Genomic DNA, 116,475 nt, shown 5'->3' with positions numbered 1-116,475 from the left:
GGGTCAGCCTCTTGTCTTGGGTGAAAAGTGACTGGTCAAGAGGAAACAGCCTCAAGTTATACCAGGGGGGTTTAGGTTGGATATTAGGAAATGTTCCTTCACAAAAAGGGTTGGAGTGTGGGAACAGGGTCCCTGGGGAAGTGAAGGAGTCACCATCCCTGGAGGAATCTAAAAAACACATAGACATAGACAAAAGGCACATAGATGTGGCACTCAGGGACATGGTTTGGTGCTGGGCTTGGCAGTGCTGAGTTAATGGTTGGACTTGATGATTTTAGGAGGTTTTTCACCCTGAATTACTCTATGATTTTTGCAATGGCTGGTATATTTGCACTGTTGCTTTGCAAGCCTGTGTTGGTCAGTCTCCATGCCAGTGTTGTCTCTGCTTTAGGCACAAATGCTGCAGCCCATGGGCAGAGGTTTCAGTGGGCAGACACAGAGCAGAATTCAGCGCAGTGGGCTGGTTGAGATGTCTGGGTTGGCCCCATCCAAGCAACCAGGCTGTTCTGGCTCTGAGTCTGCAGCTTTCATGGTGCCTGGTATGTCATGGGAGGGCAGGGATTGTTCTGCAAGTGTTCTGGAAGATGTGGGGAGCACCTGCAGCCCCTGGTTGTGCTGCCCTGGTCAGCCCCAGGGCTGCTCGTTGAGCTCACACTTGCTGTTTCTCAGACACTGAATTGCACCCATGGGTTTGGCAAGAGCTGTGTGGGTTTTACCCTGGTAACACAAATGAAATTAGCATGGTTGATAGGCTCACTATCCAGTCCTAGTCCTTTTAATACATTTTGCTCTCTAAATGGGAGGTAGGACTCTGCCATGTTGCACAGACAAGTTTATCCAAAAGCAGTGACCAATAACTCATCCCTAATTGCAGTGAGCACAGGAGAGTACCACACACATTTCCAACCACTCTGAATCCTCAGTGCAGAGCTGCTCCAGTCCCCACATAGCAGATTAGCTGGGAGCTCTGGAGGTCTGTCCCACCAGTCCCACTGATGGATGCAATTGCCTTTTACAGGGAGGGCTCACAAAGTGGCTGCTCATCAGTGTTCCCTTCAATGTCAGTTGTAACCTGTCAGGCACTGAAATAAAACAAGCTGTTGGCACTGCAATGTGTATTTATGTCACCTTCTGTGCACATCATCGGTCCTATAGACCACAGGAATCCACATAATCAATTTACTCACTGCAAAAAGCTGCAATTTGCGGGACTGACATGGCCAAAATATTAAAACTCCCCAGAGGGGCACTGCCCACCATCTAGACAGCCAGACACCTGCAGATTTCACCCTTTAGCTGTTAAAATGGGTTTCCTTTGATATTGCAGGTACAGCCCAGGGCTGTGCCATTCAAATAGCTCAAACATCTCTTTTAGTAGTATGAAATCCAGTGTGTTAAATTATTTTTCTCAGGACTTTAACCATGGAGGGGGAAATGGTATAAACATCTTTAGCCAGAAATGCTATAGGGGAACTTGAACCCCCTATTTGACCTACAGGAGTCTGTTTGCCATCATTTTAAACACAAAAATCCCCAGTGGAGGCAGAGGTGCTGCAGGGCTCCAGCTGCCAGCAGCGCTTTGTGGTGGGACAGATGTCCCAGTTTGGACTGGTCAGGAGGGGCTGAAGTCACAGCTCCGGCGTTTTGCTGGTGGAGGAAGATGTGAAGGAATTGCCGATAGAGGAGCTGCTCTGTGATGGCAATACCTCAAGGTGCCTCCCACAAGGTGTTTTGACTACCACCTATCTGGTAAAGGTGTGAGAGTCCCTGCTCATTGCTGGAACTTCTGAAATTTAGTTGTGTGTGTGTTTGTTTACTCAGCCTGTTAAATGGGCTCAATAACTTTGCTGTTGCACAATCCTAAAATGAAACTGTATTCCCTCAACCTTTGAAATCCTCGTCTTAACTTCTCCTGGGACTCTGGGGAGTTCTCCTTTCTGGCCACAGCAAGAGGGGCTCCCCAGACTCTGCTTCCTCTGGTGCAGATGAGCTGCACTGAGCAGCTCTCAGACAGATGTTGCATCTAAAACATTGAGGTGACAAAACGTGACCAGTTTGTGCATATTTGGGGAAGCTCTTCCCTTCCCCTGCTCTGTAGTTTGTTTTTTAAGGGATTGGCACAGTTCAGAATCTCCCAAAAGAAAAAAATCCTGATTTGCAGTTCCTCCTAATTCACAATCTTTCCACACAGCTATCATTTGCTCAGGAAAACCAGATAGTAAAAATGTGACTGCTTGCCTCAGAGTGAGTGATTAGGAGAATGTAACTGAGCTGTAGCAGAAAAGCTGCACAAGGATCCCTGAGTCTGATGGCAAAGGAGTTGCTGGTTGTTCATAGGAACTTCTTTATCTGAGATTAATGACAGGAGGTTAGTGGCATCTTGCTCAAGACCCTTTTTTGGCTCTGGGACACTTGCCAAAGTTTAGACTCCCATTCTGAGTGTTGACAGGCGGAGAGAGCACTTCAAAATGTGTTATGGACATAATTAGTTACTGTTATCACAGTTTTCTTAATTAGAATATCATAAAAAGGGGAAGTGTGATGATTTGCACGAGGAAGATTGGAAGAGCAGCAATTCTAAAGGCTGGAGAATGAATGCCAGAGAGGAATATAAAGGTTATCTGCCTCTGGGATGAGGGATGCTGCTCACCTGGGACTTTCAGAGGTGCTCTCAGTATTGACTGAACGTTTTCTTTTTTCCATGAACTCTTCACTAACTCAGCCAAACTGCAGGAGCCTTTGTTCGGCAATTAGCCATCCATCTCCTGCAGGATGGCTCACCTGCTGCTACCAGGATCCTGGCAATGCTGATAACTTGCAAATGTTAAAAGGAAGCCTTACTTTTGAAAATACTTCTTCCTTAAGCTACATTTTTCTTGCTGTTTCTAGACAACAGAATCCAAGACACTGAATTTATTCATTCTCATAATTGTGGAGAGAAATTATAGCTCTTTTTTTTAAAAGAATGCCAGCCTCTAAAGAAACCCAGTTATCACTCACTTGCCTGGCAGTTCCTTATCAGTGCCTCACTTCCCAGCCTTCACAAAGGCAAGGGCCCAGCTCTCCCAGAGCACAGGTTGGGAAGAACTGGCTGCTCCCAGCCTCCACAGCTGGCTGAAGGCGGCTTCTCCAAGCTGTTTTCTCTGTCCCCTTGCTGGTGATGGATTCAGAGTGAGCCCTTTGCAGGCCTGGCTTTCTCTGCCATGCTGAGGTTGGCTTTGCTGTTGCAGGGAGGAGCATTTGACTGCCTCTCAGGCCGACACTCAGCAGCATTGCATGCCCTCAGTTATTTCTTTGGGGTTATGGATCTAAGGCTTGCAGTGGAATTTCCCCAAACTGCCACAAACCCAAGAGCTGTTTCTGAGCAAGCTGGACATGGAGAAGGTGCTTTGGAGGAGAAGGGGCTCCAATGCTCTTGCCTGAGCTGAGCCTCCCCTGCACCTCCCTGCCTTGCCACAGAGAAACACAGGCAGGCTGTAACTCACAGCCAATAAACCTGTTTCTTCTGTTGCATTAATCCTTTGTCTCCAGGGAACAGCCCACACACTGATCCCAGCTGGGTGTGTCAGTGGCCTGTGCTGCACCTCAGTCAGCTCTGCAGGTGCCCTGAGCCCTGGAACTGTCCCTCTGCCCCTTGTTCCTCAGGACGAGCCCCTAGCAATGATAGGGAGCACTGTGCAGTGACAAACACACCTTGCTCAGAGCCATGGTACCAGGATTCATTGGGATAAATTATTCCTCTCCCTCTTCCTCTTCCCTTGACGAGTCGTTTCTGGTGCGGCTGAACTTAAAATACCTAAATGAAATTCAGTGTGACTTTCCCCCCCCCCCCCCCCCCATAAGGTAATGACTGAATCATGGTTTTCCTGGAGGCAAACCCCATTCTTTTCCCTGATGGCTTTCCTTGTGCACAGGGCAGCACAAACTCTCTCCTCTCTGCCTGCATCCGCCCCCTCAGGCGCTGTGCACGCTCACGCTCACACAGGCACTTGTTGCATGAGGAATGATGGCTCTGGGAGCCAGGAGGTGTCTGCATCCATCAGGGGTAGCTGAAACTACTGCTGCAAGTGCTCTCTGTGTTTAAATTCTGAGAAGGAGAGGGGGAAGTGCTGGTTTGGGGGAAGCGCAGGTTGCCAGACACAAAACCCCTAAAGCATCGCATTTGCAGGGACTTTCTCAAGGGAGGCTGAAGTTCAGGCTGGGTCACAAAATAATTACAACAAGGTATAATGATGGAAAGTGTCCTCTTGGGACTCCTCTGGCTCTTCAGGATTGGCTCCAGGGAAACAGTGCCCCACCCTGAATGAGTGATGGCCTTGGTGGCAGAGGATGCTGCACCACGTGCTCAGGACCCTAGAATTATTTAATTGTTTCTGCCCTAATCTCACCCCTCCAGTGGGAGATGAGCATGGGAGCAGGCTGGTTCCCTACGACATCTTTCACTCCAACAGAACACACAGCTGATGGGATAGGGAATGAGCAAATTTCTTCTTTACCCACTCCTTGTTTGTGCCTTTCCAGCAGAAGGGTGAGCCCAGAGATGCTGTGGTGCTTTTTGAGACAGCTTGGCATAAATCTATCAAGGATTAGTATTGTTCAAGTCTTCTCCCAGGGAGATGTCCCCTTTTGCCTTCTGTGCTGGGTGTTCTTCAGGTGTGCACAGCTGGCACCCAAATTCCTGCAGCTGTGGCCCAGGGCTGATTTGGGATCAGGTGCTCTTGGTGTTGGTGCTCCAGGCAGCCCCGTGCCTGTTGTGCCTTGGCTCCCCCAGGAAAGAATGGAAAATCAGGGTGGGTTAAAAATTCAACAAACTTCGTACATTCATAGGGAAGGGACTGTAATTTTTGCATTTAACACTCTGTTAGATCTAATGGAAAGCTGGTATTTTTCTGTAGGTGTGAAATTAACCTTTCAATAAAACTAAAAGCTATCTTGAGTCTTTTCAGGATGAAGTTTAAAATAGAGCAATTATGAAACTTGCTGAAAGACTGCCAAGTTTTCTTGTTGAAAACTGCTGCAAATGAATTATGTCTCCCTTGTGATTTACAGCACAGTGTGAAGGATCTATAGTTTGTATTTAAATCTGTTTCCATTAAAGACTATTTGCAGTTTACAGAATTTTTTTTTTTTGGACAAAATTGTCAAACTCTATCAGATAAAATTCCTTTCAATGCTCAGTGCTACAAATTGCTAAACATGGCATTGTTTATGAGTGCCATGTGTAGTAATTGTATGCCTTGAAAGAATATTTTCTTTCTGAGCGAGGACAGCTGACACTAAACAAATTAGCTCAATTTCTTGTTGAGATTGCTGGAGGCAAGAGGGGATGAAGGGGGATTTTCTGGCCTTGAATCCCAGCAAAACTGGGATTCTCCATGCTATGCTTCCTTATCCTCATTTAGGTTAAAAAAGAGAAGCTAAAGCCGTGTAGGTTTAACACTTCCACATGTCCAGGCACTCGTGGTGCCAGTGTAGGGAATGATGTTTGCCAATGGGATTGTTACAGGACACTGCAAAAACTCATTGAGCCAGCAACCATTCTGGAAATGCAGACAGCTTTGCATCCCACTCCTAGAAACAAGGGATTGAACACCAATTCAAAACTCACTGCTGCCTTTTCCTCAGTAGCATTCACTGCAGACAGCAAAGAAGAAATTCCTGGGGCTGTGGATCTTGGGGACGATGACTGGTCACAGGAGCACAGCTGTAGTGTCTGTGGTGGAAGCTGCTCCTTTGGCCAGCTTTCTTGGAAATTGAATTTTTGGTGAAATGCAGCTGATGGGTGTGAAGGATAGGAAAATCAGATGGATCTGCAAAATGGGATTTTTCAAAAAAGGAGTTAACATAAAAAATATTCCTGTGTGGAAAGACCTCATGTCACATTACAGTTACCATCATTTCATATACATTGACACCTGCAGCTTCAGTTGCATCCTCATAAATTCACTCCTCAGTGACCTTGAAAGCTTGATAAAGCAAACCAGACCTCCAGTTCTAGGTGCTTGTTATATTCCATATAATGACAAGGTAATTCTATGAGGTATTCATATCTGAGGTTAAAAACAAAAGACCATTTATGTTTGGGGTTTTTTCAACTCTGAAAACAGAATGTTAGAGGCAATAATCAATCTCCTGCTCAAAGCCACCCCCCTTCCCCAGGTATCTCTCCTCCTTTCCCTCCTTCAGCCGAGTACCCAAACCCTGTGGCACCAACTGCTTTGTGCATTATCCACTTTGCTTCCAGCCATGTGTGGGCTTGGGCCAGGCTGGACTCCACCATAAACTAGGGAGTTTTTTGCAAACAAGGCACTTGGGCTAAGTTTTACTTCCCAGATGGTGTTCCCAGCCTTTATTTTGGTTAAGATCCTTGATGGACTGCTCTCTGGCACAGAATGAGCTACATCTGGGGACCTGTCCTGGGAAAGACACAAGCAAATTATTTGCACTCACCCCTGAGTCTGTGCATGTAATCAAAAAGAAACCATTAACCTGTCAGAGTAACTGATACACTTGCATCTCCATAATTATCCTCCATAAATGTCTGTCAGCTGTACAAGGCTCATATTTTGCCATCCATCCCCATAGGAGACTGCTTGCCTGGCTTGTGGGGGTGGGCTTGGTGCTGGCCATGGCTCCAGCAAGGTGATGCTGGTTTGCATCCCTGGAAACCTGCTCTGCTACATGTAATAGCTAGCAGGTAATTGATTTCTTGGTAAAATATGCCTGAGTGTCATGATTCTTGAAAAACACAGCAAATCAGCTTCTAAAAGTGATGAATCACACTTGTGACTGCATTTATGTCAGTCTTGCATCAACCTAGTGGTGAAATTTGCTGGCTGCAGGTTCAGCTGTTCTGGCACTGAAGTCAGCACTGATTTAGATGGTTTAAATTATTAAAATTATTTAAATGATGCTGTGTCTCACTCTGCTGTCCCAGAGCTGTCTGTGCAGCCCCACGAGGGGCCAGCTGCAGAAAACACAGAGGACCTGATTAATTGTTGATAGAGTCTGAATGGAGTGGATCAGGCACAGGTACTGAGGGTGGGCAGGACTCCCAAAAGAGCAGGAAAGGGAATTTTGTCATGGCTGTGCTGTGTGTTGAGTCAGATGACAGAAGGTGAGTCACTAACAGTGCAGAATTAAAGGCTGGAGTGCAGTGCTCACCATCAGGGCTCCAGCTCACAGCTGTGGGCTCCTGGGGACTCAGCTTGACAGTCACCATTGTGCTGTGTAGGAGCACTGGGAATTTTGGTGTATTTTTAGCATGCAGAAAATCACTAAAGGCTGTAGAGGAGAGAAAACTGAATTTTATTTTTTTTTTCTTAAGGGAAAAAATTGGGGTTTTTTCCCTCATGCAAATACTCTGCAGGAACTTGAGCAGTGGGAATGCTCCCTTCTCCATGGATGTTTAGGTGGGGAGGGCTCTGCCCTGGTGGATAACTCTGGGAAGTTTCTTGCTCTGCTGTCTGAAACTGCTCCACTGCACTTTCAACCATGTTTATAAGTTGTCAAAAGGCTGCAACAGATACTGATATCTTGCCAAAGCTATTCTTGGAAAATGAGCTATACCTGGGCTTGTGCTATAAACAGCAGCAAGAGTTCATCAGGAGCTCCTCAGTATAATAAATATTGAAAGCTCTGCCACACCAACAATCATGGGTTTGAACTGCTCCTGGTTTATGGTGCACAGGGGGAGGTTTGGCTGCCACCTGATAATTGAGAGCTCCCCTGTAACACTTCTGCCTTCAGTTCTTTTCCTGCAGTCTTGTCAGAATGGCCAAATTAACTCAAAATAGGGCAAAGGTTTTGTGTGTCCACTTTGCCTAAATATTTTGCTATGTGGGCATCCTGGGTAACCTGTTCTAGTGAGTCACTACCCTCATAGTAAAAAACCTTTTTTCCTTTATATCTAATCTAAGGTGCAAGAGGGAAATATTTTTGATGGATTTCTAAAATTGCCAGATTCTTGTAAAGCTACTAATCTTGGAAGCTGATAAAAGAGCTGAAAAATCCCATTTCCTGTTTCATGATCTAACACTAACAGCACAAGAGGCATAATTTTCACAGAGGCTTCCAAAGCTTTAAGCTTTTTGTTGTTAAGAGAGCAATATTTCCTTCAGCACACCTCCTCTTTCCAAGGTCCTTCAAAACTTCTACACAAAAAGCTTTGCTCAACAGAACACAGCTGAGAGGTTTCAACCAGCTCTCATTTTGGACAAATAAGTGAAAACAACTCACTTTTCCCTGTTGAAGAGACTTTGATATCAACTTACTGCTACTGCTGGCAAGCCTCTCTGCTTTTGAGTTACCTGAGAGTATCTTGAGTTACTTGTGGCTGCCTCATCCCTGGCATTGTTCATGTCCAGGTTGGATGGGACTTGGAGCAGCCTGGTTTAGTGAAAGGTGTGCCTGCCTAGGGCAGGGAGATGGAAACTGGATGGGTTTTAGGATCCCTTCCCACCCAAACCATCCTGTGATTGTATGGTGAGTGGTGCCTGCCTGGGTTGTGCTGTGTGAAATGGAGCTCCAGAGAGGTTTAGGGGTTGTGCAAAGCCCTTCACACCCTCCACTTGCACTGTTTGTCATTATTTCCTGCTCTCACCACTGGATTCTGTTTAGATGCACACATGTAATAGAGATAAAAGTTCTGCTGATTAAATTATGTCTCTGTAAAGTGGAGAAGAGAGTGTACAGTGCAAAAATGTCTAAATGTCTGAATTTCCCATCAAAATCACAGTACCTACAGATGTAGCTGGCCTGCCCCAGCTCCCCAGCAGCAATAAGAGGCCTTTTAGGGAATTTCACAAGATTTTTGGAGGTGGGATGACTATCATTATCAATTATTTCATGGCTAACCTTAGGGGAAAAATGCCTGTTAAAAACAGATTGAAGAGAATAGGCTTCTATATTTAACAAGGCCAGAAAATATTAATATGCAAGTGGAGAGACATGGCTAATGAATAGGATTTGTTATTACTAAGGCAATCTATAACTTCTTTGAGTGCCACAAGTGGCAGGGAAGTCATTGCTGAAGTGACTGGAATTAATGAGCTGTCTCAGGAATTTTATCAAGTTCTCTATAAAAGTCTTTCCCTTGCTTCTGAGGAGATGGATATATTCAGAGAGAGGCAGAGAAAAATTTTCTTTGTATCTGCTTAAAGGCTGAATGTTCATGAGGACCCAGAGCTTAGGAAGATCTTCAAGCTGAATTTTTATGGGGGCTTTGAACAGCATCAGGCCCATTTACAAAGAAATACATCTAACCTCTTCAATCTGCTGCTCTGCCTCCTGCAGCTCCAATCCACCATGACTTTCTGGTCTATGAGCATGGTTAGAACAAGAGCAATCATGTGAATAGACTGGACTGGACACAGGTTTTGATGTAGTTTTTTAATAAGGACTCTGCTCTGCAGCTCGTACAAGTTATTGTTTTGTGTTTTCCCGGGGCCAGATTGATTGAACCATTCTACACCAAACTGATTTTTAATGTAGCAATTATAGGGGTTTTAGAAGAACATGAAAGCCCAAGGTTTTCAGTGTAATTTCTCAGGTGGAGCTGCCTCATACCTTTGTTAGCTGCACTGGAAGTGAGGAAGATCTGAAACCAACTCTCCTCTCCTGTAGGGGACAGCTGATGCACACAGCTGTCACAGAAATAGTTATCCCTCCACATGTCCTACCTTGCAGTAATTGGAAGGTAAATGCATATTTATTAGAGCAGCTGTGCTATGGCTGACTTGGAGACAACTTATTCACATACCCATGTCACAAAATGTTCTCTTTACATGGTTTTTTTACATATTCTCTTATATCAGAACTCTTGAGGAAGACTCAGGTTCACCCCCTTTTCTGCTGCTGAACTCTTGGTTGGGGTGAGATCCAACAGAGGGGCATCACGCTTCTTTAAATAGCATTTCCTTGAAGAGACTGAAAGGTCTCAAAGGCTCAGGGTGCATATTTGAGTGAATGTATATATGCATGTATTCATCATTTCCCGTGGCAACTGTCATCCTCTTTTTATTAAAAATTTCTCACACATATCTACAGATATATATAAATTGCATGTAGGAGTTGCTCTCTCCTATACCCTAAGAAGAGAGCTGAATAAGTAAGGGAAGATACAGGGCAGAAATGTGCTTTCCTGACATTAACACTGTGTTTGAAAGTGCCACCCATAATCAGCATGAGCAAAGAGCAGCAATCTTTCTCCTGTTTCTGCTGCTCTTTTACGCTCAGGGCTGTGAGGCATCACTCAGCAAGGGCAGAACCCGCCAGGCTGCAGCAGGTGGGTGCCTGGAGCTGAGGATCTCTGCTGCTCCTGGGCAGCAGGGCTGGAAGAGCTCTGCTCCCAGCGCTGCCGAGATGTGAGTGCAGAGAAGGTGGCCAAGGGCAGGGCAGGCTGCAAGGCAGCCCTGTGCAGAGAGGAAAACAAGTCCTCTCACAGGGCTCATTCTTGGTGATTTTTATTTTTAAAATATGAGATAAGGGGCCTGAGCAAAGAGATGGAAGTAAATTGGTAAGAACCTCGTGATGCCTAAAGAGGTGCATGTGCAGAACAAATGAAGGGCTTCAGGGTTTGCCATCAGTCTTTTTAAGATGTAACTTTAGAGTCCAAGAGGTTTTATCAATTTAGAAGAAAAAGAACCTGTTTTCAAAGTATTTCAAAGTATTTTTCTAAACTTCTGGTTTTAAAGCCTGATTTTCTATGCTGGAGAGCCCCAACACCAAATTGGCTCTGTTAGAGCACCCAGTACCTCCCAAATCCTCCAGTTCATTCCAAACACAAAGGATCTGTGCTGTCAGCATTGAGCCCTGCACAGGGACAGCGGGTCCAGGTGAGGTTACCTGCTGTCCAGACAGAGATAACCCCAGGGCTGGGCTCTTCTGGGGGGGACAGGGTCTGCCCACCTTCCACAGAAAATCCAGACACCAAATGCACTCCAAATGTGAGCTTCTAGCAGGCACTAGTGACATTTAAGCTATAAAAAAGTACTTTTGTTTCCTGCTGAAACCTTATGAACCATGATTTGACACCTTTTCCACAAGCTTTGGAGCTGTGGTGAAGGAGGGAGGATTAGCCTTGAGGCAGGTCATGAGCAAGGACACAAACTGGGGCTTGTTCATCACTCAGCTGATCACTTCTTTTTCCAGGGCTAGTTATGAGATATGTTAATTTGAACTGGCAGCAGATTTTGCATAACTACATCTCAGAACACCAGTCAGCCCTAACATTTGCCATGGATTTTTGGTTTTGTATTATTAAAACCTTATAATGAAGATTTTTCAGTGTAGATCTTTCTTCAAGCTTTACTGCAGAGACGTCCAATGCTAGTAGAGAGCAGACTCACAGCAAAGGGTGAAGGCTGGGATTTTATTGCTATTTAGTGTCTTGTGCTTGGGCTTAATGTCTTCAGAGTGTAGTACACTAAAAAATGTGGGGATTATGTCCATAGAACTTGCAGCATCCTTCTTTTCATGTGTGTGACAGAGCTACCTGAGGTTTTATGCAGGCACAAAGCATTTGCTGTTGATACAGGAACAATTTCTGTGGCATCTTCTTTTTATCTAGAATGTATGTATTTTATCCTCTCTTTGTAAAGGTAGTTCCACCAACATGGTTACCACCCTTTAAGGAATCTTGGTTGCATTTCCCTTTGGAAACCAGAGACACCTGTGGAAAACACCTTCCCATGTGCCTGTGGAGGCTGAGGCACTGGGGCAACAGCAGAGCTTTGCACAGCTTTGTTCCTCTGCTCTGTGAGGGAGCTGCCAGAGGGGAAGGGGTGCAGTGCCCAGGGAGGGCAGGCACAGCCAGGCAGGAAGGCAGCAGCTCTGGGGGAGCAGAGTTGCAGGGTCAGGAGGGGTGGGAAGGAGCTGGACGAATGAACTTTCTGCCCAGCAGCTCCTGTAGCTGAGGCTGATGCCCCTGGCTGCTAACCACAGCTCTTCCCTTGCAGATGTGGGGGTCACTGGGGGGTGATGCCCCACGGGAGAGGCTGTGGGTGACAGCAGGAGCCTCGTCCATCTGAGGGACTCCTGCACTGCTCTGGGTGCATTGTGATAAACTCCCTGCCGGACAGGCCTCACTTCTTTATTTTCCCATCCTCGTGTTGGAGATGCTGGGAATACCGATTCTGTGTAATTAAGCCACAGCAGGTCTCGTTCAGCAGGTTTTTATTCCCATGAGATGTCTCTGCTGAGCTCTGTGGGGACCCCTCCCTTGAGCCAGCCCTGCAGGGTGCAAATGTGCTCTCAGCAGTGCCAGAGGGGGATTTTCCATGCACTGAACATCCCTGTGGGAAGTGAGAGCATCCCTGTGTGCCCCCAGGCGAGGGGTGAGGGAAAAGCTGTGAGCTGATCCTCACTGGAGAGCTGTGCTGGAACAGGCAGGGAGGTGAGGAGGGGGCATGTCCTGGCTGGGCAGGGCTGGCTGTGCAAGGCACACAGCACAGCCCACAGTGCTGGGGGTCAGGAGGTGGAGGGTGCACACTCCTGCCCTGCAGGCAGGTAAATCAGCTGCCATGAGCAGTTCCTGCTGTGTCCTGGGAGCAGCCAGCAGCACCTGGTGCCTACTACCTGCACTCTCAGGGCCATCTCTGGTGGCCTCAGGGCCCGGTGACTCCTTGGAGAGTGGGAATCCTTGTAGGGCCAGCTGAGAGGGACTCCATTTCTACAACATCTTAACACTTTCTCTAAATTCCTGAATGAAGAAAAACATACAGTTTGAACTACAGTTTCATTCTGCAGTGGGTCAGAAGCAGAAGCTGGGGAAGTGATAAAGCTTCATCCTGTTGTTAGTATTTTTAATATTACAAACTGCTGAGTTCTTAGTTCTTGTTCTGCTTGATGATGTTTCAGTGCTTAAAATGTAGTTCTAAATTTTATGTAATTACTAAATAAACCCCCACTGGTGCTTGAGGTGCCCTCTAAAAAGGGTTCAGCCAAGCTGCTTGGTCATACCAGGCAATAGCTGGACCAATGATTTGAAGGTGGAAAATGTTAAAGCAGCACTGAGCTGGCTTTAGTGTGATGGGGAAAAGCCTGGTGGGACACTTGCTGGCCTCAGGATGTCCCCACCCAATGTTGTGACAGAGGAATCATTGAAAGTGAAAGGAAAGCTCACTACTCATTCACATAAGGAATTTACTCAAATTTCCCCAAAGCCCTTAACAAGCAAGAAATGCATCTTAATAAGCAAGAAGTACAGAAAACCTCCCTAAAACTTTAATTGCTGGTCTGTAACTCTGGAACTGGCAATCTCACTTTTATTGGGTCTGCTGAACAGCTGGATTGTCAGCCACTGAAGATATTAGTTTGTAATTAAAATGCTGCCAGCTCCTTAATTACAGGCACTGCTACAATATCATTCACCACTCTAATTTTTTGCCTTTCTGGTGGGGAACATGAGTAATTATTTTTCTTCAAGATTTTCACATAAAATATTATTGGAAAGGATGCATTCCTTGTGTCTCTGCTAGGGGGGGTGTGTGCCTTGCTGGTGCAATGCACTGTGTGAGTGCTCAGCAGGTGACTCTGCAGGAAAAACTCCTCCCAGAGAGAAAAACATCAGGGTGAGGTTTTCAGCCATGCAGTCTGATCTGAGAGTAGAATCTGACATGATAAATCCTGTGATTGATCTCTCCCTTGACTGCTGAAAAGCTGGAGTGGCTGCACTGATGGTAGGGAGATGATAACACTGCCTGAGAGGTCAGATCATGTCTTATGTGCAGCTCTAACTCTTCATCTCCTATTGTGCCACAAGGAAAACCAGAGCACAATCAATAGGGACATTTTATAACCTGTTCAGTGCTTTGTCTAAATGAGCAGTAGCAGACATGTACTCTAACTTAGGGGTTAAAAAATTTCACAATGGTTGGATATTGGAACCAGGACCCATAGAGGCAGTGGGACCTTGATCTCTGGGGACACTCAAATACCCAGGTTCAGGCTTAGAGCAACCTCACCTGAATATGAACCTGGCTCTACTCTGGGCAGGAGGTGGGACTAGGGACCTCCAAAAAGTCTTTTCAGCTGAAATAATCGCATGATCCTATGTGGTCAGTTTAGGTACCTTGCTTTTCCTTGTGAGCCAAGGGAATGCAAAGAGGAGCAGGAGCAGGAGGGGATGTGGGGATGTGGAGCATCCACACAGCGAGGGTGGGAGCTGGAGAGCACACCAGGAGCTGCTGTGGAGCCCCGGGAACAGACAGCTCACTGTGACTCAGTGTCTTGCTGGCTTGAGCACACCATCCACGGAGCTTTACAGCTTTTTAGCAAACAAACAAAACCTGCTGCCATTTCACGCCCCGGGGGCGGCTGCTGGAATTAATGAGCAGGAGAAGGACGGGGTGCTGAACCCAGCCTGCTGAGTCTGACGTGGTTAATCACAGGCACCGAGACTGGCAGGGAGCAATTTGGAAACAACACAACTGGGAATGTTTCTTGTCTCATTTGCGCTGATGCATCCATGCAATCAGTACATTTTGCTCGGGTGCTATTATTTCTCAGGGAAATTGCAGCTCTCTGCTCCATGTGCCCAGTCTCCTTCCCGCTGCTCCCCCAAGGGATGAGCAATTGCAAAGCAAACAGGAGGAGGAAGTTTGACGATGGGTGGTAACAGGGCAATGTGAAATAGCAAGGTAGCTGAACTTTGCAGTGCTTCCCCAAGTGTCAAGACAAATAATACCAAGTATTTACTGTGCTTCTATTGTTGGTGGGAGCGTGGGAGTGGAGGCAGCAGAGGGGACTCTGGGCTGGCTGGATTGAGAAGCTGTGGTAGTGATGGGTGTGAGGCTGCGAGCTACTGTCAGAGAAAATGGGAGTCACTGAGATGTGTGTTCATTTAATCACTTTAAGCTTTCAAATGTACTTTTCACAGTGTACCCAGCAATCTGCAAGGTTTCCAGATGCAGAGGATGTGTGTGTTTGGAAATATTCACATATTGCCTGCATGTATGCACATAGAGAGGCTGCAGGCCCTGTCCTGGAGAGGGAACAAGGAATGGACAATCAGCTCACAGTTAATTGGCTTTGCTTTTCCTTTCTTTTTGCTTCCTTTCTGCTCTTCCAAGACAATAAGCCTGCTGCTGCCATCCCTCCCATGGTCACTGCCTGCAGGCAGCACGGTGGTTCGATGTTGCAGCCTATCTTTGTGCCCTGAGCATTTGTTGTGTTCTCGCTGCTGCTTGTCCCTATGGCGCTGTATCCCGTGGTTTCTGTTTGCCCCCAGCCAGGCTTGGTCTGCAGCTGACTGCATGCAGGTTACAAGGGTTCTGAAATCCTCTGCTTGCCACTTGTATTAGCAGGAGAAAGTAAATATTCCCACTGCTTTTTAGCAATTCCCCTCCTCAGGCGCTGTTAGCGGCATAAACCATCTATCAGCTGGCACCAGGCTGCAGCAGCAACTGGCACACTTGAAAAGTCTGTGACAATGGATTTAGAAGGATCCACAGGCCAAGTAAACCCTGGCAAGGCCTGGGCCTGTGGGAGCAGGGAACCCTGGGCAGAGCCTGCAGTCCCTGGCTGTGTCACCAAGGCTGGGCTTGCACAGAGCAGCCTTGCTCCCAAACTGCAGGGAAATGCTGTGCTGCCAAACAACCCTGCTGCTTCCCTCAGGATTTTGGTCTCTAACTATGCTGTGATGTTTTTGTTCTTTCTTACTATTTTTTTTTTTTTAATCTGAATAGTTTTGCAATTTCCCTGCACCATTTTCTGCGCAGCCCCTTACCCAGACTGCAGGAACTGTGCTATTTCCTCCCTAAAACTTGCTTGTTGGGCGCTGGCTGTAGCCCTTATATCATATCTAGCAAATTAGCATCATGTGAGAGGCCTGAGATGGAGGTGAACAGTTTTGTGTCATTGATTTGCTGTAGGATGGCACAGTGTTAGCTGATGTTCTTGTAGGGTTAGGGTCTGGGTTTAGCCCTATCAAGTTTAGGGTATGTCTCTACCTGCATCTTGAGAGATGATGCAGTGGAGCCCAAACCCCCTTTTTACCTCTCTACATTTGGTAAATATGCTGGCTATTTATTGTATTGGAACAAGATTACACAAGGGTTTTCCCCATGTGCCTTGAGATCCTTTGCCATCCCTTGGTGTGCTTAGTGCAGGTTTGGTGGGTTAGGCAGTAAAGAAGAGAAAAGGAGAGAAACCATCACGAGCTAAATACAAGCTGTCTATTCAAAGAGGGGTTTGCTGATTCTTACACCATCATCCTGAATGTGTAGTAGTGGCAAGTCAAACCCAAACACATCCCAAATGTGCCTGTCTGCTCCCCCAGCTCCTCAGCACTGCTGTTCTGCTCAGACAGGTCCTGCAGAGCTGTGCCCATCTGGCATGGGGAGTTCCTGTCCCCCCTCACTGCCACCCTGTACCCCATGTACTCAAGCAAAGGCACCCATGGGCATTGCCCACACAGGGGAAAGCTTTCCTTCCCTTTGCTGAGTGTTGTGGGCTGGGAAAGGCTGGTTGAAGTGCTGGGAAGAACCTGTTTTTCTATATAAGAAATTGAATGAATTTGTGCCCCTGACAAGCTGAGTCCCAAGGTGCAGGATTGCTCTCATTCCTCCAGTGAACCCTGCTGCTGTTACACACCAGCAAATAACTTTGCTGCTCACATTTTATCTGACTGAGGCACAGGTCTCCCAGGGAAGGTTTCTGTCATCAAAACCACCAGTTTGCCTTCAATCATTCCTCAATTCACCTCAATAACGTGACATGCCACTATGTCAGAAGGGCAGAAATCTCACAAGCTCTGAAAAACAACCAGCACGTGTCAGCCAGCAAGGGACAAGCCCAGCATAACCAGTCTCTGACCCCAGGGCATTCATGGGTGTGTGGGCAGGTTCTGGGTGCTCCCACTGCAGGAGGTGTCCCCACTGTAGTTTTGCACCTTGCTGGGCACAGGGGACACTGATAACAGAGTGTGGTGGCCCCAGAGCTCCATGATCCTTCCCACCTCTTGCAGCCACAATAACAGAGCAAAAGAGAATAGATCTGAAAGCTCTCTGTGAGTTCATGCAGAGTGAGTCAGAAGATACTGATATCAATAGGCACTAAGAAAAAAAGCAATTTTTTTCCCCCCATATTTTCTCTCATATAATTTAAAACATCCCCACCTCTGAAATTCCACTAGATATTCAAAATTTGCTCAGTGTAACTGGGAGAAGCTGCACTGGGCAGTGCTGGTTGTTTCCATGTGTTGTGTCTAAATTTGTGTCTTATGCTAGGTAATCTACCAGAGGCTTCTGTTTTCAGCTTTGAAGCTTAGTGTTGTTTGGGAGATTTTAGCAACAATAAAGCACTTTTGGGAAAATAGACAGTTTGAAATAGGAGCTCATGGACTGGATTTTGGTGCACCAAATGTAAATGTGAATTTCATTTAGGCTCATATAAGATTTAAGTGTAGTAATATTTTATGTAACTCTTTAGGAAGGTGTCTACAGTCAGTTTGCCCTGGCATATCATAAATTATATATTTTGTTTTTATTCCAAATGGGGTCCTAGTGGGGCCTATTTGTTGCATGCAGCACACACTGTTATTTCCAGCATAGACTTCTGATGAAACTTTTGTGTTGAGAAGAACCAAATTCTTTCCTCCTTGGAGATAAACCATCATTTTAAATTCTCTTGATAGTGACTTTTCATTGTCAGCAAACTGACAAAACATGAAAAAAAGGTTTTTTAGGCAGTTTACTCTTTCTTTTCCCTTTATTGTGAAAGCAATTTAAAAACACAAGTTTTTGCTGCTAAATATTTTAGTAACTCTCATGCTCTATAATGCTTTTAGCAAACTTTTGCCAAGTTTCTCGCTATGATGATGCAAATTCAGAGCAAACCAGTATGTAACGATCCTGAAACAACTCTTGTCCTGGTTTCAGGATGATGGGGCTGGATATGTTGGGGGCAGTAGAATCTTGCCTGCCAGAGGGCGCTTTGCTCCTGCTGCACTGTCAGATTGCTCTTCCAGCCCTTGCATGGGGGAGACAGCGTGGAGGCTTTGGGATCTGTCATAATCACCAGGAAAATGAATTATTGGATACACTTGTGTTGTGTCATGTGGCATCCCAAAGAGTGGAGGTTTTGGGATTGCACCTTCTGCTCCTTGGCAGTGTTTTATGTGTTCTGGGCATTTTAGAGAGAGGCTTTGAGAATCAGGGTAGTTCAGACAACACAGTGAAAATGAAGTGTGGGGGAGAGCAGGGAAAAAACCCTCTTGGGGCTGTGCTGTGCAGGCCCAGGACTTGTGCTCTGTGAACATTGTAGGGCCCTCCAACTCAGGATAATCCATGATTCTCCAGGGTTTTAACCCCTCCAGACAGTGGCAGGACTGGCTGTGTGTGGGAAACGGTAGCAAAACGAAAAAGGAAACGTCTGAAAAGGGCTCACAGGGTGGGAAGCAGTGGGAACAGGGCCAGTGGGATGGGATGCACGGATGGATGTATGGATCTCAGGAACGGGCTGGTGGGATGGGATGCACGGATCCCAGGGAAGAACCAGGGGGATGGGATGCACGGATCCCAGGAACAGGCTGGTGGGATGGGGTGCACAGATGGGTGCACAGATCCCAGGAAAGGGCTGGTGGGATGCACGGATGGATGCGCGGATCCCAGGAATGGGCGGATGGGATGGGATGCACGGATGGATGGATGGATGCGCGGATCCCGGGAACGGGCTGGCAGGGTGGGATGGGATGGGATGCATGGACAGATGCGTGGATCCCAGGAACGGGCTGGTGGGATGGGATGGGATGCACGGATGGATGCGTGGATCCCAGGAACGGGCCAGTGTGATAGATGGATGGATGTGCGGATGGATGCATGGATCCCGGGAACGGGCCGGTGGGATGGGATCAGATGGGGTGCACGGACGGGGTGCACGGATGGATGCGCGGATCCCGGGAACGGGCTGGTGGGATGGGATGCACGGACGGGGTGCACGGATGGATGCGCGGATCCCGGGAACGGGCCGGTGGGATGGGATGGGATGCACGGATGGATGCGCGGATCGCGGAGGCGCCGCGCCCGGCCAGCCCGGCCTCTGCTGCCCCCTGCCGGCCCAGCTGCCGGCCGCTCCCCCGAGCCGCGCGGCTCGTGCCCCTCACAAAAGCTGCACAGACATACATGGAACCAGTGTGGGGACACGCGTCTGTCCCCAGGTTCCTACCTCGTGGGTTCCCCGATTAAGTCCAGCTCCTGCCACTCAGCCAGCAATGGCTGCCCAACACAACCAGGGCAGCCAGGACGGGTCCAGAGCTCTCTTTCCACTGAACAAGCCCTCCATCGTTTCACCTGGCACAGAGGTGTAAGCCCCTCATCCTTCCCTTCAGGCACATCACTGAACAGCTCACACTGCCATGCTGTGCCATGCCAGCTCCTGCTGGATACTCTCCTGCTGCCAGCTACAGGTGAATCACACGAGGCCAGGGTGGACACAAGCCAAAGCCAAACCTGGCTTTGCCTCGTGGCTGCTGTGGCAGTGCCCAGCACACAGGAACAGCCTTTCAGCAACCTTTGCGCGGGGCCCAGCCACACACAGCTGTGTTGTGTAGCCCTGGGCTATGAGCGGAGGGAATTCTGCAACAGTGCTAACAACCTTTATTAAAACAGACTTGGGAAATGAAGGCTGAGGTAACCCAAACACACGTTTGACAATGGGGGTGAAGCACAACAGGTGGAGCACTTCTATGTTTTCTATGTTGCTAACCTGCTTACCCCAGGGTCTGTTGCATATAGGTCTGTAAAGTGATTCATACACTGGATGTGTCCCTGCTAGAAAGAAAAAGCCACACAGGTTCCCAGAGCAGAACTAACCGTACTTGCCTGCATTTCTGAATTTTTTTCTTAGCTCATAATTTCTAGCTCATAAATCTTTGGGATTTTTTTTTTTTTTTTGCAATTTTCTTTGCTGGCAGCAACTTTCTTCAAATTCACATGGTTTCAGAGCTATCCCATCATTTGACAGTGTGTCATGGTGACATCCTTTCTCCTCCTTCTTCCATCCCTGCATGAAGCATGCTAAATCTGTCTTAACAAATCCTGCCCAAGCTGCCAATTCTGTCCAATGTTCCACTCTCCCTCTGCTGCTCTCCTTTGGACAGGACAGAAAAACAAGTCCTGGCACTGAAAATTTCAGTTTATCACTTCAGCAATTCTCTCTCTGCTTCTGTTTTTGCATCCACATGACAAGGGCACTGAGATGGACCACTTAGGCATATAAATTTTTCAGCTTAGATAGAGTCAAGGAAAATCATAAATCCAGGAAACAGCTTTTTAAAATAGTGTGGTTGTTGAGATTCTGAATTGATGTACCTAGGTTTTTATACATGTACATTTAGAGTCAATGCAGGTAGGCAGCATGACAGAGCAGAGCTTTCTAGGCAGGGAAGGAACAGTGGCCATCATGTGTGCCCTGCAAAAATGGCACACAAAAAACTTCTGGAGTCTTGCTTATAAGGCAGGTTAAATACTGCCTGGTATATGAATTCCATTTGGTTTTCTGCTTTGGTACAAATCTAATGTTCAAGAGGTTAGAGGTATAAATACTGAAAAAATAGGAGCAAGTATTTTGGGTGTTCAACTGAGGCTGTGTTTGCAATGAATTGATTTTACTTTTTTCTTTGATTGGCCTGGTCACATCACTTTCTTGTTGCCACCTTGCACTAGGGCAACTTGATTTTCCAGGGCAGTAATTTATTTTCAAGATTGCATCACTGTAATTTGAACTAGAATATATTCCTTTGCCATGCATTTCTATTGCTTCTCTTGTGTGCAACTCTTATTTCTCTGTAAATATTCCTTACCAGAGGGACAGACTTAGGTGTTGGCATGTTTCTGGTCAGGTTCTATACAGAGCAGTGCAAGTTCTGAGATAAGATACTTGATGATCCAAGTAATTTCCAAAGGATTATGTAAAACAATGAATGGAAAAATTTTAGATTTTCACTGTTACAGAGACTGTTTTTAACTGGTGAATACTGCATCAAAATACAGTCCAGATAGCTCATGGAGGCCATTTCAACCACAAAGAAAAATTAATATGCTTTAAAATTGTCCTTGAGTCCTTGTCACTTATCTTCATAATTCATATATTCATGACTCCTCCCTGATTTGGCAATAATTTAGTGTTGCTGCTTTACAAAATATTTTACCATTCCCTGCTGTTGTGAGGGGAACAACCCTGTACAGTTAATACTTTTAGATGGTGTACTTCTACTGAATGCCTGTTGTCTGCTTAGCCACCCCTCAACCTGCCAAATTCGTAGTGCATGAGAAGCAGTGCATGTCTGCACAGGCTCCATCAGGCAAAGCTGAGCTTCCCTGTGCTCTGAGTGACCAGCTGTGAACTAGAAGACTTCTGACAGCTTATTAGTTCAGGGCTGCACTGTGCTACTGAAGCTGTGTGACTTCTTATTCAGCTGGCTTGCCTTTAGCAAACTTGGAATGTGAGCAAAGCAAGCTCAGATATGTCTGCTCAGCCCAATCCACCCAGATCCACTGAGAGTGGGAATTACACAGCATCTAGCTTAGAAATGTCTGAAGTCTCAGTTGTGGAAATCCCCCTCAGCTGTCACCCAGTGAGACAGCAGCTCTGTTCCATGTAGCATTGTTGTTTCACCTGAACCAGGTTTGCCTGTGGCACAGTCTGAGTGAGAGCCAAAGTGTTTTCCTTTACCCAAACCACTGCAAGGCTCCATTTAGTGACTGTTTTTAGACCTACTGCTGCCCCTTGTTCCTTTCTCCCTGCCTTACAAAATATAGAGCATATTCCATTCTCTTCTTTTGAGGAAGGTTGAAACTTTTCGTACTTCCCAACAGATTGCTCAGGCAGCAGGATGAGCCAGGTGGATGGATAGATTCCACTTTGCCTGCTAATAACAAAAGTATTTCTGATTCTTTAACATCATGATTATTGCTCTACTGCTTCAGTTTTTCATCATGAGAAAAGAAGGGTTCCACCATCTGTTTCAGAAATTATGATGTATTTTGATAATAATCAATTCACAGATAAAATCCAGAAGCAGATTATAAATGATACTGGGATTGGATTCCTGGTTCTTCAAGAACAAAGCTTTTAAATTGAAGTTGTAAATGTGCCATTTCAAAATGTGACTACTGATGTGGTACAACAAATACAGCAGAGCAAGGCTTGGATTGTTGCAGCTCTTTGCATCACTTTGATGCATGCACTTTTGAGGAAAAAATTAAAGCTAGTACAGTATCATTTTTAGGTTTTTATAACACCTAACAAGCATTAATTCTATAGAGGTAATTTATTTTATATGAAACTATCAAATTCTAGTCTAGTCATAGTAAGTTCTAAATGGCAGTTACTTTAAACAACTAAGAGCCTACTCAGTTCAGATTTGGGTCCCATCCAGATTTGGGTCCCAGGGTATGGAAACTGGGACTCATGAAAAGATGCACTGCCCTCAGTCTGATACCATGTAAGAAAAGAAGCCCTTATTATGAGGCTCAATCCCTACTAAAAATAGGAAAATCTGTGAAAACACCTTTTATTTAAAGTTTTACAAACACCTTAGTTCACAAGTATGGTGTAAAAGCTTCATCCTTTGTGAAACAAAGTATATTTGTCACAAATTACCAAGTTTGTGGATTAACATCGAGTGCCTGCCTGCAAACATCTGCAACTCTTTTCCCATGAAACAGATGCAAAACATGTATTTTTGTATAAAAATTCACAGAAGCAGGAGAAAACTATTTCCAGCTCCATCTCTTACTGTTGATTTCAACAGAAAGTGAAGATATTTGGACTTTAAGTAGTAATTGTCAGTCTTCAGATGACATCTACTGCTTGGCCTCTGCTTCCATCTGAGTTTCTTGTGATTCCTCAGCTTCTGAAAGTTTTTCATCATCTAAAATTCAATATTACTGTTAGTCAAACTGTTGGTCATATATAAACTATATTGCAGAACTTTGTCCCACTTAAATATTTTATTATGATTGCTTTAAATGTGCAGCTGAGTATCTCATTCTAAAAAATGCTATGCTCAAACAAACAAAATAATCCTTCAGTTTTTAAGGATGTTATCTCTAACAGCTGTTACTGGAAATATGGGGTAAATTCTATAGTGTCAATTGAAGCAAATGGTACCAGATTGCTTCTAACCCCTTCTTTCTCTTTGTCTGCTAATGGTTTATTTATTTTATACTGAAGCTGCGATTTTCACTAAACTGCTACTTCCTTCACAAAACCCTGAAAAGTGATCTATATATTCACATGAAAATGCATTTTCAAGAGTAATACTTAAGCAAGTGTTATTAACACATAATAACAATAACCTTCTGCTAAAGTGCACCTAGGATCAACAGTTCATTCTGCTTAAGAAGATCTAGATGGCCTTAGAGAATGAAAGTCTGCTCTTAGAGCCATCTCTGCATTTAGTCAGGTCATGCTCAGAGGCTGTACCAATTGTTCTGTCTTCGAAAGACAGGGAAAATATACAGCAAATATTTAAAACAATATTACCCATATTAGAGCACAACAAGATAGTGCTGATTTGAAAATATTAAGTATTTGTATGAGAAAAGATGAGTACAAGTAATTCCTGAATTTAGCTCTCATGTCTGACAGTTTTAGTCCCTGCTCTGTCACAGATTCAGTCTGAGTAGGTTGGCATTTGCCTTCCTTTTATTTCAATTTCTTTTCAGTAAAGCCTCAAATGATACCATGGTAGTAGTGACATGTTCAAAACTACTGAAATAGGAATTATAAAATGAAATTTGGAAATCAGCACAAGAATAACTCTCTGTAAGAAATACTTTCTGTTAAAAAAACAAACAAAAAAACCCAACAAAAAAACCCAAAACTCAATGGCTATTCTCCATCCTCAGGTTTTAAAGAGTTCTGTTGCCTACAAATTAACCTGAAGCTAGTCAGGAAATGGCACAGTGGGTAGCTTGTAGAGGACAAAAAACTCAGAGCAGTCTCAGGCTCTGGACTACTACTGGGAAAAAATTCTGCCAATGCAAGAGGTCACCAGCCTCAATTGCACAGAGCCATCCCCCTGCTGGAAGTTGTGATTCCTTTTGATCTGCTAAAACACAACCCAGTTATATCTATTAGCAAAGAACAGCACTTACTCTCCAGGGTTTGCTGAAGTTCATGGATGGTGCTCAGGAGAACATGGAACTGCTTCCTTCTCAGCTCCAACTGGAATGATAAAATACATGTTGTAGGAAACAGAGAGCACATACAGCCAAACAACCCATAGCAGACTCTACATTAATTGTATTTCTAATAAATTATTATATAACCATCTCTATGAAAAACTTACCTTATCTTCAACATTTTCTTTAATGTGAGAAAGGTTTTGCAGTTCTTTTCCCAAAGCTTCCAGCTGCCTGAAAAAAGATATTCAGAGTATTCTTAAAAAATTCTGTAAAATTCTTGCAAAACAGATTTGCTCTAAGTAGAGGAGAAAGAACTCTAAAATATACTGTTTATGTAAACAAAACAAGTGGAATGATTTAGAGGTAAGGTCACTTCATGTAATTTTAAACTATTATGTTCTCAACTTGTAATTTCACGATATTTACAAAAAATTAGACCTCCAAGCTGGAATACAGCTGTAGCCTGGGCATTTGTAACAATTCAGTCCTGACACAACATGTTATTTATTTGACTCTACAATACAAGTCAAAGAAGCAGATTAATAGAATCTTAGAACATCCTGAGCCAGAACAGACTCACAAGGAACATCAACTCCAATTCCTGGTCCTGCACAGGATACCCCAAGAGTCATGCCCTGTGCCTGAGAGCATTGTCCAAGTGCTCCCTGAACTCTGTCAGGATTGCTGCTGTGACCACTTCCCTGGGAGCCTGTTCAGTGCCCAAACACAGTTTGGGAGAAGAACTTTCTGCTCTCACCTGAGCTCACCATGGACCAACCCTTTTTGAGGCCAAGAACAGCAGGTACCATAATATACCTTTCAAATGAGAATGGAGCACCAACTCTTACAGCCAAACCCCCAGTTTGGTACTTCTAATGCCTATCATAATTTATGCACCATGCAATTACAGCAAAATGCTCATTTAAAGGTGAAGTGGATTGAGGCTGATCATCCCTGATTAATTAGCAGGCAAAGTCATAGAGGGGTCAGCAAGGAAATCAACCTTTTTTTCCTGATGCCATTGACAGCTGCTCTACTAGTCTGAGAAGGGAATCACAAAAAGCCCTCCAGTCCTAAGTACCCCATTGTGGATGGGAAAAGGTTATTTTAGTGCTACCTGAGGGTGTTGTCTTTTTTTGAGCCAGCATGCTTGGTACCTCAATGGGAATACCTGAGAGAGTTGTGTGTGACATTACCCCTCTCTTCAGCTTACAGGCTCATACACTGATTCTGGAAGCATTTGGTTTCTAGTTTCTGAAAAACTTCTATTTGCCCAAATCTTGATGTTTACACTGTGCTGTCAGGTGAAAGCAGACTGTGAGAGGACAGACTTCTTTTTTTTTCCTACTAACATCCAAGCTACATCTGGAATTTTACTCCTTCTGCTTTACATTCCAGAGAATCTTTGCTTAGCCTTCTTACCTTCATATCTCTTTTTGTAAGACTGTGTCATTTCTTGGTTCTCTGAACAGCTCTTCTGATACAGCATCTAATTACACTGTGGGCAGTGTTGTTCAGTACTTCTGCTCCTATCACTTCCTGAATTGGCTCCTGTGCACTACTTGTGACTAAGCTGTTAACAGCTTCTTTTGTGCTGTATGACTCCTTGTTCCAAGAAATAGACTCTTAAAAGCACAAAGAAAGTATTTTTCTAAACTTTGTCCTATTGTGCCAGATAACCTGCAAAAGCTGTAAATGTAACTCTTGCAAGAAACCCTTCTGTTTCTTCTCACAAGAAGTTTTCTCAAGTGTTTTTAGTGATTCAGAGTTCCATGAAAAGTGTGACATTGTTAGTGAGGCTTCCTCTGTTCTGAATTAAGGGTGGCCTTTGGTTCATTGTATCATGTTCTGTGTACTTTCCTACAGACTGCATCCTTACCAGCTATAACTCACCACTCTTTCTAGCTTTCCTTAAGAAACTTATGCTTGGATGTGTTAAGCAAACTTAGAATAATCCCTCCAAACCTAAACAATCCAGCATCCTCTAAGATAAAAAAGTATCATTTATCACAGAATTATAGAATAGTTTGGGTTGGAAAGGACCATAAAGATCATCTAGTTCACACCCCCTGCCATGGGGAGGGACATCTTTCACTGCTCAGAACTCCATCTAAACTGGCCTTGAACATTTCCAGGGATGGAGCAGTCACAGCTTCTCTCATTTAGTTATTTCTATTCTTAATTAACTTATCTGAGAAACTGCATTTTTGGTGGTTCTTTATTAAAGCCTCACTTGATAAATGTCATATGCTGACTAATGAAGTAAGAAGTAGCCAAGCCTCATGAGAATTGCCTGTAATAATCAAAGTTGGGGTAATGAAATCAAGGCACAGAAAAACAACATACAAGAAAGAAATGTGTGAAATATTGTCAGTGGCTTATAGCTATAAAAATGCTACTGTTAGGGCAATAGTATAACCAAATCACTTCCATTCGCTATGAAAGGCTATGGAATATGAAAAGACAGCCTCCCCTGGCAAAGTGGGAAGAGGAAAAGTGCACAGCTGCACTTACATGGGAACAGTAATTCCACACCACCTCTTTAATCAGTTTTAGAACAACAAACTCATAGATGCAATAAATCCTGGAATGTTTGTGTGGCTCAGTAATCTCCCCACAACTGCCCCAAAAGCACAGACAGTGATGCAAACCCAGAATGTGACAAGCAGCACTGTGAGTTACACACAGGACGAGTTGGACAACAGGTAGGTCTGCCCTGCATGCCAGGGCAGGTTATGTGTGGCAAACCCAGAGCCATTTATAACTGGGCATGCAGGAATAACAACCAGAAGGAAAACATAAAAAAGAACACCAGGAGCTTTCTCCTGCTCTCTCTCATTCCACCTTACTTGCTTGTGTGTTATGCATTTTGAGTGACTGCTGAATCTGGCTGGTGTAAGTTAAAGGACTTCCCACCATCTCCCTTTTCTGAGATGTGCATTTACATCTCAGTTCACTTATTCACCTTAATTTTTCAGTGGAAAAATTTCAACTACAGAACAATTAGCAGTGCTTCTGACCAATATAGATGGGACATTAAGGAAAGCTCATAAAGACACAGAAACACAAGTTTTTATTGTGTCAAAGAAATTATATAAACATGAGAAAAAGTCAAACTGAATCAAGGAAATGTCAAGTCTGGTGACATCTAGTTTACTGCTATATTATAATTTAATGTAGTTTTATACTTACTTCAGTGTTTCATGTCTGTCTGGGTGATGCTGTATGACTTTGGCCAATGCATCATATTCTGAAAGACATTTAAACAGTTGATGTAAATACTTCTGAAAATATGGATTCAAGAACCCAAACTCAGGTATCACAGAATGGCAGATTCTTTTTCCTTGAAAAACTGTTTTAATGTTTTTCAAAACACCTTAAGATAGCTCTGCATTGCTGCACACTTAGTCTTCTGTGTCTGATTCATAAACATTGGGTTTAGATACAATCAAATGTATATGTACAGAAAATGGTGCTGATGTTACACACTAACATTAAAGATTTTTAGAAAAATATTTAGTATAAAATTTACTATAAAATGCGGCATGGATTTTTTTTTAAAAATTATTACACATGAAGAATAATATTATGGTTATACAGGCAACTAATACAGCCATTTCTTGATAGGAAGACCATACAGATGACAACTACTTCATTCACCTGAAAAAATTTGTGCTGCAGACAGGACAGAACATATTAAAAAGCAAACACTTCAGACCTATGTTCGTGAAGTTGTAAGAACTCCATATTCCTACTGGTTAAGGTTATTTTAATTTCCAGTTGAGTTCAAAATTAACCATAGCATTGATCAAACAGCTGTATTTAAAAGCTTTCATGTTGTATTTCTGAAATTTTTGGCATTTCACTTATCATGAAAAAACAATTTTTTGCTTCTAATCAACTGCTCATCTTTTAGAGTGTTGTAGGTTTCAATGATTTATGGGTATACAATTTTAAAAGTAGGGAAAAAATACACCTCTTCAAACAGGTGTTCAGAAAGGACACTCTTTTAGGTTTTCCTGATGCTGCATGTCATTGAGATCAGGTTCAATCTTGCCTGTGTCATCCACCCAAAACATTCAGTAGTCAGTGGAACCCACCAGGCTGAATATAGTAATCATGATGCCTTGCATGTTCAAAAATTTAGAATCTATTTTCCAATACAATGTATTCTAAAAGATAACAAACCAATGAAGTTCACCACTGTAAATACAGATATGGCACCTTACCCTGGCGATTTTTTCGAATCCTTTTTGCTTGCAGGATTTGTTTTTTGCATTCAGAGATCTTCTCATGGGCTGCAGCTATACTATTTTCTTTAGGGAAAAAAAAAAAAAGAAAGATAAAGAGTTATATTGAATTCAAACAATACATGTAAATAAGCTATTCTGATAAACTATAAAAGAGCTGTTTGTGACATAGTGGCCTGTAGCTCCATCAGCTTAAAAACTATATGCACATCAATAGGTTTAAAAAGCTTTTGTTTGTATGTATTCTATGTAATTACAAGATGCTTATAGCACATATGAGTGCTATCTAGTAAGAAAAAAAAACAAACTCAAAAAACCTCCAAACCACTCATTAGATGTATATATTATGTTCACCAGGCTTAAGCTTGTTCAGAAGAGAAACTGTCAAACAGAAACCATTAATGTTTTCTCGTATTTACCTATATCCTTGTAGATTTTTTCGTAATTTTCCATCTCTCTCAGGTTCATGTCATACACCAGAAGAGTCTTTCCCATTGAAAATTCACACTGTGATAAAGTACTCAGCATTCGTTGGTACTGGCTGTATCTGAAAACAGACAAGACATTTACTCTCAAGCAGCATAAAAATAGTTCCTAACTTCACAGAGCAAGAAAACAAAACTTCTGTAGCATAAAGGATGGCTGAATAACAATCATTCAATAAAGAAAACACTTCAAAGATTCAGTGTATAATTTTTGGAAGTGCAGTTAGAAACACTGTACACATTAATTCCAGCATCATGTCCTTATCAGTATAAAGTTAAAGCAGTGAGCAGTTTGACCCAGAGCTTATAAATCTTCCAGCTCGGGTTGGTTCTGTGGCCACCAAATTAGTCTTTTAATACTGCAGTGCTTCTCTGTCTACACACTGGTAATATTGTGATCTCTGGGAATTTCTAGAATTTCTATCCATTACTAACAGAGACCCCACAGAAGGCTGTCACTCGTACCTTACTAATTTAGACATAAAAAAAAAAAAAAAAAAAAAAAAGAGAGAGAGAGAAAACGACAGCAGCAGAAATACCAGCAGTATTTCCCTTCCCTAACAGAACAAACGCAGAACTGCCAACTAAAATATCCGAGTCATGATCCTGTTATAAGAGCGGGACTCCCGGCTGGCTCACGCAGCAGGCACAGCAATCCTGCGGGCACTGGAGCGGTGCTGGCAGATTTCAGGACACAGCCCGCAGCCCTTAGCGATTCCTGACCCGTCTGCAGCCCTCCTATCCCAGCACAGACCTCGGCGTTTGTCCTGCAAACACCACAGAGCCAAAGAAAAGCAGCTGTGCGCATTTTAACGCGGATCTCTTCCAAATGGATCGAGCCCTGCTTTCCACTGAGACGCAAGCTAAGCAGTTCCAAGACTTAAAAAACCAAAGCAAAACAACAGATACCCTTCCTCCTGAGATCCGGAATTACACCACTTAATGAAACTCTTCACCAACAAATTGATCCGCCTGTCGTCGCCAGCTCCATCGCCATCGATCAGCAGCCGCTTGCGGATAACTTCATCTGGGGAAAAACTCCCGTTAAGCCCTCACGCCATGGCCGCCGCCTCCCGGCGCCGCGCCCGGGGCTCTCCGGGCCCTTCAGGGAGCGATTCCCGGAGCCAGAGCGGGCGGATCCGCTGAGCCGCGGGGCCGGGGGAGCATGGAGGGCCGCGGGGCCGGGGCCGCGATGGAGGCCCGTCTGCGGGGTGAGCGGCCCCGGGCGCCGCGGCAGCCGCTCCCCGGAGGGCGGGCGGGGGGCGCGGCGCTGCGGGGAGCCCCGGCGGGGGTCGCGGCGTGGGGCGGGAGGAAGGAGAGGAGGATGGAGAAAGGGAGGGAGGGAGGTCTCACCGTCGGTCACGGCCCCCATGGCGGCGAGTGCCGGAGCCGGCGGGGCGGCGGCAGCAGCGAGTGAGGTCAGCTTCCCACAATGCAGCCGGCGAGAGCGGCGGCCATGGAGGGGGAGGCGGCGGCTGCTGGGGCCTGAGCCGGCGGGCGGCGGACGCGCGGCCCGGGGAGGGCGGGCGGGCGAGCCCCGCGCCCCGCGTGGAACCGGCCCCCTGGCGAGGGGCGGCCCCGCCAGGTGAGCGCCCGACGGGGGAGGGAAGCGGCGGTCCCGCAGCCAGGCTCCACCTCCCCGCCCCCGCCACCCGCACCGGCCCCGCCGCCCCCCGCCCGGCCGCCCCGCCATGCCCCCGGCACATGGTCCCGCGCCATCGAGGCCGCCGGGGTCGGGGGCGCCTCGCCTGCCCTCCCGCCACGGCCCCGGCTCGGGGTGTCCTCCCCGGGGTGCCGTCACCATCGCTCTCGGTGGTGCCGAGCTCCCCTCGCAGGGTCCCGCATGGCAGCGGCGGTGCCGTCGCACCGGCGGCGATGGTGGCGATGGCACAGGGGAGCGGGCGGACGGTCCCGCCGCGCTGGCCATGACCCAGCGGGCAGGCGGATGGTCCCGTCTCGGTGCCCGGTGTCATTGACATGGCACTGTGAGGGCGGTGGGGTCCCCTGTGGTGGCTGTCCAGCCCCTGTGGGTGATGGAGAGGGAGCACTGCTTCCACAATGCCTTTTCCCGATGAGGGTGTGGAGGACGTGCCCATGGTGCAGGTGTCAGGGAGCTGGGCTCGCCTCCCCTGGCTGCCCTTGGGCTCATCCCCACTCGATGCTCGGAGGACAAGCAGCAGGGCCTGGGGTGTGCCAAAAATTATTCTGATGTTTCCTGGTGAGTTTGACATGATCAGCAGATAGGAACGATAGTTGTTTCTTCCTGTCCTGGCAAACTAAGCTGGTGCTGGAAAACGTGGCTAGAGGCGTCTGGAGAAAAGAGATATTAAGGTGTTACCATGTGTTCAATTTGAGGCCTTTGGTCCATAGGCTTGGATGCTTGGGCAGTGCTGGTAATGTTACTGCAGTGTATATCACAGTAGATGAGGCGTTGCCAGAGCCTGACACCTTTCTGTTCCCTCTTCATTTTGGCTTGGACAGTTAAGTGGCTCACTGCCTTGTTCTGCTTAGCACTATTCATTGACATTTTTAGGGTGGTGGGGAAAATCAGGGTGAGAAAAGAACGAAGTTAATATATGCTGTAATCTGTTAGTTCCTGGGTTTAGAACTGTGAGAGATTAAAAGGCGCTTTCTTGTTCTGGATGGAGGCATTTAACAGCTCTTTACGGATTTGTAGATTGCTTCAAGTCGGTTCTTTGTCTTCAATAGGCAACTGATCAGGCCCTTTGGAAGGTGCTGGTGGGGAAGCATTACTGGGAGTGGTCATTAAAACTCCGCCAGAACTTTTAGGAATAAAGAGGAATAAAGTGTTTCCAACATGGGAAACTTGGATAAGTGGCTTCTGTTCTTGAAGTTTTATGTACTCTTGGTGGGTGATAGCATTTTATATGAAAAACTAACGACCTATCCAGTTACCCAGGTTTGGGCCAAAGAATGGGCCATGCATTCATGAACTGTGTACGCTGTACTGAAGGTGCTCACTTTTGTGAACTCTGATATGTTCCATTTAGTTGGTTTGACTAAAATCTTTGTTTTTCTTAAGGCTTTGGTCACTATGGTACAGCCTAGTATTTTGGTAAAGGGTGAGGAGAAGACCTAGCTGAACTTCTCTATGCAAATTTTGTACAGTTACTGCCTTTCCTCTTTATCCACTTACTTCCTTTTGGAAGTCTTAAGCATTTTGAAACATCCATTTAATCAAGACTTAATATTTTTCTTACACCTCTCTGAGCTCTTTCCATTTTCTGAGCCCTGTCACACAGAGAAGTTGGTCAGAACTGAAGACTATTGTCAGTGAAAATCCACAATTATTTATTTAATTATCTCAGAACTTCTGTAATGTTCTGTCATTTAATCCAATACAATCTTTTCTCACTTTTTGTTCATCATTCCACTCTTGGTCAGATAGTCTTATTAAGGTCTCCGGAATGACAAATAGATAGTCCTTGAGTAATTAATTTAGAATACAGCAGCACATATGACTATTTTATTATATTTAATGACTTTTGTTCCATTCTTCATGTGTTGCTAATTACGAGCTTCTATGAAATTTTTTGTTCTGGGTCTTAAGCTCATAAGAACAACTTTGAGAACAGAGCCATTATTTTTCTTTTTAAGACAGAGCTTTCAGGCATCACCAATGTTCATTAACTTTTCTCCTTTGGAATGCAAGTAGAACTTGGTAAAAACATCGTCAAGAATCTCACTAAGGGTAGGCATTGATGCAACTGCCTGTTCTCTCTCCTGCTCCATTTTAATATATTAAATATCCATGGGATGTTTTTGCTTGGGAAGCCAGTTCCAGTTTGCTGGGTTCCTATATTCATTTGAGAATTCATTGTGTCTTAGGAGTTTTTGTTTTGCTTTGCTCCATTTTCAAGTAGAATTCCTCATCTTTAAGTGTGAAACAACCCTCATTTCTCGTGTGTGGAGGGTGTTGCACTGGGCTGTATACCCAAAGCCGTGTCTTTCCCATTAATTCAGTGTGATGGATGGTGTAGATGTCTGGAACGGGATTGACTTACTCTTATTTATTTGTCCTTCACCCTTTGGGTACCCTGTGCAGATTCTATCAGCTGCAGTCTTTCATATAATCCTTCAACTGACCAGCAGGAGCACTGAGTAGCTCTGGACCTTCCCTAAAGCATCAGAAGTGGAGATTCACACAATAGGAAAAAGTTCTTGCACAGGGGATAGCACCTGACTGTGCCAGCTCTTTTGGAACAAGTACCTGTGTGTGCTTTCACACAGTTTTCCCTCTTTCCTTGAATTCTTTTATGTGTGCCATATGGTAAGACCCTGGAGCAGCTTATACATAAGAATTTGTTGCACATCTGTCCTTGTCAAAAGTGTTAAATAATCCTCTGTAATGTTTCCAGGTGACTCTGGATGCAAGAGGGATAACCTAGGTAAGTTTAGTACTGCAAGATGTTACACGTGTGTGCAACTGGCTTTGATTTTTCATATGTATACTTTTTTTTTCCTGAAAATATGGCTTTTAAGTGCACTGATGGTTTTTTATTGAGGGAATCTGTTAGTGCTGAAGTTTTCTTTCCTGAGAAACAATCTATGAGAGCAAAAGTTTAAAGTGACTGTATTCCTCCTCCCTTTTTCTTTAACTCTGTGTGTATATGATTTTTTTCCCAACCACACAAAAAGTTGAAGGGGAAGAAGCTTTTTATAGTATTGCAGGCTATAATGAGCTATGATTTTTAAGAGCTAAGAAAACAGCTTTTAACTATTGACAAGGTGGATTTAAAATATTTTTCTTTAGCCTCCCTAATAATTTATGAAGTGGTTTTAGATTCCAGGTTTTCTTCATGTTGACTAACTTCTAAATCAGACTTTTGTGTAGCACTAAATCTTACAGAGATCTAAGTATAGTAGGTCAGAAACTGCAGGGTATTTTTATCCAGTCCAACCTATATTCTTGTCAGAAAGCCATACCAAATTTATTTAGTGAGACCTATTTTCTGTGAGTCTATGTTTAGCATTACTTTTTACCACCATCCTTTATCTTTCTGTTGATTATATACCAGGATTCTGTGCGAGACTGATACCAAGCTAACCTATCAGACTGCTTTTCTCATTTTAAATTATGTTAGAGCTTTATTTTCTCTGCAGTCTTTTGTAGCCTCAGCATTTACTGAAAATTAGCATCAGTGTTCCAAGAGCTTGTCATCTTGTTCTGTAAAAATTCTAAGACACTGGCTGTGTAATTCTGCAGATATTAAAATAGTCACTCTTGGCAGATAAACCTGAAATCTTTCAACCCAGTGACTGAGGTATAAAAAGTAGTGAGTGGTTCTTAGCTTTGTAGAAAGCTTTGCTGACATGGACCCTTGTGTTTCTGCAGAGCCAGCCCAGAATGGGAGAAGGGAGGGTGAAAATACTTGTTGTGACTGTAGTGATAGTACCAATAATTTTAAAATGCAACATTTTATAATCTGAACAATAATCAATTTTGCTGTCTAGTGCCTGTGTTACCAAGATTGATTAAATGTACTGTTAATCCCATACTTTAAAAGCCAGGCTCCTATCAGATAATAGTGTAACCACAAGTTGTGGTCTACAGTATTGGTTTTCATTGTTATTTTTTATTTTGTAACTGGAAGAGGCCTGTAAAATTCCAGAAGTTTTGATGGAAACACGTTGCAAAATATTAGTCCTGGAAATATTTTGTTAATTAGAAAGACATTTTATGACTACTACTTTTCTCCTGAAGGGAGAAAAGCTTATTTTAGTAAAAAAAAAAAAAAAAATAGTACTGCATGGTCCTTTGAAATATTTATTCCTAAGTAAGGGCTCTGTGTCTTAGTTAATCTCAATTACACAGGTGGCATTCTGATATTGTCCTCTCTCAGCTATCTTCACAGGAATTATGCAACAGCTTTCCAAATTTCATATCCACATCCTACTGAATATTTATGAAGCTTGAGGATCAATTATTGTACATTTCAGGATGATCTGTGACTAATTTATTAAAGCTTGTCAAACTCAGCTTCAAATTTCTTGATACTGAAGTGTAGGTATTGAGTGTAGGAGCCAGAGCTCTCAGGTGCAGGGGTGCCAAGGAAAGTGTGCCCTGTGTGTGTGCCCAAAGGGGCTCTGGTGGAGGAGTGGGATTAGCAGGAGTGGTGCCCTGGGCCATGATACCCATTCCCAGGGACTGGGTAGATCCCCACTTAGCAACAAAGTCAAGTTGTTTTAACAAGTGTCTCGAGAAACTCTATGTCACTGCAGGACAGATAAGCTGGTTAGAATGTTCTTGTCATTTAAAAATCATTAACACTGTAGACTGCCTGTGCAGTGGCTCAGAGATCCCACATGATGTCTGCATTCTGGGATTTAAAGTGACTCAGGTAATTTTGGGGTGGCATTTCATGCTGTTCTGTGATTCTGTTTCACGTGTTTTGTAAGAAAGCAGACTTTATTATTTTGGAGGCTTTTTTCAGAAGATTAGTCAATTTTCTAGCATTCTCTTCTTGGTAGGATGTTTTTACTTTATTTTACTAAGGAAAGAGAGCATATTTTTGTTTTTTCCTTCCTCAGTCCTTCAGTTCATGGCTGTGCTAGTGATCAGTGCTGTGCCAGGGTTTTCAGAGGAAGAGGTGGATGTTTAATGAGGTTTTACCACTGACTTAAAAGAATTTGTCTTCGCTGGCATTGGGCCAAACGGTAAATATTTTTATTTAACTGTGGTTTGAAACATTGGATGAACAATAAGAGAGCTGAGAATATCATATTGACTTGTATCAGGTTTAAATAAATAACTGTTAGTGCTACTGAGGAAACTTTGCACAACGCTTGCAAGGGAAGCCAGGCATTTCCTCCTTTGGAAAGAGCTCCTGCCCGACTCCAGAGCCGTGTTCTCTGCATCACGTGGATGCTTTGGCTCAGCTAAGAAAGCTGAATCAGAGCTCTTGCACAGCTTCTGAGTCAGCTTTTTGAAGTTTAAAAAGCAAAAAATTGGTTGGTTAAGTTTGTTTTCTTTATTTTTTAAAAGCAGTTCCAAATTGTAAAAGAAGACAGAAATTTTACAAGGCTTTGAGCTTGGCTACATCATGGGGAGATGTTGAAAGAAAGGCTTCTGTCCCAGGAGATGGAGAAAGGGTATCAGGTCTATTGATAAACATCTGCTTCTTGTTTTAAATGAGGTTTATATTTTGCTTTAGATTATTTAATGGTTTATTTTCTTGTAATAGAGAAACTCTGCCGCTGGATAATGTTCAAACACAACTAAAATTTACTGTTCCCATTGAACATGATACACTGAGACACGTTCTCACCCCCAATTTCTGAGGTACAAGCCTGAGCAGAGAAATAGAAATAATTGGAGGCATGATTACATGCTTGGGTGATGCCTGCTCAGGTTTTTGTTTGTAAAATGTTGAATGAAATACAGGTGGCACTGGTTGGGAACTGGAACGGGCTCCTCAGGGAATGGTCATGGCCCCAAACCTGCCAGACCTCAAGGAGTGTTTGGACAATGTATTCAGACACAGGGGGGATTATTGGGGTGTCCTGAGCAGGGCCAGGAGTTGGGGTTCAATGATCCTTATGGGTTTCTTCCAGCTCGTAATATTCTGTGGTTATATGATTCCATGATCCTGTGAAAACACTGAACTTTGTTTCTGATCACTGTTAGGCTCCCAATAAGGACTGGAAAACCCTAAAATGAAGTTGTGGCCTTAGGAAGATGGCATATTCTCTTCACTTTCTCTTTCTGGTGTGCCAAATGTAGCTTCTAAACTTGCTTCAAATGCTGTCTAAACAGATGGTTTAAACAAATATTTCAAGAGAAATGTGATGAGAGGATAACTGGGCATTTCCAGCAGAGACTGTCAGACCCAGAAGGGGCAGATCCAGGCTGTGGCTCAGGCTGGTCAAAAAGGGAAGGCTGGTCTGCCTGAGGCCAGTTGGGTCATGTTTCCATGAAGGTGGGGAGCCAAATTCTTTAGTGTTGGTGTTTTTTTTAAATTATACCAGCCAGAAAGGCTTGAAGGAGATGATGAATCTGCACATTTTCTATGCAGTAGCTGAAGTAGGAATGTGCTTAAATCCTGCCTCTTGCCAGGGCTAAGCACCTTTCTCCAGGGAGCATTTTGGATTCACGCTCTCTTGAAATTAGGATCATAAGCCCTTTCTTTCAAAAAGGGAGCAAAGGTCAATCTTTGCTTTCAAAACCCAGGAGGTGGTGGTGGTTCTGGTTCTCTTTTCATCATTAGCAGAGCTGTTATCTGCTGGACTGCTCACCACATGTGTGGGAGACTTCAACCCAGCTATCCTCCTTCCTGAGGGGATTAATGCCCATAATTCTTTCCATCAGAGTGAATTTTGTAATCACCAGACTGTTGACTAGTACGAGGTGGTGTTGCTGTCAGAATGACAGACTGAACACAGCAGTGAAACCCAACACAAAAGATATCCAGTGACTGAGGACTAAGGTGTTTAAGGGAGTAATTCATAAGAGCAAACCAGTAATTTCAGAAGTTCAAGAAAAGAACAATCAAGATAATTTTTGCATTGCAGGTCAGATTCTTTTCAAAGATGTACAGGTGCCTCTCTGGTGGTTTCTGTACTTTATTTCTATCAGGGATAGAATTTGAACTTGAGAAGTATAAAGAACAGGAAAAAAAAACTCCAACAAATATTGGAATAAAATAATCAGCTTCATAAAATGTTTTGGTGAGTTACAAAAGGTAAATAGACAAGCTAATGTCAAGCATCAGGAAACAGAGGAATTAGACACAAAATATATTATCTATAAAGTATGTGTATATCCATATGTATGTACACATACATGTACATTTTCATTTGAGATTTGGAAGTGGCTATATGTGTACCCAAAACATTAAGCCCAAAGTGTTATTTCTTTTAGTAATAGTTTTGAAAGTAGGTAACAATGTATCTATTATTGCAATGTTTTATTTCAAGCAGGTTACAAGGTAACTTTTCCTTATAATGTTTTATAAACTATTATTCAAATTTGCTTGTTGCATTTTCTTTTTTGCAAAACATTAGTGCAGAATGCTTGAAAATCACGAGTTCTTTTTGATCCCCTGTCTTTTGCTTTTATTTTAATAAAAAATTAAATTTTGATTATACACAGAGAGAATTGAACTAATAAAACAGGCAAGGCAGATAAATTAGATCTTATAACTTAGATTAATAAAGATTGGCTTGTAGAAGATCAGAGTAAAACAAAGCCATGCTATTAATAAGTATGCACCTGTGATTTTGTGGCTCATGGTAAATATTTTCACTTCAGTTTCATTCCAGTGTCACTTTGGCAGTTATGAGTTGGTGGTTTGGTTTTTTTTCATTTTTGAGAACTGCGTGTGGTTTTTGCTCTGTGTGTGTATATATAAAAAGTTGGATGGTGTTGAACAATAACATATCCTGAAATAAAATTGTGCAGATGTATATTAAAATGAAACATATGAGATTTTTTTTTAATGTCATTAATTTGAAATTTACTTTTAGAAGTACCCAAATTGCACTTAAGTTGCAGTCACCTTGTCTGGATTGGAATAGGAGGATATTTATTGTCAGATTTTCTGGTGGAGGTTTTCTGTCCTGTTGTTATGTGAAAGGCTTGCACAAGGAGTGACTGACTGTAACTGTAGTTCATGTCATCAAACAAATGGAAGGAAATAGCTCAAGAGCTGCTGTTTTCAAATGTTTAAAAGTTAAAAACCCTTGAAGGGATTTTGAACCTTACTCATCTTCTCAAATGTTAGTGTAGACTTATGATGATAACACAGGTAACAAATTTCCCAATGACTGGATTGTTCCTATCAAATCTTAATTTGTAATTGCCTCCCAGTCTTTCTAGGACTAGCCTACTAAATTTGGCACAGGGTTTAAACTCTAAGACAGCCATTTTGTAACCTACATTTTCTTCTCTTTCTCCTAATAGCAGTCAGTGAAATTGTTGCTCTGCATCTTCTTTTTGAGATGGATGCTGTGAGAATGTGTTGCTTCTTTACAAAGGCTTGTAAAAGTTAAGTTGTCTTTGAATAAGCAGTTGTTCTCTGCTGGCTTCTGTGCAGGTGGTGTCTTTTAAGCAGCTGAAATAATTGTCATGGCTTGGGGAAAAATAAGTAGCAGGCAGCTCTAGCACAGGGCAACTTCTGGGAGGTGGATAGGATACAGCACTGTGTGTTGTGGTTAAGAAATGTACAGCAATTCACAACAAAATGTAATTTGTTTTTTACAAAGAAATAGGAAAATATCACTTTAACTATGTGTGAGTGCAGTTAAAGGAATGGTTTGTGCTAATCCAGTTGTCAGCAGGGCCCAGACTTGGCAATGCTCCATTATCCTTTGGTTGAGAAAGGAGGGAGGAGTAATTGGAAATTCCATGATCTCTGGAGTCAAAGATCTTCCCAGGCAAGTGTCTCATCCAGAGCAATGTTGATATGAGATACTGTTGTCTGTTGTCATTAGAGAATTTAAAGCTTAAGGGTGATATTTGATATTTGCCTTAGAAAAAGAAACACTTCAAAAAGAGAAAACATAACTATTGAGACTTTACACACATAAATATAGTACTGGAGGATATATAAAAGAAAAACCTCACTTTCATGTGGTCATATTTTGTGAAGATTTACTTTGTAGCTTTCTGATCAATTTATGACTTTTTCTTGCCATTTGATGAGTATTTTTCTGTGTTTCTGGTTTTTCACAGCTGTTCTTTGAGCACCATCTCTGATAACAATGGGGAACTGCATAGTTTTGTTGCAGGGTGATTGGGCCAACCTCTTTTTTATATTTGTGCTCACACCATAATAGTGCCATGAAAATGAAAATAAAATGAAAATAAATAAAATGAAAATATTAGGGTTTTATTAACTCATGAACAAGACTTGAATTTTTAAAGTCATAGGAATATAATCTATGCTTATATTTGTTTTGCTTATATGTGAAATCACTGCATAGAGTAGGGGTGCATGCTGTGCTGTAGCTGAGCTTCCTAAACTTCCTTAGACAAAAAAACCAAAGTAAATCTATATAATATTAAAGATTCTGAGTTTGTGGAAATAAGTCTGCTTGATCTGCTTTAGTTTTGAAATAAAGTATTCATTAACTACACTCATGGAGGACATCACGTCTGTATCAAATGAAATTAGGAGAGAGGAGGTGTGGAGATGCCAGTGCTTAAGATTAAAAAAACCACGATGCATAAACAATGTGTGCCTGCCACAAGAATGCAATTCCTTGCAAAATTCCTTACAAGAAAAAGTTAAAAAGAGGGGACTCAGAGGGTGAGAACACAGATCTGTTGGAGGGCATTGCAAAGCAGGGGGCTGTGGCAGGTGGAGAAATAAATGGGTCACATGCAAGCAATGAAGATTGATCACGGACAAGCACAGTTCTCTAGTGGAAGTATTGAAAGGCTGGAATAATCACCCATGGGACAATGGCTTATCCATTGCCCCAGGTCTGTAAGAGCAGGTTTGATTGCTTGGATTGTTCCCACAGGTAGCTGAGTTATCATGCCTTGGGGCTGAGGGATGGACTGGCTGACCTTTGGAGGTTCCTTCTGTCTCTCCTTTGGTTAACAGATCTCTAACTGGAGACATTTTAACAGGATCATGCTGAAAGCTATTCTCCAGCTCTGTGACCTGTTCATCAGTTCTATTTCAAGTGGAATTTGTTGTATCTGTAAGAAAAGCTGTGGTAGTTGTCAAGGAAATGTTGTGGTTTTCAACGGGTTTGGGTTTTTTGGCAGTTCTTTCATGTCATCCTCCAGGACAATTCTACAGTGAGTCCCTGTCATCCTGCTGTTTAAATATTCTTCTCTGCTGCAGTGTTGCATCTAGGCCAGTTGCAGAGTTGTTATTCTGCTTGGAAAAATGATGGGGATTCGTGGAGTGCCTTGTGGGGGAAAGTATGTCCTGAGTGTGGATCAGAATGAGCAATTTTTCCAGCTGGCTGCACTCAAACTGTTGATTTCAGTAACTACAGCTTGACATTTAGTTCATATTTAGGTAGCTGTGTTCAACAGTGAGGTTTGTAATTCCATTTAATTTCATTTTATCTGTGAACATGTATCCCCTTGGGAAAAATTAATTTCTTAGTGGGACTAGCAATAAAAGGAGGGGTAGTGTCTAACCTGGAGGTTGTGTATCTAATGGAATGATAAATGTGAGAAGAAATCCTCTGTTTTTCTAATGCTCTGTTACCAGTCTGCCTGTCCATGAGCAGTAGAGTGAGGAAGCTGGAGAACTGATTTCTTCACAAGGCATTATTAGTCATAGCTAATAAATTATTTTAATAGCTAAAGAATATGCTAACACTCACACAGCTTTGCCTTTGCAGCAGTGTATCATTCACAGAGAAGGGAACTGCTACTGGGAATATTTTAAAATGCAAATTATTATATTCTCCAGGTAAATGATAACAAAAAAATCCTTCCTTTTATTCTGTTAAAGAGTATCTAGTGGTTGTTTGACTAATGCTTGAGAATTAGGCACCTTATTAATAGTTACATAAGTAGTAGTTAGAAAAAGATATGATTTTATACACTATAATAAGCAGCTATGAATTAATACCGTTTATAAATATGTGTTAAGCTTATAGTGTGCCAGCAGTGCTGTTTGCTTGGGTGGGCTTTTGTAGACATTCAAGCCACTGGTATATTTGGGTGAGTATGAGTGTATTTCTTAAAATGAAAATATTAGGGTTTTTAAGTAACTTTCATGCCACTAAAAAGACATTTCTTGTCTTATTAATATCACTAATGTCATGAATGTTAAAGCCTTGTCAGCATTTAATACAAGTAAGTCTTTGAAATGTCACTGTTGCATCTTCAGCTAATGATGAGATTCTGTAGTCAGTTTCTTAGCGTGGCCCAGCACATTTCTTAGCAAACAAACTGAAACACAGGATTTACTTAAAAAGCAGTATAGTGCTATTTTATATATATTTTCCCACATATGTGACTCAAAATGTATAACTAAATATCAGTTTTCAGAGAAAAACAGGGAGACGTGAGCCAAATGCTCATTATTCAGAAGGCATTTCAAGAAGAGAAACCTAACTGATTTAATCTTTTCAGTTGGATGTAACTTTCTAGAGTGTGAGTTCTTGGTTTGTATTTTTCTTTTGGCTGGGGCTGACGTTTCTGTTGCTGCTGTAACATTGATTTCTGTCCTGCTTGGTGCACTCTGGCTCTAGGTGGCAGTCACTGGTAGGCAAAGGGAAGATTCGTTCTGGGATGGATGCTGGGCTTGGTGCCTGCACTGATTGGCTTCTCCAGCTGAAATTTTTGTGGTGTTGGACAGCAATAAAAGTGCCACTTCTGCTTCTTTCCCTTCTGAACTGCGACAGAGATACTATGAAGAAAGGAAAAAAAAAAGGAAAAAATGATAGAAAATACTGTAGTGAAATATTCACAAAGGAGAACTTTAGTAATGCTGACAATATGGAAGAGATTTCTTTTATCTCATCATGCCTATGTCCTAGATTAACATAAATAAATTTGTTTATAATGGAAGAAATACCAATTTTTCACTAAGTTCAATTTCAAAGAGTAAAAGAGTAAAATAGATGGACCAAAGTGCAGTCAGGGATAATAGAAGTGGAGAAATGTGTGATTGTAATTTCATTTAATTGAATGAGGACTTCCCCACAGTTTTTTAAGCCAAAGTTGAATGAGAAATAATTCTCTTTCTTCCTTAAGACCTTATGTCTTCCACCCTTCCCCCTGCATCCCATCCTCCCTTTGCAGTGTCCATCCTTTCTCAATTCCAGGCTTTTCCCCATCATTACACAGGTATTTCCCTTCCTTCATATTTGGTAGCTGTCTTGATTCTCCGTGTCTCTTCTCTATAAAATAGGATGGGCTTTAAGTTTTTTCTTTCTCACTCTTGGTGTAGGTGCTGTTTGCCTCCCTAACTCCTCACTGCTAAGCATTTTGACAGAAAGTTGCTGTTGGAAAAGGCAGAGGCACTCAAGCAAATGAGCAACAGTTTCTCACCCCTTGCTGTGTGGGGCTGATTGCACTTCATGAGGTGAATGCTGCTTGATAAGAAAGCTGCTGTTATCATAAAATCACAGTTCAAACCTAGGATTAGTCTATACATTTTATTGATCTCTGGTTTCAAATACCATGCCAAATTACAGTCTTGTTTATCTATGTGCAAATCCCAAGAATCTTTTTGGAAATATCTGAAGTAATTCTGGATGTACAGAGATATACTTAAGATCATGTTTTGGCTTTCAGTTTTAAACATAAAGAAATTAATTATTATTATTTTGCATATTGTATTAACTACCAGCTCTAAGTGCTTTGCAGATATTCTGCAGGATATTTTTGCCCTAAAGAAGAATAACCAAAAACTAAAATATCTTGATTTTTGCTTAAAACAAACTTAGCAACAAGCTTTTAATTTATTAAATACTAGTTTTAACTGTGGAAAACTACAGATTTTTGAAAAGAAATAATAAAAAAGCCAAACCACAAAAAAAAAACACCCGAAGATTTAATTAGTTCTATAGTTTCACATGTTTCTAATGAAAAAGACCATTAACATTTCCAGAGCTGAGTTTTACAGCTCAGTCAAGTGCATTTCCAGAGCCAGGCTGAGAAATATGGACCATCATTTGTGAGGGGAAGCTTTCTGAGAGTTAGGATTATTAATAATAATTTAGTACAGATTTCTCTGTGAAGTTCATGTGCGAGAAATACAAGATAGAGATAATTCTGGTATTATGTCAAGATTATATATTAGAGGAGTGACAGGTATCACAGTCCCTGATAGATTGCAGAGGACAGAGATAATGAAGAGTGATGCTTTGTGTTCCCAAGCCTGCCTTAGGCCTGGTATGTAACTGTAGGCAAATCACTCCTTCCTCAATTCCTTTCTCTGTAAAAATGATGATAATGATGAGGATTATTTTGTGTTTTGTTTCGAGATCTTAAGGGAATACATGGAAATGAAGTGGTAGGAACATGAGAGGAAATACAAGGTAGTAAAATATGCATCTGTATTGCAGACAGCTTTGTTCTGGCAATTGATTATAAAATTATTGATTCTGCTGTTCTTTCCTATTGAGGGTGTCACTATGTACTTGTTCACAGGATTGTAGGAAAAAATCTTGCTCTTTCTTACACTTGCCTATCTTTCAGCTTCTCATTCAGAATTTGTGATAAGGTTATTCTGCTTTTATTCTTGCCCATTACTACCCCCATGAGGGACAGTTAAAGCTGTAGTTGGTGGAGGATAAGGACAGCAAAGGTCTGTCTGTCTTTATTTTCTCTCTCTCCTCCCTTTCTATCTCTCTGTCTCTCTTTGGCCGTTGAAAATGTAGGTCATATTGCATCACCATAAAATGGAACAGTCAGAAAGGTGTCTGAAAAATGCTGACATCCTTAGCCTGGGGTGCATGCCAGTGTCCTTTGTTTACATTGGGAATAGTGTTGTACCTGTGTAGGAACCAGCATCTCTGTTCAGGTTAGTGCTATGGTACCTGAATTATGAGTCAGATTTTAGGATGACTTTCATCTGCCTGCAGTAATTTAAAATTAGACAGATAAAATGCAGCTACTCAAAATAATGATATACACAAGGAGCGAATTTGAAATCCTTAATCTGCAATAACTGTGACGGTGTCATTTGAATAATGTTACCTTTAACAGGGAAGCTCAGTAATAAATTTTGCAAATCCTATTATTCATGTACTCTCAATTGCCTTGATTAGCTGTGCCTTTCTGTCTTGAAAAGTATGTTTATATTGTATGTTTGTATATTTTTCTTAGTTTTTTTTACTTCATGCACCCTTTTAAATGATTCAATCAGGGTTTTTTTTTATTTTAAAAATGGAAAATCCTGATGTCCACTGTCTTACTGCTAGCTACCAGGCATTCATTGTTTGTGTTTCTGATGTAATACAAGTTGTAATTGGTATGAAATATTCCTGTGGCTTAAAATGCAGAACATATATTTTTCTTCTCTACAGACATATATAAATACCATTTTTAAAGAAATGTATAAATATAATTTCAACTGTCCATATTTATCTTAGTTTACTGGAATAAGATAATGTGTTTTAGGGATTGAACTTTGAAATAAATAATGGCATAAATAATACTGCAAGATATGGGTGCTTTGAAATATAGGACAAAATACTTACTTATAGAAAATCTTGCATTATTTCTGAAATGAGGGATGTTTTTTACCTTTCTGTTCAATGCTTTGTGTCACTTTACTTAAATTGTTGAAGTGGAATATGCAAAGGGTTCTTATGACTTTGTTAATCTTGCTGCTGAAGAAGACTTCTAAGTTAAAAGAGAAATTGTTGGAAGATAAAATCGGTGATGACATGATTTGTTGAGGAAGATAATGAATGCTGGTCTTTGCCTGTTGTCATTAGACAAAGGAAAATTACAGTAGTCAGAGTTAAGACCCATCAAGTGCACTTTGATGTGCATAATCATTTTGCAATTTTTGTCAGTTATCCAAAAGGTGTTATTGCTTCTCCATTGATTAAGGTATTAGTTATGTAGCAACTGAAAGATTAGTTACTAAAGTTTGATCCTTCTCATTATTAAGATACCTATGTTTGAAATAGTTTCAGAATAACTTGTATGATTATTACATTTTACGCCAAATATTCTGTGGCATTTGTGTTAGCACAAATAATAGTAAATATTTAGGTAATTCTGAGAAACACTTGCTATTGGTATACATAGGAAATACATGAAATCTTGAGAAGCTGTAATTTTGCACTTGGTGTTTATGGAAGTTTGGTATTTAATCTCTGAATGGAGCTGGTAGTTGTTTCTCAGCCTGTGAAGATGTGAAGCATTGTGTCTCCTGGAGAGACTAGCAGGGCCAATTCTGCGCCTGGTGGTTCTGACACCACCTTTGAGCCCCTGAGATTCTGCAGTTGGGGGGTTCAGAGTCAGTGTCCAGCACAGGCAGGATCAGCCTGGGAGCTGCTGAGGTTTGCCCTGCAGTTGCCAGCTGGCCACAAGAGCAGCCCCTGGGCTGCTGCTGCCCTGCTCCTGCCCCTGCACACCCCTCCTGCTCCTCCTCCCAAGGGCCAGAGTGAGACCTCCTGAGGTCATCCCCAGACTTACACCTGGGTGTGATTATACCCTGCATGTCCACATCTTTGGTTATATAAATGTAGCCTTTGTGTTTTATCTTCAATTTGAATATTTACTAGGTAGCGTAGGGGAAAGAGTGTTCTAAAATTTTGGCACATTCTTTGGTGAATATTTCTGCACCACATTTCTGCAAATTTCTGGCACCTGAAAAGAAACAGAGTTAAAGGACCTTGGATAGCTGTAGCATTAGTTTTGATGCTTTCAAAAGTTAGGGATGCTCCATCACATACATTTCCATTTTCCTTATTTTAATGTCTTGATTTGCAATTATAATTTTCGTGTAAATGTGTCGCTCCTTAAATCAATAATACGCATTTGTAATTGTAACTCTGCCAATATTATATGTAATGTGTGTGGATACAGTTTTGGCTGGGATATACAGCTTTTGCTCTGCCAGGCTGTGGTTCCCTGCCTTGCATATCAGTAACTCCTCAAAGTATCCAACAGCAATTTTGTCCAAGTTTCTTTGATAGTCAGGCAATGAGAGTAACTTAATGCTTCACTGGTTTGGAAATGCAGGCCTTTTTCCATTTTGCTGAATGGCTGTTTTGGCTTTTTTGTCATTTTTCCACCTTTCACCCAGCTCTCCCTTTTCCAGGGTACCAAGGAGAGAGCTCCACCTGGCCTGTTCTCAATCAGCCCATGACTTCTTTGTGTTACTCTCTGCTGACAGTTGTGGTTGTAATTGACCCGCTGTAAATTCTCAACAAGAATCGTTCCTGTTCTCTGCCACCCATTATCCAGAGAAAGAGTTCTCTTTAAAGGGTCATTAAGCTGTCAGTTTATTCTTTTGAGACTTACTCTTTTAACTTCTTTCAAACTCAACTGCAGGTGTAATCCCTACAGCAAAATTCACAGGTGGTGACATAGTATGCTCTGATCTTTCATACACAGGAATAAAATTTTTGCTGATCCTTCCTTCACCCTTGTTCATTTTTTTACTACCCTATTTCTAGATTTGTAAGTCTTTAGAGATGTCTTCTGCTTTATAGTTTTTGTTTTCATTTTTGCATGAAGCAACAGAACTTGCCTTTTATAAAAAAGTAACACATCGGGATAAAAGAAAGAATGTTTTGCATGCAAAGCTCTCATGTCCCCTAAAGAAATTGGGCTAGAGATGGAGGAGGATTTTCCTTTGTGGAAATTACTTGTGGAATTACTTCCATAGCAGGTAGATCATATGCTTGAAGGGCTTGGGACTTTGAGGCTTAACATTGAATGATGTGCTGGGAAGGGGATGATCCATATCAATTCAGTGTCTCCTGTCCTAAACTACTAAAGGACAGAAAGTATTCTTGGTAAACACTGCATTGCATTTTCTTAGTTAGCAGCAGCAGGAGTTGAACAGAAAGTTTTATATTGCAGTATTCAGTGAGATTTGTATGTGTAACAAGCATTTTCTGAGACTTCTTCTAGTGTAGAAATTTACCAAGGATCACTTCTATTAAGCATAAAGCAAAACAGTGCCTGCAGAGGGGAGAAAAAAAAATAATATTGGACTTGCTCTCAAGTCTTGTCCATTGAAAACAAGAGAAATTTGGATTTTATGCAGTAACTAGAATATAATTAAGTGAGGTTGTTCTTCTTAGGATCTGCTATGTCACTGAGCAGAGTCAATCTTAGAAATAGTAAATATATCTCTAGAGGATCTCAGTCAAGGTAATGTTAGCTGCTTTGCTGCAGTTTAAAGGAAAAGATGAAAAAAGGGTTTATCCTCCGTGCATAAAAAGACTTTAAAGATACAAACTTAGTTGGCAGACATCTTCCCACAGGATAGAGCCAGAAGGCAGGAAAAGCTTCATTTGGCACCTTCCACTGGAGCAGAGCCCTACAGGCTGGGGAACAGCTCCGGTGCCCTCTTGGACTGCATTCCTCTTGTCTGGACTTTAGTTCTTTAAGGGGAAAAAAATAGATGTCTCTGAGGTGTCATCCAGTCCTAGTGCTAGGCTGGCTAGTTTGTATGTATCTTCATGGCTTTTTAGTGATGAAAAAAAAATCACCAGTTTAATTTCAAATCACTTGTAAAAATCAATTAATAGATCTCAAATATGACCTGTGCACAAAAATAGTTGAACTTTTTTCTAAGTTTTAATGGGGCTTTGGTTTAGCTTTAGCTGGTTTGGTTTAGCTTTGGTTAGAACTTTGTTCTAAGTTTTAATGGGGCTTTGGTTTAGCCTTAGCATTGATTTATGCTAAACTAAAGCAAACTGGGATTAAGTTCAGTTTATATAAACAAGTTTATAAGCATTCATTTTATTGAATGAAAGGATCTTAAAAACCTGAGCTTGAGATGATAGAGGTGCTGTTTGTGGGAAGGCCTCCTTCTGTACATTTCTCTAAATTCTTCATCGGTGGTGCAGGGACAGTCCCTGATGTTGATTACGTGAGGGATCATTTTTACCTCTCCATGTTCTGTGGCATGGTGGTGAAGCTGAGCTGTCAGTGGCTGCATGCTGAGAGCCCCTGTTGCTGGGGCCATGCAGAAAAGCCCTGAGCAGAAAGCCCAGCCCTGCTGCATTTCCAGTGTGTAATTTCTGTGCTACAGACACGGCCGCGTGCTCGGAACCTGGGCAGCGGGAGCCGGCGCGAGTGCGGTAACCGGGCTGGAGATTGAGGTTTCATCCGATGCATGCCTTTGTGGTAATGTCAGGCTGCCATTTAGAGATCCCCTGGACAGAACACACCATAACAGCTCCCTGCTTACCTTTCAGTTTGAAATCCATTGCACAAACTCTGTTTGTAAAATTGATTAAATGGTTCGTATTCGTTTTTAAATAGACACGTTCATCATTAGGAAACGGAGTTGAGGTTTTCAAATGTTTTAGTGCTGTACTCTTTTTCTTTTCTTTTCTTTCAGAATTAATCAGGTACAAGTTAGGAAAAGCTTCCAAAATCTGAACAGATGAAGATCAATTGATAAATCAACCCAGCGATTCACCATACTTTCAAGGTACTGTGCTGTGCTTAACCAAATACTTTCCTTAAGCATAAGATTCTCAATCTCTAGATGTGAGAAACATAGAGAACAGAATATTAGCAGGGTTGCAGAGCAAGTCTGAACTGTTACCAGATGCAGTGGGGAGACTTTTTAAAATGCAGATGTTTAATGTGTGTTTCAGTGGGAAATAAAGTGACGTTGCAGTCAGCCTAGAAGGAGTTCAACTTGGCATGCAACCGCCAAACTTAAAAGACAAAACTAAGCTGGATTGTATCTTCCAATCAATTAGGTGATTTGGAAAAGTAAATTGTGGCAGATGGGGAATATAGCAGAATCAATATTTTAAATTTATTTATTTTTTATATTTTAGAAGAAGTAATCTTCTTTTTCTGAATAATTTTTTTTTCTATTTACATGTTTCCATGATATGTTAAAGCATTTGAAGGCTGTTAGGCTCTGGCATATGCCGTAGCCTACCACCTGCATCAGTCCTATTATTTTACAAGTTCAGAAAGTGGAATTGTAATCTGAGATAAGACTGTACAGTTGCCTAACACAGTGGGTTTATTCTGCATGACTAGTGTTCATTGCAGAATGCTAGGAAAAGAGAAAATTATGATAATAAATTGAAATTTTGTCTGAAGGGCTGCTAGTGCAGATTATTATATCAGGTACTGTTAATTCATTGAAAGATTATCTGTTTCTTTCTCTGTTTCCCTTACATTTATCTTTACTCTATATCATCACGTGCATTTCACCATTTTGTATATTTTTGCTTAACTCCATGAAAAAAAAGACTTCACTCTTATGCACAGATATGAAGAATCCAGACTATTACAGCCTGGCCAGTATTTGCTGGGCAAATCATCTTTTATTATACTTTGAAATAGATTGCAGCAGCAGAAAGGACCATTATGTTTAGCATGGATCTGGCCTGCAGAGCTTGTTTAAGTGGCAGAGTTAGCCTGGGCTCAAGGACCACATGTGAGGAATGTTTGTTACTGTCTGGATCTTGCAATATGTAACATTTGAAGCTGTAATACCTGAAGTTTTTATGGCAAAATGCTTCCCTGGATTTTTCATCATCCTGAGATGTGGCTGTCTTGGTGAGCCCAGAGTGTCTGGGTGCAAAAACTGGCTTTGTTCTTTCTACTTCCTCATCACTGACTAGGGTCACAACATCTATCAGGCTTTCATATTTCATATTTCTAGACTTTCTAGGAAAGTCTAGATTGGAACAATCCTCTGGACATCATCTTGACATAGCCTGGTCAAGCTAAGGATTAAATCTTTTTGTCAAGAGAAAGTTCACAATTTCTCTGGGCAGCCCATTCCAATATGTAATTGTCCTCACAGTAAATATTTTGTTGTTGCATCTAGACAGAACTTCAGAACCAACCTGTGCCTGTTACCTCTTGCCCTATCACTTTGTTCCTTGTGAAGAGAGTTACCTCCATCTTCTCTATAATTATCTTGTACTTCTTGGAAGACTGTGATTACATCTCACCTGAATCTTCTCTTCTTTAGGCTAATGAATCCAATTCCTTTAAATTTTTTCACAAAGTTTTCCAACCTTCTAATCACTTTGTTGGCTTTCTGCTGGACCCTGTCCAGTTTTATAGCGTCTCTTGAAATGGCTCAGTCTTCCAGCCTGTCACAATCTCTGTGCATTGGGACATTTTGGGTGGATCTGTTTGTTTTCCAAGTTTTTGTGTCACCTGCAAACTTGACGCTGTATTTATTCCAATCATCCAGATAATTCTAAAAGATATTGGATATGAATGAGCCCAATATTGATCCCCAAAGAGCTCTGTTTGTGGCTGATTGCCATTTGATTTTGAGCCATTCCCACCCTCTGAGCACAGCAGTTTAGCCAGTTTGCTGGCAATCTCATGGTCCCCATCTGACCTTTGAAACTAATTCTCTTAGCACCCTCATGTGCATCCTGTCAAGTCCCACAGACCTGCACATGTCCAATTTGTGTAATATTTTGTTGTTAACTTGCTGAGCATGTGGTCAGAGCAGGTAGCATCAGCAAAGCATCAGCAGGCAGCAGTCAAAACATGAGAAGAAAGTTTAAATTTAAATGTCCTTGTACCAGGGTTCTTAGGATCCTTGGCTTGATGTTTAAAGCACATCAGAAGTTATGGGGCCTCAGCAGCTTCCCTTCAAGAAACTCAAGTCCTGTGAGCTGTGCTTGGAGCCAGAGTCTTAAACTGGCAAGAAACCAGGCAGGGTTATGAAACCTTGCATGGAAGTTGTGTTCCAGCAGATCAGTGGTACCAAATTGTCCCCATCAAGTGCTTTGGTTTCAATAAATGGAAATCCAGCACTAATGTTTTGTTGCAATTGGCCTGAACAGCTGTGTACTTGAGTAATTCTAAGTTATAATATCATATTCTCTGTGTATAAATGAGAATCTGAAAGGTCATACCTGCTTGATTCCTCTGATTAAAATGATTCATCTGCACAGTTAGGTTGCTGAAATAGTTTTAACATTTCCAAATTCAAAAGGTAATTTCAATACCTTATGTAAAATTAGTAAACATTAGTTTGATTTCCAGATCATTAACTGAGTGTATTTTGTGTAGTTTTGCCTATTTACCTTTAAGACTTGGAAACTTTGTATCACTACAGTGTTATCTCTGTAAATTTCCCTTCAAGAATTGACAGTATGTAGTGTCATTAAGCAGGGCAAAGATCTGTGCTTCTCTATTCATTATTCTGCTTTAGATCACTGTGTCGTGAATTCTTGCAGACATATTTGAAAATCAACTAAAGGAAGTGGTTGAAGTCTTTTGCTAGGTTCTTAATGCATGGTAATAACATTGTTTGATAATTTGGATGTAAAAGTGTTATTGTGATATTTGTATAAACCTATAAGTGCATCTGTTGCTTTCTCACCCTAATGCAGTATTATTTGTAGATGTACTTATTAGCCTCCATTCCCCAATTCTTACTTCTCAGAAAAGGATACCTTAAGTTAGTCCTCTAATCTTAATAATATTGTTCTTTCCCCTGGTACAGGTGGTTTGTAGTAGATGTGCGCAATAATTTATATTCCAGCATTTAAAGTAGCTGTATTCCAATTCTTCTGAGCATCTCCAGTTTCACCTTTGAAGTGTTACTCATAAATAAAATCATACACATCAACCTCCAGGATCCATGCGAAAAAGGATAATAAACTAGCATGATTTCTTATATAATTTTTTTATTGTGCGCTGCTTATGATTAGTATTATTTTTGCAGGATCACAATCCTATGTGTACTTGTAAAGGGAGAAGTTGCTGATTTCCTGGGTGTCAGAGTGAACTACAGATAACCGTAATGTGTCTTTCTTAGTGTATTAATATTTTGCCATAATGGGGCTTAAATTAATTTGTCTGTTTTGTATGGCTAGGTAGTTCTGTCTTCATCTGGATGTTTTGATTTATGTAAACTTTTTATCTCTTTCTTCCATACTTGCCCAATTACAGTCTTATATTTCTCATACTGGAGATACATTTTAAAATGCATAGAATGTGCTCCCCATTCCAGTGTTTTCAGCAGGAGGTGATGGGAAGGTCAAGACTTCAGCATGTCAGCTTCTTGAGTTGTCACTTCATCCTAAATCCCACCTACCAACAAATAATGACATTTCTTCTTAGTTTTTATGCCCTTCTTGATTATTTCATATCTTTGGCTAGAATTAACTTACTTGATTTCATTTAGTGCCATAATGCCCCCCCGCCCAGAGCTTCTCCTTGAGAGATGTTTTATGAATTCACTATTTTCCTTTCTTCTGAGTACTGATAAAGTGACAGCCCCGTGGATTCTCCCTGTCTCTCCCTTTGCACTTCAGCTCTCACATCCTTTCACTCCCATTGTGGAAAATCATCGGTGAATGGCATCATTGTACTTCTGCTCTTGAAAGAGTTCGGCTGCAGATTCATCCTTCCTTTTTCATTCCAGTTAAGAGTTGTCATACCTCAGGTCCTATACAGAGGCTGTCATACAGATTCTAACTGAACAGCTGAAGTAGGTGTTCCCTGTTTGAACGGCTTTCCTGGACCACCTGGCAAAAGAATGAAACCTGCTGGTACAGGTGAAAAAATGCCTGCAGTGTCATGCCATGAAATCACCATCCGCTGCAGTTTTCAGCAGTTGCATGCTGTTTGTAGGCATACATTTAATCATAGTGTTGCCAGCCATGTTTAATCTATTGTTAAATCTACCTAGTGAGCTTTAAAACTGTGAGTTTTCCTTTTCTGTATGTTTTGTTTCCTATTTTTGTCTCCTTTCTTTGCTTTTGCAGGCTGTGTTATATGTTATATGTTTATGCTTTCTTCACATCATTATTTGACTGTTTTCTCTACATCATATCATCCACTGTTTTCTGCTGTTTTCCTGCCTCATATTTTTCCTTCTCTACTTTCTCTTTGAGCTTAACTCCTCTTTGTGCTTTCTCTCTGTTCTCCAAATACTTGTTCTCATTCACAGGTATGAGCAGTTCATGGTTTTTCACACATTGTTCAGTCCCAATGCTACTGCTTGGGCTATTTTGTTTCCTCAGATAAGTCCTTAGAACCAACCAAGGGCATTTCCAAGCTACTTTTTGTTGTGTTAAAGAGCAGTATTGGCTTCTAGGCAGTTTTACACACTTGAATATTCTCCCCACTTCTGGCCAGGTTCACCCCACTGAACTCTGGATGTCTAATGCAGGTGCCTAATTTATGTGTGTGGTCATCCACGGCTACTTCTGTGGTCAGTGGGAAGAGAAGGGCTTCTTCAAATAGTGGTTTGCACCAGGAGGGACCAAACTGATCCCAGAAGTATCCCTTCCTCTCTGCTGACCACCAAGGGAGCTTTGGATGACAGCTCTTCTAACCTGAGTCTCAGATTTGTAACAGCCACCTCTGTTAAAGTCTCCTGCTTGTACATGTGTTTTTAATTCTGGTCTCCTTCTAACATGATGGATTTTCAGGGGTTTTCCTATTTTTACTTAAAATAATCAATGCATCCATCTACAGCATTATGGAAGCAATGTAAGAAAATTGAACTAGTGTGCTTTAAAGAGCCCAAACAATGTATTCAGCCTAATGACTTTGTGGGGAAAGAAAGTTCTCACCACTTCCAGTCTCTGTAAAATTAGTTTTTCATCTGCCCCTATTCCTGCTGTCTGACTAATCGGTCTTGTGCACTTGAACTGATGAACTGCTTCTTGTGCTGCCACTTCCCTCCCTCTGCTGGAATACTGATGTACTCACGGCACAGAGAGAAAATATTGCAGCAGCGGAAGGTTTACTAAAGGACAGCCCGAGGCCCAGGCTGCAGAATTAGATCTTGAGTGGGAATATATAGGCAGAGAAGAAAAGCTGTGAAAGAGGGAGGCTAAAAATGCAACAGCCAGATTGAAAGAGCAGAGAAGAGCATAAAGGGGATAATCAGAGCTGTATGAAATAACAGTGGCGTGTGCTTTTACCTGTGTGGCTGGCACTTCTGAGTAACCTGATCAGTGTCAGCTTTAAAAACTAAGAAGTTGATAATCTATTGGCTTGTTAATGTAGTTAGTTAATTGATGTAATTTTTGCCAATTGGTAATGTGTAAAGAAAAGAATCACGTGAACATGAAATTGACCTGCCATGGTCAGCTCTGTCACTGTTAAAGGGTAGGTGATGGTGGTCTATGACTGTGTTTGGTCACTCATCACTATATTTGCTTTATGATTTATGTAAAGGAAATAATAGAAAAACCCTTTATGAATTTGAGGGCACTTTGGACATATCAAGGTTTCTTTTTCAAACTGCAGCTGAGGCAGCTTTCTGACAGCTTACTCCAGGACAAAGGAAAGCTGCTTGAATGAAGATTGTAGTATAAATGAGAATATTTGACACAGAGAATATAGATCTGTCTGGAACTTGCTTTATCCTATGCCTGGAGTCTGCATTCAGCTATGGACACTATCTTAGACTGCATTTGTGAAGCACTGTTGAAGAACTAAGCTTGAAAGCAATCAGGCATAGGCTTCTTTCCTGTCTGGCTTCTATACCACAAAAAAAAGCTGAGATTCTGTTCAGAAGCTGTTCAGCACCTGACAAACATTTTTCTTCCATGATGTTCTTAGCTTTAATTATAACTAGTTTTCTATATTAAAAAGTATTCTATTTGATAATTACTCAAACAATAATACACTCCATCTTTATTCCATGAACACCTTTATTTATTCTCAGACTAAGATGAAGAGTTTTGGGAAGCTACAGGCAGGGCAGTGTAACTGTCTGACACTTCAGGGCCCAGCTCAAGAGGCTGATGGCCTTTGATAATTAATCCTGCTGCAAATGTCTGCAGTAGAAGTCAGTGTTGCTCTCTTTACCTAAATTTTATGGTGTTGGCCTTTTATGAAGGAGCTAACTTAGACTTCAAGTTGATCAGGAGGAGAGAAAAATCACGTTAGCTGCTCTGTATTAGGTCTGCAATTTTACCAGATACATTCTGAGTGTGACATAAATTATCAGTTGGGTGGAACACTGAAACTATTCTTATAATTACAGCCTATGCTATTCCATCTGATGAGCTTGAATTTATAGATCTTTTATATGCATAAATTTTGAAAGAAACATCTTTAGCTTGTATAGTCGCACACTTGAAATAGAGAATGAAAATTAGTTAAGACTGTGTGTATGTGTACTTCCGCAGGTTAAACAAATTTATTTACAGTTCTGATTTCTGCTGTGTGGTTTTGCAAATACAGGTATGGAATCTGTCAGCAGTTCCACTGACAGTGCCATCGAGTACCTGTAGAGGAGGCAGCACTTCAAATTTCCATATTTTTAGCTGTTCTTCGAGGACGTTGTTACTGACAGTGGCATCAAGCGTGGCCAGAAATTGTTGCAGATCATGGCCTGACAGTTTGACATTGGTACTTGAACACTCTAGTGAAGAAAACTCTATGATAAATTAATTCTAAACCCAGGGGTTTTAATCAAAGAGCTTGCTTTTGCAAAGCTTAGACTTTATTGCTTGGAGTTAGCAGGTACGACAGCATCCTTTAATCCTCGCTTTTGACACGGCACGACGTCATCGCAAAGTTTAGGCAAGAGGCAGGAAAAAAAAAAAGGGGGCTGTTTAAAAAAGAAATGTGAAATAACAATGAGAAAGCCCTCCCCCTGGGAGACAGGTTACGGGATAGCGAGGGCAGCAGCGCGCAGGAAACACGCTCGGTGTCCCCGTGTGCCTGGGAGCGGAGGGAGGGGACGGACGGGAGGGAGCCGGGGGGGCCGGGGACGCGCCCGCCCGGAGCGCGCTTCCTGCTCGCCGCTGCCTTTAAGGAGGCGCCGGCTTTAAGGTGGACCGGCGCTGAGGCGGGGCCCGCCCGCCCGGCTCCGCCCGCCGCGTCGCCCTCCGGTCCGCCCCCCCGGCCGGGGCAGCGGGTGCCAGGCGGGGTTGTGATGCGGCCGTTGTTTTTGTAGGGTCGCGGGGCCGAGGTAGCGAGGCGGCCCATGGAGCCGGGGTACGCCTGGTAGGCGGCGTAGTCTCGCTCTTCCCCGCTCCCTTCGGCCGCTTTGTTAGCGCGAACACAAGCGCGCCTCACCTACACGGTGAAGAGGAAGGCAGCGCTCCCCGCACAATAATGGGCACCCGGGCGCTGCCCCCCGGGCCGCCGCAGAGGTGAGTCGGCGCCGCCGCAGGGCCGCAGGTTCCCCGCGGGGAGGAAGCCGAGCGAGCGGGCGGGCTGACAGCGCCGCGGCGCTGCCTTAAGAGCGGGGCGCCACCTTAAGCGGCCGCTGACTTTTCTCGTTACATTGTAGCAGCGGAAAGAATGTCGGCGCGGGCCGCGGGTGACGTCAGGAGGGAGCAGCGCGGCGCGGCCGCCAGGCAGCGGCAGCGGCGGCCCCGCCACGGCGAGGGAGGAGGCGGAGGAGGCGGGAGCGGCGCCGGCCCCGCCGCCACCGCAGCGGCAATGGCGGCCGTCGGGGAGCGCAGGTCCCTGCCCAGCCCCGAGGCGATGTTGGGGCAGCCCTGGAGCCACTGGGTCGATGCTGCTAAACTTCACGGGAACGACGGTGAGTGGCCGCCGAGCACCGCCGCCCCCACCCCCCTCCCCCCGGCCGTGCCCGGCGCAGCCCGCGGGTGCCCCGGGACGGCACGGTGGGGCGCCGGGCCCGGCGGGGAGCCCGGGTCCGTTCCCACCCCTGGCGTTCGCGGCCGAGTTCGTTGTGCGGTGCGCGCCCCCCGGGCGGGCTCGGGAGCGGCGCGGAGCGGGCAGCGCCTGCCCCAGTTCCTGTAATCCGGGACACGGTGCGAGCGGCTCGGAGCCGGTCCCCGGAGCCCGGCACCTCCTGCCCTCGATTGAGCCGCGCCGTGGGGCGGGGAGCTCCCGCCGCAGGTGAGGCATCCCCGGCGCTGACAGCGGCTCCGGGGCCCAGCTGCCCTCGGTCCCTCCGCTCCGTGTTTACGGTGCCCAGGGGAGCACGGGCTACAGGTCACGAACGGGGGTCAGTCCTACCCTCGGGCTTTACCGTGGATTGAAATCTTGTGGCTTTTTGGTTTTAGGAACAGCATTAGAAGAAAGTTTCAAGGAATACGGGAGAAACCGAGAAGCAATGCGACTTTGCCGAGAAGGTGAGTGCAATTCATTCTTGAGGAAAAGTGCAAGAAGTTTTCTTCCTCGTAACTACTTAGCAGAGGGGCAGGCACGGGAAAGAGAAAGGGTCAAAGTTTCCTGTCGGTTTGGATTTAGGACTGGTGGCCTGTCAGTGACTGGTGTTATTTGCGTTATTATTAAATTATTGCATATTTTGAAAACTATGAGTTAGGGCATAGTCTGTCCTTACTGTGTTTCTATATGTTGTTTGTTTTTTTTTCTTTGGACTATAAATAGTCCTAAGGAAACTCTGTGACCAACACTGATAAAATCTTCTCTTGAGTTACAATATTTTTATTCTTGGTATGATCCATGTCAGTATTTCTATACCAATCCCTCCCTCTGTCATGTCATTGTGTTATGTTTATTGCTTGGTACTCTGCTAAATGAGAGTGACCTTTCACCTGTGATTAGCAAAAGCCCATTACGGCCTAGTTTCTTGCAAGAGTAACAATGCTACTTGGAGTTGTAAGCAGATGATGAATGAAAGCTATAGATTATTATTTACTTTCTAACAGGCAGTGGAAAAAAGGAAGCGATGAGTGTGATTTATTATGTTAATTTTTGTTTGTTTGTTTTTCTAGTTTAATGATCGTTTTAGGACAGAGAAAGTTTTAGAACCTTTCTTAATATTGTTGGTTCTTGGTTCCCTCTGAGTGCTTGAGATGTGTGCCAGAGAACAGGCCCAGCTGTTTTAAATACTAGAGCAGTTAGACCCCAGTCATTTATTTGATGCTGTAGAAGTGGAAGACTGAGTTTGTAGACATGGTTTACAATCCTGGGAAGCAGAACTTGCCAGCGACCTTAGGAGATGATCTGATTCAGCACTTACTGACTGGTGAGCTGCAGGCAGCAAATGAAACCTAAAGCAAGGTGGCACAGGCTGGCAGGGTTGGGAGGCACTGATCCATGTTGAGCCTGAATAAAAATGGCTATTTTTTGTACAATTCCCAGTGTTGGTAAAATTTAGAAAGTGCAGTTTCTAGGGTCAGAGTCAGTGGTCAGGGGCATGGGAGATGCAGTAGGCAGCTGTGCTGCAGCGTGCAGATTCACTTGTGTTGTTATGCCATCTTCTTAAGTGTATCTGTGAGTTCTTAGGCACTTGAAAAATCACTTCATTACTTCATTGCCAAGTTCCAATCTAATCATTGTGCTGGATATGTAATTCATTTTTCTGAATAGACAAATCATTCAAATGCAAAAAAAGCATTTACAACAATAAACACACACATTATCCTAGTGCAGATTTTACCAATAAGGATTTTCAAACATTTGCTCTTATTTCTACCTCTTAAAATGCAAGCATCTAAGGTTTCCAGATTCTAAAGATTAGCTGGCAGGGTAAAGAATAATCTATCCTATTTTTTTCCCACTGGAGAGAGATCATGAAACTGTTTTTGTGCAGGCTGATCACTGAGACACAGCTTTTCTGCACTGACTCCAACCATGTGAATGATTTGTAGGGTTGTGAGTTGAAGGAATTTCATAAAATACTTTGAGAATTAAAAGTGAAACTTAGTAGCCCTGTCAGGCTTCCAGAAGTCTATTTATTTTGGTTGCTTTATGACATATGAATGAGACACTGACTTGGCATATACCTGTAGCTGGCCTGTAGGGAGCTTGGCCTGCTGCAAAATAGAGCTAAAATAGAATTAATTAAGTTTAGATTAACTTAACTTAAGGAACTAGAGGAGCAGCAAACATGCCAGCATATGTATGTGTTATCAAATAAAACTTTGGAAATGCTGAAATTATTCATTTTCCCAGGAAGAATTTTGCATTCAAAATTGAGAAAGAAACATTTATAAAGTAATTGGACTTTTTAAACCTTGGTTCTTAACAGAGAAAGGTAAACCAAAAGTATAAATTTTGTAAAATCCACTTTAACCTCAAGACTTTTGTCGTGGTACCCCACAGTGTTTTAAATACAAGTAACAACAGAACTCCTGTGTAAGAAAGTTATTTCTCTACAGATTGGGAGTTGACTCTGAGGCCCAACTTCACAAAAGGATTTCAAGGTTATTTAGGCTAATTTAACCTTGCATTGCAACTCTTCCAGTTTGCATAAAATTAAATATTCATGGCCTGGAGAGGGAGCAGAAGAAGGAACATGACTTTACAGCCTACATTTTAGAATTTGGTTCAAAACCAAGAACCATTTTCTTTATTTACCAATTGTCAGGCTCCCACTGGCCTGTGTCCCCACTGGGCTATGGATGGTGGTTGTTTCTTTTCCCATGTGCTGTTCTCTGCATCTCCTGGTGGGAATGGCCTCATCCTCAGCATACCTGGTAGTGAGAGGTGGATTTCAATCTCACAGGCAGCTGAGTTTGAGTCTCCTGAATGAAAAGTGAGTGTTCCTCTTGTTGTAACCCTGTACTGGAAAAGGGGCTTTAACATTGCCAGCCTCTCCTTTTGTTAAGCTTTAAAGGCAAAGAATGATGGATGCTATTTTAAAGGAATAAAGGAGGATGTAACTGTGTAATTCCAGGGCAATATTTGCAAGCAGTGGAGAGAGGCAGGATTTCAGACACACCTTTGTCAGTGGCACTTTCTATTTGCTGATCAGGCAGCTCCTCTCTGAGCATTTTAGTGGTTGTGAAGCCTGATGAGTCCTTAATACCTGTTAATGATGCTAGTTCTATGCAGGGATCAGGCAACATGTTTGTTTTTTTCTGTTTCTAACCCTCCTTGTCATAACCAAGCTTGCATTGAAATAAGAACTAGAATTTGAGTTTGGGCTTCCCAAGCTCCAAGTGTTTGTGTCTCCATGTACTTCCATGTTTCTTTTTCACTGCTCTTACATGCTTTCTGTTCTGCTAATACATAATATTAAATCTTTCCTGCTGGGATCCTCACTGACCTTCATCAAAGTGAGAAACTGACTGGACACTTTCCTATATGTTGCTTTTTGAGACAGTAACAGTCCACACTGAGCTCTGATGTAGAAATCAGCTGCAGGAATAAGGTATGGGCCCAGTGGACTTGACTTGCTCTTGGTATGGAAAATCCCAGGAGATGGAAGTGAGAGAGGGATACCCAATGGGATGGGAAGATTTTACTTTAAAATAAGCCTTAAACTTTACTTTGACTTTATACACTGAAACCTTCTTCTGCTGAGCAATCCTATCAAGGTAAGAACATGTTAGAATCAATTGTGCTCATTAGTTCTTTTCATATGTAATTGATGTGACAGAATCTCTTGGCTCATGCAGTCACTTAATTACTTACTGCTCTGTGAAGCAGCTGAAGGTGTGAATCCCCTGCCACTCACTTGTGCTGTGATGAAGCAAGGGTAGCATGTTGCATTGTAATATGTAGATGAATTCCAAAACAGCAAGGCAGAAAATCTCATCCTCTTCATGCATTTTTCCTGTATTTTTAAATGAAACTTTGCTGAAGTGCATCTTCTAGACTTGTGTGATGGTGGGAGCAAGTGCCATCAGATGCAGCCAAAATGTTTTCAGTCACTCAGTTCATCTTGGAGGTGCAGTAGATCTTAAAAGGAATTTGATGTGTCTGTAGTACCTGACACTGTTTGATTTGAAAAAAAATTATTCTTTCATGTCAAACCTCATAATCAGTGCTTAAAACAGTTTTTCTGGAGATCCTTGCTAACTTGTGCTGAATTTAGTTTGCTTTTAAGGATTTTTCTAGCCCATTGTTGCAAAGAGCATCTCTAAATAGAGCTGTGCCTCTGAGTGTAGAGTTCATGCGTGGTGACTTTGACAGGCTTCAGCAGAGGCAACTGTTGCTTCTTGCAAAATTTAACAACAGGTTGGCTCATTTTGCTCTGTCAGAGTAGGGAAGCTGTGGATAGAAACAATGAGGACCAAAGTTGTTTATTGGGGCTGAGGGCCTAACCCTCTCCCACCACCAAGGAACTCTTGACTCTCCCCTCAACCAATTGCTAAAGGTTGTCATGGATGTTCCTTTAAATAAAACAAAAACATGGGGGAAAAATCCAAAATAAGAAACTCAAACCATCCCCACCCCCAAATCTGTATTTGAGAGTCAGAGAGATACAACCCATGTACATCATCATTAAATACACCATTACTTATTAATTTGTGCAACCCTTTTGAAGTGGTTGGGATAAAAGTCTCTTGTATTCTTATACTGACTCATAAAATAACTTTGAAATACTTAAAATTATAAGAAAAGAAACTATGGCATCTCAGATGGGAAAATAAAAGCATGGGGAACAGAAAAAGAGATTTGGCTAGACAATTTAAAATTGGTTGGTTTTTTTAAGTGTATTCAGTGCATGCTGAAATTATGGTGTCTTTACTAGAGCCTAAGCACCTCATTCTTTCAGTTACACACACAGCCCCTTTTTTAGTTTGTTTGGGTATTTTTGTGTGTGTTAGATCCTTTGAGAGGTGAATCCTCTGTCTATTGCTGCTGTCTATTTCAAACACTTCAAACCATAACTTAGAGTTAAATGGCAACAAAGTAGAGGAGGAGGAAGATGACAGACCATCTGTAACTTGGGTCCCAGGTCAGAATTGGTGTTGGCTGTGGGGTGATGTAGTAGAGTACCAGTCTTACAGCTTTCAGAATATTCTGTCTTAATAAAGCAAGCAGTGAGTTTCCTGTGGGAATGCAGATTGTCACTTTTTGGTGGGCACCTTCAGAAGGCACTCTGGAAGGTTTAGTGACAGTAGGAATTAGTCAGGAGAGCAGGTGGGAGCAAACTCTGTTCAGCGTTGTGTCACCTGGTAACAGCTGAACTTCTGGTCTTTGACACCTAATATATCTTGGGGGTAAAATAAAAAAGGCTCTGTGAAGCTCTAAGGCATTCAGCAGAAGCTTTGAGGTTTGATTATATTAATTGCTATTAATGGAAGTTACCAGAGCTGTGACAGTACTAAGAGCCGTGTGATGAACCCTTGTTCTTCTTCAGCTCTTTCTGGGCAGTGAAATCCAGGCCTGGGAGGCTCACTAGAAGCATCTTTATCACATAGACCCAAGGTCTAGAATTTTCCCAGCAGCAGGTCCCATAAATAATTAAAGCACTGCTGAAACTTCTGTTCCAATATTAAGTTGTATTTACAAGTAAGAGACAGCATCTTATTTCAAATTTAAATTTGTTTTTATTCAGCCTTGGGAGGTGCTTAGTTGAGTTGATTTTTTGTTGTGTCAGATCATATCAGAGAGATGCTTAAAGGGCTCTGTAATCCTTGACTACCTGCAAATACGCTTGTGAGAATTTTTAATAATTTGAAATAAGTTTTTTAAGGTAGCAGTACAAGGTGCTATGCTTCTTTTTTGACATTCTGCATAGCTCTTCACAGTCTGTAATCAGATAAATCTCTTCTTCATTTCATTGCATTTTAATTGACTATTTACACAAATTGTTTTAAGGTTTTGTGGACTGGTTATTGTAAAACAATTACAGGGAGACTTTAAAATTGCATTGAACTGTTTAGGAAGATTGTGGAGGTTTTATGAGATTGCTTGAAAAAAATGCAATTTGAAAGGATGCTTCTGAAATTGCAGTGATTGGCCCTAATTTTTTACTTGGTTCTTTTTTTCCTTTAAATCTAAGTTCTGTTTACAATATTTAATTATTTCTGATGGGATGAGTCAGGTGTTAAAAATAGAATATTGTGATGTTAGACTGCAAGTTAGAACTGTGTCATCTCATATGTTTTAAAGATTCTTGGCAGGTTTTAGGTATTACCATAATATTAGTGTGGTGTTGCAAGGCCTTGGGGACTTTGACTGGAAGTGCAGCCTCAGGATTGTCTTGATCTGTCCATAATATGTGAAGAGGCAGGATATTTTCTTTTTTATGAGAACCTTTTGAAATAGTTGTCTGTACACATACATAACAGTCAGGAATTCACTGTTATCTAATCCTTCTTAAGTGGTATGTATGATTAGCTAGGTTATCCCTGTGCAGAAGAGGTGATGTCTTGGTAATACTTAGTTAAATATTGGTTTTTGTAGTGTTTCTGTGCTATATTTAACAACAAAAACGCAGTGAGAAGAACAATGAAATAAATATGTAGAAATGTGACTTTAATACAGGGTAGTAACTTTGTCATCTAAGTAGAGCAGGAAAGACAAAAAGGCTTAGTGAAGGATACTTTTAAATAAATTGGGTTAAGAGGATGCAGATTACTCTCTGTAAGGTAACTATTTTAAAAGGTATTTCTTCCATTGCAGCAGATCTATAAAAGTGAATGTCTCCAGTTCTTACAGCTCTCCTGGCTGTGCCCAGCCTGTGGCTGGAGCTGCTGAAGGTTGTCTGGGGATAGGTGTGATCTCTTGTCTCTTACAAGACAGAAAAGATTTCATCTTTCACAAACCATTGTAATATTTGACTTGTAATTAACTATCCTAAATAATCTCTAGGACGCGTGAAAATTGTTTCTTTTCCTGTGTAATGAATGAAATAATCCACTGCTGTGGAAGTTCCCCATATGTACAATATTCAATGTTATTTCCTAGGCATTCTTACAAGGTAGGTGACAGCACAGAGATGGAGAGAGCTTTGTACTTACATTTCAAGTTTTTTAGCAGCAAGTGTTGAATTCTGACAAAGGGAGTTCAAAGTCTAATGTAGCAGAGTAGCATGATTATAAAAGCAGTTGTCACAGAAGGCAATAAATTTATTGTAATCTGTGTTCCCACTGCTAGAAGGCTTTGCTCAGTGAAAATCCTTCCCTGCTTGCGCATGCTGTGAGCCAGGACTGGTGCAGGTGGCTCTCACACTGCTTCTTGTGGCAGGTCAGACACCCTGGAAAGCCCAGGTACGACAGGCTATGACAGGATGTGACTTCATCAAAGTAAACTGCACATGCAGCTGCTCCCACATGGCTTGGAGTCATGATTGCTGGGTTGGAAATGGCAAATACTCTGGGCTGTTGCCTCAGCTAGATTAGAAATACTCAAATGCTCAGTTAGTTGTGTGTGCACATGCCCATCAGCCCTGTGGAATAAGCTGGTTTGTGGTAACATGTTCCAAATGAGAAAGATGGTTTATTTATTTACAAGCTCACCCCCACCCTGCTCTCCACTTCTGATAGCTTTGGCATAGCCCATAGATAAACTTCATTGGTGATACAAGGGGAAAAGGATATTTGGTTATGCCTTGTTTTTCTGCTGGGGGGATTATAACAGGCAGAAAACATGCAGTGTTCTTGATCTGCTCTTCCTTCTGTTGCTAAGCAGGACTTGAATCTTCATCAACTGTTTGTAATGCAACAGAAAATGCAGCTTTCTCAACTGGCTCTGAAAAAATATGTACAAAAGAGCTGAAGGACTAAAATCCTGTAGGGAGCAATTGAGGTTAAGTCCATATTGCTTTGGTTCTGAAATCTGGAGCTCTCATTGTTTTCTTTGCAAGCAAGTTGGTTGGATGCTTTCTCACTGATACAGTTGCCTGGAAGTCCTACAGCAGCTTGCCTTAAAATGAAGTGTGGAGGTTTAAAGAGTTAAATTTGAAAATCAAGTCCTTTGATAAATACACAGTAAATTGGATGTTTGCTTTCCATGGACATCAAATTCTGCTGTATTTTACCCTTCATAAATTTAACTTTCAGTCTGTGTTTTGTTCATTGACTGCCTAAGTGGTGTAGTGGATGCTGTGAGTAGGAAGTGAGAGTTCTGATGGTTTATTAAGTGTTACCTGGGGATGTGGGGTCTTGCTGTGAGCCACTGAAGTCAGCAGAGATTTCCTTATGACTGGAAGGAGAATGTATGACCAGGTTGTGGGGCTCAGTGGGTGAGAGAGGAGATAGCCATGTTCAGTGCAACCTCACATCAGACAGACACCAAAGGTACTGCACTATGCAAACATTTAATTGTCAGTCCCTAGATATTACAGCCATGGCTTTGTCAAGGTGTATATACCCTAAATTACACCCTCTGGCTATTGTTTCAGGCAAAACTACAGAGGAAAATCTGTATCAGTTTACACCTAGGGTGTGGTTCTACAATCTTTTTTTTTTCCTCCTAGTAATGCTGGATTAAGCAGCTCCTGTCTCTGCTGAGTGAAACACTTGTGAAATAATAGTTGTGTTCTAACTGTAAAGTTGTTTCCAAAACAAGGTGATGGCTGCTTAAAGGAGAACCTTAATCTAGAATCCATTGGACTGTGCTTAATTATGTATCTTTTGAGAGTGAACCTCATCTGATTTTTGCATGTCTGCCTACAAGACTGTATAGCATAATAGATCTTGTATCTTGGATATCTTTGAGTGTTAAAGATGTCATGACAGTGAATAACCACAGTGTAAATCAGGCCCAGTTGTAAGTGGTGTATTGTAAAAACTAAACAAGTAAAAACAAGTTGTTGTTGTTATTAGTTAGTATTCTTTTTAAAAATTCCTTTTTCATAATTAGTTATGTCAGGAGGCCCGGTAATAGAAATTGGAAGTTTTTCTAACATTCCTGAGGTGGTTCCCAGTAACTCTGTGAACTGGAGAAAATGCCATTTGAATTTGTGTTACTATGCTGAACAAGACTTACAGCATCATTTATCTTTTACTGGAGGGCTGTTACAAATTATGCCAAAAAGAGAAAGAAGCATCATTTACACAGTATACATAAATGTGTTCCATACCAAATACTCCTTCTATCCCTTCAGAAGAAATCTATACTTGTGTGGAATATCCAGAAGCCTCAAATGCTGCAAAGATTTGGGTTAACTGGCAGTATTTTTGATGGGTATGTCAAAGGAATAGAAAGTGTTCCCAATAGTCAGGCAGTGTGGGTGTTGGATTATTGAGACAGCCATATAAAATAACTTGGAAAGCACTTTTCAAAATAATACATTTTCCAAAGAATTTCTCCACTTTTCCCAGGAAATGTTAAAATCACCTATTTCATTCCTGTTCAATTAGAGTGACTCTAGCAATATATTAAAGGAGTTTAACTTTGACAACTAGAAGGCTTTGCTAGGCTTCGGTTTATAAGAACTATAATTTTGGGATTTAGGATAGTGTCATGGTTTGACACTGGCCCAATGCCAGGCACCCATGACAGTCACTCACTCACCCTCCCCTGCTGCAGCTGGGCAGAGGAGAGAAAAATTTAATGAAGCCTTGATGAGTTCAGATAAGGACCAGGAGAAAACACTCTAAGGGCAAAACAGGCCCAACTTAGAGGCACAAAGTGAATTTATTAGTAATGAAGACACAGGAGGATAATGAGAAGTAAAATAAGTCCTTAAACACCTTTTCTTCCCCCAGCCATTCCCTGTTTCTCACCAACAGCAAAGGGGGACAGGGCATGGGGGCTTGGTCAGTTCATCACTGAGGTTTTGTTTTGCTGCTCCAGGAGAGGAGTCCTTCCCCTGTGAGGCCGTGGGGTCCCTCCCATGGGGGACAGTTCCCTGTGAACTTCTCCAGTGTGGCTCCACTCTCACCAGCAGCAGCCCCACAGCACCTGCAGCAATGTGAATTCCCCCCAGGGGCACACAGGCCTCCAAAACTGCTGCAGTGTGGGTCAGCCTTCCACGGGGTGCAGTCCTGCAAGGACAGGCTGCTCCAGACTGGCAGCAGGGCCCTCTCTCCCCACTTGGGTCTCCGGCTGGATCCCAGCCTCCTCCAGGCACCCACCCACTCCAGCATGGGCAGCTCCCCCTCAGGCTGGGGCTGGATCTCTGCATCTCCCTTGGATCCCCAGGGGCTGTGGGTGGATTTCTGCATCCCCCTTGGATCCCCAGGGGCTGTGGGTGGATTTCTGCATCCCCCATGGATCTCTGCCTCCCTGTGGATCCCCAGGGGCTGCAGGGGCTCAGCTGCCCCACCATGGTCTCACCGTGGCTGCAGAGGAATCTCAGCTCTGGCTCCTGGAGCACCTCCTGCCCCTCCTTCACTGGCCATGGTGTCTCCATGTTGTTCCCTCACATGTTCTCACCTCCTCCTCTCCTCTGGCTAGGAAAAAACTGTGTCCCACTTTGTTTTGATTTTCTTCTCAAATCTGTTATCACAGAGGTGTTACCAGCCTCTGTGACTGGCCCAGTTTTGGCCAGCAGCATGTCCATCCTCAGAGCATCAGGGACTGGCTCTGCTGGGCATGGTGGCAGCTTCCAGCAGCTTCTCACAGAGGCTACCTGTGAGAAGGCCACCTCTGTGCCCCCCCAATACCAAAAACCAGGCTGTGCAAAACCAACACAGATATTCAGATAATTTTTTTTTTTAAACATAGAGTCTGTGTTTGAAGGTGTCTGTTCTGCTCAGCTAAGAGAGATGGGCGTCATCCTGCTCTCACTGGTACTAAGTAAAAGTATTTGAGAGGAAAGGCCTAAATTAATTTTCTGATAGGCAGCATTTACATCATAGAAGTACTTGAAGATGAATTCCCAAAAGCAAATTTGTTTTTCATTTCTGTGAAGCTGTGTTACTCAAATCAACTGTCTAGAAATCCTGCTTTTCAAGGAACTTCTGTTCTACATTGTAGTTTGTAATGTATAGAGGAGAGGTTTTGAGCCAAATTCAATAGATCTGTGTTACCTACCAAAGGCAGTGTAATACATGCTTATAATTCTTGTCCTAAATACAGGGCTGGGGCTTTTTGTGGCCAAGTGATTGAGGGAAGACTTCTTCTACCAATTGTGTTGTGAGATTTTTAGGGGAAATATCAATGTCTGAGCTGTACCTGATACAGTTTGATTATGGTTTGTATCTAGGCTGGACAGAGCCCTCTCCTTGTGTGATATGTCTTCTGCAGAACCTGCTTTAACACCAGCTGACTGTGCCTGGCTGTTTCAGCACCACTGTTTATATGGGGTGTTTGGAGAAGTCCTAAATGCATCAGTCCTTGTTTGGGAAGTTTCCTTTTGGTTCTTCCTGATTCCCACCTTGTGCCCTGAAATGTAGGGACACAGACCACTGTGTCATTTGCTGGAATAAAACTTATAAGCTCCTTTTCTTGTTTTTATGGCCTGAATTTAATGATCTGAAGTGTTAGCTTGATACTCTTGGAGATAAGAATACTATTTTTATCCTCAGAGTAGAGCACAGGAGTAAAATCTTCACTGTGCTGTCAACATGTCTCATCTGAAGCTTGTTTACAACTGCTTGGGATGCAAAAAGGGTTCTCTGTGCAACAGTGCAATTCTCTGTCCTCCTGCTGACACTATCCAAAATTCTCATGGATAACCACAACAATGTGAAGAAAGGGCCCTGTCCCAGGAAAGGGCAAAAATCACAGTCTGGCTAGATGGTGCTCTTCCTTATGAAATAGGAAGACATGATGGAAGGGTGCAGCATCAGCAGTTTTATTTATAATTTAATCCCCTCAGGACTTTTCCTGCACTTGGTGAGCGAGGCCTAGCAGGGAGCGTGGCGTCGTCGTTTGTCATCGCCGTGCCCGGGGTGATGCCACTGACTCACGGGAGCATTTGGGGTGTCCCTGCTGTTATGGTGGCCTGGCAATGCTCTTTCTTGGACTCCTTTGGCATTTTTTCCCACGTGCTCCACGCTGTTGCTGGAAGCAAAAGCTTTTGAGCCATTTCCAAACCCAAAGCAGTGCATTGTGGGCCAGGCTGGGAGGACTGGATCAACAAGTTTGGCAGCAGCAGCTTTGGCTTCCTGCCTACCCTGGATAGGCACCAGTAGAGATTGCCTCAGTCTCCCAGTGAGTCTGAGCTGAGGATCCCAGCCTAGGTCCTGAAAATCGTGTGTGTACAACTGCTGTGCCTGGCAGAGGAGCTGCCTCTGTTGTAAACCGTGGTTTGGTTATCCTGGATGTGTTTGCAGTAGTTATCTTTTATCTGCTTCAGGAAGGTGGATGTTCTATTTGTTTTCAGTGTCCTGGAGGGTGGTAAACTCTACAAATTTGTTAAAATATCAAAGGATCCTGTTTACCTTTCAGTTTTCTGTTGTCTATTTAATCTTAGTGTTTTCATCCTGAGTCATCCAGGGGCAGTTAAATGGTGCTCTGAAGTGTCCTTTTCTGGGTGTTTTTGAAATACCAACTCTGTGTTCTTTGTCATGCCTTTTCCTTAATACTGACCCCACGTGTCTTCTGTGATTTTCCCTTTGCAAATAGGCTCAATCTTGTAACACAGTGCATCAGGAGCATCTCTTGAGGTCTGGGGGTTTCCTGGGGGAGCAGGACACCCCTTGCCTGTGTCTCATTGCACTGTCATGCTCTCAATATATCTAATCTTAAAACCAATAAACCTGATTACATAAGAAGCACAACAGTCATCCTTATGCAGATTCATGTCCTTTTTGACATGAGATGTCTAGAAATTAAAGCTGGTGCCTATTTCACTACTTTTTTCTTAGAGTAGAGCATTTTGCTCCCTAGCTGGCCTAAGAAAGGGAGAAAAATTCTTTTTTTCACCTCCCAATGTGTGTTTAGGTCCATTCATACATATCCAATGCTTTCTTTCTAAATTGAGTACTGTTGTCTGCAGAGAGACCAGAGGAGGGAAGTAGTCATAGGAGTATCTGTCAAAAATGTGAATTGGACCAAACCAACCAAATCAAAACATTAAGTAGTGTGAGCAAATTCTTTTCTCCTTTCCTTTTATTGTGCTCTGCTGAAGGTGTTACTTTCTGTGTACATCACAAATGGGCTGGTGTTCTGGTTATGTTAAACAGGCCCAGACCATGAAAGAGCAGAAAAACTACTTTGAAACAGTTCAGTCCTTTCAGATCTTCTGCATGTATAATATGATCTAAATGATCTTAATTTTTTAATACATCTTAATTTAAAAATACTACAAGATGCAGTCCTTCCCAACCCCTTTCTGTGGAAGAGTGAAATTGGTGATTTCAGTAGTGGAGAGCTAGTGCCAGATGTGGAAGAATAATACCTGATGCAGATTTGTTCACCCAGTGGTTTCAAAGTCTCTTTTTTTTCCTTTTCTTTCTCTGTAACACATATATCATGTATTTTATGTGTAATGTTTGCAGATGGAATTTTGGAAGATTTTGTGGAGACAGGCTCCAAAAATAAAGCAAATATCTCCTAACAGGGAAGAAATACATCTTGGAATAAGGATAGCATTGGGTTTAATCTAAAGGGGAGGTGACACGCAAAGGCAAAACTTAAATTTCTTCTTTAGAACAATTCAAAATTCCATAACAATAAAAGAAAGCACTTCCACAAAGATTTTTTAGGCTGAACTGTGTTTGTGTTATATCACAAATAACCAGCAGTGAAATTACTGACCTTATTCTTTGAATATGTAGCCTGATTTTTCTTCCCTGCTTACCTATTTAATTCATATAACTGTGTGTCAGAGGGCAGCCAGCACAGATTTAAAGCCTAACCCTTCTGAACAGGTGGGTCCCCTCTTGGAAGGAAATCTCTGATGGCAGTAGCTCTGTATGTGCTGGAATATATCAACTGTAAGATGTAAAGACTCAGGGTTCACCAGTTCCTCAGCTAGGGAATTGAAATAGTCACATTTCTTTGTCTAAAAGTATGCAATAGCCAAGTTCAAAATACTGTGTGTAACTACATGTGTGTTCAAATACATAACAAGTAAGTTAGCTCTTTTACTGCACTGTAACAACAAAAACACTTTTATTTTACACTTTATCTTCTGATCTTATTAACTATCATAGTGCTGTTGGGGTTTTTTTGCTATAGCACATTTATATTCTTGTTGCTGTGCAACTTACATTATTTTTATTTTTTTTATTGTATCAAATCAAGTCCCAGTAAATCTGCAAAGCAAAGGAAGTAAATTTTACTGAAAAAACTAATAGTGCCTGCCAAATTGAGAGGAGTGAGGAAGTGTAAGCTGGTATGTGAAAATCAACAGGCATCAGTTTCTTTATGGCTATATGAGGCATGATTGAAACAGTCTTATTTTTGAGGTGGACGTTCCAGTGCATGGAGAAAATGGGAGTGGCAGGGGTGGGGTGGTTTTAGGTGGTTGGCTTGCCTAATTAAAGAAAATATTGATATGCAATTCAGTTGACAGGTCCTGTGTGTTGTTTTCCTTACTTTTTTTTTTTTTTTTTTAAATATGCTGATTTGCTCCCTCAGGTATCAGGTGCATGATGTTAAAAGTGGACAGAGTGGTTTTTGCACGAAGATGTGTTGTCTTTGCACAATTAAGGAATTAACACCTTGCTGCTGTCACACAGGAGTTGGGGCTGTGGCCAGCAGGGAAGAGAGGGAAGAGGTGGAAAGATGAGCACTGTGCATGTCCCAGGTAGCAGGGAAAAAGTTGCACTTTATTATTGCTAAATTTTGGGGTGTTCTATCACAAGAGATGTAGTCATGGGCACACTGTGTTCCTCCAGCTCCCACCAGTAAGAAAATGTGTAAATGGAGGTGGCTGTCACTGCTGTGCTCTGTCACTTACTGAGGTACAGGCAGCACCAGTCACAGGGCTGGATGGGGACAGTCACACAGGAAAGTGGCAAAAGTGCCACACTTGTGCCAGGTTTGTTTTCCCTTAAAAACATGCCTAGGTAGGAGATGGGAGGGGCTGAGGAGCCTGGAACATGTTCACCACTTGCAGTCACGTCGTATCAGAATACTTGTGCAGCTTTATGTAAACTGTGAGTTTAGGTTTAAATAAAACAAACTTCCTTTTTCCTACTCCAGAAGTACAGCTGCTGCAGAGTACACGGAGTGCTGTGTGTGAAACAGGAGAAAAATACCAAACCTGTTGATGTTAGAACAATTCATAATTGCAGTGTGCTTCAGGCTGTGACTTAAGATACATTTTAGAATATTCTATGGGTGATTTATTTCAGTTTAATTGAGGCTGTGTTTGACTAGTGGCTTATCCAGAACTTTTCTCCCCCCTCATGGTAGGTTTTCTGCATAATAATTGAAGTGTTTCTCTGTACACTTTCATATTAGCTCAGTCCAGATTTTAATTTTACTGTTCAAATTATAGGGTTTTATTCCCTGAATCCAGCTTCATTTTTGTGTCATAATTGCAAAACTCAATTCATTTTTGAGGGTTCCTTAAAGCTATTTTAGAATTGTTTGGGTTTTTTTTACAGAAAAACATAAATAATAGTTTGTTGGCTTTCCCAAAATACAGCAGTGGCACTATGAGATCATGCCAACTAAAAATAATGCATGACTTTGAATGAAGATATCTTACATGACAAATTATGTGTTCAACATTTGTGTAATATACAAATTGGTTGGAGAAATTAAAAATATCTTTAGGCCTGAAAACTCATTAAAAAGCAAATGGGAATGGTTTTTGCAGATGACTGACTTCATTCAAGTTGCTGATGAAAAATTGATGTAACAGGATACGACATGAGTGGGGAGACTTATGAAGCTCTTCAGATTAAAATATGCTACTTGTGTTTCATTGAGAAATTTACTCATCAGTCTTTCTGCAGACAATCTTCTGTAAGCTTCTTCACTGAAATTATTTATTATTCTGTACAATCAACTTAGAAAACCTGTTTAATAGCTTGAATGAGGAATTTGACATGCGTTTTGTGTTCGATTTTTCAAAGAAATTAATTGTGTGCAGATTAATTCATATACAAAGAATTTAACTGAATACTTAGATGTCTACTTTAATATGCTTTATATATAATTACAGGAACATTGAAATCTTGGGAGCCTAAAATTAGAACTCCCAGCTGTGCAGTAGGCTGCAGGTGCACGTGTGCATGACACACTTCTCTTTGGTATCTGTTGCTCAGTTTTCATCCTTGGGTAAAAGACACAGACATTTCCCAGAACTGTTAAATTTTAGAGAGCTAAAATTTAGTGTTGCATTCTGCATCCTGGCAGAGAGAGGGAGGAAGGGCTCTGGGGGAATGGCTGTGCCTGTAGCCTTGCACAAGGATGGCTGTTTGGATCTGTGTGTGCACAGGGGAGTGTTGCTGTCTGCAGCAAACCTTTCTGCTGGAGGTGAAGCTCAAGGGGATGGGGATTTGGGAATGCAACACAGCTGCACCTCTGGAAAAGAGGTAGGTCATCCTCTGCCCCTTCAGCAGGGCAATCTGAATTTGGGAAAAGCAGAGTAAAATCTAGAGAGCTGTAGCTTTGGAAAGGCACACTGAACTGAGTTTTGAAAGGACACCAGAGAAGACACCCCTTTTAGAGATGAACCAAGTGTTCTAACACTAGTAGAGATTAATGACAGTGATCAAATCTTGTAATGCAGCTCCTGTGCCTAGTTAAACCAGATTGTGGGCTTTTTTGGTCCTGAACTGAAAATCATTTCCCTGAGCCAAAACTTTGAGGTTTGAGGATTCAATAAAATGCTGGGTAATTGCTGTATTTGCTGAAGTAGAAAACACAGTCAAAACAGTTAATCAAGTCTTCAGCTGTTCCTTCCTTCAGCTGATCAATCAGCAACTACTCAGTGAAACAAAGTTCATGCACTTGTGCTCAGAACCCAAGGAGAGCTCTGCCTTTCAAATGTCCCCTCAAGCAGCTGGACTTCCAAAGCTGTATGTGCAGGAAATGTAAGTTATTTAATGTACAGAGTGGAGTTGGCAAGGAATTTTAAAGATGAGTAATGTTGAAGAAAATACTTCAGCAGTGCTTCCCTCTGAACCTAAATGAAACAGCTCAGATATGGGAATGTGCATTTGGTTTGTTTTATTTTGTATTAAAAGGCTGTTTTGTATCTGAGGCAACATGAGCATAAACCTTATGGGAGAGATTTTTTTTTTAAACAGTGTTTCTGGGTGTAGATTTGATCATTTTATATTTTGTTCGTTTGGTTATATGTATGTTCTCTGCAGGCATAAACTGGTTAGGCCTGCACATATGGTTCATAAAATACTTGTGTTCTATTAATACCTAAGTGTTCATTACTTGAAATTTTGCAGAATACCCTCAAGTATGTTTTGCTAGAATCTCTTACTTTGGTTCCAAACTTGTGTAAACCAGAGCACTCTAATTTCTTTATGGGTTTAGTTATTTTGTTCACAATATGTGTTTAGAAATATTCTTCTTCTGTTATCATCTTGCATGGTACACAGTAAAAAAAGTGCAGTAGTTTAATTTTACGTCAGCATTGATAAGTATACAAAACCACATCTGTTCATGAATGATAAGCACTTGAGTGTTTCTCCAAAATAGTTTGGAAGATATTGTTTAGAAAATAATGGTTTAGCTGCAGAAAGTGAAGTATCTGTGTATAAAAAGGAGGTTTCGAGGACCTAACTTGGATCACTTAATTTTTTTAATAAAACATTCATATCAGTTAAAATGAGGACCTGTATTACTTTAAATAGATGAGAGCTTTACTTAAGATAACCAGGTGAGTTAAGATACATTGCAGTGCTGTTTGCAGCTGCCTCAGTTTGCAGCCAAGATTCTCCTTCTGCCTGAGGAACACTTGGTATTGAGACTTGATGTCAGTAATAGATTCAGCAGTGAATCTATTGCTTACCTGCTGTGCAGATTTCTTGGCAGAAGTTTCATTTTTTGGGCTGACTCCAAGTCTGGTGGTAACTGAGCTGAGCTTTCTCTCTGAAATTTGCCTGGTTTTGGTACAGTCTGTTTCATGTGGTCCTCAGTGCTGGTTAGTTGCCTTTCTTCTCCCTCCTCGTGCCTCTTCCTCAGATCACAAGCTCTTAAAAATAGTAATTTGGGAGGTTTTGTCTGCTTTCACATACTAAATTACATGTTCACCACAGCCATAAAGGGTAAAAAATATAAATATTTTTATTACTTTATCAGGATCTGACAGTACCTGAGACACGTGTTACAAGCAAATTATGGGAGTTATCACAAAATTTCTTTTCCTGCAAGATGTCAACTACTTTGTTACTACAACTGTGGTGGTTTTTTCCCTTCTCAGATGTTAGTGGAGAGTTGTGTTGTCTTAAATAAAAGTTCTACTACATGTGTGCCTGTAGAGAAAGAGATCTAGTTAAGTTAAAACAAGGTGTACTGGCACATTTTTTACCTTAGTGTGATCAAGACTAATTACCTTCTAATGAGAAGACAAAACCCAGCTAGTGCAGAGCAAATGTATTCAAGATAGCTGTTGGTGGACATAATTTAAACTTGCTGTGAAGTAAATAGTTCAAACAATCCAGATTTTGGCAACATTTCAAAATAATGGGATCTATTTACAATTTCCTTATATAGCACTTGAAACAATTCCCTGGTGTCTTAATGTAAAACCTAGTAAATTGATAAAAGTTGGTGCATTTACTTAAGGTGAATTTGGATCAGACTCCACTAAAAACAAATTCTGTGTTTGGGAGGTTGTAAAGATAATAGGGAGTTATATTTGGGCTGTCAGTATAAATTTAATAGTGTAGGGCATTGTGATTTTAATGCATCTAATATTAACTATAGAGATTAAAATTTTTCTGGAAGTATAACCAGGTTGGTGTAGTGGTGAAGGCATGTTATGCTGTTCTGTGGAATCTTTGTAGCCAAAACATTTTACTGTTCACATCAGGCATCAGCCTACAATGTCCATTGTTAAATTACACTTAGTGGTGAGTAGTATGCACATCTTTGTTGTAAATCAGGCTTGGACTTTAATCTTAATATAAGCAGATGTTTATGCTGAGAATGGATAGGGGAGAATGAGCATTAGCAATGCTCTGGCTTAAAAATATTTCTGCAGAACTTTTACATACTCCTTTTGCTTTTTTTGATCAAGCTTTCTATTCTTTTGTCATAACCTTGATGGTTTGTTCTTTGCCCTTTCACCTCTTGGTAGTTTTGCTTTCTCTTTCTCTGATGCAGTTTTCATTCTCCACCTTCTTTGAATTGCAGTAAGCAGACTTCTGGCAAATAGGAAACTGCTGTTCTGGTCTCTGCACACAAGCTGCCTTTACTCTTTTCCTCCTGCAGTTGCTGTCCTGGAGAGGATCTTAACCTCACTTTTTTTGATGATATTTAATTTCATTTCTAGAAGGGATGTTGTCTCATTAGATACTAGGATAGATGGACTGTGCAATGGTCCCAGTCTGAAAAGATACAAGATTTATAGGAAATTTGATACATTTGGGGAGTTAAAAAAGAAATATCCAATTAAAACACATAGCTGTGGTAGTCACTGAAATCTAGTGGATAATTAAATGCAAGCTGCTGGCCTGTTCTCTGAGGTAGTTTTAGCCTGTTTTATCTGTTCTGTTTTGTGTAACATTAAGTAACAGAAATGAGGGATTGAGAGTATGCAGGCACAGTTAGTTTTAATGAGCATGAGTTTCTTCAGTGTAGCTGTCCTGAAAGAGAATGCTGGAAATACTAAGAAATTATTCAATCATTTGTGTGTTTCCACAATGTGTTTCAGAGAAGAAAAGATGGCAGATCAGTGTAAGAAAACTTTGCAGATGAAGCATGCTGAGCTCCATTTTACTTGATGTACAGTATGCCAAATTATCCATTATTGCTTTTTCTTTTTTTGTTAGAAAATGATGCTACATTGACCTTTTCCAAGTAAGGACCATTTTCTTTATTACATGCTCAGCAACTGATGCAGTTATCTCAGAATTGTGTATGGCATGGGCTTGTTCTGGTCTTGGTAAAGAGTGCAGCAATGCATCATTTAAAGTTGTTTTTCTAAAAATTCAGTTACATTTGAAAGGAGAAGTGAATTCTGGAGATCAGTGTCCAGAGGCTTCCTATTATGGAGGTAAAAGAAGTTGTTTTTCTTTCTGGTGTTAATACAATTAATGCAACTAACAGCTCTTATAATAGTGTCTATATATTGATACAATGAATACTGTATTTATGGAAAAATACATTGAAAGTTTGAGGTCTTGATTTAAATTTTTAGTTTGACCTTGAAAAATATTCCCAGATGGAGAGAGTTAAATGAGCCCAGCGTTGAAAGAGGAACATATGAATCACAATTGCCAGGCTCTTCCTTGAGAGGCACAGGCTTTACAAAGTGAAGTATTTCAAAAGTAATCTTCAAACCCAGAGTAACAGTGCATTGAGATGACACTGGTGAAATACCAGAAACTTCATTAGACTTCTGAACAGAGAATGTGCATGTCATGAAGTGGCTCAGGTGTAAAGTATTAGATGTTAGAATACCAACTGCACAATATATGTGAACTTTCATAAATGGCTCACAGGGGGGCAGAAAAATTGGCATCCATTGCCTACTCCTGGTACATACTTACTGTGTAAGTTTTGTTAAACTGTTCAGTACGTTGTTCTCTAAAATTTTCATGGTCTAATTTGTCACTCCCTAACAGTGCCACATAGGTGTTTGTCCTGTTGGAACACAGAAAGAGAAGTAAGATTTCCCTAAATCCTTCTCTTGCCCTGCTCAGCTAATGGCATGGGACACATTAAAGATGTGAGAGCTTACCTGCCTGAAAATGAGGCTCATGGATTGGGAAGTGTGGGCTCAGGTCTCTTCCAGTAGCCTTAAATAATCTTGGTTGGGTCAAACTCCTTACAGTTCCAAAGCCATTGTTAAATTGCATTTTGGCCTCTGATCTTTGCTACTCCCTCACTGGTTATAGATGTTGTTCTGGTATCAGTGCTGTAGGAGACCACTGTGGAGTACAAGATCTTTTGTATTGATTTGTGTGATGTGGCTGGAGTCTTGTGCATGACTTCCTTTGAAATCAGGTTGTGATTTGGTGTGTGCAGCAAATTCTTTTCTCTGTGTCAAGTGGTTTTACTCTTAGAATGGTGCTTTGTGAGTTTGTGTATTTCCTGGTATTCTGTCATTGCTTTCTGTCACCTGGAGCTAAGATTTTAAAACTGAAGGTGTTTCACAGTGTAAAGGATCTTTGTAAATTATTCAGATTTCTTGGGATCCTCAAACTGAACTAGGAAAACACTTTTTTTTTTTACGTCAATTTCTGTCAATTGTCTCAGTTACCATTTAAAATTGCAATTCTGTATTGCCAGCAAATATTCATGGAAGGTTTCTTAGAGTGATGGCACATGGATGTGGTGTCTCTGACTGGTCTGAAGGAGTGCTTTGTCTTGCACTGTTAACAATTCCCCCTGCATTCAGTAAAGCTGGTGTAAAGTCTGAGAATCCAGCACAGTGTGAAAGGCACAGCTATGGGAGCAGGTTCCAGGGTGTGGATTTACAGTTGTCAGGGCATCACCCAGGAGCAGCCTCTCTGTGGGCTGTTAACAGTGTAAATATCAGGCAGTGCATGCTGTCAGTGTCCCATTCATCTCAGCTCTTGGTGAAAGTGACCCTGGAGTATTTGCCTGTGTGTATAAACCTTGATACATGGGCATACCCAAAGGGGATGCTCCTTCCTGCATGAAATATTAGCAATGACATTTAAGCCTATACTTCTTTTCATACATAGCTTGATGCTACATCACAGAAAGTAGATATTGAAAAATAGAAGTTTATTATTCCTATCTGATTTCCACCCCTCCCCCCAGCATAATATTTACTAATTTTGCCTGGCTTGCAGTAGTTGGGTGTGACACAGGTTTTCATGCTTTTTTCAATAAATATCATATAAATAAACAAGCAAGAGTTGCTACTTAAAGTGCAAACAAGATGATTTGTTAATTTGATGTAACCTCAGTTGTGAAAAGGTGTCTATGATTCAGGTGAGGGTAACTGTGATCTCAGCCAAGTTAGATGTCTTTGGTCATTGCATTTGCATCCAACTGCAAAATCCAGTTGGGGCTGTTATTGCAGGTGTCATGATTAATTTTGTGTAGCACTAGGAAGATGTGTGGAAAATGTGGGATAAACCTTATGTCTTCTAAATAAAAGTATTGAATTTTTTTATGCTGAAGATAAATACTAATTCTGGAAGTAGTTTTGGTGTGGCTATATTCTCTGTCTGAGAAACAAAGTGGACAGGGCTGATGGTGTCTTTCTCTGAGCAGTTACCTTGAATCGTGGCACACTAAATGTGAAGCACACTCAATTTATTTCATAATTGCTGTTCTGTTAATGAACAAAGCAGTGGATGTTGCTAAAAGTATACACAGGCAAATTAGTAGCTGTAAAACAAAACTCTGGGGTCAGTTCTAGCGCAAGAGTAAACAAGTTCAACTTATTTTCTAAGTTTCTATTAAGATAAATCTATTACTTGAGGGTTTTTATAAGAAAATAAGTTTGCTTCTGTCAGTTTTTAACCTTTATATAGTGTTACAGATCCATAGCCATATATTATGCTTGCAGTTTCCATTTTTTGTCTTTTAATGATTGAATAACATTTTTAGTTAAATAAATGTAATATACCTTTAAGTTTTGTAGTGAATGCTGAATTTATTGCTCCAGTAGTCTCTGAATGCAGTTATAGCTGTTAAATATATTCTTAACAAACTGTATTCTTCAAAGTAAAATTGTAGAAACTAATTTTATTTGTAAAAGTCTCCAAGTATGTGTGTTATCTCTGCAATCCACACATGCTCTGACATACTGTTATCTCTGGTTCTGTCTCCTGTGTAGCTGCTCCATGGATCTCTGGCAGCAGATGGCTGGACTATAATGCACTGTTAAACAAATAAAACCATTAGGCATGTAATTCTGCCCGGTGAATGACTGTGTGTTTAAAATGGTTTAAAAAAATTAAATAGCAAATGAAGTTCACTTTTGAATTCATTTAATGACATTGGAATAAAATCCAAAGCCCTTTTCAGAATACATAAAACATCCCCTCTTATGTTGTGTTGTCTCAATTGAAGTCAGTCTTTTTTTATTGCATTATTGCATCTGGTATAAAATAATCAGTCCTAAATCAGTTTTCTAATAGATGTTTTCTACAAGTAATCACTCATTTTACATTTATCTTTGTAGTAAGATTTTTGCTTTTGTAATATTCCAGCACAAAATTATCTATTGCATTATATGCTCTTTTTTCCTCATTTTCAAATTTGATACAAATGTCTCTGAAATTTTGCTTCAACACTAGTGTCATGGCTCTGTAATTAAACTGTTTTTCTATAATTGTCAGCAGCTGAGAGATGCCATTTTGTCTTTTTGTTTTTAGATATGCCAATATTTGGTCTTTGCCCGGCTCATGATGATTTCTATTTGGTGATGTGTAACCACTGTAATCAGGTCGTAAAACCACAGGCATTTCAATCACATTATGGTAAGTGCTTAACTATTTTTAATAATTAAGGGTGAGGTTAAATCAGGATTAAGCCTGGCAATTTTTTTTTTAAATAGATGGTAAATAGATCATTAAATTATAAAAAATGTCAAAGAACATAACCTGTACTTAATAATTTTATATACATTTTAATGCAGTTACATAAAGACCTGTTTTTTAGCTTTTTATTTTCTTGAAATGCTGCATAGCTTAAGTTCAGTTTCAAAATGATAAATCTTGTGTATTTCACAGCCAATATGTGTCGTGTTTGTGTCTCTGTGTGTCATTTCTCTTTGTGTATTTATACAGATTATTTTTACATGGGTTCTGGTACAGTGTGAACTAGAACTGAAAGCTAAACTTACAGCAGAATTTATAAAATGTAGTAAGCTTCCAATAGCCAGTAAGCTTATTTATTTATTTTCAGAATTATCAATTTGTATTTGTTTTACTGGTCCAGTGGTTTTGTATATAAACTATATAAGGAAGCTCTTGTTGTGGTGGTTGGCCAGTGTTTAGAGAGGAGTGAGAAAATGTGAAGTACTGTGCCAGTTCAAGTGCTTGGTTACTTCCTCCAAGCCTGACTGGGGGTGGTTGGCAGTTCTGCTTTTCCATGCTCCTCTCAAGACTAGAAATTAACCTCAAACAGTTTAATGCCAATATTTGAATAGGAGGGTTTTTGGAAATCAGCTTTTTGTTTCTTAAGAATTCATGAGAAGTTTTCTGACCAACGCCTAATAAACATGATGGACAAAGCATCCTCTGAACTGCTCCTTCCTCCCCATGTGTGCATGTATTTGTACACACTCTTTTTCCTCTAGGCCAGTGCCCCTACTGGTTGGCTTGGTGTTTATAGGATACAAGCTGGGTATGGGCAGGGAACCTCTTCCAGAGTTGAGAAAAAGGGATATAACCTTTTGTGCACCTTAACTAATCCAATGCTTTGGCAAGAAAAGATGACTTCTGCTTCCTTGAGACTGGAGAAGGGCCTTTATGGACTGTGCAGAGGGTGAACTTCTTATCCTTTCTCCCTCTAGCTTGGCTTTTTGTTATATTGCCTTATGGATTATATAGCCCTACCCTTGCTGCTGGATCCTGCAGTTGTGTCACACAGTGTGACTCAGAAAATAACCTGAATAGGTTTTGTGCCATAATTCTCAATAGTTTGCTTGTTATTCTGTGGGTGGCTGTACTAATAATTTATTTTAAACCCACGGTTTTGTGGATTTAAGTCTCCAGAGCTGTTGGGAGCCAGAAGAAGAAGAGGCCATCTTTTCTTGCTTTTCTTGCTCTGGTTGCTGTAAGCAATTTCCACTAGCCAAGAACGAGTCTACCCCTTGCCAGTGAGATTCCTCACGTGTTACTGAATATCATCTTAAGATGTCCAATAACTCCTTCTAAAATATCATATTAAACTGATTCTGATGGCTAAAAATAAATTTATGGGGGAGGACTGGATGATACCAAGTTCTGAGTGATGGCATATTGAATATTCCATCTTGAGGTCAGTAATGTTGTAGTGATGGAGAGCTGTGGATAGCTGCAGGCACTCAAGGTTGTCTTTATGAAATGAGCAGGTGATTTCCAAACACTGCCTGACAAACAGGTGTCTGGTGGGAAGCAGCATTGTGTTTGTCCCTGTGGACAGGTGGCAGAAGCAGCTCAGGAGCTGAATTAGGTGCAGCAGTGTCTTGAGCATGGACATGGAAACATGGCATCTTGTAATGCTGCTTGGACTGCTGTTAGACTTGTTATGTGAAGTTAATTCCAGCTCTTTGTTTGCAATTTAAAAGGCACAGAGTGAACAGGGAACTGCAAAATGAAGGTATGGGAAGTATTTTTAAAAGCCGTAATAAATACTAACATAACATTTCCATTCTGTATCATTTTATAGAAGCGTGATCCCTAAATATGAAAATTTCTCTAATACAAGCCTTACATCAGTGGCAGATTCATACTTTAGAAGTGTAGAAGGAGTGGATAGAAATGATGAGGTTATTCTTAGTGTTTCTTAAGCTTGTTCTGAACAATGAAGAGCCTTGGCGTGGGCTGTGGCGTGCAGAGGAAACAGGTGGGGTCATTCTGATGAGAAAAACAGGCTTGGGTGGGGTGAATGTCATTAAAGGACCTTAGTTTGCCAATCTAATAGCCTCAGAAAGGTAAGAAGGCTGACTTGGTGATTTTGTGTAGCACTAGCTCTCCAAGCCTTCTATCAGCCTTCCCATTTTTTAAATCCTTTCACAGCTGTCCCTTAATTTAGAAAATTAAATATGAAAGCTGATAAATATGGCAGGTGATTGATTACCAGACAATGATCTATTTTTTTTTAAACAGTATAGCTCAGGAGAAGGAAATTGTTGAAGTCCTCAAAACATGGTTATTTAAAAAGAAAAAAAGTTTGTTATCATGATAACAAGAAGGTAAAACACTCTTTGGATTCATCACAGTCAGTTCACCCTGAATTAAGTTTTTTACAGATTATATGATTTCAGGAATTGAAAAATTTGAAAAGTTGCAGTCCATCAATGTATCTTTCTGTTATGTTCTTAGGATCTTTTATTTTTAATTGTTGCCAGAGAAGTATTAATCTCTTAAAATATTCTATAGCTCCTGGTGGTGTGTGTTGCTGTACTTGGTGTTCTTTGAAATTTGTCATGTGAAATTTTGTTTTCTGAAGTAGTAGAATATGCACTGTTAAAATGTCGCTTTTGTCAAAGGAAAGCTAAACAAACTATTAGTTAAACCTAATGAGCTAATTAATTTCTTCCAAAGCATATTTGTGATAAACTACTTAACTAGGTAGGCTGAAAGTGCTTTGCAGGACATATGCTGGCTTTTTTCTCTGGACCATAAGTAGTCAGAAATAATTTAAATGTAACCTTATTAATTAGAATATATAACCTTTTCAGTAAAATACTTTATTGATACAAATGACAGATTTGTTTATGTAACTGATTCTTTTGTATTTCATGCATTTGACTAGAAGAGATACTAATGTAAAATAAAATTCTACTTGTTTAGGCAATCCAAGCATATGTCTGGGCTATGAATTTCCATTTTAATAATTTATTCATGGTGTTGATATATGTACTATGCCTGATTTGTAAAGCTGGTATGCATAACACCACGTGCAGGTTTGTTTTTAGAGCAATCCAATATAATGAGATGTCTGAAGTCAGCTTGTGGCATTCCTTCCAGCCTGTGAACAGTAACTGGCCTGCAGGGCAGTCCAGTGGCTTTGGCCCTTGGCTTAGGGTGGCAGCACTGCTGGGGACGTGGTGGGGCAGGAGCAAGCCAGCCAAGGAAAAGCTGTTCAAAGACAAATCCTCTGTTCTGTCAGATCACAGCTGTTTTCATTGGGGGGCCAGGCAAGTGATTGCAGCCCTTTATTGCTCCTGTTCCTGCTGCTGCTTTGTGAACGGCTGCACTTTCATGGCATCAGCATCTTCCTTAGATGAGTCAAGATCAGTTCAGAGGTGAAAGATGGAAAAAAGATAAAATGTTCAGGCACTAAGTCTTGTGGGTGAAGCACCTGGGCTCACTTATCTTGATGACCTATTCCCAGAAAGTGTTTTTCTCCAGGAGTATTTCTCTACACCCTGGATGATGGTGTGCCAGCTGTCACACTCCTCAGGACAGCGGGATGTGCCTGTCTCCCTTTGATTTCTGCTCTTTCCTCCCCCAAGACATGGTAGATGCAGTTCTTGTGCTGCACCCAAAGGTTGCTCTTTGAGGAAGCCATTGTGACAGTTATTTCAGGTTGTTCGTGGAAGCCCTGAAGTGCCGTGGTTTTCAGGCTGTGTGACCTTTTGTTGGCATTTCAGCTGTTCCACAGGTTTATCTCATCTCCCTGTGGTTATCAGCCTCCTGGCTAATGAGAGCTGCTTCTCTGCCCTGGCTGGGCTGCTCTGTGGCTGAGAGAGCTCAGCAGTGTGAAAGTAGCATCAGCATAGACGTGTCTGGGGTTTCTTCCTTCTAACTTTGCCTTTTTTTTTTTTTTTCCAGAGGTTTTTTTCCCCCTCTGTGCCTTAGTTTCCATGAATACAAAGTAGGGTTAAACTCTCAGCAATAATAATGAAGGCTATACCTGTAAAACTTACACTGAGAGCGCCTGTGACTCATGTAGTGATTGTGAAAACCATGAATACAGTACATGTTGGAAAGAGATGATGATAGTGTGTTGGGCTGTTGAGTCATTAAAAAGCTATGTCAAGTGTTTTGATTAACTTCCATGGGTTTGGCACAGTGGCAAAGGTGAGCAACCACCGGGAGCTTTGCCTGCTGCTGCTGTCCTGAGAGCTGATGGGGAATTGCTTAAACATTCTGGTTTCCAATCAGTGCAGGTTTAAACATGAAGTGTATGAATCAGAAGCAGGGTTACTGTACAGATATGCCCATCATCTGTTGTGGTTTCTAGGAAGTTGTGGAATTGGAATAGAGCATCACACAACGTTTTACTTGGAGGGCAGATCCTGGCAGTAGAGAAAGAGATGTTTGCTGGTTACTGGGGTCCATCCTGCCAGTCATTTTGAGGTCTTTAGTGATTCTCCTTCATCTGATTGTGTAACCGAGGTCCTTCCTCCCCCAGCCAGGGCCCACACCCACCTTTCATTTACAGGTCTCCACTTCAAGAGTCCTAAAGGGTTTTTTTTTGTGTTGGTGTTAAGTGTCTGGATTCAGAGAGAACACGTGATACTTGTGATTTTAATTGAGAAAAATTATCTGTTAACTATCTGTGTTGGTGTGCTGATGTATTTTGGATGTGTATCATACATAGCTTAAGTATTACAGTCCCTGCAGTGTTAAATGTTGGGTTCTTCTCACACTATGAATTGAGTATAAATTTGTCCTACTGTGTTTTTGTTAAATTTGGTAGCAGCTAATTGTTCTGAAAAATCTGTCAATATTTAATGTTTTTAAGTTGTTGCGCATGTATTGCGTGTTTAAAGTAGAATAAGAGATCATGTTTAGCATGAATCCATGGATTACAAAGTCAAAGATAAAGTGTCTGTACAAGGCAGCATTTGAAGCTGATAAGAAAAGAAAGGAATGTACTGAATCTTGTTCCAAAGCCATTGGACCTGAGGACTGGGTTGTTGTTGCTTGGTTTTTGGGTTGGTTGGGGATATTTTTTTTGAGTGTGTGGTTTTTTTTTTTCTCGTGGGAGATTGCTGGAGCTTATCCTCATTTTGGAGGGATAAGTCTTCATTGTGGCCTGCATACTTTTGGCAGCTAGCAATTTGTTTCAGTAATTAATGTCCACTGTTCACTAAATTCTTTTTAAAGCAGTGTGAAAAGATTTTTTATAAATTGTAAGAATTTTCTTGGGTATCATTGATCTTCTGTAGAAGTGTAACAGCCAAAATAAACCTGAATATTCTGTGGTGTGTCACAGCTGTGCTGGAGCAATCTGCCAAGCATATTGCCAAACATGCACAGGTGGCATTTGGCATATTATGGCTCCAGTTAATGTATATGTTTTAACAAATTATCATTGGCATCTTCTGTTTAAATGCACAGTCCTCCACATAGTCCAAGTTCCAGCAGCTGGATCTTAATGTGTGGGTCCAGCAACAACTAGTTTAATTTCTTAGTAGAAATTTGTGAAATTCTGTAGCTTTTGCAAGAATCATCTTGGCATATAGCAGGGAATGTGCTCAGAGGTCAGCACAGGATTTGTTTCAGAAGGAAAAGTTTCAGCTGGCTATTTAGTCATTTTAAAATAATGCATCATTAAATAAGAAATTATTATAATGTGGAAAGAAACTCTGTAAACATATTTTGAGCTTTGAAATGTGCACCCCCAAGCCATTAGCTGAATACCAAATGTGCCATGCAGATTTTACAGAGCGGTGGAGTTCGGTGCTGTGGTTACTTGTATCATCACAGACTGTTCACATGCAGAAGATTATTTTTGTACACAGAATGGCTGTGGTCTTTGTTTATTGCATGAAAGCCCAGGGAGTCTGTTGGAGAAGCTGATGGCAGTTTTCTAGTACAACTTCCTCCTTTTTGTGGTACATGAGTTTGTCAAGCTCTGGTTGAAGACAAAGCAATTTTTAAGTATCAGCTAAGAAAAAAGGTGATGTTCAGCTTCAAATTTAGGAGATACTGATTATTCAGTTTACTGCTTACCATGTAACTCATGTTAGTCTCTTGACAGCACTGTGTGTGCTAAAATACTGCAAACTTCAAGTGCTTGGTGTGCTTTAGGCTCTTCTTACCTTTGGTTAATGTGAAATTAATTTTATGCTGTTCTGCCATAGCAGAAGACCAGAAGGATGCAAAAATCCTTTTGGTTTAATATTGGCTGAAGAGACAGTATAGTTTTTCTATTCCATTCTTACTGAAATGTTAAAATATTTAAAACTAGTCTAACATACAAAATTATGCAAGGGTTCCATGAGAACCCTGCTCCTTTATAGTGATCTCCTTGCTGGATATTTGTTTGGACACTGGGACTGACTGCTCTCTTTTCAAAACAAATGGTGATGGGGAAGAACAAGTGGAAAGAAAGAAGGAAAAACAAATATTTATCTTTGTGGGAAAAGAAGAAGCAGTGCCATGTTCACTATCACAGAAACACTAGTTCAGCAAGGGGGAGAAAACATGTTGATCAATAGGTTGGAATAAGATCTAAAGAGAACAAGTAATTCCAATAAAAAGTTGTTTTTGAGTGTAAATGACTACAGCTTCACTTTGAGGGTAGCCAGGTGGGATAGTTGCATCAGGTCTACAATTAAAAATTACTTGTTTCGTGGCAAAAAAAAAATGACAATGAGAGGACTTAAACAATCTAGAATCAAGGTTGAATTTCATCACTCAGAACTCATTTTGTGAGAGGAAACGTCACAAGCAGGACCCAGCTCTCCCAGCCATCATTCCTGACTTTCTGCAGGGTCAGGGAAGGCCACTCTGCATCAGCTTACACATCCTTGGAAGGTTTCCTTCTCAGCTAAAAGGGTTCTCTCTGCCGCCTGGGCCACTCCTCCAGGCTGCAGCTCAGCCAGGGGAGGTGGCACACACTGAGGGCAGGCCATGGGCACGCAGGCTCTGGCACACTGCCCCAAGCTGGCTGCAGGAGGAACAGAGCTGCAACCTGTGTAAGAGCTGGGGAGGCGGAAGAAGCCTGAGTTGAAGTAAAAAAACAAAGACTAATTTCTGCTGTTCTGGAGAGATGGGAATGTGTCAGAGCCATGGAGATACAAACCTGGTGTTGGAGGGTGGGGTTAGCAGTAGTTTAATTTCAAAAGCTAACCACATGCAGATGAATTATTTATAAGGACTTTCTCATTTGTTTTTTGGGGAGAAGTGTGTTCTCATGAACTGTGTAGATTATTCCAAGAACTGCAAACCTCAGTGAATGCCACAGCGCTTTGTGATTCCAGGGAGGAGTATTCTGGGAAGCTTGTAAAATTGTTTTCAGTATTGAACTGTCATGAAGAAAATAATTTTTGGTTGTTTTTTTGCCTTCCCCCCCATGGAAGTACATAGTTTCCAGTTGCACAGACTGTACCCTCTCATCCCAGCATCTGACTCTTGAACAACTGCCGTGTTTGGGATGGTCTCTTTTTCTCTGCAAGCACAACTTCACAGGTCAGATAGGAAATCCCATCAGTAACCATCATTTACACTGCTGTTTGTGAAGGTTCCAGTGCACCCAGTACAGCTGGCTCTGCAGTAGCTGCCTGGGGCAGTGGTGCCCAGCTTTGGCAGGGCTGCCTCAGCACAGCTGGAATTAAGTGGTTTGCAGTCTGTGTGTGTGTGTGTCTGAGGAGGGGAAAGAGGGGACACTGGGGAATAGCTAAAAAGGGAAATATAAAACAAAGAACTTGAGTCAAAGACATGTAAAAAGAAAGAGATGAAGACAATAAGGAGGAAGCAAAATAAGGAAGGTAGGACAAAATTACCTTGGAGGAGGGAGAATGAAGTAGGTACAGTGCTGGTTTTATTGCTCTGTAACAAGGGATAAAATTGGTAGAAAGGAGAAGAGGCTAAACAGGGCAAAACAAACAAAAGCTTTTTCACAAGTTTTTCCTCTCTCAATGTTTTGGCAGCAATACTATTAATGTGGTTTGTGTAATGCTGTTATGTTCTTGGATTTTGCACATTTTGGTGGGGAGTGAGGGAACAAGAATGTGTCCTGCTTGAGACACACCTCCTGGCTTTATCAGGCACTGAGCATCAAGGGAAGAGATGGATGCATGCATGTGTGTGCACCTAGTAATAGTTAATCTTTTAGTTTCTTTTGCATTGCCTTTACTGTTTCTGTTTGGACTTCTTAATATTATTCCACAGTTCTTTTTCCATTTCTGAATAATATTTTTTAGATAGTAGGATGTATGTGTAGCCTTCAGCAGCTTTTGCTATTAAAAGAATGGCCCCCAGGGAAGATGAGGTGTAGTGTACTAGGTGGAAAAAAGTTATCCCTGCTGGACCAACATAAAAACAATGTTTTGCAGGAACTTCAACTGCCACCTCTGGAAAAACAGGCAGCATTTTAAAATCTGCATTCTCACCTACAGCAATAGTGCACTGAATGGTAACCAGGCATTAGGCTTGAATCAAGCTTTCAGAAAGATTTGGGATGATATTCTTCCTACCAGATTAAGAGAAATCTATAACATTTTGGTTTTAGACACAGCTAAAAAGTAGCTGCTACTTACTTTAGTTGGGCATAGTGTCAAGTAGTTTTCACCTGTTATTGATTTGGTTTTGATCACCAGTTTGCTGGCTTTTTAAAAAGAAACATGATACTGCCTGGAGGGTTTTTGTCTTCCAAGCAATATGATACACTTAAAAACCAACATATGATACACTTTAAGTCTAGAAACTGTGTTTTTAAGATATAACCAGAAGAGGGAGTGTATAACACCTTCTATACAATGAAACCTGTAAATTTATTGATGAAGAGCAATCAATAACCACATGGCTTTTTTTAAAGTTATTTATTAACTACAGGGTCAAATTCACTTTCAAAATAACACAATTAATGCCACCTTTTAAAGCTTCTCATTAGGCTTAATTCAGTTTAACACTAAATAATTATATCCAAGTAATGTAAATGGCCTGGAAGGCAATTCAGATTTCTAAGTGGTGTGTTGAGTCTACCTGTAATTCAAACAGCTTTTCAGTATCAGTCTTTGATTAGCTCTTGCATTATCCAACTCTGTGAGAGCTTCTAAATAATAAAAAGATCTTTTTAAAATGTAGAAAATAAACAGGAATAGATAAATATTATATGTAATTTTACGTAAGTTTGTGATATTATTGTCTAATTAGGTCATCATTAGCTACCTCAGGCAGTAGCAGCCAAAATACTTCCAAACCTTATTATCTCCTATTGATGAAACAAATATGTAATGTGTTTGTATAGAAAATAATTATTTTTACTCTAGTTTGTGTATATATTCCTGCAGTTGTTGTGCAGTTGGGAAGCAGGTTAATCTTTTCAACAATACCAAAAACATGTAGGAAAAACATTTGTCCTTATGCAAGTTCTGCTGTGTCAAAGGCCACAAGGCAGCAATCCTGTTTTGTTTCACCAAGTTGCATTAGAGAAAGAAGGACCACTGTCAAGAGATTCTTGTCCTATTTTCTGTTCTCTCTTCCCCTGATAACAAGTTGCCCAGGTTGGTATGACACTCTCCCTCTGCACTGCTTTGTAAAGGATGCAATTAGACCAGGCTCCTGCAGGGTTGAAGCAGTTCCTACGTAACTGAGTTTTTCCTTGTTGTTTGGCAAGATTGTCACAAAACCTCTAATTCACAATTCTGTATGAAGTAGCTTTCCAAAAGGAAGTGTGTTCTTTTCTTACATTTTCACTGCACAGGATTTTCTCCCTCTGCCGGGCCAGGAGTGGTTTTGTGCTGTGTCCTCCCTGTCTGACCCTGCTGGTTCCAAAAACCTGTTTGTCATGTCTGGCTCTTGGAAAAGCCCTGGTTTCTGTGGAATTCATTGTGGTGAATTCTGTGCATTAGGGAGAAGGTGTGCCCCTTTCAGGGCACCCTTCCACCTTTGAGGCTAAAACTTTCCGATGTTTGTAGATTATCTGTAGAGCTGGGTTGGAGTTGTCATTTTTCTGTGATGTACACTGGGAGTTTTAAGAGTTGTTCATCACTGTGTGATGGTACATATGGTACTCACGTGGAAATCATGGCTCTTCTCCTTGCTAAGAGGAAAATTGGCTGTGTTTCTTTTGTTACTGCATGACTGAAGTTGTCACCTGAGTTCTTAAACGTTTTAGTTTTCTACTGTATTAGGATGGGCTTCATGAAGTAATTGTTTTTAGTTCTTTCACTTTTCTAGAGTATAATGAGAAGCCTTGTAGTACTCTGTAAAAACTCTGGCCCTGCTCATCATTGGCATGGGACTAGCCAGCACTCATTTTCTTCAGTTTCCTTTTGGCTTGCAGCCTCTGACAAGCCACATGTAACCATGTATATGCCTGGAAAGATGCCACACTGGCTCTCTGCTGGCCTCTAAGGTCAGAGGGAAAGTTTTAAAACTGCCACAGTTCAGTCCCCTCCCATCACAGTGACATGTACTATTTGACCAAAGGTCACTGTGTAGGTCACGAAGCAATCCACCAGCTAGCTTCTAAAAATACCTGGGACTGTTTAATGGCCATAGAAATTATATAAACTTACACATGTGTTTGGTATTGCAAGGCTTGATGCTCGCATCTTGCTTGCCACAGACTGAGAAGGACACCTAGGAACTGGTCAGTGCCAAGTTTGTATCTCTGTAGGATTTGTCTCTGTTCAGACTGAGGATGGGCACTGACCTTTAGGGCCATACTTATCTTCTTTTTCTGTGATTACAAGAACATATCTAGGAAGGCTGGAGTTGGCAGATAGTTAGGATGTGGTGAAAGCCCTGCAGAGCTCCTGGACTGTTTGCTATTTCCTCTGCCCTGTCCCAGTTGTCCAGGTGGCAGAGATTCACAATAGCTGTGGCTGTACACTTGAAATCTAATGGACTCGATGTCCTTTCCTAATTTTAGTCCCTGGAAATGACATAATTCTGTATAGAAACCTTTATTCTATGTGTGCACATGTGCTGCATGAGTAGCAGTTATATTTTGGTTTTCTGGTGTAAACAAGCATGTTGTGTAAGTGGAGTTGATACTAAGGCATAAAATGGTGTCACTTGATTGTGCACCAACAAGCCTGTCAAGTTGTTCCTCTGTAGTCAGTCATCTATTTTATTTTGGACTTGCTCCAGTTTTCTGAAACCTGAGGAACTTCTAAGCTTGCTCACTTGGAAAAGAAAACATCAAACCCAGTAATCTTGCCCAATATATTTGTTTTGTTCTGCAGTATGTAAAACACTCCAGCTGCTAGTGAAAAAAATCCACGTATTTCAGAATCCATTGCCTTGTGGTTCTAGAGGTTCTGGGAATTTGATTCATGCTGGTACTTCAGAGCACTCTTTTCCAAAAACAAGGCAATGGATTGCTTTTTTTTTGTGATTTTGCTGCTCTTTTGCTAAGGCTGACTTGTGTGGTGTCATGTAGCAAATTGAGGGGTTCTTTCCATGCACCCCCTATAGGAGCAAAGTTGATTTTCTCAGTAACCATGCAGGAGTGCTCAATTGATCAACTTTAAGATGTTTGATGTTGGCTCAAAGCCCATTATTCTCTTCCTTCCAGGAAGAATAATAATAGTAGCCAGTAACCAAACAATCTCTTTAAAGCAAAATATTTACAACAAAATCATCTTAGACAGTACTAAATGTAAACATAAGCAGGCTGCAGTGTAAGCAAGCCCAGCTTATGCACTGTTGATATCAATCAGATGAAATTCCTTGGAAGTCTGATTTTTTTTCTATGTACCCCTCAAAGCTTCTAGGAACTGGCAAACTTATCATTACTGCAGCTCACAACCCAGTTGGTTTTTGTGCCCAGTTCCTACGCCTGCAGCCCTGTCCCTGGGATCAAGTCACAGTTTAATTCTCGCTAGTCCTCGCTCAGTTCACTGCCAGCTTTGGCACAAGCAGGCATTTGGTCTGTGACACTGGCAGGCCTTTGAGAGGATGGCTCTGCTCTTTGTTGTGGACAGAGCAGATGGTGCAGAGGCTCAGACTGAGTGGTCAGGACTGGGGAGAGGGCAGGAATGCTTTTTGCCTGTGGCAGTATTAGCTTGCACCAGCCAGTTTAAAGTGGTTGTGAAACCGGTGCCTGAGTTTGCTGAATTTTGAGAAAGGATAAGTGAGTCTTAATATGTGGTGAAGACAGTGAAGCCTGGTTGTCTGTGGCTTTGTCCTGCCTGTTTTGCCATCACTCTCCCATTGCAGCGCCTCCTGCTCTGTGCACAGACAGAGCTTCAGGTTTCATGTTGTGTTTTGCCTTTTTTTTTTTTTTTTTTTTTGCTGGCCAATTTAATAAGTGCACGACTGGGCTGGAATGTGCTCATGGTGTCCAGCCAGCAAAGATCTTCCTGCTTTCCTTGTGTACCAGTACCAAGAAGTCCTACCTTTGCTGTCTGAATGCAGCTTTGATTGTTAATGATAAACACCAGTATCTTCAGAACATCTCCCAGCAGGGGGTGGGAGGGCACTGTCTCAAACCCAGCTCTTCAGTTTTACTACAATCAGCCTAATTTTGAAATACAGAACACTGTCATGTAGACAAATGGAAGGAGATGTGATAGACCTGCATTTGAAATACAGAACACTGTCATGTAGACAAATGGAAGGAGATGTGATAGACCTGCATTTATCTCAGTTTACAAAATCAGACAAGAAATGTAATGCAAGTAAAAGATTGACTGGGAAATTTTTATTCTCAAAATGACTTTTCCTGGCAATGCAAAACACACAGGATACTTCAACTTTTGGATTCTCTCCACTCCCCCAGTTTTATTCTTGTTTGTTTGTTTTCAGTTCCTTGACATTCTGCAGTACTCATTCATAAAAGGGAGCTACTGTATGTGTGTGTGTAGTGATAGCATCACAAATTATATAAATACCTTTTTGTGTTTCATGTGTTCAGTGAGAAAATAAAAAAAAAAAGAGGGGGTTGATGCTGTTCTTTATCTGGAGTGGTAGGAAGCAAACTTTCTTCCATTGCAATGGTTTTGGCACAGTTCAAGTTGTCCTTCTTGGGTGATTGTGTAACTCCAAAGACCTGGAAATTGGGTTCTGTGCAGTGATTGATATCAAACTGCTTCTCTCCCTCCTGCACTGTCCTGATGCCAGAGCAGGAGTCTCCTCTCTGCAGCCTCGTTCCCTGCATGTGCAGGTGGGTGTTCTTTGTGTATGGATCTGCACAGTGCATTATCACAGCTTGCAGGGCTAATTTTAGCCTTCTGAACTCAGGTATTAACTGATGGTATGAGTGTTTATGTTGAATCTAATGCTGTTGATGCTTTGGGGATTTTTTTTCAATGGCTCCAAGTACTGTTGATAGAAAATAAAACCTCTTGCAATATTTAGTACCAGGAAAAGATCTTACTAATTTCATTGCCTTACATAATGGGTTGCTTTTACTATGTTAAGTAAAATTACTTTTGCATTTGTCACAGTACACTGGCAGCACATGATTTCACTGTGCCACACGCACAATCCATCTCAAGGTGAAACCTTGTGAATATTTACTTAGTGTTACTCAGAAGCCTTTAGACATTGGAAAATAGTAGGTAAAAATGCCTGGATCGAGGCAGTTGGCATATAAACTCCTGCTATAACATAAGCAGGCAAAAAAATCCCATTGTATTCTCTGTGCCATTGTGTGCCTTCCCATGGGCCCAGGCTGCTCTCTCCCTGTGTGAGTGTCCCGTCATGCCTCTCCCTTCCATTCCAGCTCCTGCCTTGATGCCCAGCTGCTGGGGTTTCTTAGCAGTTGGGCTCTTTGTCCTCACTCTTACCCAGAAGGAAGACAGCTTTCTGCATTGTTCCATGTGGGAATTACATTGCCTGATGTTGGTCAGTTTATTTGTGGAACAAGCAACAAAATAGAACTTACTTGCCCTCTTGTCCCTAAAATAAGAATGAGCCAAATCAAAGACTAAGAATTCTAGTTTCTAACAAATTCATCAGTGCTGGTTCCCCACACAGTATTTTGAAGTCAAGAATTTTGTGAACCACTAAAATCTGTTGGAGATTTACCCAGTTTTAATTATGGGTGTGAAGTAGAGGGGTGTATGGTAGAAACAAATTCTCTAAAAACACACATGCCTCTGGTACTAATTTTAGTGGTGGAAGGAGTAGTGTTTTAAAAACACCATAATCCAAGGAAATGTCTTTGTATTTCTCAGCTGTCATTAACAATTAATGGGTAGGTGACATGAGCTGTCAGCTTCTCGAAATTGGTAGCCACAGAGGAGCTGGTTGTTGTCTAGTACTCTGAGTGCATAAACATGGGAATGGTAGTATTTAGTATCTGTGATTTAGGATTTAGTATTCATTTCTAAGCTTGGTAATAGGAGCAGCAACCTCCAGGTTTCTGCAAGTTTCTTTAAATTAAAAAAAGCCAAAAAACAACCCTAACAAAGCCCAGTCTGCTGAAATGGTACTCCCTTCTTCTGTTTAAACCTTCTTAATGATGAAAAGTAGTATTATAACACACTGATGCTAATACACAAAGGTGTTTGTACAAGCCAGCTGCCTCTCTTCTTGGCAAACTTCTTATTTTAGTGAAAAAGTAATTTGCTTGGTTTTAAAAATGAATTTGTGTGTAATTTGATAAGTGAGGGAAGACCAAAAATTTCAGCTTTGATTATGGTTACTTAAAATAAGAGCAAAAGCCACAAACTAGTTTTTCCTATTCCTTTTGTCAGCAGATATGCTGTAATTTTTATAAGTGATTACTTAGGAAATGATCCAGAAATTAATCATTTGGTAAAAATTAGATTTTACTGTCCCTGTGCTGGCTTTGGGTGGAAATCAGACCTTGACAGTCGGACCTCAAAGCGTGGAGACTTAGGATGTGGAGACCCATCTGGAAGTTCAGGCCAGTAAATAATGGAGTGAATTTTTGCTGCTGGAAAAGCACAGCAGGAGTCTCTGCCAGGGTGCAGGGACTGTGTCCCTTGGAGCAGGGGTACCCCAGGGAGCTGCAGCTCTGTGTGTCCCCAAACTGGGCTGTGTCACCCGCGGTGGGGTGGCTGGTGACCGGCACGTTTCTGGAGAAATTGTCCTGGAAATTCTGGCAAGGCCTGGCAGCTCTCGGTGGAAATCACAGGAGCATCCACAGAGCCTGGGGCTGGCTGTGTCTGACCGGTGCCAATGCCACCCCCAGAGTGGCCGGCAGCAGGTTTGCAGGTGAAGCCGGGGCTGGGCAGAGTTCTGGGGGCACTGGTGGCCGCGGGGTGCCCGAGGCCGGCCCGGAGCTCCCATGGCCAGCCCATGGCCAGCCCGGATGTGTCCGGCGGCGCTGCCTGCAGAGCCGCGGGCCTCGGCGAGCTCTGTGCACGGCGTGGAAAATCCCACAGCGAGGGATTAAACACTGCAAGCGGCCCCGTGAGCCCTTCTGAAATGTCACCGGAGCCGTCTGGCACGGCTCCAGAAGCGGGCGGGCAGCGAGCTGGCCACGGACAGGGACAACAAACCCCGGAGCTGCGATCCTCAGGGCTGCAGGCCGGGCAGGGGCAGTGCCACACAGCGCCAGACGCTGCTGCTTTGAGTTCATTCCCTGCTGAAACCTGAAAATCCCCAAAAGCCACAGCTCAGATGGGGAGACTGGCAAGAGAAAAAAAATAGCAATCAAACATTAGACAGCCGATTGCAGTCCCGTCAGCCCCTTAGATAAATTTGCAGCTGTTAATCAAAATGTTAATTAAAGAAACTAGTAAGAGTGTGTTCATTTTAGCTTGTTTTCCTGGGCGTGCTCACCCGTGTAGTTTGTAAATCAGAGGGCAAACACGCTGGTGTTACACTCTGCGGATGGCTGGCTCTGGGCAGGAGGGTCTGGGCTCCGGAGGAAATGGGAAACGCAGGCACAGCCTGCATGTGTCAAGTGCAGTCGTGTTTTTCATTTAAAAGGTTAAACTGCACAAACATTTTAGTTAGCATATCCTAATTACAGCATTGCTCCATTCTTTCAAAAGGAAGTGTGAAAAGGCTGGTAATATTTAATTTGAAAGACACTATTGTGCAGGCACAGTAGGTCTGTGCCCTCATTTGAACGTATTAGTGATTTCCCTAGGATTTTGCTGCAGTAAATTTTTAATTAATGTGAAGTTTAACGTGATCAGTGTTTTTAAACATGAAAACAGTTGTTTTATGCCAATTGTGATTGATCAGTGATAATGAAATAAGCAGCAATGATCTTTTTTTATCCTTTGAAACTTACGAATGCCTAAAAATGGGGTAAAACTTAGAAATTAATACTAAATCCTAAACTGCAGATACTAAATACTAATGTTCCTGTGTGTATGCATTTAATTGGGGTAAAGTAATGTAAGGATTTGACTTAAAATAAGAAACCAAGTTATTTGCTATCCACTGATGTTGCAAATTGTGTGTTTACATCTCAAGGGATTTCAAATTTTGGAAGTTTGAAAAATATTGCAATACCACTGATTTGCTTCCCATCATTCTTTTCCATTGTGAAAGAGTTAAACATTTTGTACTTAAAACCTCAGAACAGAAAGAGGGGTGCTAGCAGTGCAGGCAGAATCCCGTGCTGTTCTCATTTCTTGAGTTTTTCCTGCAGGTGGGCACTGCCCCTCAGTGTGGAGTGCCCTGTTTGCCAAGGGGAAGCACGTGGGTTGTCACATCTGTGTGACAGGTGAGACACAGGTGTGACATCAGTGAGAGCCCCGGGAGCTCCCTCCTCACTTCCATCAGCAGTGAGGGGCTTTGAGGTTGGCCAGTTCAAATAGTTCAAATCTACGTGTTTATATTTTAGTTTTTAATCTTACAAAGCTCTCGTATCATGGCAGTGGATGTCACTAGTTAGTCATGCAGTACATAAGAAAAATATTTGTGCTCAGTGTCTTTTTATCCTCTAGTTTCTTAGTGACAAAATCTCAAAGTATGTGGTTTCCTTAGCTGACATCACTATTTTCGTGTACACCCTGTGATATTTCCTCCCATTTCCAGGCTCAAAACAAAGTCAATTCCCTCTTGTTGATCTCTTTTGTGTGGAGAGCTTTCCATTTCAAGGCCTTTCTTTTATACCCATCTTCAGAACTTTGAGTTAGCTGTAGCCCCCTTTGTATTTTGGTTCACTAACAGCTTTTAAGCAAGTTTTCATTGTCAGCACCTTTTCTTTTATAGCAGAACTGAGTCTGACAGTCAACATACAACATTTAAAATTTGCTAGGTGTAAAGAAATAGCTACAGGGGAAAACATTTAATTCCCAATCTGGTGTGAATAGAAGCATTAGAAAGATGAAAGCCAGGCAGGCATTTGGATAGGTGAGCTCATCTGAAGTCATGACAATATTATAATATGTGATATGGTCTTTTCAGGAACATTATTGATGCTGAAGAGGAAGAACATGGAGTTAGGGATATAAATCTAATTTCTGGCTAGGGAGTGGGCTGAGTGTCAGAAAAGCAGAAATTAGGTGGTGGTTCTTCCCTTTTTTATTTGCATCTTTTAACACACCATTCTTTATTAATCTTTTTACCAAAGTTTTTATTAAACTTTGCAATGGTGTTGGCGTGAGGCATTTATTTTGAATTTGCTTTATACCTTTTTTGAAAAACTGAAGCTTTTCTCTGTTGTCATTCAGGGTAAACATAAGCAGCTGGAAAACTGTTGTCTTGTATTTTTGAGAAAGCTGACCCAGAGTGTCAAAGCTGACCCTCAGTGCATCTTGAGGCACTGCTGATCTGTACTGCTTACCTCTGTCTGTTTGATGCTCTTGTTTGTCATCACTGTGGCTTTTCTGAAGTTTATTTCAAATAAGAATTATTTTTTTTAATAGTGGAAGAATTACTGACTCAACACCTGCCTTTTATTCAGACAGGTATTGTTGTGTCATCAACAGGCTACAGAGATTAGTGTTCATAGTGTGGATGTTATAATCTCTCCATGGCCCCATTACCATTTGAGACACTCTACTGTCCTTCCATAATAACTTTGCCATATTTATATTTCAGTGCCTAACAGGTTTACAGGACAGTTACTGACCACACCTCTTGGCAAGTTTATTGGGGAACTGTACCAGAAGTTTGGGCTTGGATGTTAAAGCCCTTGCATTTGGGTTTGCCTGAACGAGGAGGATGGGGTGAACCTCCTTCTCTGAGTGATGAGGGGACATGTTCCAACTGTTGGTCTCCCTGGCTCCATTTTTGCTTGTGGTTCTGCTCCATGAATAATTTTGTGTCCTGCTTCTATCAGTTTTCCCACTCTGTTCTCCAGAGTTTTACTGGTCTGAGGGGGCTCTGAGTAGCTCAAGCCTGATGGGAGTGTCCTTAATTCCAGTTTGCCACTACACAACACAGAAAAGCCCAGTCTGTCTGCAGGCTTGGGATGGCACTGTGCTTGATGCTTCAGGGGAAAACACATGTATTTTATACAGAGGAATTTTAAATCCTGTGGAAATTGATTACAGAACTACTTCTGTGCTGAATACAAGGGGGTTTTGAAAGGATTAGTAACAAATAAGGAAAAATGAAAAAAATGGTTGTGGAAGGGCAGCAGTTGGGAAAGGGAGATATTTGAAGGTTATTTATTTAAATACATTAATTTATTGTTATATTCCTAATAACTGTGTTTGCAATGTGCTCCTCACTCTTGCCTGTGGTGGCAATCTTGGCGGTAAGGGGAGGTGTGCTGGGTTTGGGGCCATATTGCGGCAGATATCACAGAGGAGATGGCGTTCCTGCCAAGGTAGTGTGTGTTACTAGCGAATTAAAACCCATCCCAGCTATGCTGTAGCTATACCATCAAAATAATAATTTATCCTAAATTATAGTTACACTATTATCTCCTCTTTGAAATATTTCAAAGTACTGAAGTTGGCATTCAGTGTCTTACTAGTGAGGATGATCACTTTCCATTTCTCCCTCTCTTTTCGTCAGTGGCAGCAACAAAACTGACCCTGCTTATGCATAATTCAACACACCTTTATTGAACATATTTTGCACAGTGATCACTTGTGAGTAGATTTTAGTTCTCCAAAATAAATGTCTAGGAAAATGATAAACTTACTGTGCTGAGTATTTCTCAAGTGAGGAAGTGCAAGACATAAGGTTGCCTCAGTATTGCTTGACCATTATCTGTTTAAAAGATATTATAAATGGCTGTTTCTTAGTGCTACAAGAATATGTGACTGTCAGTTGGTTTCTTCTTGTGGTTTTGCTAACAGTGATAAACTAATAATACCAGCTGCCAGATGCAAACCAATGGTTTTTTGTGAAACAGTGAGACAAAGCTTCTCAGGACATGACAGATAATACTGGTGCCCATCAGGCCTTGTTGGGCTGTCATACTGGTTGCTTGGGCTCCATCAATATTCTGGTTTGTAAACTCTTGCTGAAGTGAAGATGGCTTTGTTCAGCTGCTCTCTGTTCAGCTGAATGTGTAAGATCAAACACCACACAGTTGGAGTGGCCTCATCCTGACCTAGAGTGTGCACAGAATTGATGGCATGATTAAAGGGACATCAGTGGAAGATTAAGGCAGAATCCTTGGTATCTAGGTCCCGTGATTAGAGCAGGATAATGAAGCAGCAATAAGTGAGTGAGCAGCAGATCAAGCTCCTGCACAGACCAAGCAGCTGCACACTGCCAGGGTGGCAGCAGAGGAGGAGTATTTGCCTGCTATGCCTGTGATTGTTTTAGTTCCCAGTTTCTCCTGCAAAATCCTCATGAACCTAACTTTTCTTTTATCTTTGTCATGGTGAGATCAGAGTGCTGGTGGCCTAGAGCTGCAAAGGAGATTTTAGTTGCTTACTGAGTAAAATCTGGAGCTATGTTGAGGTGCCCTTCCCTAGCAGTGTCTGCGCTCTGCTGTCATGTCATGGATCTGAGCTTCCTGGAGAAAGGCAATTAGCTCTCCAAGTCAGCTAGCTCTCCATTATTCTAGGGATGAAATACTCTTGCTGACAGAAAATAAGTTTTTTATCCTCAGGTAGAAGATGTTTATTTTGATATGCCTGTCTAAATTTCTCAGATGACAAGACACACAGTAGCTCAGTATGATATAGAAAAGGACAAGTTTCAATTTCATGATTATTGTGCTTGCATTTAGTGATACAGACATGAAATAACAATTACTTAAGCATAAAGGTTTTTTTATGCTTTGTTTCAACATACACATTTAATTCTATAGTTTAAGGAGTACTCTAACACTTTACACAATACTCTTAACCTGTGTTACTCTTTTTCTGAATGTTCACTGAAGTTCCAGCATGTCTAGCTGAACCAAACTCATGTGTGTGCTCCTGGGTGTGCTTCATTTGTACTGCAGCTGCACCAGCACTGACACAGGGCACTTTGACTTTTTGCCCAGTACTTATGTAAGGAGTCAGTTAAAAAAAAATGGGTTTATGAAACTTGATCTGTACATCTTGTATTTGCTGCCCAAAGCTATTAATTGATGCCCAGAGAGAATGAACAGCACAAAATACTTGCTAGCTTTTTGGAAATAAGCATAAACCTGGGAGGAATGTCTTAAATTTTTAAGATTATTATTGCTCTTAAATTAATTTTTTTTTTGTAAGCATGCAGCAAAGTGGCATTTTATGAAAAAATATTTTTTTAAATAAAAGGGTATTGTCTTTTAATATAGCAATAAGTTATGAGTCACAGTAAGTCCAACTGTTTACTCATTGATAGAAGAGTAAGCAGTAGTAGCCAAACACAATGGGAAGTTTTCTCTTTTTTTATTTCCCCATCTTTTTTTTTCCTGCCCCTTCCAGGTTACTTTTTTGCATTTTGTCAGAGATTGCTACATGTTTAGTAGGAAGTACACAATGGAAAATAGGATTTTGGTAGAAAATTGGCAGCCAGACTAAGAGCCAGGTAAAGCTTTTTTTAAGCTCTGGAAGAGATCTATATTATCAATATCTATTTTATCAGGAAGTCCTGTGTTCTTTGGCCTGTTGCATATATAATACTTGCTCAGCTATAGCACAGAAATGCTGTGTTTTTCCAACTTGATATTAACAGTTATCTGTCATGGAGCAGAGACATGGGATGCCATCTCTGTTCACAGCTTTCTAACTCTGTCCATCCCTTCTCCACAGTGTCACAAACCTGTTGTATAAATGCAAAGGTGTTTAAGGAGGAGTTTGCCTGTTAAAGTTTAGTGTTGAACACAGCTGTCATTTTAGATCAGATTCTTTCCAGTACTGTGGCATCAAGGAAGACTTTCAGGCTCTTTGTCCAAAGCCAAAACTTACTTTCTTCTGATATTTCAAAAGCAAAACAAACAAAAAAAAAACAACATAAAAATTCAAGCAACAACAACAATAAAACCCCTCCTTCCCCTAAATTTTAGGGTTTAGAATCATCATACACAGGCGCAGATATGGGAATATCACTTTGATCTGCTATATGAGCAATCATGACATTAAAAAATAGTTTTCCTCTTAAGAGTTATGTGAAGGAAAGGGATGTGATTGGCAGCCTTTAAAATTTGAAAACTGAACACCTGGAGATAGTTATATTTTTAATAGTTTTCGGGCTGAGACAGAATTAATGACAAATGGGAACTATGTTAAATTGGCAGAAGATTAGTAGAATTTATTATTGTAATATGCTTAGCATAAAAAGCATGGTGGTCTTGATTATTCAGTGACAGTTTGTGTAGTCATTTTTCCAGTAAAAACTGTGGCAATCTGTCTGTAACTATATTCATGAGATCAAGTATGCAATTCTTAACACGTCTGGTTTCAAAAATAATATTGGGTTTCTCTAGTAAGATGAGACTTCAGTGCTCTTCACATGGTTTGCAGAACAGTTCTTAAGTAGATTTCCTTTAAAACCATGAATGTTACAAAAAGACTGAAACATTAAATATAAGCAAATTGTAGTAGCAGCCTTACCTCAATTTGTGTGTATGTCAACAAAAAAAGTAGGTCTAGCCAGGTTATGAAAAATGAGCTGAAAATTCTTCTTTCTTTGTTGATAGACAACATAAGTCGTGGTTATGCACAGAAGTGATAAGTGCAGATTTCACAGCCCTGCAGTGTTACAATATCTCTTTCAGAAACTGTCCCAGAATTCTAAAAAAAGTGAATTTGATGGATTTTTTTCAGGGTGTGTGTGTCTGTATATGGAAATTCTCTCTGACAGGTAGACTGTAAACTTGTGTGTGATCAGCCTTAGTTCTCTTAGGTTATTTTTTTTTTGTTATCAGCAATTTAAAACACTTTCAATTAAACTCACTTGGTTGAGCCTGTTGAATGAACATTTGTACAAATAGCAGTAGCATCTCAGTTTGCAATTGCCAGTAGAGAAATACTCCTATTATCCAGATAAATAGCTGGGATTACTATTTTGTCTAGTTTCTTCCTAACTGATGGAATGCAAGGAGGTTGTCAGTTTTATTCTAGTCCCTTCTTCTTTTCATCTGCTAGGTTTTTTTCAAGAAAGTAATACTCTCACTTCCTTCAGAAAGACAACGTCATCATAGCAACCTCCCAGGGATTGCATTAGTCATCCACTGGCTTATTTGAGATTATTTGTAACTGTCATAAGCACTTGGATTTTGAATTTTCTAAATATACAGAATGTGGAAGAGCATTGAGTAATGTTTCTCATTATGTCACAGGGTGTAACATCACTGAACTCTCAAATAGTAACTGAACAGAGCCGCTCAGGGATTCTTGCCATTGCTATAAAAAGCCATTTGGCAATAAGCACTGCGTCATACTAGAAGCACAGGCATTTACTAGAGCATAAATATGCTAAAATACCTCATTTACAGTCTCTTCAGTGGCAGCTGTTCTAGAAAACTAAGTGGATGATTTTGATAACTAATTGTTTTAAATACTACAATTTTAAAGCAGTTGTTCCTTGAGATGGATGATAAGTTACTGAATTTGTTTGTTATTTTTGTTGGGCATTTCACACTTGAGGTCTCCATTCTTGGTAATTACCAATCCAGAAATTATGAGTATTTTGCAAAATTTTGCAGAAGATTTGTTAGGTAGTTTGCACCCATTGTTGCAGTTAAACAGAGAAACACACAGGGGTTAGTTCAGTTTCTCTCTTAGTCCAAGCTCTGTATTCATTCATTATTTTTGTTTTTCTAAGCTAATGAACACATTTCAAGTGCTACTTCCAAATAGGTCATAGAACACAGATGTACTAATTTACATTTCCCAGAGGGTCACAGGCTTCTGCACAGGTTGCCCTGGACTTGGCTGTCACTCTTGGCTCTATTTGTAGCTTCATGAGTAGCCTGCTGCTTCCACAGTTCACTCGAGTCAAAATCTGTAAGGTGATCTTCAGATTCATCTGTGATGGATTTGGGCACCTCCAACAATACTTGGCTGCAAAAGAGGTGTTACCACTGCCTTTGCACTCCCCTGACAGACCTCTTAGATCTGTGGTTTTCATTTACTTGATTGCCAGAAGCATCTTTTAAGAAGGTGTTGATGACACAGATCCTCGAGGAATCACAGGTGTGTCAGTGAGCACGCGGTCAGTGGGTCTGTGTGGGCAGAGCTGGGAGCTGTCAGGTGTTCTGAGAGTTCATGGTTCTAAAGAATGACCTTTACAATAGACACTGTTTTACCTGAAATGGTGCTAGAAACATAGAAATTTTCATGATTTGGTGTTAATTAAAAAACACGTCCAGTGATGGAACCTGACCGCTCTTAATTCACATACTCAGGTTTTTGCAGAAGAGTATTGCTGGTTTTGGTGGTGCTGCTGCTAAATAGAAGCAAGAGGGGAAAACCCAACCAAACAAAAACCAAGGATGCTCAAAAAGCCCATTGTAGGTCAATATTTGAGCTGATGTTCTCAGAGGTGTTCCATACTGGAGGTCTGGTAGATCATACCAGAAGTTTGTCATGAAGTAAAGGTGAAAATATTGGATTCAATATAATTTTAACGATTAGGAGACATACTTACAGATAATTCTTATCCTTTAAGGGAATGTGATATTTAAGCTTGCCTGGCCTGAGGACAGGGCTCTCTTGGCTTTGTGTGTCTGAGGTCCAGAGCTGATTGTTTGAGATGGAGGGAGAGCTAAACTTCACTGGCTGAGATGTGCAGCTCCCAAAGCTCAAAGAGATTCCCATAACCCTCTGGAGACCAGCGTTGAGTGGAACCTCATGGATTACAGAGAGGCATGAATCCTCTATGCTCTCTGTGTGGCAGGGAACCTCCCAGGACAATAAAGGAAAAATGCTAATGGAGTAAATGACATGAAGTATTTACAAGTTCTTTCTATATGGGAGTTTAAAACCCCTTTTCACTCTTACAGAAAGAAGACACAGCTCCTCCAGCAAGCCGCCTTTGACTCCTCCCTCCTCTTCAGTATTTTCCCTCATTTCATCTTTCCCTTCAAAAAACAAAGGTAGCAGTGGAAGTGGGAGCAGTCGTTCATCCAGTGGAGGTACTAGTGCATCATCATCAAACTCCAAGTTGTTGAAATCACCCAAAGACAAGCTGCAGATCAGCGGAAACAACAGGTTAATGCATTCGGTACAGCACAGCAAAGTTCCCCATGACAAAATGTGAGTGTGCCTTTTGAAACAGAGTTAAATGTCATTACTTGCATAGACACTGCTATGTCAAGAAAGCTGCCTTTTGTTTCAAAGTATTTTTGGTTTAGAAAATAATTTTAAACTCCTCCAGATCTTTTCCCACAGCCTAGTCAAAGATTATAGTTAATGCTCATATCTCTGTTGAGGAAGAACTCTTGCAAAGCTGCATCTTAAATCATCGTGAATAAAGGTCATTTTACTAGAGGCTCCTAATTCTTTGATGTAATCTGCATACTTTGATCATAAGGGAGTTTTAGCTCTGATTCAGGTGGTTTTCAACCTGCACATGTGAGATGACAGCAGTGCTGGTAAAATTTACTGCTACAGAATGGTGCATTTCTCACTGGACATAATGGGTCCATTGCAGTTGCTTTGGACAGTTTGCATTGATGCTGTCTGTCCATGAATGCAAATAATGGTTTCTGAAATCCCTGGACACTCTGAAGTGTCAGGGAAAAAAGGATAGGAGAGATTATGGATATCATAAGAAATGTGAAAATTAGAAAGATAGTAGGAGGAAGGTTTGCATTTATATTGGGAATAGATCAGAGTGTTGTTAAATAATAACATATTTTAGCTTATTTTTTTTCCAATTTTTCTCTCTTTGTTTTTCATAAATAACAGTATGACTCCATCTGTCAAAGTGGAAAAGATTCATCCAAAGATAGATGGTGCCCAACTGAAAGCTGCTGTTGGTCCAACTTGTTCTACTACTGTGAGTTCCTCAATAAAGACTGGCCTTAATTGTCCCTCAATACCAAAGCCACCCTTGCCTTCCCCTGGACAGATACTGAATGGTAAAGGTCTTCTCTCTGTGCCTCCATTTTTGGAAAAGAAACCTGAAGAAAATACGAATAATAGGAAATTTTTACATAAAAGATTGTCAGGTAATTTTTAAAAATTATTATTAGCTATATTTCTTTTAGTAGAAATATATGTATGGAAATAAGTTCCAGAAGTAACTTAAAACTCCTGTAATTCTGTAAAGTGTTGTAAGAGTTTTTAAATATTATAATTTATATCTATAATTTGACAGCCACTTTAAGGATGCAAACACCTTGAAATTGACTTTTCCTTTCAGAAACCTGTACAGATCTCAAATGCCTGTCAGTCCTGACAGTTTTAAAATTACACTCTTTTACTATCTCCAGAGATTTTAGTTTCCTTCTTTCTATATGGAAGGTCCAAATGTACACAGAAAACAGAAAAAAACAGCACCTGATAAACTGAAAAATGCAAACCCAGTCTGCTCTTTACACTTTTTAACACAATTATTTTAAGTGTTAGTAGAATGGTTGAAAAGTTCTCGACACCAAAGCCAACAGAAATCCATCATTTGTTTGTCACAATTCATAATGGTGATCTCTATTCCTAACAGGGAGCATCAAATCCTCCTTTGAGGACACTTACAGGTGTTTGTGGACTTGAGATCTGTATTTCAGCACCCCATAAGCTTGCTGAGAGTGTAGAAAAATTTATTTGTATACTTTCATTGTGCATTTTTATATGTACTGTGTCATATTTGTAAAGTTTCCAATATGTTTAATTTTATGATGAAACTAAACCTTAGTATTTGAAAATGTCTTTTGCTAACTTTTCAATACTGTGTCTTTGACAGAGAGAGAATTTGATCCTGATATATACTGTGGTGTCATTGATGTGGAAACCAGGAAACCTTGTACTAGGTCTTTAACATGCAAGGTAGGATATCTGAATCAGGATAAGATTATCTGAAGTTTTTATTCAAATTCTTGAGGAACATGATGAAAAACAGAGAACTGCATATTTTGCTGTTGGTAATTACCACTGTAAGTGGTACCTCTCAAAACATGTTGCTCAGAACCAAAAAGAAATTGGTTTTGAAGTTCAGTTAATTATTTATTCAGAAAGCATTTCTCAAAGTAACCTGGAGATTTGTATTTTTGTATTAATCCTTTAAACATGGATGTTGACATGGAGCAAACTGTTTCTCCACATGCAGATAGCAGGGGCAGCGTGTTCCTCTTTTTGGGAGTAACCTTCCAGTTATAGATCATGAATTTTAAAATTCCTCATAAGCATTGAAAATATTCCTTATGCAGTATTTAAATCATTCAAGCTCTTCCCTTCTCACACTCTTTCCTCTCCCCCCAGCAGTCTGCAGCAGGTTCTTGGTAGGAATTTGTGTAAATGCTAATGCTGCTGGATGTACTGCTGCAGCCAGCTCCTGAAAGAGCCACGGAGCACACCTAGAGGTCAAACTCTAAATTAAACAGTCATAAAAACTTTGTCTGACAAAATGTATCCTCTGGCTCCAAAACCCTGCGGGGACACAGGGCTGTCACTTGCTCCCAAGGAACCAAGAATCCAGATCTCCTGCACTTGTGAAATATTTTGGTGCTTTCCTGCAAAGCAGCTCTACCCTCAGTTTGGGAAAGGTCTGGTAAATAAACCACCTACAGAACAAAGGTACATGAAGCTGGCACTAATGAGCCAGAGGAACTGAACTTGAACACATTGCCCTTTTGGAATTACAGAGGGGAGGAAATTGTTTTGTTAATAGAGGAGGGAAAAGCTGCAAGGTTTTACAAGAGAAATAGGCAAATCAAAAGTGAAAAAGAAAGAGTAAAAACATTTCTCAGGAATTCTTTAGAATACACTACTCATAAAATAACTTTTGGAATTGCTATTTGTGTCTGAATTATGTGACAAATTTTTACCTACTAAAAAAAACAAATCAAACTCTTTGTGCCATATTAAAAAGGTATTGTATATGACTTAAACAATTCAGAAAAATAGCTTCCATTTACTTCACCTTACTTAGAATTGGTGCCATCTATACACATACATGTCTTACTGTCTGTAGTGTTCAGGACACTCAAAGAACTTTGAGTCCTCCCTGACTCTGAAATCTGCTGGATATTTTGAATTCCTCAATATCTATTTGATTACATTAGTTTTCAAGGAATATATTAGTTTATAGGAGGCAGCACAGTACTTTTCTAAATATTTTTCAGGTCTCCCATTAGAAGTCTGATTTTAAACATTATTTTGTTGAATATTTTTTTTAAGTGGAAGTAAATATTTTCTCTTCTTGGTTTTGCAGGAGTTGGCAGTTGAAATATCAATGTAAAAAAAGGGTTTTGGTTCTAGTCTTAACCGTATTAAAAATTTGGCAGTTTGGTTTTTAAAAAGAAGTTTGAAAGAAGCCTTTTACCAAATTGCTGGGTTAGTTGCTCTATATCAGACAAGGATATAATCATCCACCAAGCAATTTTAAAATTTGTCATATTTCCATTTGTTTACTAAACCAGGACTGTGATGATTTTCTCTGTTTTGGAGCTCTCTACACATGTTTTGAGTGTTTGACTTCCACAAATGTCATAGCCTGGGATTAATGATTTATTCCTGGTTCTGCAGACACATTCCTTAACCCAGCGGAGGGCTGTACAGGGTCGAAGAAAACGATTTGATGTGTTGTTAGCTGAGCACAAAAGCAAAACCAGGGAAAAGGAACTTCTTCGACATTCGGATCATCATCAGCAGATGCCCCCTCTCAGGGAACCACATCCCTCACCTACTAAAACTTCCCAGGAGCTGCACCAAAATTCTCATGGAGTTACTCTTACAGAATCAAAGCCTTTATTACCTAATAAACCCAAACCTCACCCCCCCAGTCTTCCAAGGTAAGGAAAATCTGATGCAGTGGTATGAAATGAACACCGGGAGCTTGATGAGGGAGCGATACGGATCTGTTGGATGGGGCAGTGTGTTTGCTGCAGGCCTGGTGCCTGTCTGCAATTAGCAGTTACCTGCTGAGGGTAACTCCTGGTGAGGAGGGAGTAGTAAAACTACTGTTTGGAGTAGTAAAAGCTGACTTGCAATCAGTGGAAGCGGTTGAGCAACAATTGGGCAATGCTGCTTTTCCAGGGGTACCACCATACTCTGTGCTTGCCCTTGGCAGGTTACAAGGTGGGCAACACCAGAGATCTCTTAATTTAGATTTCTTTCAGTAATAATAAGCACTTAAAGGGTGGAATTTTTAACTGGACTGGGTTCAATAACACCTGGTTACTGCTTGCCTTGCCAGGCCTCCAGGCTGTCCAGCCCAGCACAGTGGAAATGCCCCCAGCGAGTCTCCTTCTGTCCACGAGTCCCCACACCCTCCCTTGCCTGCAGCTGAGCCAGCATCTCGGTTATCCAGTGATGAGGGAGAATGTGATGAGAAAGAAGAGCCTGTTGAAAAACTGGATTGTCATTATTCAGGTCATCATCCTCAACCAGCCGGTGTACGTTTGCAAAGTTAACCTCAGTCTGTCTCTGGCTCTAATTGTGTAAACAAGTTACTTTGGGGTTTTAGGCATGGTTTTCTGTGAGGTGTGTGATACTTTCTTTTCTTTTTTTTTTTCTTTTTTTTCCCCTCCCTATATTTTGAGAAAATTATTTTGTGGCCTAGTAGGCAGTGAAGGTTTAACTAGTTACAAAATAAACATGCTAAAAAAATGTGTTCATAGCTCACTTCCCCTGTCTAAAAGAAAACAAAATGCCAGCATACTAAAGATGAAATTGCTAACTGCTCTAAAGGGCTGTGGTTTTGGAATAAGTAAACAGTGTCTTTTTGGTGCAATTTTCTTATTGGACTCCCCTGTCCACACCCACTTACATTTTTTACTCAAGTTACCAACATCATGTTAAAGATAGCAGTAAGGTATTTTAATATTTAAATTTTGACAAAAGTTAGTTAGTATAACTAAAAGCAAATTTATTGTCCTGGATGTCAAATTATATTTTTTTCAGAAACAGACTTCTAGCTGATAGCTGGTAGGTCCTCAGAAGCAGATGTTACATAAATATGTGTCTGTGTGTATAATGTTTATACATAAACAGACATACTGCTAACCTTCTCTGTTTAATCAAAGGATTTGATTAAAGTCAAATTTGACTTCTTCTATTAAGTATGCGTGTATCAGAAGACAAGAAAATACTCAATATACCAAGGCCAAAAATTTTAAATAGTTGTTGGGCCACAGACATAAAAACTCTAATTTATTTTTTGATCCTCTACTTAAACATCTAAAAGCATATTTATCATAAACAAATTGTCATTCAGAGAGTTGTCACTGAAAGCAGAAAACACCAATAAAAATCGTGTCTTTTCAGTTTTGCACATTTGGTAGTCAGCAAATTGGAAGAGGTTATTACGTGTTTGACAAGCGGTGGAACCATATTCGATGTGCACTTGACTTCATGTTGGAGAAGCATCTGAATTCACAGATGTGGAAGTGAGTAGAAATGAAAGTTCTTATTCTTCTTGGTGTTTGTAGAAGTACATGGAACCTTGTGATTCTAGTTAAAGAAAGTAATCTTGTGTTCAGACTGAAGGTTGATGGTTTGTGCTTTATATTTCTTGCAACAATTAACTATCAGTTTAATATAATCAGAGGCATTAATCAACCCCAAGATACAATCATTTTAAGGTAGCATTATTGGTTTATATGGATGAAGAATGGTGACTATGTGAGGTTTGATCTTTCTTTTTCTATTCACCTGCAGGAAAATTCCTCCAGCATCCAGCACCACAGCATCAGTCCGTGCCCCACATCGGACAAACCTGCTGCCTGCCTCTCAGCACGGGGTCAGTGCAGCAGGGTTCCTCTTGCCCACCACGGTTATGTCATCGCCAGCGTTGGTGTCTCCTTCCTGCGTGTCCCTGAGCAGCAAATCGGTGCCATCCCACGGGACGACGCTCAGCGCCAACCCCGCTGCTCTGGGTGCCGTGGATCCCGTCTGCAGTATGCAATCAAGACAAGTGTCTTCTTCCCCTTCAACACCTACAGTGCTTTCCTCTGTTCCTTCACCTATGGCCAGCAAACCTCAGAAAATGAAATCCAGCAAATCTTTTAAACCTAAGGAATCTCCTGCTGGCAGCGGCACTTGTAACAGCACCGGCAGCGTCAGTAGCAGCGGCGGCTCAGGAAAGAAGCGTAAAAACAGCTCCGCACTGCTCGCACCTTCTCATTCCACAGAGTCCTTTAGAAAAAACTGTGTGGTTAACTCTGGGACCTCCTATCATCCCTCAGTGACAGCTTCGTCCCACAGCGTTGGCCTCAACTGTATGACTAGCAAAGCTAACTCTGTTAGCCTCAAACATGACCAATCAGGGAGGGGTCCTCCGACCGGGAGCCCTGCAGAGTCCATCAAGAGAATGAGTGTGATGATGAACAGCAGCGACTCCACGCTCTCCTTAGGGCCCTTTGTTCATCAGTCTAGTGAGCTGACTGTAAATTCACACAGCAGTTTTTCACATTCACATACTTCCCTTGACAAATTAATAGGAAAGAAAAGAAAGTGCTCACCTGGTTCAAGCAGCATCAACAGCAGCAGCAAATCAAACAAAGTTGCCAAATTGACATCGGTGAACAATGTTCATGCAAAACACACTGGTGCAATCCCAGGGACGCAAGGACTGATGAACAATTCTCTGTTTCATCAGGTAGGAAATCTTGTCTCAAACTAAGCCAGCATGGAATGCCTCCTCACATGCTTATAATTCATGTCTTCTCTTTAATATTAAATAGATAGCCAGTTTCAGATCCTGCTCAAGTAAAAGGTAGTTCTTCTTTTTGTCCAGTACTCATTTTGAGTGTTTTTATGGTACATTTATTCAAGACATTTATAAATGTTCTAAATAAAAAAGCTATACTTTAGGAAAGAAACCTTATATGGGATATTTCAAATTCCTTGGATGCTGTTGCCTTTGAATTGCTTTCAGATAAAATTAATTCCTCTTATTTTTAAACCATAATTTTAAAAAAGAATCTTGCCAGCCTGCCATGGAACTGAGCTGTGTGTCTCAGCCTGAGTCCTTGTTTCTGTGTCAGGAATAAACATTCTACAAAGTGGAACATAATAATGATGCTGATAACAGAACTGTGATACTGTGATAAAATAAGCCTATTATCCCAAGATGTCATTGACTAACTTCTTAGTAATAATGAGATTAAATGTAATAAATCAGATAATAAACCTTTTTAGTTGGTAAGGCAAGTAGATATGCTATAAAGGAAGCAGATCTCATGAGTATGTAAGATCCCATTTTAAAAATTAGTTTGGGGTTTTGATTTTTTTTTTAAACAAATCTCACTGGAAAAGTGCATTCAGGATCAAAAATCCAAGAAACTTTGTTTTCTCTGCTGCTAAAAACTGAAATCACTGTAGCTGGAGAGCCAGGAGGTCGGTAAGAACTTTTTGAGAGTGGTTTCTTAATTTTCAGTTTCAGCCACAGAGGAAGATTTTCACCTTTTTGTGTGTTTTCTTAAGAAAAAAAGCCTTCAGATGGCTGAATTTATTTTTGGACTTACCTAATAATTACTATTTAAACTATGCAATATAAGTAAAAAAGAAATATGATTTGAGTGAACTAAGAAGGAAAGCATGCTTAAAACCATTACAAATTCGAAGAGGTTTAGCTAAGAATTTTCAAGTGTCAGAGAGACCAGCCTCAGGTTATCAAGGTTGCTTTGTGCCTGAGATTTTCCCCCAAATTTGCTCTTGTTAGCCACAAAATAAGTTTCTTTTCAGTGCCTGCACTGATGTTTCTCTCTTTTCTTGCCCCCAAGCCAAAGGCCCGTCCCTGATAGCTGAAGGCACCAAGGTGAGAAACAAACTGGACAGTTTTCACTACAAGCAAAACCTCCATCTGGATTTCTGGACTCCAAGATGCCTTGAGTTTTCCCAACTTCCCATGGTCCTCAGGTGTGGAAATCTACTGGACTGTCACTTAAACAAGGAATTTCCCTGAAGCCATGTCTGTAGCAGTGAATATACTAGAAATGGACACTGGATGAAGTTCAGCCACATAATTGCTCTTATCAGTGTTAACAGTGGTCTGGACTGTTTGCTACAAATCTGTGAGATTTTCCTTACAGGAGTACATCATCTTGCCACTATTTGACATAGTTTGGCTGGGCAAACGAATGTTTTCTGGGGGGAAATAAACATTACTGTGGACTTATTTTTATACTGATGGTGTCTTTTGTAGGTGATAGCTAACCAGACAGACACCCTCAATGGAGAGGACCCCGTGACAAGGGGAAAAATGTGTGAGGCACAATGGAAAGAAGCCCTCAAGAAGGGAATATGGCTTTAGTGTTTTTATAGCAATGTTCCTTTAATGGAATTTTAAAAATAGCACAATTCAAAAAATAGTCTGTTTTGCCCAGCCTTTTGCAGGTAATTTGGGATAAGAAGCTATCAGGAGTTTAAAACAAAACAAACCCAACAAAACCAGAAAAACTTGTTTGAGGCCACTGCTCAGAAAACAAGTATAAAAATGCCGTATTTGTGTGATACAAAACCTATTTTCTATTCTTTTGAATGAGATTTTATTGTGGAAGAAAAGTTAATTTTGTTCTTTAAAAATTCCAAAAAATATCAAACAGACAAAGGCAAATAACCTCTAAAACTCTATGCCCAAAGAACCTATTTATTGACCTATACTGTATACCACAGGCCTTTGTTTTTTTTAAAAGAAAAACTATTGATGAAATTAGACTGGATTTGTCTTCCTCTTCCAGCAGATAAAATTAGCCCTTTTAAAAATGAGTTTTTAAAATATTTAAATATTTTTTAACAACCATAAAGGTCAGTTTCTTTCTGCCTTGTTTGTGTAACAAAATTGTTGATGTGTGGTGTCTTCTACCACTCAGTAAGTTTAGGGTTTTTAGTCAAAATTCTGGAATAAATGCCAATTTGACAGCAGAGTTCACTGTGAAGCACTGGTTTGTGCATCACAGTCATCCCAGGCCCACCCAGGCTTTATGAGCATGGGAGGCTTTACAGTTTTATATAACCCAGCCAATTTTTATGAAGTATTTTGTCTTGCTTCAAAACACCTCAAAAATTCATTCCGCCAAAGGGCTCATTGTATTATGGTTTGACTCATCTGGATGTTTTTGTTAAGTTTTTAAACGTCAGGTAAAGGCTCAAAACTGACTAAACTTTTATTAAGGGGGCAAAGCAAAGGAAGATGAAATCCTAACGAAGAAGATTTTTATTTTCTGCCTTAAAGGGGCATCAGCTATTGCTGAGAAGAGACAATCTGAGCCTGTCCAGCTGTTCACGTAGCCCAGCCTTCTCCCCGTTGTGGTGGCAAGTAGTAAGTACATCAGGGAATCCAAAGCCACTCTGAGTAGCAGTTGCTTAGTTGTTTACCTAACAATGCTTTCAGTTTCTCCTGAACTTCCTATGAAATCATTGTTATACAGCAAAACAACAAGAAGCCTCTATGCAGACACTTTAGCTTTGAATTGATACAAAAGATCACACTGAGAAAGCAATGTACTAGAGACTCTTATTATGCAAACTTTAAAAAAAAAACCAGTAGACAACTTTTCAGGAACAAAAGGATTCGTATTTAATAGGATGCCCTGTTGAAAGGATTGTTAGAACTGCAATTGGTTTCATGTAAAAGGAACCAAAGTGAAATGCTTCAAAAAGAAATCCAGGTGTATTAAATCCTGCACGTTTGAAGAGAAATCCATGTTCTGATGAAAGTCCCTGGGGCAGAGCTTCCACTTCAGGATAGCATCAGTCACAAGTGCAATTTGACTCTTGGTAGAAACAAAGGTAAAGGAAACAGAAATTTGACGAGATTGGGCGCTGGCGAGTTTGTGATTGAACTGTCCTCTGGTTTTTAAGGTTCTGTTGATCTGAAAGCAAAATGGCAAATTTGTGCTTCTTCAGTAGCATGCAGATGTGTACAAAATGAATTCCTGATGGCTGCTCCTCCAGAGCCAGTGGGTGCAGCCACCTGCACCATGTGGGCTTGAGCCACTGGAGCAAAGAGTCCGAGCATAAATTCTGCCTGCCCTAGACCTGCTCTAAATATTATGTTTTAGATCTTGGTTGTAAGCAGAACATTGTTCCTGAAGCTTTTATTGTCACATAGTTCTTACTGTAAATAATTAAGGAAGCTTAAAATTAATTTTCCTTGCAAAATTGAATTTGCAGTGGCTGGGTTGTTTCTAGACAGATTTTGGTATTAATTTAAGAGATACAGTTTTTATAGTCTTTCCAACTTCTCGTTATGACTCCTGCAGTTTTCTTAACCTAAAAAATTGCTGCAATGATGAACAAAGAATTATACAAGAAAAAAAAACATACTTTTGTATCTTTATTTTGGAATTTCTTGTTCTATTATAAATATTGAAGTATCCCTATTTCAGAAGACATATTTTGTTAATTGATTGTACATATTTAAATATGTATTTTTGCACAGGTCTTTTTTTCTTATATCCAGTTTTGGTACAATTGAGATCATCTAGTATTTATTTATTAATTAATTAAAAAAAAAAAAGCAAATACCTTTTTATAATTTGAAGTGGTTCACTGCCAAGCCAATAGTTAACATGCCTACTTTGCAATGTAAGGGATGCCTCCGTTTTGTGAAAGCTGTGTCCCTTTTCCCTGTCCTGGGAGTGGGTGGATCCGCGCCGAGGATGCCGAGCCCGGAGCCCTCGTGGTTGGTGTGGCATTGATTGCTTCTCAGTTGCCTGACTCCCAGCAGATCCATAGCTAAGTGACACTCTGCTTCTCTTTTTTTAGTGTTCGTGTGCGTGTGTGTGCGTGCGCATCCGTGTGGGTCTCATGTGGTTTCAAACTAACGGAAAAACTGAAAGTGCCTGATATAACTAGTTTTAAGCTTGGACTGTTTAGACAGCTTCTCCTTAAAAGACTTGAATGTTCAGTTGAAATTTTGGAGCTTGCTTTTTCCACCTATATATAATATATATGTGTGTGTGTGTCTGTGTATACACACATATGCATATATCTATATATCTGAAATTTATGAGATGGGTTGACAAAAGAAAGCAAATTATACTGGTAGCTTTTGTAAAATCTTTTAATTTGAATACCTTCTGTTGGAACAATCCCATTGATAACTCATATTTAGTATAATGCCAAGGGTTTGAAATATGGTTTTAACCAGCAGTTTATTTAACTGTCTCACTTTGGGAAGGGGGGGAGCAATATTCATTAGTCAAATAATTTAGAAAATGTTCCAAATTGTTGGTATTCCAAAACAAAGAAAAAACCCCTAGTAAGTACCTCTTAAACCATGAAAAAATAAAGATGTGATTTCCAAATGACATTTCTAAGGCAGTTGTCTTCCTGTAAGAGTTCTCTTGCCAAGGAATCTCTCGTCTTTTACTCATTCTGTCCTGGAGGAGGGAGTTGGGCTTAGAAAGATTCTTAAATGTTTCACTGTTCAGCAGAAAATAATCATTTTTACCTTTTGTGCGAGATATTTTATGTTTTAAAGATAATTTTGAAATGAGCACTACATAATGTCAATGTGAATGTAGGCCTTGGAAGCATCTTGCTCGGTGTT

The 116,475-nt window shown here is 41.1% G+C and overlaps 2 protein-coding genes across 2 annotated transcripts; one reads left to right on the top strand and one right to left on the bottom strand.

Annotated features, from left to right (window-relative positions):
* Positions 1 to 22,489: 22,489 nt before the first annotated feature.
* On the bottom strand, positions 22,490 to 30,367 carry THOC7 (THO complex subunit 7). The gene is made up of 8 exons (XM_054280896.1): positions 30,220 to 30,367; positions 29,776 to 29,893; positions 28,801 to 28,928; positions 28,361 to 28,447; positions 27,324 to 27,381; positions 24,296 to 24,362; positions 24,102 to 24,171; positions 22,490 to 22,873 (listed from the first exon to the last, which is right to left on the bottom strand). The coding sequence occupies exons 1-8, from the start codon at positions 30,236 to 30,238 to the stop codon at positions 22,806 to 22,808; spliced, it is 615 nt and encodes a 204-aa protein (XP_054136871.1). The 5' UTR covers positions 30,239 to 30,367; the 3' UTR covers positions 22,490 to 22,805.
* A 26,358-nt stretch (positions 30,368 to 56,725) lies between these two features.
* Positions 56,726 to 115,445, top strand: ATXN7 (ataxin 7). Its single transcript, XM_054280894.1, has 11 exons — positions 56,726 to 56,969; positions 57,460 to 57,528; positions 80,377 to 80,481; positions 104,822 to 105,074; positions 105,729 to 105,991; positions 106,723 to 106,805; positions 108,504 to 108,769; positions 109,174 to 109,372; positions 110,244 to 110,365; positions 110,637 to 111,576; positions 112,703 to 115,445. Exons 1-11 carry the CDS (start codon positions 56,726 to 56,728, stop codon positions 112,718 to 112,720), a joined length of 2,562 nt encoding a protein of 853 aa, XP_054136869.1. The 3' UTR covers positions 112,721 to 115,445.
* Positions 115,446 to 116,475: the final 1,030 nt, after the last annotated feature.

This window comes from Melozone crissalis, unplaced genomic scaffold, assembly GCF_028551555.1.
Source record: "Melozone crissalis strain CALT ecotype California unplaced genomic scaffold, PUWL_Pcris_2 ptg000029l_1, whole genome shotgun sequence".
In the NCBI taxonomy this organism is placed as follows: Eukaryota; Metazoa; Chordata; class Aves; order Passeriformes; family Passerellidae; genus Melozone; species Melozone crissalis.
The sequence above is the reverse complement of the archived record's forward strand: the minus strand, read 5'-3'. Positions and strand labels throughout refer to the sequence as shown.

Excerpts from the sequence above, each read along its gene's own strand:
- THOC7 (XM_054280896.1), bottom strand. Across the intron at positions 24,172-24,295 it reads AAGAAAATGTTGAAGATAAG|TTGGAGCTGAGAAGGAAGCA; the intron begins GTAAGTTTTTCA and ends TTATCATTCCAG. Across the intron at positions 22,874-24,101 it reads ACTTCAGCAAACCCTGGAGA|ATGATGAAAAACTTTCAGAA; the intron begins GTAAGTGCTGTT and ends ATTGAATTTTAG.
- ATXN7 (XM_054280894.1), top strand. The coding sequence starts at position 56,726 with ATGTCGGCGCGGGCCGCGGGTGACGTCAGGAGGGAGCAGCGCGGCGCG. Across the intron at positions 80,482-104,821 it reads GGCATTTCAATCACATTATG|AAAGAAGACACAGCTCCTCC; the intron begins GTAAGTGCTTAA and ends TCACTCTTACAG. Across the intron at positions 106,806-108,503 it reads CTAGGTCTTTAACATGCAAG|ACACATTCCTTAACCCAGCG; the intron begins GTAGGATATCTG and ends CTGGTTCTGCAG.